At 33.3% G+C, this 142,432-nt stretch overlaps 14 protein-coding genes and 1 pseudogene across 24 annotated transcripts in view; 6 read left to right on the top strand and 9 right to left on the bottom strand.

The window, feature by feature from the left end:
• Positions 1–863, top strand: part of LOC133289185 (MOB kinase activator-like 1B) — a 5,421-nt gene extending 4,558 nt beyond the window's left edge. The window contains exons 5-7 of the mRNA XM_061487062.1: positions 1–101; positions 204–367; positions 533–863. The exon at positions 1–101 is cut by the window's left edge and continues 33 nt beyond it. Of these exons, the coding sequence (XP_061343046.1) occupies positions 1–101; positions 204–367; positions 533–607 (340 nt within the window). The 3' untranslated portion in view covers positions 608–863. The remainder of the gene's footprint in view (positions 102–203; positions 368–532) is intronic.
• A 5,188-nt stretch (positions 864–6,051) lies between these two features.
• LOC133289215 (uncharacterized) lies at positions 6,052–10,804 on the bottom strand. Of its 4 annotated transcripts, XM_061487112.1 has the most exons (4): positions 10,653–10,804; positions 9,202–9,688; positions 6,486–6,772; positions 6,052–6,368 (listed from the first exon to the last, which is right to left on the bottom strand). In XM_061487112.1, the coding sequence occupies exons 2-4, from the start codon at positions 9,546–9,548 to the stop codon at positions 6,283–6,285; spliced, it is 720 nt and encodes a 239-aa protein (XP_061343096.1). In that variant the 5' UTR covers positions 9,549–9,688; positions 10,653–10,804; the 3' UTR covers positions 6,052–6,282. The 4 variants fall into 4 exon arrangements, with proteins under 4 accessions (XP_061343096.1, XP_061343093.1, XP_061343094.1 ...); XM_061487109.1 differs by having other exon boundaries at positions 6,052–6,772; XM_061487110.1 differs by having other exon boundaries at positions 6,052–6,772; positions 10,657–10,804.
• A 9,622-nt stretch (positions 10,805–20,426) lies between these two features.
• Positions 20,427–38,997, top strand: LOC133289160 (protein ENHANCED DISEASE RESISTANCE 2-like). 2 transcript variants are annotated; one of them, XM_061487031.1, is made up of 22 exons: positions 20,427–20,967; positions 21,302–21,376; positions 25,134–25,187; positions 25,353–25,418; positions 25,654–25,757; positions 26,423–26,490; positions 26,571–26,687; positions 26,825–26,865; positions 26,953–27,053; positions 28,766–28,861; positions 29,445–29,509; positions 29,760–29,831; positions 30,671–30,826; positions 31,018–31,250; positions 31,326–31,365; positions 31,507–31,661; positions 31,750–31,851; positions 33,872–33,916; positions 34,013–34,153; positions 36,934–37,029; positions 37,157–37,258; positions 38,528–38,997. In XM_061487031.1, the coding sequence occupies exons 1-22, from the start codon at positions 20,827–20,829 to the stop codon at positions 38,633–38,635; spliced, it is 2,178 nt and encodes a 725-aa protein (XP_061343015.1). In that variant the 5' UTR covers positions 20,427–20,826; the 3' UTR covers positions 38,636–38,997. The 2 variants fall into 2 exon arrangements, with proteins under 2 accessions (XP_061343015.1, XP_061343014.1); XM_061487030.1 differs by having other exon boundaries at positions 26,565–26,687.
• Positions 38,998–39,368: 371 nt separating this feature from the next.
• LOC133289190 (UDP-glycosyltransferase 89B2-like) lies at positions 39,369–41,360 on the bottom strand. Its single transcript, XM_061487072.1, has one exon. The coding sequence runs from the start codon at positions 41,189–41,191 to the stop codon at positions 39,707–39,709; it is 1,485 nt and encodes a 494-aa protein (XP_061343056.1). The 5' UTR covers positions 41,192–41,360; the 3' UTR covers positions 39,369–39,706.
• Positions 41,361–43,898: 2,538 nt separating this feature from the next.
• Positions 43,899–47,696, bottom strand: LOC133289196 (protein LPA3). 2 transcript variants are annotated; one of them, XM_061487081.1, is made up of 9 exons: positions 47,572–47,696; positions 47,243–47,419; positions 46,950–46,997; positions 46,799–46,838; positions 46,601–46,701; positions 45,401–45,593; positions 45,226–45,324; positions 44,868–44,985; positions 43,900–44,549 (listed from the first exon to the last, which is right to left on the bottom strand). In XM_061487081.1, the coding sequence occupies exons 1-9, from the start codon at positions 47,638–47,640 to the stop codon at positions 44,426–44,428; spliced, it is 969 nt and encodes a 322-aa protein (XP_061343065.1). In that variant the 5' UTR covers positions 47,641–47,696; the 3' UTR covers positions 43,900–44,425. The 2 variants fall into 2 exon arrangements, with proteins under 2 accessions (XP_061343064.1, XP_061343065.1); XM_061487080.1 differs by lacking the exon at positions 46,950–46,997 and having other exon boundaries at positions 43,899–44,549; positions 46,799–46,919.
• Positions 47,697–49,804: 2,108 nt separating this feature from the next.
• On the bottom strand, positions 49,805–55,327 carry LOC133289206 (bifunctional pinoresinol-lariciresinol reductase 2-like). The gene is made up of 4 exons (XM_061487097.1): positions 54,998–55,327; positions 54,608–54,848; positions 54,285–54,488; positions 49,805–50,057 (listed from the first exon to the last, which is right to left on the bottom strand). Exons 1-4 carry the CDS (start codon positions 55,325–55,327, stop codon positions 49,894–49,896), a joined length of 939 nt encoding a protein of 312 aa, XP_061343081.1. The 3' UTR covers positions 49,805–49,893.
• Positions 55,328–73,389: 18,062 nt separating this feature from the next.
• LOC133289192 (isoflavone reductase homolog) lies at positions 73,390–78,477 on the top strand. Its single transcript, XM_061487075.1, has 4 exons — positions 73,390–73,722; positions 76,652–76,892; positions 77,760–77,963; positions 78,040–78,477. The coding sequence occupies exons 1-4, from the start codon at positions 73,393–73,395 to the stop codon at positions 78,201–78,203; spliced, it is 939 nt and encodes a 312-aa protein (XP_061343059.1). The 5' UTR covers positions 73,390–73,392; the 3' UTR covers positions 78,204–78,477.
• A 376-nt stretch (positions 78,478–78,853) lies between these two features.
• Positions 78,854–82,936, bottom strand: LOC133289212 (myb family transcription factor PHL11). 3 transcript variants are annotated; one of them, XM_061487106.1, is made up of 7 exons: positions 82,863–82,936; positions 82,155–82,504; positions 81,447–81,523; positions 80,426–80,486; positions 80,121–80,193; positions 79,604–79,673; positions 78,854–79,462 (listed from the first exon to the last, which is right to left on the bottom strand). In XM_061487106.1, the coding sequence occupies exons 2-7, from the start codon at positions 82,285–82,287 to the stop codon at positions 79,070–79,072; spliced, it is 807 nt and encodes a 268-aa protein (XP_061343090.1). In that variant the 5' UTR covers positions 82,288–82,504; positions 82,863–82,936; the 3' UTR covers positions 78,854–79,069. The 3 variants fall into 3 exon arrangements, with proteins under 3 accessions (XP_061343090.1, XP_061343089.1, XP_061343088.1); XM_061487105.1 differs by having other exon boundaries at positions 82,882–82,933; XM_061487104.1 differs by lacking the exon at positions 82,863–82,936 and having other exon boundaries at positions 82,155–82,828.
• Positions 82,937–94,328: 11,392 nt separating this feature from the next.
• LOC133289222 (uncharacterized) lies at positions 94,329–95,568 on the top strand. The gene has a single exon (XM_061487120.1). It carries the CDS (start codon positions 94,606–94,608, stop codon positions 95,566–95,568), a length of 963 nt encoding a protein of 320 aa, XP_061343104.1. The 5' UTR covers positions 94,329–94,605.
• A 1,645-nt stretch (positions 95,569–97,213) lies between these two features.
• On the top strand, positions 97,214–100,918 carry LOC133289214 (uncharacterized). Its single transcript, XM_061487108.1, has 4 exons — positions 97,214–97,510; positions 97,680–97,783; positions 97,911–97,995; positions 100,574–100,918. Exons 1-4 carry the CDS (start codon positions 97,307–97,309, stop codon positions 100,661–100,663), a joined length of 483 nt encoding a protein of 160 aa, XP_061343092.1. The 5' UTR covers positions 97,214–97,306; the 3' UTR covers positions 100,664–100,918.
• Positions 100,919–104,973: 4,055 nt separating this feature from the next.
• On the top strand, positions 104,974–106,348 carry LOC133289172 (hypersensitive-induced response protein-like protein 2; annotated as a pseudogene).
• A 505-nt stretch (positions 106,349–106,853) lies between these two features.
• On the bottom strand, positions 106,854–110,430 carry LOC133289195 (plastidal glycolate/glycerate translocator 1, chloroplastic). The gene is made up of 7 exons (XM_061487079.1): positions 109,951–110,430; positions 109,435–109,696; positions 109,113–109,228; positions 108,584–108,693; positions 107,749–107,926; positions 107,493–107,622; positions 106,854–107,234 (listed from the first exon to the last, which is right to left on the bottom strand). The coding sequence occupies exons 1-7, from the start codon at positions 110,372–110,374 to the stop codon at positions 107,084–107,086; spliced, it is 1,371 nt and encodes a 456-aa protein (XP_061343063.1). The 5' UTR covers positions 110,375–110,430; the 3' UTR covers positions 106,854–107,083.
• Positions 110,431–111,550: 1,120 nt separating this feature from the next.
• On the bottom strand, positions 111,551–115,444 carry LOC133289213 (4-coumarate--CoA ligase-like 6). The gene is made up of 6 exons (XM_061487107.1): positions 114,252–115,444; positions 113,948–114,137; positions 113,232–113,377; positions 112,261–112,328; positions 111,909–112,011; positions 111,551–111,714 (listed from the first exon to the last, which is right to left on the bottom strand). Exons 1-6 carry the CDS (start codon positions 115,305–115,307, stop codon positions 111,601–111,603), a joined length of 1,677 nt encoding a protein of 558 aa, XP_061343091.1. The 5' UTR covers positions 115,308–115,444; the 3' UTR covers positions 111,551–111,600.
• Positions 115,445–116,890: 1,446 nt separating this feature from the next.
• LOC133289176 (CSC1-like protein At1g32090) lies at positions 116,891–124,990 on the bottom strand. Of its 4 annotated transcripts, none has more exons than XM_061487047.1 (11): positions 124,677–124,990; positions 123,508–123,660; positions 122,581–122,720; positions 121,122–121,219; positions 120,824–120,943; positions 120,646–120,726; positions 120,135–120,475; positions 119,139–119,384; positions 117,992–118,316; positions 117,443–117,676; positions 116,891–117,249 (listed from the first exon to the last, which is right to left on the bottom strand). In XM_061487047.1, the coding sequence occupies exons 1-11, from the start codon at positions 124,988–124,990 to the stop codon at positions 116,929–116,931; spliced, it is 2,373 nt and encodes a 790-aa protein (XP_061343031.1). In that variant the 3' UTR covers positions 116,891–116,928. The 4 variants fall into 4 exon arrangements, with proteins under 4 accessions (XP_061343031.1, XP_061343033.1, XP_061343032.1 ...); XM_061487049.1 differs by having other exon boundaries at positions 117,443–117,652; positions 117,986–118,316; positions 120,830–120,943; XM_061487048.1 differs by having other exon boundaries at positions 120,830–120,943.
• Positions 124,991–132,649: 7,659 nt separating this feature from the next.
• LOC133289186 (phosphoribulokinase, chloroplastic) lies at positions 132,650–135,997 on the bottom strand. Its single transcript, XM_061487063.1, has 5 exons — positions 135,279–135,997; positions 134,250–134,334; positions 134,057–134,141; positions 133,710–133,954; positions 132,650–133,146 (listed from the first exon to the last, which is right to left on the bottom strand). The coding sequence occupies exons 1-5, from the start codon at positions 135,842–135,844 to the stop codon at positions 132,895–132,897; spliced, it is 1,233 nt and encodes a 410-aa protein (XP_061343047.1). The 5' UTR covers positions 135,845–135,997; the 3' UTR covers positions 132,650–132,894.
• Between the last annotated feature and the right edge of the window lie 6,435 nt (positions 135,998–142,432).

Here is a 142,432-nt window from a genome sequence, read left to right as displayed (position 1 = left end):
TAAGAAACCTATCGAGGTTTCTGCTCCAAAATATGTTGAATATCTAATGGACTGGATTGAAACACAGCTTGATGATGAATCCATATTCCCACAGAAGCTTGGTAAAGATTTTATATTTTTTTTTTCTTAAAAGAATTTTAGATTCTCTCATCATAAATCATAATTATTTTCACTTTTGTACCATAATCTATGGAATCGTGTAGGTTCACCATTTCCTCCCAACTTTAAGGAAGTCGTGAAGACAATATTCAAGCGGTTGTTCCGTGTATATGCTCACATATATCATTCTCACTTTCAGAAAATAGTGAGCCTCAAAGAAGAGGCCCACCTAAACACATGCTTCAAGCATTTTATCCTCTTTACCTGTGTAAGTCTCTCATTTTTTACTTTTGTTTATTATGTGTTGAAATAAGTTCTTTGGTTTGCTGAGTTTTTATGAGTACATCTTTAACTTTTTTCCCCCAAGGGTTTATTATTATTATTTATTTTTTTGTAGATTTTATTTGAGATTAATGTGTTATTGTTTGTGCAGGAGTTTGGGCTGATTGACAAAAAGGAACTGGCTCCCCTTCAAGAGCTTATAGAAACCATTATCGTCCCATATTAGATATATGAATTGGGACCCACCGTACTGTGAAATATCTTATCCTAGGAAGCATAACTAAATATAGACTGATTTTAATATTTGACTACAGAAATCCTCGTATTTGTTGTGTTAGATATGTTTGGGAACAGGATCTAAATTACCCTATCATATATATGCAATATGGCATCATAGATCCCAATGTTCATGGGAGTAGCCCATGTATGCCAAGTGATGTTTGACGTTTTAGTATGAAGTTGGAAGGTTGTTTCTGGAATAATGTTCATTGCTAAAGATTAATAGTTATGTAGATTTCTATGCTGTTTTCGCATACAGTTTTAATTGGGCAAAATTACTCTCTAGTTTTGAAAATTGCACATATACCTTGTATATGTATATTTTTTACTTGTGGGGAATTACGCACGAATAAAAATGAGAAAATATATGTCTTTTGAAAATTATTATATTGTAATTCTTAAAATTAGGTTGTAAGTTAATTTAATTTGATCGAATATCAAGCTTTAACGTGAACTATTAATTGCTTGATGCATACGGCATAATAACAGTGAATAAAAAAAAGTTAAAACTTTATTACTTTGTAATAAAGTAAATTCTTAATACTTTATTAATTTTTGGTTGTTGCATCCTTCATTGGATTTGAAGAAAAAAGGTTGAAGAGAAGAAAGTGAAAGGGGTGCTTTTACATTTATTTGATGAAATACGGTTGGTGAAATGGGGTTGAATAGTTACAGGGACAGAAGATCATCCACACAACTAAATAGTGGAGGGTCGTCGCTCAATTGCGGAGAGTTAAGCAGTTGGAGGTGAGAATATGTGTTTGATTCCATTTAATATCATATTTGGAAAGAATTTAAAACCTTAATTTTGAACTCGCACCGAATTTAATGATTTTGTTTATTTATTTTATTATATTAATTGATTCACCTTTGAATGATTATGATTCTCTTTTTCTTTTTTCATTATCATTGATTCATCTTGTATGGTTATGATTTAGTGGTCGGAAATAAAATTATCTCAAATAGCTTAAAATATAATAACCTGTAATATAAAGATAGAGTTAATTAGAAAGAAGTCAAATATATTAAGAAAATAAAAAAAATTCCAGTCTCGGCGTGTATAATAGTGAAATAAACTGGTCTTCATCTCCGGCTGCATAACAAACCCATCAATTTTATTCTAAACTTTGACATGATAAGAAACGTGGGTTTTTGACCCTTTTGCCCCTAATTAAATAATTAATAACCAATTTGCCCCTCCCCCAGAACTATCCACCATCCTACCCCCATTTAGTCGATTATGTTGCACTTTTAATCGACTAAATGGGCTAAACTCAGAAATTATGAAACGCGAATTTCAGTCGACTAAAAACTCACCTTAATCGACTAAATTGTTTGCACTTTTAGTCGACTAAGCACATTATTTAGTCGACTAAAGATCGCGAAAAACCCTATATCCAGACCTCTCTTGGGCTCATTTTCAAAATATTCGAAATCAAAACTTCTCTCTTGGTCTCTTTCTCTTGTTTGTCAGCTGGGAACCTTCCAATCACCCTTCCATTTCATCCCACCACCTCTAAGACATAGTAATTGTGAAATCATTGTCATTTTCCTTTATTTCTCAATTGTTTCCCCCAAATCCGAACCCTAACCCCTAAAATCTGATTCCTACCCCCAAAATTCGTGTGCAAGATGAGCTCAAGTCCAAACATGTATGTTACCATGATTTACTATGATGGAAAGCATTATGAAGGCCCCAACGGTGTTCAATTTGAAGGAAAAACGAAAATGTTGAAAATCAAAAGGGGCACTACGTACAATGAGCTGAAGGGGAGGATTAACCAAAAATTGGGGCTACACGGGAGCCAAGGCATTCAACGGATGATCGCCAGGGTAGAGTCTACAGTTGGTAAGGATGCTATATACTACATTGGTAATGATATATGTGACGATGAAGATGTGGATTGTGTCATAGATGCAATTGTGGACCGAAAATTTCAAAACTTTATTGAGATATATGTTGAAATAGACTGTGGTCAATCTTCATCTGCACCTGTGCATGGAAGAAGTCAAAGTCAAGAAGACAGAGTGGTCGGTTTATCTGCACCTGCACCTGTCTTAAGTCAGATACCACTGAGGGAAATAGACGAGGATGAGGATGGGCATGACGAGGATATGGACAGTGAAGACGATGGTGAACCCGAGAGTGTTATTCCGCTGGGTGACACCTCAGATACGGACGTAGAGGGGAATTTTGACGCTGATACTAGTTCAGAAAACTTGAGTTCCCAGGTTATGCCACCGCTCCGTGTTGACCCTGTTAGCAGTGGTAAGATTGTAATATAAAGTTTTAATTTTGCATATATATATATATTTGTGTTTTCTTTCGTACTGACGGATAAGTTTAAATTTGGACGTAGGGTCTGAGATTGAGCCATTTTGGAACGACAGCCCACACTATTCGTTCATTAATTGGGCTCACCCTAATGATGAGACGGAGATATTGTATGGCGACGATGACATCCACGGTGGCTGGCATTTAGGAGATCCATTATATTTGTACCAGGAGTTTCGAACTAAATCTGAAATGCAACATGCTGTCAAATTATATTGTATGAAGTCTCATCGTACTGCTGTGGTGGCAAAAAGTGATGACCATAGATTTGTGATGAAGTGTCGACACCATAATGATGGTTGTCCCTGGTACGTGCGGGCTATGTTGCCCAAGAATGGAAATAGTTGGGTTGTTAGTAAGTGGGGTAAAAAACACACCTGCCTAAACCAAGGCCTTACTCGGGACCATAGACAGCTGGATTCTGATGTAATCTGTGCAGCCATTATAAGTATGTATTACATTCATTTTTGTTTATGGTTTAATTTTTCGGTATATTTATTGATTGTGTTGACTTCGAATTTTGTGTAGGTATGTTAAAAGAAGATCCATCCACGAAACCAGTTCTTATTCAGGAGAGGGTACAAAGTTTGTATGGATACAACATATCTTATAGGAAGGCTAAAATGAAGGCCACTGTGAAGTTGTTTGGCGACTGGGAAAAATCATATGTCATCTTACCTGGTTGGCTGAACTACATGACACAGATAAATCCTGGTTTTGTGATCAAGATTGATACGGATCAGTGTTGTGACAAACGACGAGTCTACACCGATAAGGCTGTCTTTCGCAGGGTATTTGGACTTTTCACCAGTGCATTGAGGCTTTCAAATATTGTAAACCCATAATCCAAATTGATGGCACGCACCTGTACGGGAAATACAAAGGTACCCTCTTGATTGCTACGTCACAGGATGGTGATGGATTCATTCTGCCTATTGCATTTGCCATTGTTCCACCGGGTGAGAGATTGGATGATTGGTTGTGGTTTCTTAGCCAGATGCGTTTCCATGTCACACGTAGGCATGGTATCTGTCTAATATCCGATCGTCACCCCAGCGTCATCAGGGCTGTGAAGGATCATGCCGGTTGGCAGCCTCCATTTGCGTATCACGTGTTTTGTCTTCGTCACATTGGAAGCAACTTCAACACTAAGTTTAGGGACGTGGAACTGAAGAAAACGCTGATGAAACTAGGTAACCTATTTACATGAATTTTGTACATGTTGTATGTAATGTTGTTTATGTATAACTCATTGCAATTTGGGTTCATTTTTTTGCAGGTTACATGTGTTCGAAGATTCACTTTGATTTAAGATTTCAAGAATTTGTCGACAGTAACCCACAAGTAGCCTCATGGATAGATCAGATTCCCAAAGAGAAATGGTGTAGGTCTTATGATGAGGAGGGCCGAAGGTTTGGTCATATGACGACAAACCTATCTGAGTGTATCAATAAGGTCCTACGGGGTGCACGTAATTTGCCAGTAACGGCATTGGTCAAGATGACGCAAAGTAGACTTGTTGAGTATTTTGTGAAGAGGCGTGAAAAGATCCAAAAAGTAAAGGACAAAGGCTGGAGAATTGCAAAAAAGGTTGAGGACTTCTTACAACAAACTTATGGTAGAAGGCCCTAGACCTTCTTGTTCACCGTCATGATGATGTCCACCCCGCAGACCCTAGACCTCAGCTCACCGTGATGGTAGCTGAGATTATGGTAGAAGGCCCGTACATGCAGCTCAGAATATGAACACGACAGTTCAGCCAAGGTCCTAAGATGTGATTCCTCCAACCACCTCACAATGTTAAAACCTTCTTGTTCAAAAAAGGCTGTATCAAGTGATTTGGCCCCACAAATCGGTCGGTTAACAAAGTCACGGACAAAAGATTCATGAACCACCGGGTCATTCTCGAACAAGTATCCGAATGGGAGGTCCACAGCAGCGAGGTCTTCCTCTTGTGGCCTTGACGAAGACGGATGGTCTTGTCGTAGCTTTTGTCGTCTCTCATTTCCAGTGCTAGACGATCTTCTACGGCCAGCCATGGGAACAACTGTACCTACAATGCAAGTGGAAACAAAAATCAATGAACAATAACAATATCAAAAAATTTAAAATTCAATATAAAAAACAAAACCTAATCCTAAAATAAAACAGAAATCAGAAACCCAATCCCTAACCCTAAAACAGAAACAGAAACCCTAACCCTAACCCTAACCCTTACCCTACACCCTAAAACAGAACACAAAAACCAATTCCTAACCCTAAACACTACAACCCAAACAAAACAGCAACGTAAACCCTAACCCTAACCCTAACATAACCCTAACCCTAAGCCTAAGGCACCACATCAACCCTAACCCTCACCCTCACAACAAACTTAGCACCCTACCCCTAACCTAAATCCACAAAACCGCAAACATAAATCAAATGCATGAAGAAAACCAAAAAAAAAACTAAACTTAAAACCAAATGCAAGTCAGAATACGTTACCTAAATGTCGATTTCGCAAGTGTGAACCAAGGAAGCTTCAATCGCACCTTCAAGGGTTGAGATTCGGACTTGGTTGGAGAGAGGGGACGAAATGCAGCCTTTTAGTCGATTAGGGTTTGAAAATAACCCCCTTTGCGAAATGGGGGATTTTTAAAAAACCTGATCTGCGACATTTAGTCGACTAAATAATGTGCTTAGTCGACTAAAAGTGCAAACAATTTAGTCGATTAAGGTGGGTTTTTAGTCGACTAAAATTCGCGTTTCATAATTTCTGAGTTTAGCCCATTTAGTCGATTAAAAGTGCAACATAATCGACTAAATGGGGGCAGGATGGTGGATAGTTCTGGGAGAGGGGCAAATTGGTTATTAATTATTTAATTAGGGGCAAAATGGTCAAAAACCCTAAGAAACGTAGCCAGCAGCATATAGATTTTTGCTTATTATTTTGTCGGAATAATGATCCTCGACCCTTGTATTTGTAACATGATAGTTTAGAGCGGAAAAGTAAATGCACTAAATGCCATATAAAAAAAAATGGGGATAGCGATGAGAATATGATTCAAGGGAAGAACAAAAATCTATTTCATTTTGCAATCATATGCCAGAGAGAAGAACAATATCCTTATTTCTTTTACATCCTATTCCTTTCAGGGGGCGTGGGTTACTTTTTCAATTTTCAGTGATCATAAGCAAGAACATTGTCACTTTAATATACAGACATGTTCTATAAGAATTAAGAAACTATGCTGCCAACATATTCCCAGTTTCAAAAGAATGACACCAAAATAGCATATACTACTTCAGTCTTGATCTAATCCAACCTGCATTGTTTGCAAGCTCTTAACTTGAGAATTCCCATATCTTGAAGCTGCAAAGCCATAGGATGCTACAGTTCCCACGAGGACAGCAAGGACAGCAAGAAAGAGCTGAAAGTTAGCAAGCAATTCACCCCGAATCTCACTCTCAATTGAATGACACACGATACTATTATCCCTAAGCTTACAACCATCTGGTAGCATGGGACCATAAAGAACAAAGGCTGTCTGATAGAACCAGATTCCTTGCAGTGCCATGGCAATGCCATTACATAAATCCACTGGGAAGCTGGTTGGCAAAAGGGCTCCACCAATTGAAGATAAAATACACAGCCCTATCAGGAAGACAAGGAGGGTGTGGTAATAGCCCTCAAGGCCCTTATGTGATGTTGAATGAAAGTAGAACAGAAGATACTCCGCACAGAATGCTGTGGCAGCAATCAAACAAAGAGCACCTTCTGGCAAGGGAAGAAATCTAAGCAAGAACAAATCACAAAGGGTGAGAAGGAAAACTAGACATATTAAGATGCTTGCAAGGGAATTGGCAAATACATTACATATTTAAACTAGGTTTAATAACCAATATACTGCAGACCGTGAAATATAATATGTATTCAAACATAGTTTGCATGTTAGAGTAACATAATATAAAACTATTAATGTGGTCTTCACCTAACAACTTAAGTTATTGGGTTGAAATGGTTATTTACATAAGTTTAACCCCCTCTCACTGCACAGAGATCTTCATGAATTTTCATAGCATCTAACTTTTTCCTCCCCAATAATGATTTACTGAGTGAATCAGCAACAAGCCTAGAGGAAACCATTCAAACTAGAAGTTTTGCCTCATTCTGCTGTCTATGAAAACTGTATATCAAGTACACTGCAGGGGCGGACCCAGGGGGGTGCCAGGGTAGGCGGCCGCCCCCCAATTTTTTTTTTTTTTTTTGGTACATAGAAGAAATTTTTTAACATAAGTATAATGCGAGAAACCTCCATTTTTTCTCTCCATTAATGTGAAGTAGTTTTCTCCCACCGCAGAGAGTTTATAGAGCTTCTTTATATTCTCAGGTCCTATATCTATTGAAACTCCTCTAACTCTGATTGCATTTTTTCTCCCTCCAAGAAAGTTAACGAAATGAACAAAACAAAAAAAGAATGAGAAAGAGTGCAGTACCATGATTAGATCTTGTCGAATTGAAAAGTAAGCTCAGGGTTTAGTTTCGGGGTTTTAGAGAGAGTTAGGAGATAGAGAAAAGAAAGTCACGATTATCAAATCAAAGATTTAATGCTTTCTTGTCTTTTTTTGCTTTAACAAAAAATAGGTTTATTTAAGATTACATCACAGTGTTGGAAGTATCAATGACCACCAATAGAGCTACATGGTTTCTCTTAGTTCAAATTCTTTTAGCTACGTGGGGCTTGTTTATTGGCACAGACCTGGTGGTAACAATTAGCATTAAATTATGGGAAAAGATCTGTTTACAAATTTTTTTTACAAATTACATTAAGTATGACCAGTCATACACTCTTGATTAAAGTATGACGGTCAGACACGGTGTAGTTTGTAAGAGTTTCTAAACAAAAAGTTTATAAATATAATCTTTCCCTTAAATTATAGTTTAAACCTCGACTTGAAACTTACATTTTCAACTTTTATTATGCTTAGATGTTAGCACAAATCTTCCCATCCATGAATGAAAATAAGAAGTCCAAGAGTCTTATGAAAGAATGAACCTTATACTTTCGATCCCTCTCCTTTTCTGATGATTCATGACAGAGAGGAAAGTGAGGGGCAGAAGGATTTTGGTGATTGTGCTTCTTGGCAATCTGTCTCTTCTAATTTATCTTTGGCTTTTTTTTCTTGTTGGGCTAACAGTGAGTAAATAGAAAAAGAGGTTAAGAAATGATAGGGGTCTGCTTTGAATTATCTATTTAGATCATAGTAATTAGTACATGTTTCGGCCTCTCACATATTGTGGTTGAAGAGAGGAACAAATATTTAATTTTTCGTATTTTGGCCTTTCATATATTATGTTTGAAGAGAGAAACAAATGTTTAATTTTTAGCCCTCCACAGAAAAAATTCCTGGGTTCGCCACTGGTGCACTGTGCCACAAGGAGCAAAGGATGCATCATTTACAGTTTTACACAGAAGCACCAACTCTCATGTTAGAATTGATAGGAGACACTAGGCTGCTTAAGAATTAACATATCTCGTGGACACAAATAAGTAAACTTAGTCAATTGGTGAGAACACCAATTTTCTTTATTGGGACAACCATTAGAAGAAGAAAGACGGCTATGAGAAAGCATATATGGTCATCAGATACTATATAGAAGCAAAGCCATGGATTTATTGGAGCTTTACTGCATGACTTGAGGGTTTCTACTGTTATCAAAAGCATGGTATATCTATGTTGCGAAGTTATTAACTGTTTCAATCAGAATCCAATTTTTTTCATTTGTTTTCAACAATGCAGCACTTAAAGCCCAATTTCAATTGATAGTAACTTAGTGACACTACAAAAGTCTCAGTAAGACGCTAAAGCCTCATTTTGACACAATCATTTTGCACTACCTTACCTTTTGTTTAGTTTCCAATGTTAATCAGATGAAATGAATGAAAAGGAAAATTTAAAATCCTATTGAGGAAAATAACCTTTAGAATCGGGCATTATAATTTGTTTGACATTAGAAAAAGGAGAAAAAAGAAAAAATCCAGGTTTGGATTGATTAAACTCAATAAACTGGACTGATTGATTATGAGATGAACATCCTTAATTCTTTAATGACAAATAACATTGAAATTGTATTATCATAATTTATCCTATTGAAATAGGTACTGAGATCAGTGAATGGCCAAGGAAGAAAAACAGGAGAAATTAGTGAGAGAGGAACTAACCTGGTGTTTTCTGTAAGTAGGACAACAACACCGAAGATAAAAAACATAAGAAGCATTCCTGAGTGCTCAAAGTCATTCATGTGAGAGGGGTTAAGGACTCCATCAACAAAAAACTTGAGGTGAGTGGAATATAAGAGCTCGATGCACAAGTCAATGAGAGCACCGATTGCAATAACATAGAGCTCCAAGTGCTTGAGCCTCCCATCAAAACCAGGTACAGGATGCCAGACCCGAACTCGAAATGTCTTATGATTACAAACATATCTCACCACAGAACCCCATATATGCCATATCCCAACTACAAAAAACAATGTCCCTGGCAACGCATGACCCTTGAAAGATCCCATGATTATGATTATTTTTCACTACTCTTAGGATATATCTCTCTAGTACCTAACCAACTTGACCCCCTTTATGATTTCTTAGCTGTACAAAGCAGATAGATGATCACTGAAATATATCCTCTTTATGGACCTACCAATTAATCCTGTTTGGAACAAAGGCACTGTCAGTTTTCAAACATTCGAATAGCAGCCTTTTTTTGGATAATATCTTCTTTTATATTATATATTAGCCATAGACTTCAAAGTTCAAACAATCAAAGTATGCTTTACAGTTTCAGCGTCAGTTCTATCTGGTGTGAGGAAAAATTTAAATTCTTTATTACTTTTTGCTTCAACTTAAATTGTTAAGAAGCTTCCTTTTTACACCCGGAGTCAATGAGGCAACTTTCCAAAGATACCCTCCGTAGGCCATGAATTTTCCCGGGAAAAAAACAAAACTAAGAGTTCCTTATTAAGCAATCTGGACTAGTGGTTCTAGAGATTCACTTGAAAAAGACTGATTTTCATAGTCAAACTTCAAATATTCATTTTTCAAGGAGAGCAAAAAAAAAAAAAAAAAAAACTCAAATTTCTATTCACGGTGGAAATTAACTATGGAGACATGTCCACATTTGAGACAACAAAGAAAAATGTATCTCAATCACGCAACCCCATCAAAAAATAAAAATAAATCAAAGAAAATATTCCAGCAAACCCACCGGCAAAGTAAAAAAAAACTGGAAACTTGAGGGGAAAAGAAAAACCTCAGACAAGAGGGAAAATTTAGAGAAGGAAGAAGAAGAAAATCAGGGAGATCCATTAACAAGTGTGAAAATTTCACCTCCTATCACATACCCAATCAAGTCTAACCCATCTTGTACTCATAACTAAATCAGAAAGCATATTTTCCCTCTCCCCTCCTTTGCATATCTAAAAGAGACAGATTGTAACTACCAAAAAAAAAAAAAAAGAGAGACAGATTGTACATGTGTGCAAGAAAGCTGAGATTTTTATAAGCTATATCAGATGAATAATTAGGCACTTTATGCTGTGGATAATGGGGTTCTAAAAAAAAGGTCATAAACATAATCATAAAGTAATGATGAAAAAAAAAGGGTGTTAACTTACTGACATCAGTGATTGGTTTGGATGCAGAAAGGAGAGTCTCTCTCTCTCTCGCTATTCAAAAAACTACGTTCTCCCAAATCACACTGAATTCAATAAGCAGAGACAGAAAAAAAAAAAGATGAAAGCTTGCAGTGCAAACTGCAAAGAGTAATATGAAAATATGATGATGGGGTTTGTGGGATCTGAGACCGATGGCTATTTGGTTAAGTGGGGTATGAAAAAGGTGGTGGCTGACTCCAAATAACCCAAGTTGAATCATGGAATTTGCACCAATAGTTTTTGCATACCCAACTAGGTACGCGACAGATATCAGTATAATAATAAATTCAACACTAAATTACAGTAACTTGAAACAAATTATATATTATATGACGTTAGTTTGTGAAAATAAGAACTATATGACGCGAGGTTAATTTTTAATTGAATAAGTGAGTAATTATTATTGTTATTATGAAATTGAATAAGAATCTTTGTTTGGCTACTTTGAGGTGCCGCTGGATAAGAGGACTGGCATCGAATAATTTATTAGAAAAGAAATAAAAAAGTGGGCCCCGGAAGGAAAAGCAAGGCAATTTGGACTTTTGATTATTTTGTGTTGTGCTGTATTCCACGTTGTCTCGTATGTTATGACTTATGATATGTTCAAGTTTTCAAACTTTGACACGTTCCTGTTCCATTCTAGCTGGCGTGTTTGCGTTTCCATGTTTCATTTTATACAAACAAAAACGGTGGGCGGTCATGGCTCATGATTACAAACACTCTCGTCGTCTTTTCGGTACGTAATTTTGAAGCTTCATCTAGAATTTCACTAAAATTTTGAATTTTGGATCTTTAAAGTCTTTTCTTATTTTAAATTTGTCAATCATCCCAATCATTCGAGTGTAAAATGAGAATTTGGAATTTTATGTAGAGAAAAAAAAAACATAAGGATTTCATCGTAACAATCCAAAAATCAAAATAAAAAGTATTGAAAGACTAAATCACATATTAATCATAATATAAGCATTAAAACTTCAATTAAACATTTATAAGACTTAAATTGAACATGGGTGCCATTTCGATACATGTCTAGTTAGATTATAAGCCGATTCATAATTTGCATGGCCCAAACCCAACAAGTGAACTTACTTAAGATTCCTAAGCGGTTAGAGTTTACGGTTTCAATTTGTTATTTTTTTTTATTAAAGGTCCATCTTGGATGCCCTATTCTTTAGTGTATAGAGAGTGTTTATTATAAAGTTATGATATGATAAAAGTTAGCGATAACTTAAAATTATATTTATTGAAGGTAAATCAACTAGTAACTGTTTCTTGTATTATTTTACAGATATTTTAAAAATCAAATAAAATAAAAAATAATAATATTTATGATTTTTTGCATTATAAAATATATATGTAACTGATTAATTTGTGTTGAATATAAAAAATCAAAAAAACATATAAATAAAATATGTATAAATAAATTAAAAATCATTTCTTTCATTCTTTAAGATAGATAAGACAACAAAATTGATTTATTTTTTTTTAAAAATATCTATTCTGATTTGTATAAAAACTATATGCATAACTATTAATGAAAATATATCTTAAACATTTCTTTCGAGAAAATACTCTAGCTATAAATAGAGAAATAACTTTTTTTTGTAAACACCACGAGGCATTCCAACATGTCTACACTATTCGGTCATAGAAGATAAATAATATAGGTTTCGGTGTAGGCAGTAGTCGTTCTAAGGTAACTTTATTCAAACATTTACATCATAACTAAAAGGAAAAATTGTATCTCATTTTAAAAAATATAAAGTTACGTTATTTTAAATGAAAGAAAAATATAGATAGAAGGAGAGAGAAAGTGGTCAAAAAAAATAAAGATATGAGTCTCACTTTTTTATGAAAATAAAATAATATAAGTTGTGTTATTTATAAAGACAAAATATTTTTCCCTAAATAAAATGTGCTTACAAATGACTCAGTGACGTAAGATATCTGTCCACGTTTAATAGGTCAGTCTATATATGTAAATGACATATAATGTGTTATTGATTTTTTGATTGCACTATTTAGCTGATATTGATGGTACATTACATATAATTAATAATTGTATTTCATGTTTTACTGTTAAATTGTTCAGAAGATAAATTTTAATAATACACTATTAAAAACTATTTTTAGTATATTTTATATTATTCGAAGAATACTATGCCAGATCTACTAAGTAATTTAGGTTATTCTTATTAATAAGACTAACGCTATAATTTTTTTTTTTTTTTTGGAGTTACCCAACCCTATTTATCTCTTTGAGACGAGTTGGCTCCCTCCGGTATCCCCACGAGCTTCGACTCTTTGAGCCGGCTATGGGACTAATCCAGAGTGCGGAGGAACAGTGATGGCTAAAGGTTCAGCCCTCTCCCCAAGAATGCATTCGGCGGGAATCGAACACATATCCAACCCCACTAACTCAGCACCAAGTTACCAACTGAGCTGCACCCATTGAGTACTAACGCTATAATTTATTTTATTATAAAAAAATATATCTTAAAATAAAAATATTTAAAAACGTATTACTAAATTAAAAACGTAAAAGATTGTATGCTGCCAAGTCAACACCTAAGAAATGCAAGTAAGAGAAGTAGGGTTATTGTTGTTATATATATATATATATATAGACTTTGTATTTATCATTTAACATGAGGTTAGCAAAATTTCTACACATACATAATTCAAATGGGTTCTACCATAAATAAAAAATTAAAAAATATTGCACGCAAAACGATCTCCCACTAACATGGGAAAATAATTATCCTATTAAAGGAGAAAGTGTTTTCCCTATATATATATATAGAGACAGGATCTTTTGACACCAGTGTCAAATTTAAAATTTGACACCTCATCTCTCAGCCATTAGATCAAAAAATATCAATGGTGTCACATGCTTACAAATCATAGCCATTGATTTTTTTGATCTAATGGTTCTCAGATGAGGTGTCAAATTTCAAAGTTGACATCGGTGTCAAAAGATCCTACCTCATATATATATATATATGTGTGTGTGTGTGTGTGTGTTGTCGAAGATAGTGAGTGAATAATCACCAAGAGATTCCAACCCGTGCAACGAAGATGCTATAATTAAATTTGCAATTAAAGTGCAATAAAAATAAGGAACGAACTCACATGATATATAAAAGAGATGTCAATATGTAGATGAATCCGAGCCCAACAGTTGTTGTCTCCTTAAGATATTTTGTTCACTCTATTGATGCCAAAGGTTGTTGAACAATTGCCTTCCAGGATAGAACGGATTGCGACTTCAGAACGATGACATTATCGATCATAAGCCCGTACGAACACAACTGAATGTCTGAGGAATCACACTATCTAATACTATGGTATGGATGCACAATGGATAGAAAAAACTTATCTAAAATTCTGACTCTCTACATATTTATAGAAAACGTAAGGTCACGATTCAAAATGCACCTTTTCATTGACGAAACAACACATCCGTTCGACCTGAGAAGACACATCAGTTCGATATGAAAAGACACATCCGTTCGACACGAAAAGACACATCGGTTCGATATAAAAAGACACATCCGTTCGACACGAAAAGACACATCAGTTCGACATAAAAAGACACATCAGTTCGATGCGAAAAGACACATCAGTTCGACATGAAAAAACACATTCGTTCGACGACAAAAAGACACTCGTTTTCAAATCAAACTTCTTATTCATAACCCATTGGATTTAGACCCAAAAATCCAACAATATATATATATATATAGGGGCGGGTTCTTTTTACATCGGGGTAAGACTAACAAGTCTTACACCACATCTTAGCCGTTAATGGACGAAAATAATCGATTGGTATTTTTAGTGTAATTAATGATTAATTAATTCATATGACTTCCTAAACTATAACCGTTGGATGCATGGAAATCAACGATTAAGATGTGGTGTGAGACTTATTAGTCTGACACCGGTGTAAAATGATCATGATCCATATATATATGAGAAAAATATTTCTCAAACAGCTTGAGATATATTTATCTCCGGCCATTCCAAAACTACGTTATTTTGTTTATTTATTTCCTTATATTAACTGATTCACCTTTGAATGGTTATGATTCTCATTTTCTCTCTCTTCCTTTATCGCCATTGATCCATCTTTGTACGGTTATGATTTAGTAGCCGGAGATAAAATTATCTCAAGCAGCTGGAGAAATTATAAGCCCATATGAGAAAAATATATAACATTATCGTTGTTGTTTTTTATTTAAATGGGAAAGAAAATAATAAAAATCATTAAAAAGGTATCACCCAAAAATTTAAGCTTTTGGATTGAATTGATTCTTTATGTGGTATCAGAGTTACGGATGTCAAAACCACACTACACGAATACATGCAACATGAACACAACACGAATTTTTATTTATGTCAGAATCTTCGATAAGAACACGACCCGCAAATTTTGCGGGTTAACACAACACAACATGAATAACACGCAAACTATGTGTCAAAATGATAATTGATAAAAAAAAATGGGTTGAGTTAATGTTGACACAACACGACATTAATTTTTGCGAGTCATGTTTTCCCAACATGAGCACGACACATATTTTAATATAGGTCAACCCGAATACGAAATTTTGTATCATGTTCGTGTTGTGTCAGTGTGTTGTGTCAAGAATTGACATCCCTAATTAGAGTTTCAGTGACTATGAGGTTACGAGTTTGATCCTCACCGCTTCCTGTTTTCTAGTGAAATTAAGTAAAATACAAAGTAAACCAAAAATTGGACCTGTGTGTTATTCACGATTAAAATCCAAAAGGCTCTTGCCTAAAGAGATGTATTAGAGAAAAATATAAACAATTAATAAAACTCTCACTCAATAACTTAAACTTTTGCGTTATATTAATTCTTTATTGGAGGACTATGGAGCAATGTGAAGAAAAATTGGGTATATTTATATTTGTATGTTTTCTCCTTAGACTCGAAGGAAAAAAAAGTGTTCTGTCGCACATCAACAAATTAGAGGAGGTGTGAGTTTATAGTTGCAAGTGCTATCTTAATTATATGAATATAGATATAGATTGACATTGACCTATTTAATTAATGAAATGTTCTTTAGAACAATAAATTGAGATACATTTAAACAAACCCATTATAATTTACAATTCTAATAAAAAATAACAAAAAAATATAATACTTACTTTTTTTTGGTAACAGGAATATAATATTTACTTATCATATGATATATTTGTAGTTTTACTATTACATACATAAATAAATAACGTATCCCTGCCAAAAAAAAAAAATACATGCCGTATTATTGTTTATTTAGCGTATTATGTTTTCCAATTAGTAGATTTGAAGTCAATATTTTATGATTTCATAAAAATAAAAGCATGACGATGATACGAAAGATAAAGTTTTATATCTATTATAGCATAAAATAAATTTAAGAAATTCTTATTTCTCTACACTTTCTTTATTATTTCCTTTTCTTTTGACCTTTGGCTACCGGCCTAAAGCATATTGAAAAAATGGTTAAATAAAAAATTTAGATTGAACAAAAGAAACTTTTCCGTTCTCAATTATAATTATCAAAATAATAAAATATTCAACTCTTTTATAGACAAATAAAAAATCAATTTAAAATACTAAAAATAAATATAACAATGACTACTTCCTAAAAATAAATAACTACGATTAAATCATTTAAATCATATCCTAAATTTTAGATGTCAAATCACGTCGATGTTGTCGTAATCTATTTTATTTCAAATTGATTATTCTTTAGGCATGTAAGGAAAATATTGCTTGGGCTATTTATAATAGGTCAACTTTAAATGTATCATTTTCCCATATTAGGAAAATATTTGTCCTTGAATATACTTTGACTTCATTGATACCAACCATCTCAAAATGCCTATGGGGCACCATTGTTTATACTACTTCAAGCAAAGATAGAAACTCGAGAAGGAATTTCGGAATTGTCATAATTCTACTTCAAGCATAACAGTTGTAAAAATATGAATTGCTTTTATTGCCTCTTTTAACATGGGTTATTTTGCAATGTCCTTAGGCTCTAACTTGACTAATGTGATTCTCCTTTTGGTATTTAGTAATTACTGATTGATTTTGAATATAATTAATCTTTTACTGATAGATTGGATCACTGTCACAATCTTGCTCCGCGTTAGAATCATCATGAATTGGATTAATGTCACAATCTTGTTCTCCATTAGAATAATCATCAATTAGATCAACGTCACAATCTTGTTCTCCATCGGAGTCACCATATACAAGACAACCATTATACACTGAAATGTGAGGAATCTCAACCATCACCTCTCTATCTTGAGAGTAGACTGATTTCCAAGCTGTACTCCCCAATTTCATCCGTGGTTTGACGTCATTCTCTTCATTATCAGTTGTGTCCTATGATTCAATTCCTTCTTCAGATTGAACGCTCAACTTTTTTTGTGCAAGTCATCACTGCAAAATTTAGATATTCATGCTCTGCACCTCCGCTAGCTGACACTGTAGAACTTGAATTTTCTCGCTATGCGCCCGAATAAATTGTCGCTTAAAATTGTGGATCTGTCTTCCGAGCTCTTCGTTTTCTATGTCTTTTGAGTCCATCTGACACGGTTGTCCGTTTTTTCAGGAACAAATCCATGTCCCTTGCCTCTATGACTCTGCCATCCAGGACCTCAATGATTATGTTCAGCTATTGATTGAAGGCAACCTAGTGCTCTGATATTAAATGATGACAAAAATGAATAGAAAATGGCTAAACATAAAGTTGAGATTGATAAAAAAAGTTTCATTTCTCAATTATAATTATCAAAATAATAAATATTCAACTTCTACAATAAAGGTCTAAGCACCATTTAATAGACCAATAATAAATCAATTAAAAATTTAAAATCCCAAAAATAAATATAACAATAACTACATTTTAAAATTAAATAAATATAATTAAATATTTCAAAACACATCCCAAATCTTATATGTCAAATCACATCAAATTTGTGGTTTTCTTCTTTTTCTTCTTTTGCCAAATAAATCACAATCATATTTGCTATTTCTTTTAAACTTGAATTTTGTTGTACTTTGTTATATTTGAAATTAACCATTCTTTGAGCACATGGGAAAAAGATTGATTGGATATTTTGTAATTAGTGCTCTAAGTGCATCACAATTTAATCGATCGACTCCTCTGTCTCTCGCAGAGAGATAGAGCTTTTCTAGTGTATCAGTTCCCCAATCGAAATGCCTTGAGTTTTAAAGTATTTAAATTAAAAAATAATATAATCAAATTCCGAAGGTGACATAATTAGTAAGCAAATTATGTCTAAGGAACGAATTGATGGGACTAAAATGTCTATGTTTCGATTATTAGGTGAACTAATTTAGGGCAAATGGCAAAAACCTTGGTTCTCTATGCCACAAAGTGAGTGAGGACACCCTGGAAAATAAATAAATAAATATAATCATCAAATGATTTTAATTTTATTTTCAATATATTATTTTAAATTTTATTTTTTACACTTAGTGAGGGGTTTTATGAATACATGGGTCTCTCAGTCATCAAAACTGTATGCATAAGAAGCAATCCAGTCAGTTAACATGTTTCCTTCTTTGCATGTGTGAGTTACTACTGTATTCCAGTTTCTCTGAAGCAGCTCCTGAATCCTATTTAGGATGGAGGACAAGGGGTGATGTGATGCACATGGCAACCTTGATTTATCAAATTAACCGTTACCAGCGAATCACTAGACCAATTCTATTGGCTTCTCTAGGTTTGATGTTTTATTCAATAAACTTTGCATTTCTTGGATGAAAAATTGAGTGGACAAAATCTAGATAACTGGTTGCATTAAATTTCTGAATGTTTATTACATGTTGCTATAAAAAAAATAAAAAAATTCGCCTCCCTAATTAACAATCTTGGCTCGGCCTCTGCTTGCAACCCATCCACACCCGAAGCTTTATAAGGATGCATGCTGAACACTATTTATCTGATTTCCATATTAGAAGGAATCCTATCCATAATGGCAAAGGATCTACAAGTAGTTATGGGGAAGCAATCTGACAAGGGGTTCACAATTTCTTTGGAATAAAGATTCTCAAATAAGCTTACTGCCATTTCCTTGATAGCTTGTGGATCGGATATCCAAGTGCCATCATCATTTTGGAGCATCTCAATTTTGTTGTGTCTGCGTCTTATGATAATGGCTGTATGGTAGAACCTATTATTACGGTCACCAAAAGGTGACTTTGTTGCTATTTGCTTCTACACTCTTATTGATGCTATTTAGATATCATCATAAGTGCTACCCAAATATTTTGGTGAGCACTACAATAATTTTATCGGTTTCATGTCCGAATCTCTAAACTCAGTTTAACTTCTGAGTTTCGAGACTTATTCAACTTATTAATCTTAATTTCAAACTACCACTTTAAATGTTACTATAATAAAGATTTAACTCTTTTTTTTTTAGTAATTATAAAGTTTTAGCTTTTACTTTCTCAATATATTTTCTTTTAATATTTTCACACCGATTCATTATTTGTCCGACTAGCTTGATTATCATTGATCCAGTCCACTTTTATTAACACCGTTCCGTACACGAACTCAAAAGTATTAATTAAGTTGAAGTAATCTCCACCGATTGATTCAGATATTTTTCTAAAATACTAGTCACAAATATTATATGCGCAAAGCAGGAGTAGAAAAAAAAATTAAAACTGAATTCAGATATTTAATTTTTACGTTTATTATCTCTCTTGTTAAAAAAGATAAAATAATCTTATAAATATATATAAAAATATATTGAATCCATTTTTTTTTTATATGGCCCAACATAGATCCATACATTTATAAGAGGAAGGTTATATTCACAATCTATTTTTGTTTATAATTTTTTATAACTATATCTTAATCGTTGATTTATGTCAATTAATAGTTATTATTTTCTCAAATTAAATTTATTAATTAATTATTAATTCACAATAATAATAACTATTGATTGAAGAAAATCAACAATTAAATTATGATTATAAGATATTGTAAATGAAAATATATTGTATGGATAACCTTTCTCTTTTTATGTACGTGTAAAAAATAACAATATAAAAATATTAAACTTTTAATTTTTATAAAAAAACTTCATTCATATCTACGTAGGTAAAATATCTCACTACTATTTTATAAAGAAAATATCTCACTATTAAATGCACCTTAACTATTATTTTATAAAAAAAATAATCTCAGGATATGATTACTCTCTCTGATCTTATTGTTTGTTCTTCATTGCCATCTGTGCCCAAACAAGTCACGCTTAGCTGTCTACAGTGACGCGCATAAATTAATTCCATATCGTAAGTAAGTGGCAAAAGTGGAACAATACAATGACCATAATCCCAATACAAACAAATACACAAGCCTTCATATTCAAGGTCATATCCGTCATCTCAAAATAGCAAAATCACGTGGGACCCAAGCCTTTTTGTTCACGTACTCCTCAAAAAATTGACCCCAACAAGAAAAGAAAAAACGAAAATTCAAATTAATAATAATTATTAATTAGATCTGATTAACACTCGGACTATAGTTAAAAATGGGGAAAGCGTCACTGCCAAAACACACACCTAACCCACACGGCCCAATCGATTCCATCCACGTGTCAAAGCTGCTCTCGGTCACAGCCTTTTCTAACTTACGTGGGATCTCACACTTTCTCTAGTTAGAATCTCTTTCTTAAATTCCTAGTCTCTAATCTATCTCTCTCCACCGTCTTCTATACGTCGTCGTTTAGTTTCACCGATCCCATCGTCACCGATCCCGGAGAATCGAAGTCGAAGGAGGAAGAGTTCGAGAAATCGGGGAAGAACAACTGCAACTAGCGTCAATGCGGAATTCGAATTTCGAATCCTGAGCTCGCTTGCGATTCCGCTGAAAACAACGGACCGTGGAATCGCCGGTTCCATGACCCTCCATATCCGGCACCGGCGATGACTTGTATGGTCACTTAGCTTGCAATTCATCTAGCCGAAGCAGAGATTCTTCCTCTCCAGCTTCCGGCCGGCACCACTTCGAATTTGTTCTTTTTCTTTTCTTGAAATTCAAATTCAAATTCGTGTTCGTGTTCCTCTGGAGCTATGTCGTCAAAGATTGTGTACGAAGGGTGGATGGTGCGGTATGGCCGGCGAAAGATCGGCCGATCGTTCATCCACATGAGGTACTTCGTGTTGGAGTCGAGGCTGCTCGCCTATTATAAGAGGAAACCGCAGGACAATCAGGTGATTCTATCGTATTTTATGATATTCAGTCTTCATTTTTTTATTAATTTTTTTTTTGGAGAGGAGGGGGAGGAAGAAAAATCAGTTAGTTATTATTTTTTTTTTTGGCTTCAATTTCCATTGTTGGTTAAAGTTTCCACTTCCCAGAATTGTTTTTTTTCCTTTTCGGGGGTATTCTGTGAAAAGGGTTTGGGAATTTGTGAGATGGCTTTTCAATTTTTGTTTTAAATTATTATGCTTTCTGAATTCCTTTTTCTTTGTATCTTTTTCTTTCTGGGAGGAGGTGCTGATAAAAAACTTGGCGATGTGAACTATTTTTTTTATGCTTTGTTAGGTTCCTATTAAAACCCTGCTAATTGATGGCAACTGTAGAGTGGAGGATAGAGGCTTGAAGACCCATCATGGATATGTGAGTTCTGCAATTATGAAGTTCTCAAAATTAATTTTAATTATATATAGGTTTGAAGACCTCTAATCTTAGCAGTTCGTTCCACTTTCATCTAATGGCTCACTTGACTAATAAATTAGAGCTTTAGATAAAAGCGGAATTAACAACTAAAATTGAGTGTAACATTTATGCCGGTAGTTTTGTTGAGGGCAAACCTAGGTTGCTCCTTTGTGCGCAGTGGTAAGGTTCTAGTTTTGGAACCAGCCTCCTTGCAAAAATGTAAGAGTAAATCTGTGTATAATTGACTTTTACCTTTATTCTTGCAAAATAGAGGAGCCTTTCTATCCTTGCAAAGTCGGGGAGCCTTTTGCACTGGGGTTTGCCCTTATTATATATTTGTTTTGTTGGTGATTTACTGTGGGAGCCTTCTGGTCTTGAAATGATCAATTGACATGAACTGTACTTATTGTATGTTGTTGCGCAACAAAAGGCTTTGCTTGTATCAAGTTTGATCCTGTTAGGAAATCAAGTGTTTGTATCTAGTTTGATCCCGTTAGGAAATCAAATGTGCGGAATAGAAACTAGTGAATTGTTGGTGTGAGGCTATGTTGTGGACTATGCAAAGATGTTTCATCAACACCTATGATATTTATTAAAACAGAGAAAAAAGATACGGGCATCAACATTTTTTGAAGAGTAAGGCTAGACACAAAAATTCACACCTGTTTGTGCATTATTAGATTTACTTACGGAGCTGTGTAGGGTCCCATGAACACCTATGAAAAATTTCTGACATGTTTGACTAATTGCACCTGTTGTCCAAGATATTATTTTTTCCTTTCTGGACTAAGGAAAAAATTCATTACAAGGAAAGAATTTTAAAGTAGGAGGACAAGGCATCATCCTTCAACATGGGAGCAAAAAAAACTTTGTTACAAAATAGCTTTGCAATCAATCTGCATGTCTACCAGAGAAATTCTCATAGAATTTGTGTGCTGAACACCAAAATGAGGCCAAAAAGTTGTCCTATCTTGAAGCAAACCTAAGGACATTGTTTTCCCATTAAAATTGAAGCATTCACCTCCAGGTTCCAATCGAATGGCTAAAGTAGTGCATAAATTTCGTACTGCCACAAAGCTTTTCTGTTCTCATGCCAGCTAAAACCTCTAGACCTAATTAGACGAAGTTTTCCAAGCTTTAAGTTTACAAAAATGATTAGCCAAAAACACCAAAAATCCTACTCCAAACAGCTGCTAGCTGGAAAATGCAAAATTGCATATGCAGTTATTCCTGAAAATTCTGCAGTATATTATTTGTATTGATCCTGTTTGGTATCAAAGGGGCCCGTATAAAGAGGAGCCTTGGCACAAGGGTTGGCGTTGTCGCCATGCGACGAAAGTCACAGGTTTGAATCATGTAATCAGCCTCTTGCAAATGCAGGTAAGGTTGTATGCTATAGGCCTATGTCAGGTTGTCAGGTTGTCCTTTTAGTCCGCTTGTTTGTACTTTTTTAAAGAAAGAAGCAGTTATCTAATTAAAAAATACATTTAAATTTTTTGTAATAATTAGATAGGTTTTTTTAAAAGAAAAAAAATCTAAAAAAAGCTGTTTTATTTTGTGTTTTTCTCGTAAGCTAAAAGTAGTAGCTGTTGAAAAAAAGCTCTAAAAAGGTTTTATCATAAAATCGCTTTTTTTAAAGCTGAAACAAATGCACCCTAAAATCAAACCCTGCAAGCTGAGTAATTGTTTTGGATTCTGTTTTTGCATCCTGTGACTAATTTTGTTCCAGCTGCTTCAATTTCATAGGCATTAATTTTGTATATGCTGTCTACCAACTTTTATAGTTTTAAGAATACCCATGTACTGGAATGAGAGTTATCAGGTATGTATGTTGACCCAAAAGATGCATAAAGGGACCAGTAACCATATAAATCCTTGTCAGTGTAAAATAGTTAGAATTGTTCTTTTTGATGAATGATTTCAGTGGAGGGAAAGATATGTCAAGAATTTTGTGTTGAATACTTTGACCCTGTAGATGGGATTTTGAAAGTGGCATATACTGAGTTTTGGTAGTCGTCTTTGTAGTTAAAATATAATTTTCTTGAAACTATTTATAGATTTTCCATACTATGAAGTTGTAAGAGAGAGTTATTGAACGCTTGAGGAGAGAGACCAAGGTCTATGTAAATTAATTGGGGTTTATGCTAGGAATATGTATCAGGGAGGTCACTTTCTTGATACGACAATTAATGAAAAGATATCGAGAAAAGAAGGACTTACATATGATGTTTATAGATCTTGAGAAGGCATATCATAGGGTTCCAAGAAAGGTTTTATGGTGGGTTCTTGAGAAGAAAAAAGTACCATCAAAGTATATAGAGACAATCAAGGATATGTATGATGGTGCTACTACATGTGTGAAAGCTTGTAATGGAACATCAAGTTATTTTCTTATCACAGTAGGTGTACACCAAGGTTCTGCTGTAAGTCCTTATTTCTTTGCCCTAGTTATGAATGATTTAAGAAAAGATATTCAAGAGGAAGTGCCATGGTGTAAAGGATTTACGCTAAGCTGGAGCAAGCATGTTGGAGTCTAAAGGATTTACGCTAAGCCGGAGCACGACTGAGTACATGAAGTGTGAGTTTTCTCTGGTAAGAGATGGAGATCAAGATTCTGTACATTTGCTTAGACAAGAGGGACTCAAGAAAGATGCTTACAGATATCTGGGATCAATTTTGCTAAAAGGTGGAGAGATTGATAAGGATGTAAATCATAGAATCAGAGTAGGGTGGATGAAATGACGTAGTGCATCGCGATTTTTGTGTGACCGCAAAATTCTCCTTAGGCTAAAAGGAAAATTCTATAGAACAACAGTAAGGCCTGCAATGTTATATGGAGCTGAATGTTGGCCAGCACATAGGCAACATAAGCATATAATGAGAGTAGCATAAATGAGAATGTTAAAGTGTACGAGGATGGATAAGATAAAAAATGAATATATTCGATGAAAGGTAGGAGTAGTATTGGTGGTTGAAAAGATGAGAGAACATAGATTGAGGTGGTTTGGGTATGTAATGAGAAGATATTTATATGCTCCCATAAGAACAAAAGTCCGTTACCAAGAGTTTGACACAAAGAGGGGAAAAGGTAGACCAAAACTTACTTGGGGGAAGGTAATAAAACAAGACTTAATGGAGTGAGATATAGATTGACGGATGGTGTGTTTTAGGATGGATTAGAGTAAAGCTATTAGCATTGTGGTGGGTTAGACCTTTTTTATTCCTATGTTCTAGATAGTCCCTTTTTAATCCTTTTCTCCTTTATCTCTCTCTTCTTTCTTTACCTCTTTTTTTTTTTTTTTTTCTTTCTATTTCTTTCCTCTTTTTTTTCCTTTCAATCTTTCTTCTCTTATTTATGTATTTTTTTCCTTTATTTTTTTTATCTCTCTATTTCTTTATCTTTACTTCCGTATTCTTTTTTTGTCCTCTTATGTATTTTATTTTCAATTTATTTTAATTTTTTTTTCCTTTTAATTTTTTATTGCTATCTTTTTAATGGATAATGTTATATATTTTTAATATTTTTTAGCCTTTTTTTTTCAATCTTTTCGTATTTTTCATTTGGGTTCATTTGTCACCGACTTCAACTAGTTTGGAATAAAGATGTTGTTGATTTTAATGTTGATTTTGATGTATTTATAGATTTTCGATACTGACAGTGATTTTGTTCTCTATATTTTTGTCTGCATTTATTTATTTATTTATTATTTTTGTGCAGATGGTTTATGTTTTGTCTGTTTACAACAAGAAAGAAAAGTACAATCGAATTATGGTGAGAGGATTTTCCTCACATTCATATATCCAGTATTTATTTTTACCCTTCTATCCATAGTTACTATCATGCAATTTTGTTTTAGTAATTTATTTATTTTCTTTAAAATAATTTTGCTGTCACTGTTGATGTGTGAATATTTTATTACTGGGGTTGTTGCTGCAGATGGCAGCATTTAACATCCAGGAGGCCCTAATCTGGAAGGAAAAGATCGAGTATGTCATTGATCAGGTCTGTTTCGCCAGATTTCATAATCCTATTATGTTTTTTTGATTTGGAACAGTATCTATATTCCTAAATTTCTGGTTAGACTTTATGTCTCCTCGATGTATATTGGCTTGAAACATGAAAAACATTATCTTGATACATGGATAAAACGATGCCTTGCAATGTTTATAAATTCATCTTAGTGGGACATGCTTTCCTGTTGTGTAAGTTGATGCTATTGAGCTTTCATTCCATGCAGCATCAGGGAGCACAACCATCAAATGGTAACAAATATATTTCTTTTGAGTACAAATCTGGGATGGACAATGGGAAGACGGCATCTTCCTCAGACCGTGAAAGCCAGTAAGTATTTTTGTGCTTTGATTTTTTTCACTTACTCTTTGTAGAAGTCAAGAGTTTACCTGCTTTTTTGTGCCATTGTTTCCTATGTTGTGAATTGTGATTACTTGAATTATGTCTGTCTTCCTTGAGATTGTTTTCTTTCATCCCAAGGTCCATTCTTTGAAGATGCAACTGAAATAATTCATTGAGACATACTGGAACATGATTTAATTTTAGTTGTCTTTAGGCTTTTTTTATTGTACTCCTGAGCAAAAACTTAAGTTGTGGGGTGAGACTACATTAAAGGCTTTATGCTTTTCGCTAACACGCCCCTTCACATGAGTCCATTGGACTTAAAGGGTGGATGATGTATCAAGCCCAGCCTACCTGTGCTAAGAAACTCCACAAGACTTAATTAATTATTAATTAAATTGGGGGAGGTGAGGATCGAACCCGTGATACCGAGGCTCTGATACTATGTAAAGAACCTATTCTCCCAAAAGCTTAAGCTGTTAGGTGAGGGCCTTTTTAATGGTTTTATATTTCTCTAACACGTCCCCTCACATGAAAGCCCATTGTATATATTAATAAAAAGAAATAATTACAACACAATTATTTACAACACAATGTCATTGAGCATACCCCCTATATATTCTTAACATCCAATATATTTTTTGGATCACCAGGTTCAGTGCTCAGGAGGATGAAGATGAGCCTCATCCAAATTTGTTAAGGAGGACAACAATTGGAAATGGTCTACTTTATATCCCCTCCAGATATGGGCTTTCAATAATCTACAATCTATATTTAAACCTCTCATTTTTTTAGCTGCAGGTCCTCCGGAGTCAGTTTTCGACTGGACAAGGGAAATAGATTCAGAATTGTCAAATCAGAATATCAATAACCAAGCATTCTCAAGAAAGCATTGGCGTCTTTTACAATGCCAGGATGGTTAGCAACGGCTATCTACATGATAAAGCAATTTACTGTCTTGGTGAAATAAAAGAAAAGATATTCCAGGAATATATTAATGGTTGTATATGTTGTAATTGTATAAACTGAGATGATTTTCCTTCTGAAATGGGCAGGACTTCGCGTTTTTGAAGAACTTGTTGAAGTTGATTACCTTGTGCGTTATTCGTGTCTTTCATGGTGTGCTAAATTTCATAGGATGTTTTGGGAAACATAATCATCTCCAATTTGCTTCTTTATGTAGCCAAGGAGCTGCAGTCGAGCTATGAAGGCAGTAGGTGTTGTGGAGGCTACTTGTGAAGAAATTTTTGAGCTTGTGATGAGCATGGATGGGACACGGTTTGAGTAGGTGTTCTGCATAATTACCACTATTTTAATGTGTTTTTCTTTTTGTTTCTAGAGAAATATTGCCATGATGTAAGGGAGCGCAATTAGACTTGACATTTTAAGAAATTGTGATGTCATGTAATACTACTTTTAGAGATTCTACTAACTTAGTCCCCGGGCAGTGTAGACAAAGGCACCAAAAGGCATACCTAAGGTGCTTAGGCAAAGCTCCAGATGGGGTAAGCTATTCTTGGCACCTCAGGAGTTCCTTTCTTGTTAAGGTGAGGAATGCCTCTAGAGCCTTATCAATAACAGTAAAAAATCCATAAAAGTAAACTCATTTCAATGCTTTATGGGGTAAAATAGTCAGAATGTTAAAAGAGTAACTAGGGGGGACTTGTCAAGGAGAGAAATGAGGCATTGTTATGTTATAACTGGTGAATGAATGGGGCATTGTAGGAGCTCGCATCAATTTCAGCTACATAAATATTTTTGTGCTATTTTTATGAATTGCAGTAATTTTTGTTCAGATGGATGCTAGAGTAATGGGGGATGAGAATGTTGTGGTGGATAAGTTGAGTGGACAAGCAAGAAAAGATAAGAATATAAGATTTGGAATGAAATTACGGGAGATTGTTGTATTAATACCTATTGAGAAGATGATAGAAACTCATCTAAGATGGTTTGTTCATGTGAGGAAAAGAGTTAGAAGACCAATGGAGGCCATCATATGAAAAATGGATCAAATGGATGACACTCCCATTAAAAAGGGTAGAGGAAGACTGAAGAAAAAAATAGGTGAAACCATTAAAAAATAACTTAATCTAAATGGATTAATTGAAAGTTTGGCTTTTCGTGAAGATCAATAACATCATATGATTTGTATAGACAACCTGAGCTGTCCTATTGGTTAAGGCTTTGTTGTTGTTATGTATGTGAGGACTGTGAGGTGAAAATTATTTGGATCTTTTATTGAAGGGTCAGGGGAGATATTAGTTTGGAACCTCTATTATCTTCTTCCATAGTTGGGAAATATATATGAGCTGAATACGGTGTATGCACTAGGGTATGTGACAAAATTGAGTCAAAGAATAAGAGAACATAAACTGCGCTGTTGAAAAAATTAGGAAAAGTTAGCAGGATTCTAGACATCGTACTGTTCTTTTCAGAAATTGTTCACAGATATCAGTTCAGTTAAATTAAAACCAAATAAATGCTGAATTTAAACTCCAGGAATCAGTTTCATTCAATCTTACTGTAGACCTTTTTTTTTTTAAATTAGAATTAGAATTATAACCAGGACACCTAATATGCCCAACAATTTAATTCATCAATGGGTTGGAATTTTTTATTGTTTGTAACTATGTATTTGATTTCCATGTAGCTAGTTTTCAATGTGAATTTTGTACCAATGGTTATCTTAAAACCCACATGCTCATTTTCGTTTTTAAACTGAACACATAGTATGTGTTTCCCTTGATCCTTTGGTTAATACCACTGAAACTACTGTTCTTTTAATATGGCTTTGTAATGCTCAAGCCATGAAAACTTACTTGATGGCTGTAGAACTGCTTTTGGGTCCTACAACAGATCAAGCATGGCATGATAAAGAAATGTAGAAAAGAAAGTTTTTTTTTTTTTTTCTCAGTTCCAGATATTTGATGTTCCAAAATTCTGCAAATATTCTGCGGATAAAATTTGTTAGCCTCTTATTATTTGCATGCCTGCAGATGGGATTGCAGTTTCCAACATGGTAGTTTAGTTGAGGAGGTGGATGGGCATACAGCAGTTCTTTATCACAGACTTCAGCTAGACTGGTTTCCAATGTAAAATAACTTCTTTGTCATTATACTATAGAGTAAACTTTATCAATTATTTTTTCATATATGATAAAAATGTCTTCTCCAGAAGAACCAAATTTACTTGTATCTTCTGTGGTAAGTTTTCTCAATAAATTGTTTTATTTCTTGACATTCAAACCTATATTTAGGTGTCCCAATAAAGTCTGAATTGTGTTGTTAGATATAAACCATTTATGTACTATCACCCAATATCTTAAACTTTTGGGATTATTGGTTCATTATATGATATCAGAGACTCTGTTATATGGTCTAGAATTTGATCCTTGTTGCCTCCATTCTTGTAAATTGAAGTCATAATTCAGCACAAGGTAGGGTAGGCCTCTGCATTGTTCAAATGGTTATTTGCATGAGAGGCCTTTTAAATATAAAGCCATTCATGTGCTTTAATCCAATCACTTAAGTTTTTAGGACAATTGGTTTATGACATGTTCTTTTTATCTATAAAAACATGATTTAGGACTGGATAAATAATTAAAAATGAATGTACTTCCACAAAGTAAAGTTATTAACTGCATGAACCCCATGTGCTATTTGTTTATCATGACAGGTTTGTGTGGCCCCGTGATCTTTGTTATGTACGTTACTGGCGTCGAAATGATGATGGAAGTTATGGTAGGCAATTTACTTTTTTGGTTCAAAATTCATTTATTGTTAATGGAATTTGCTATTGACTACATTGGTTAAGGAAACAAGAATAGAAAGAATCAAATGATAGTAAAAACATTTAATACTCTCTTTAGGTAATTAGAAACATTTAATAGAGGGTATCAAATGCTCCTTAACCAGTGCCCTTAAGCACCAGTTAGAAAGACCATATGTTTATTATTTTGGAAGTTTGCGTTGATATTTCTTCTTCTTGCAGTTGTTTTATTTCGCTCCAGGGAACATGAGAACTGTAGTCCACAACCAGGGTGTGTTCGGGCTCATATTGAGAGTAAGATCCAATTCCTTTTAGATCTGACTCCATCCTCCAAAGTACAGGAGGGTGGGATTGGTCCACATTTTCAAGGGGTCTCAATGTCCTTTACTTGTTATGGAATAGGATTGTGCATATGACCTCTCTGGTGTTTTGCTAATAGTTGTTTTAAGGGCGTTGACTCTTCTGACTTTTATGGAGTGGGTAACTTTGCTGCTTTTTTTTGTCCTTATTGTACTCTTTTCTATTTTCTGCTTAGGAGGATCCTTTTAGTCTTTCCCTCTAAGTATTAGTATTTATTTTCTATAATAAGGAAGAAAAGGGGAATTGATGTAGATGTTGGAAGCATATGAACTCGACCTAATCTTAAATCCTAAAACCAATGGAGTTATGTTCGGGAATCTATTAATTTTATTAACATATAATGCTACCTTGCCTCCACTTGAATGGACAGAATAATCTTAGGCCAGGGACCATTAATCAGTTGGAAAATAATATGAAAATGCTAGGATGTGTGTTGTTAGCGTATTGAGTTGTTGTTTGCTAATGATTGAAGTTTCGCTCTTTTTAATTCATTGAAACATGTAAAATGTTTCCACGATTAAGAGATAAATATGGAATCAGGGTGGAATATTAAAGTTTCATAGTATGTATCTCCTTTTCTTTCAGCATAAAATGAAGACGGATCTTTACGATAAACAGATTTTTAATTTTTCATTTCTCATTAATGTCAGTAAGCACTAGTTTTTATTAAAAAAATTAATTTTTGTTTCAATTGAATGATGCATCTCATGTAAAATCATAGATAAAAAGTATGCCACATTCTATTGTTTTAGGTCTGACTACTGGTTTTACAGGTGGAGGATTTAATATTTCCCCCTTAAAACCTCGAAATGGTAGGCCCAGGACACAGGTCCAGCATCTTATGCAGATTGATCTGAAGGGATGGGGTGTGGGTTACATGTCATCTTTTCAGCAGCATTGTCTCCGTCAAATGTTAAATAGTGTAGCTGGTGAGTTGATTTTCTTAGAGAATGGTAATACTATCCCTTGTGTTATCATTGTTGCTCTTAGACATGTCTGTCTGTGTTTGGTAGTGGAAAGTTTAGGTGTGAAGGTTGCCTAATTTGGGCTTACCTCTCTTTTGTGGGCTGGCCTGATGTGCAATGAGTTTTAAAATGCCTTTTCACCCGTCTCTCTACAGGTTTACGTGAATGGTTTGCCCAAACAGACGAAAGGAATGCTCCTCCACGAATCCCTGTCATGGTTAATATGTCCTCAACATCTGTTTCTTCAAAGAAGAATCAGAAGCCTAATGATTCTTCTGTTCATCCCAATTCTCTCGATCAAATAAATTCTGCAAGCAGGAATTCTGCATTGATGGATGAATATTCTGACGAAGATGAAGATTTCCAAATAGCAGAACCTGAGCAAGAGGTTATATTTGCATTCCCATCTCTATTTTTGGGGTTTGCTTCATAAACTCTAAGCGGTAATTTTTTAATACTTCAGGCATACCCAATTGGTAATGAGAATGATGTCAGAAGAACAGGTAGCTTCATACCATACCTCTTTTTTATTTATTTCATAATATAATAATTATAAACATGTGCATAGTGCATGTGTGCACCGAGATGCATGCTCATAGAAGAGCCTCGATTAAAATTAATCATAATGTTTTCCTGAATTGAAGCCTTGGAAGAAGAACCGGCAAATGAAATTGACTTGTCTTCCTTTTCGGGTAATTTACGTCGTGATGATCGTGATAATGCTCGTGACTGCTGGAAAATTTCTGATGGAAATAACTTTAGAGTCAGAAGCAAGAATTTTTGCTATGACAAGTCAAAGGTCTTCTTTTATTATTCTTCTACTCTTTCTAAATCAAAATTTATCTTTGTTTGGGAGTGCTCTTATTCCTTTGTGGTTAACTGTGAAGGTTCCTGCTGGCAAACATCTGCTGGATCTTGTTGCTGTGGATTGGTTGAAGGACTCAAAAAGAATGGACCACGTGGCAAAGCGTCATGGTTGTGCAGCACAAGTGAGTACTAGAACCTTGTCCGTTTTATGTTACTTGCTGAAGATTATTGGGAGGTTTGTCACGTTACCCTGTTGTCTGAAAATAATTAGAGACCTATGCTTGGCTTCTTCTCACTTGCATGTATGAAAGGATATACTTTCATCGATTTTCAACATTTTACTTTATTATGGGAAAGATACATGCATCTCCGTTGAGGTTCGCACTTATCACATCAGATATCCCTCTTGTTAGGGGTATAACACCGACCTCTCGTAGTTGGAAGAGAGCTTGACGGCGTTTTAAAATTAAATAAAATTACATTTTAACGCTTAACTGAAAACGTTAAACAAAGATGGAGCACAATCCTGTCTTTTGTATTTTGTTTTGAAATTATCCTTGATACCATTCTGTCTTTTTTATTTTTTATTTTTTTAAATACTGAATTGAAACTTTTCATTAAAATTGAATCTCAAAACCAGAAAACCCTCATTTAACTTGAAATCTTCATCTCTCCAAACTGAAAACCCCTCTATGACACACCGATCTCTCGTAGTTGGAAGAGAGCTTGACGGCATTTTAAAAAAATGAAATTCCATTTTAACGCTTAACTGAAAACGTTAAACAAAGATGGAGCACAATCCTGTCTTTTGTTTTGAAATTATCCTTGATACCATTCTGTCTTTTTTTTTTATTTTTTTAAATACTGAATTGAAACTATTCATTAAAATTGAATCTCTAAAACAGAAAACCCTCCTTTAACTTGAAAACTTTATCTCTCCAATCTGAAAACCCCTCTATGAAACAAAATTTCTCTTGATTCCCCTTTCAAGTTGGGATTGAATTGAAGTACACTATCCTCCATGGCTTCTCGTTGTAATCCTTGTGAGGTTGCTGTGGATGGTTAACACAAAATGGAATGTATACAACTTGATGCTAATGTTGTGTTTTGTTGAATGCTCTCCTGGTTCAAAACACCGCAAACCTGCACTTTGTTCAAAACACCTCATTGCCGACCCAAACAACCCTAAACTTCACTCACAAACACCTATGCCTACAACCAAACCCTCTGCCACCAGTCTGCCAATAGCCACCAAATTACAGAATCAGTACACAGCAACACAAGTCACATACGCATGCCTGGGCCACACCAAAGCAGAGCTGAAATTCTGCACAACACACTTTCAAAATCACACCACTTACCTACTCCCCCACAAGCACACCAGACCCGACATAGAACCCTTAACTCATGGCTGAACTTTAAGTTACCCTCCAACAGAAATCAATACACACTTGAACCACACCCCCAAATACCATCAAACCCCTAACAAACCTAAGCACACACCTAAGAGCCCACCATTCTTCGGCCATACACTCAGCTCCTTTCCTGCCAAATATCCAAAAAAAGGAAAGCAATCAAAGGATCTCAAATTCTGCACCCGCATCGAACACAAGATAAAAACAGCAATCTAAGTTCGTTCACTGACAAGGCCACCTACAGCCAACTTACAACCACCAAGTCAAAGAACTTGAAACCACCACCTAATAGCTTTATCATGGTCGACTCACTACCTTTTGCTCGCCATTGTAGCATCTGAAATAAAAAACCTCTACCACTTAGTATCCCTTCTAAGTTGCTCACCGACAGCCCAACACCATTCAAAACAGCCATCAAACCAGCCTTGAAGCAAACACCTTCGCACCTCAGATCCAGACAGCCCGGGTGCGTGATTTGAGCAAACGTTTCCATTGTATATTATTTTATTAATAGGGATGAAATTGTCATATTGTAAAAGGGGAGAAGTGCATTTGTTTGTTTTTAATACAATCATTGCAACAAAAATGCAAACATTAGGGGAGTACGGTATCACTTCTTAAATAGGGGGATATCGGTTGAAATAAATGCAAACCTCTGGCGAGGTGAACGTAGTTTTCCCTTTTAATTATTTATAATATTAAGTTGTTTGGTTGTTGTTGTGGTTGTGTGTGTTTCTAGTTTTAGGCTTTCACTGAAAATAATCCTTTGCTTTTGTTGTCTGTGTAGGTTGCATCAGAAAAGGGATTTTTCTCCATTATCATTAATCTTCAAGTTAGTTCCTTTTTTCGTATGACTATGAGTCAATTTAAACCTCAAGGGTTTAGATTTTCAGAGTAAATGGAAAGTGTGCTGTTTTTTTGGTGATAGGTGCCTGGATCAACTCACTATAGTATGGTATTCTATTTTGTGACAAAGGAGTTAGTTCCTGGATCCCTATTGCAACGCTTTGTTGACGGTGATGATGAATTCCGAAACAGCAGGTTGAAGCTCATCCCATCAGTCCCAAAGGTATTTACTGAATTTTGTCCTCATTATATAATGGGCAACTTTCACTAACTTTGCAAGTTAATTTTATGATTTGTAGCTGTATCATTGTTGTTCATAGCAACCACATCTGCACGTACTGACATGCTTATGTAGTCATGTCTTTATATGGGCATTTTATAACACTGTCTTTTGTGTATAGCATGTGTTTCAGCTGTATGTGTACTGTGCCTTTTGTTTCTTTCATTCATCATTTTTTTTAAATATATTCTCCATGTGGTCAATTTTGAGGAGGATCTTTTATGTCTTGTGTGTTTTTCCGTTAGCATTTTTCTTTCTGTATTTTTCAGATTTAATGTTAGTCTCATAATTTGATTACAGGGAACCATTTTTCCCCACCCTCTATACCTTATTTTACAAGCAAGATTGTCGATCAAGTGAACTTAATGTATGGTTTTTTTTTTTTTTTTTGTGTTTTTTTTGGGGAGGGGGGGGGGGAGTGGGTTAAAGTTAAACTCAACTGGGGAACTCATTGAGCTTATCGGTTTCATAAACAATAAATATCTAATAAAAAAAATATAGCTTTGTTCTACTCCTGTTATGGGTCTGAGGACATTGGCCACCATGCTCCCGGAGGTGGAGGAAAATACTGAAACTGAGATCCCGTGCACAAGACAAGATAAAATATATGATGGGAAATGGAAATTCTACTTCTCTTTGGTATGTCAATTGGCATCCTCTTGAAGGTTAAACTCTCAAATCTCTGGCAAGTATGAAAAAATGTTATATAAAACCATTAACGTGGTTTTCACCTAACCGTTTAAGCGTTTGGGTTGAATTGGTTCTTTACATTGTATTAAAACCTTTCTGACCAAGTGAGTCATGAGATTGATGCTCATTGTCTCCCATCCTATTAATTAATAAGTAAAATTGTAGAGTTTTTTAGCACAAGTAGGTTGACTTGTGCATTTCAAGCCCAATGTGCTTTTGTGTAAGGAGACATGTTCGAGAAATATAAAATCATTAATATGGCCTTCGTCTAACAACTTAAGCTTTTGGGTTAAATTGATTCGTTACAATAAAAAAATAAAAACTTGTTAGAGTTAAGGGTATATGAAGCAGGACTGTAATCTTTATGCTGCAGTAGTTTTGGTTGAATTGGTCATTTCTGTCGCTATCCCAAGAAGCACGGAAAATGCCTACATTTTTCAATGATAACACTGAAAAAACCAAATTCAGCACGTACGATAGCAAAATTATGTTTGAGCAATTGACATGATATATATTTGCTCCAAAACAAAAAGGAGGAATTGGAAATTCAAAGGGGGAGCCGGAAGCTTTGATTCAAAAAGCGGAGCATATTATTGATATCATATTAAAATTTTGCTTTAAATGCATAAAATGGAAAAATGTGTGAAGAAAACTAAGACCATATTAATATAAGTCTAGTAACAAGATTCATAAATTTTATAGTTGCATACTCATACTGCATTACATAATTAAGCAGGATTTTATGACCTTAATTTTTAAATTTTTTCCCTTCAACTTTGGCAAATGGTTAGATGGGCTTTGCAGCCCAGTGCATAGCATAGTAAAAGAATATTAAAAAGCTGGCTCAAATATAGGCTGACCGAGTTGAGTTTGACTACTTTGATCAAATGCTAGTTTTGATGGAGAGTTGACAATTTTCCTGGTCAACTAAAGAGAGTAGCAAAACGTTTAAGAGTTATACTGTGGGTTTGAAAACTATAGTTTCAATAACTGGTGCACATCTCCTTGTGGATTTTCCTTATGAAGTTTAGCCGTATGATATTTTTAATATTTGAACAGATGGGTATTCCTGATCATAGTGTGTGATTGTGCTTGGTGGTGGTGCCAGGATGCTCCTCCGTGTGCTCTGGTGGGACAACGGGGGTTGTGCACCTATATGACACTTTGATGTTCAACTCAGTATCAGCCGTAGTATGTAAGGTAGAATAATTACCTGCTGCTTAATAAGTGGGATGAAGACCCCTCTTATATATGATGGTTGTCAAGAGTCCCCAAAGGGGTTTAGGGTTTTCCCCTTAGTTATTGGGCCCAATGCTTAATGGGCCTAAGCTGGATAATATATTTAGAACAATACTACATGTTAGAATGATAGGGCCAAACTCAACTCGAAAAGCTATCAAGGGAAAGGATTGCTCGGTCATTATAAAAGGTACTTTGCTCATATATTTAGCAGATGCAGGATCTCTGAACAACTTTCCTCATGCCGAGGACAGGTTATTTGGAGCATGATCTCTTATTATTTGCAGTCAAACTCCTTGTCTGATTTTGGTCTAGATTGTAGAACAAATTTAGACCAATGAAGGTGCATCGTAGGCTGTTTACCATTTTTAGGATTGGATTACATCTTATCATAAAGAAAATTCACAAAGTTTGTCATACAACTAGGTTTTAATTCCCATTGTTCTGTTGCTTTCAATCTTGTGCAAGACTCAATGGGCTGAAGTGTATAGCCAGTCAATTGCATGACTTTAAGTTGATATATGTTGCTGCCTACTACCCAATTTGATGCATATGTGTTTTGGTCTGTTTCAAGTGATATATGTCTGAATCTCTGGTTACCATATTTTTTGGTTTCATAGACTAGGACTTTTCTTTCATTTACTTTATATTTTATATTTATGGTTTTTGTTTTTCTTTCTTTTCGTCTTCCTTTTGAAATTTGTAACTATCATCTTTCCTTAAATGCTGGAAAAAAAACATACGGTTTTACTCTATTCGTTCCTTAATTGATTTCCCAACTTAAAAAAATGCAGGGCTCATGGATTGTACGCCAGAGTGTTGGGAGTACACCTTGTTTACTGGGAAAGGCAGTTGATTGCAACTATATTCGTGGTCCCAAGTATTTAGAAGTAAAATTTCATTCAACTTCTTTATAAATTGTTGTCTGTTCTTGTTGTAGTAAGTTTACTAATGAATGATGTATGTACTCTTAACTTGTCTACTATGATTGTTTAATCAATTAGTTTTTAACTGTAGATTGATGTCGATATTGGTTCGTCTACTGTTGCTAATGGAGTTTTGGGGCTGGTTGTTGGGGTGATTACAACATTGGTCGTTGATATGGCTTTTCTTGTACAGGTATGTTTTTTATGGTGTATATTTTATGTACTAGCAAAGAACATCTAAGCAATTCATAGGATTTAAGTGGAAGCAATTGGACAAGATTTATTCTTGTTGCATCTAGTGTGGTTGTAACTTGTAAAAGCATAATGACTTTGATTTAACATTTGCTAATAATACTTGATTTTAGTTAAATTCACTTTGGTGGGTTGTGGGTCTTTAATATAGCAGACTGTAGACCTGCTAATTGACAACAAATCCGCCTAATGATTTTCACAAATATTGTTGAATATCATTGTCTGACACCCTGCAAGTGCTAGCAGTTATAAATACTTTTTCAAGTTGAGCTAGTTTTGCATAACAAAACCTTTGCTAATGTAATAATGACTTGCTCTTCTCAATATATATAGTGAAGATTTGCTTTGGGTTAAATTTTGTTGTGTTTTCCATGAAGTTTATGATATTCGTTAAATGTTTATAATGATTAAAGCCTGTCTGCTCCTCGTGACATTTTTTATTTATCAACAACGTGCTGCTGTTTTGCATGCACTCTTGTATCTAGAATGGTATGCAACCACGTATTTTCTGAAATTGCGTTACATGCTCATTACTATGATATAAATGAAGTCCTCTTTTTAAATATTTAAATTATGATAGTGTGGAAAACTTTAAGCATCAGGTGATAAGATGAGATTGCATTGTTGTTAAAAGTGTGAATTTGATTGCTACTTGAGTTGAGTCCAGTAATGGATGGTAACTGTCCATAGATCTACATAATATGTATTGCTAGGGATGGAAAATAGGATGGGAAATCATTAACTTTGAAGCAGAGTTATGATCAGATAAGATAGTTATAGTAGCTTTACTCTCTTCCCAATCATTATTAATAGCTACCTAATTACGAGTCTGACTAAATTTGATGCTTGTAGTTCTTGTACCAAAACAGATACTGTTTTTGCTAGAAATCCTCATTCAGTTTGGCGTGAGCATCTTGAATGGATTTAAATTTTAAATGTCGTGGATTTTAGCAGGGAGTATTGGATCAGGATAGTGGAGTTTTTGTTTTGTTTTGTTTTTTATTACATTAATTGAGACATTGTTTTATATGTCCTACATTACTGTTATGCTTGAACATGTGTCCTTGAGAGGTAAAAATTGTACTTGGTTCAGAATAATAGCTTGACAAGTTCAAACATTGCTGTAATTTTCAAAATGGATTGGTTGACAATTCATTGATACCTTTTAGGATGTACTGTGAAATCATGACAAAATTGTTATTATTGACAGGCAAATACTCCTGATGAGTTGCCCGAGAGGCTTATTGGAGCTGTTCGTATTTCTCATTTAGAGCTCAAATCTGCCATGGTCCCAAAACTGGATCCGGATCCGTCATGACTGACCAAGTGGTTTCTATTGTTCATCTATACGAAATTCATTTGTTTGCAATATGCGTATGTACCATTTTTTTTTTACTGGGATGTAGGTTCATTGTTTTATAATTGGTTTTTCTGTGAAATATTAGGAAATGTTTTTCTACCCCGTTTTTAATTTTTTTTTTTTTTTTTTAGTTCATTTAATTGTTTAAGCTGATAGGATCTGTATTTTGTTCATTTAATTGTTTAAGCTGATAGGATCTGTATTTTGTCAACTTATTCATGCTTGGATATATTTCATATGATTATGTAAGTATCAAACCACACAGTTTTGTACCTTTTTTTGTATCTACCAGTAATTAAGGGAAGTTGTCAAGTCATTTCATCCAGTCATTTCTCCTTCACGGCATCTCCCATTACTTTTACTTTTTGTAGTGATGCAGAGTTTCTTTCTCCTCCTTAATATCTACTACCCGAAAGGCTGTAACTGAACTATCTTTAACAATGCACCGAGTTTCAAGTCATATTGGTAGCATTTCTCTTCCGCATTTTAAGTCATTTGTAGCACTTCTGCAGTTATGGTCCATATGGATGAAAATTATGACTATAAACTTGACTAGAGTACACAAGACGAGTTGATGAGAACGGTGACTGTTGTATTTCATTAAGTAGCAATAGTAATGCAATCACTATATTCTGTTGGCAAGATTTCAAGTAGCAATAGACATCGGACACGGTGACTTTTTTTTAATGATATAGATTCAATTTCTTCAATTCTTTCCCAAAAAAAATGGGGCAGTAAGCAGAAGTTGGACTAAAATGAGAATATATACCGTAGGCAAAGACTAGGGACGGTGAGAAGTGAAAACATCGAATTAAAATTTCCTTTGGTTGCATGGCAGTAATGTATTAACATTCATTGAAATGGTTAAAAAATTTACACTGGCACTGGGATGCTAGGGCTGGGAACTAAATCCATTTTAGTTGAAAGAATGACACGTAGCCCAGTAACCCATGTATGTAGTGGCTGGAAAGGAAAGCTTTATTCTGACTCTATTGTGTGAAGCAACATATACTATTAGGGCCAATGATCCTAGGCAAATCTCTGATTAATATAATCCTTAAAAGCATCCACTGAACTTCTTGGAAATCCCTGCTGAAACTTAGCACTAAGAATCTCAGCCGTCTTCTTCATTTCTTTATCACCCATCAACCTCTGTATTCCCTTAACTATATCATCCTTTGTTACCCTTTCCGATAGATCATCACATATCATGTACCCCACTTTAAGATGGGTCACCACCAACTTGGCATCATGGTATTGGTCACCCCTTATGGGCCACACCAAGAATGGGACCCCACGTCCAATAGCCTCCACCGTTGAGTTCCAACCACAATGAGATAAGAATCCACCCGTTGAAGGGTGACTCAGTATCAACAATTGTGGTGCCCACCCACGTATTATCAAACCCCTTTTCCCAACTCTGCTATCCAACCCATGAGGAAAATATCCTTCTTCTCCTTCTGGACCACCTGAACCGGCTTCCCCTCCTAAGATCATACGCGGTGGACCCGGTCTACCTGAACCGGGTTGGAGCACCCATATAAATGGTTGCTCACATGACTCCAGCGCATGAGCTAGTTGTTGGTACTCCTCCATTGTAGGGCCCACCTCAGTACCAAACGACACGTATAGCACCGATCCACGTGGCTTTGAGTCTAACCACTGGATCACTTCTTCCTCGGTGACGCTGGACCGCCGGTTTGATCGAACATCCCGGTCGTGGAGAAGTGAACCGCCCGATTTCCAATACTGCTCCGGCAAAAGCGGTCCAACACCCCAGACCGGTTTTCCAATATGATCCGCGATGTAGTCAATAAATGGACGCTCCAGATCATCACACGTGTTGATCACCAACGCAACTGTTTCTCGGACCTCCTCCACCCACGGTGGTTGTTCCCCGAATTTAGGTGGTCCCATCCCCGGTCCACCAGGAGCTGGAGGAAAACCAGCTCCGCCGCCATGATGCGGTGGTTCACCGCCCAACGGTGGCGGAGGGGGATCGTGACGTCGTCGTTTGAGGTCCGAGTATGTAAGCGCCACATCTTCGGGCAACCCGGGAAGTAACCGGATCTCACCGGGTTTTAAATCTAACGGGTGGGCTTTCCAAGTGGCTAGCTCCAAGGCGGCGGAGCATGCGCCGGAGGTGAAGAACGCCACCGTGGGAACCTCAAATTTCTTGAAAACGTGGGCAGTCCACCAGCTCGTCATGACGTCAATGATAGCACAAACGGGTCGGGCAGGATTCGGGTTATCGGGTCCCCGGGAGAAGATGTTTTCGAGCCCTTGGACTAGTTCGTTGTGGGGCGCGTGAGGTGGCGGCGCCGGCGATGATGAGATTTCGATGATTCGGATAAGAGGGTTTTGGCGGAGAGAAAAGGGAACAGAGGAAGCGATGGTGGATGAGATGAGAAGGGTTACGGTGAAGTTTCTAGAAGCCAAGTGATTGCATAGCTCCATGCATGGAAAGAGATGGCCTTGTCCGAAGAAGGGTACTACGCAAATTTCAGGTGACATTATTGTTTTCAAGCTTGTATGTATGTATGTTGTTGTGGTCTGTGACTGAAAGATTGGTTTTTGTAGGAAGCTAAAATTGAAGGTCAAGTAAAGAAAGCTTTAACTTGATAATGGGTTTTACTTACTGATAGGAATTTATAACCAAAACATTTTGACTGTTAGGTTGAGAATGAATGGTTTGAGCAGTGTGAATGAATTGATTTGATTTGATTTGAGGATGAATAATGTTATTGGTGACCCCACACCATATGTCGTTGTCTGATCAAACAGGCACTCAATCCGAAAATTATCTGAAAATGTTGATCTTGGTAAAATTATGAGGAAAAATATCCTAGTGTCTACGCATAAAGTTTAAGGTAGAGAAACCTTCAAAGATAATACAGCAGCTACCTATATAACCTTTGCCCAACATTAAGTTACGTTAGCCTGTGATAAAGTCCATAAACCATTGGAATCATTCTCTTACTTAAGCATATTGCATCAGACATTGGTTACTGTATCTTTATATACGCTTTCTTAATAAAAACGGGGCATCCACAAACTGTAATATGACGTGATGAGTCTCGTTCACATTCCATATGCATAAAACTTCTACAGCACTAAAAGTAAATTGGTAGGGAGTTTAAACATCAAACTAAACGGGGATGCATGGCCATCGAAAGAAACGTTCGACACTGGTATGTAACTCGCCAGGGCCAGGGCAGACCTGTTCAACCTCTAAGAGGATTTACGCCAGGGACAGTGACAAACTAAACCCGCTTTACAGTTTACCCATCAACAAGGGCCTTTAAAGCGGCCAGAGGGAGTCGAACCCACGCCCTTTTGGGGTATGGACCGACTCCTTAGCCACTTGTGCCACACCTTGTTGACAGCTAGTCTCTGTTTACTAAGTAAAAAACATACACTACATAGTTACACTTTTAGGAATTGCGAAAACTCGAAGTCTTCGCACGTGCTTTTGTTCCACTCCCACACTGCAAGTAAGACTTCAACTTGTCCCTTTTGTCACGGTCTTCATTCCACTCATCGTCTAGAATAAGTAAATATATTTTGCTACGCAATGCTTCTCGAACTATTTGCATTGCTTCTAAAGTCTCGAGGTCAGGGTCTGGTGGTAGATTCTGAGACGGATTGTAGTATTCTCTTCACACTGAAATAATCAGAAACTTGTTTCCAAAAAAAAAAAAAAAAATCAGAAACACAAACCCAGACTTTCTACTCAAAATGTTTGCTTACTCTCTCATCATTGAAGGCCTGTTGAACATTGTCAGCTACTTTGTGAATTATGTCGGTTGGATTGTACAGAACATTGGTCCAATATATCTTCAAGAACAATGCCGCATCTGAGAGCTTCTGTAGCCAATCCTACAAGGCATGGTCATGACTTGTCATTTGCATTTCCTCAGCATCTTGGAGAAAGCATGGATTGCAGTGAGATGTGCGGTTAACTTTTGGGTATGTTGATGAACACGCAAAAAGGTTGCAAGCTGATCTTGGGCAAAAGATTTCAAGTTATCAATCAAAATATTAAGCAAAGATCATCCATTTGCAAATCTGAGAAATGGAACAAATAAAATGCTGAATAGGATGATTGATGGCTCTACTAAGCCACGAATGTTAGTAACATTTTTATATTAGTAAGATTGCTTTGAAAGTTGAGAAGGCGCGGGACAACGATGATGCCACTTTCAAGTAGGGTCCTTTTTTTCTTTTGTTGATGCAAACATTATTTTTGCAGCGTAGTTATAATTTTAATTTTTTCTTTCTTTTTTCTAGAAATTATCTGCTGACGTGAAAAGAGAAATATTTTTTTTTCCCGATTATATCTATGTATTTCCTAGAATACATAGTTATAATTGGTTGCTGAAAAAAAAATAAAATTGCAACAACATAAAAAATACATTTCCCTCCAAGTAATTAGGTAATCGGGAATTCGATTTTCACGTGAAATGAGAAACTTGGTGTTTGGTTATTTTATGCTGAACGTGTGTAACCACAAAAAATGTTTATGCATAGGGTCATGCAATGTTCTCATTGCTCAACACTATCAAAGAAACTGAAAGTGGAGAATAAAGGTATAGATAATGAATTCTTCTTGTACGTTCATTCCAAGAGACCAGCGGTGGGAACATTTCTTCTTTTATTTTGTTGGTTTGAAATTTATTAATTCGGTACTTGGTACTATATATAATTATATATGTATATTGGTCCACTCTTTTCTGTTTTACCAAAAAAAGAAGAAGTAAATAATACTCCCCTCTCATGGGATATGTTTAAGTTACATCATCTTCTATTTTATTTTGAAAAATAACATTTTCCTCCCTTAAAATGTTTTACACTTTAACCTATTTTAATGTAGGGAAAATATATTCTTATGTTGTAGGAGAGTATTTTTCTCTCCTACACATACATCGACTTCGGTGTTACTTTTTTTTTTCTTTTTATAAGTGAATGGGTCCACACATGACTATCTTTATGACATAAGAAAGTTTCTCTGATGTTATATGAGATTAATAAAATCCTTTAATGTAAATGAATCTTACTCTGGAAGTTATGAATGGTGTTTAGAATACTCTTACTATTGGCTCTATAGTAGTCATATTGTACATGAGATACAAAGATTTGAATGTATCATCATCTCCTGCACTATTATGGTAAAAGTTCAAGGACACATCCAAAATATAGATAAGCTTTCTTTGCAGTGGGAAACAGTGCCTCAAAATATAGAAAACTATCTTCATTAGTATTCTAACAAAAACACATCAATTCAATGATTGTCCGATAAAGTTCTGCACAATAGTACATAGACGCACAAATGCCAAGTGTAGACTTCTTTCTATTGACACCATTTTTTGCTAGAAAATTCCATTCCTTTGGGCCACAACTTCAATACTTCGTTAATCAAATGCCAACTGTAGACTTCTTTCTAAATCTCTACTACATAAGGAGCTGGAGACCAACCCCTGTTGCTCATCAGTACATAAATTATATTAACATAAAAGATTCTTCTTTGTTTTAATAAACTTGCTTTTCATCAATCTTCCTTCCTCGTAAACAAAAAAGTAGGGTGAGTTGTTCTTTATTGACATGAAGTTATTGCCAATATTGTTTCTTGTCTAAAAGGCATATAAATCAAAACAATATTGTAGCTCTGAAAATGACACCGATATGGATTTAACTAAGCTACGGCACGAAAGAAACTAGAATTGATTACCAATTCGGTTTCCTGAATTATCAAGTTGTAGGAAGAATCTCAAGGGCAACTTCCTTGAGGGATGGCATAGTATCCTGCTGATGTAGACAAACATATTTATTACTTCCCACTCTTCTGAGCACCTTCCAAGGTCCTGGATAGCACCTATGCAAAAAGTAACAAACGCACAACACATAAGAGGTATATGCACTCAACAATAAATAAATAAAACATGTTTCATAAGCAGTTATATTAAACTAAACTAAGTCTACCTAAAGGACAAATGAAAAAAATCACATGCACAACAACACAAGACACCCAGACTCGAACATGTGACCTTCTGGTCACTAAGGAGCAACTTTACCAGTGCCCCAGACTCGCCCTCGAAATAAGTCTACCTATTGAATATTTCCCATATTAACACAACATCAAGCATGACCTCCCAAACATATTAGACTGATTGGAGTTAATTAGCTAGCAAACCTGAAAAGTGTTCCTCCATTGCGACCCTTGAAATTATGAATGTAATACACAGTTTCCGCCATAGGTAGGAAGGTCTTCGTAAGTGCAGCAAGCTTTGGGTAGAAGAACGGTGGATAATCTTGATCCATTCAAGGATAACGAATATCAGGGTAAGCCCAGACGGAGTTTGAGAGTTTTGGATGTTGTAAAACTCATTTTCTCACACATCTTCGACATTATTTTCTCTGGTGCCTATTTTCTAAATACTTACTACAAATTTTTTATTTTTTTTGAAGAAAAGAAGTCTAAATAAATGCTGGATAGGAACAGGTAGATCCAGCTTAAACATTAAAAAGCCACACAATTTGGCAAAGGATACAACCAGATCTTATACGATCGAGTTCTCCATTGAAAATAATCAGTTTCCGTTCAGTGTTCAGAACAGCCTCTCTGTAAAGCTCTTCCACAACAAGCATTTCTGAAATACAATGAAATAGTAGTCATTGAACTTCCATTGTTTTATATCAACAAGAACAAAGGAAGTTAGGATCTACCGTTGACATTAAAATATGGGTAGGCTACCAAGAAAAGTTCATCTCCTGCCTTCACTCTGTCTGACATTTTTACTTTCTCAACAAAACCAAAATCTTCAAAAAATGAAGGCTTTGTGAGATAGTCCAATTTAAAAGAAGCTCCACTAAAGGCTGATTGTCTGGCAAAGTCAACTTCGCTAGCCTCTGGAAAAAACTGATTTTTACAAGGTTATGCATCAATTTCAACATGAGGTGATGAATCTGAATTATGAATATAAAAACTTTTGCATGGCCATCTCTACAGAACAAGCGAAACTTTTGAATAACTGCAATAACTTTGTGGATAACACACATATGAAGAAAGAGGATACCACATGCATAAAGGAGAAAGTCAGAGCTTTTTGAACCAATCAAACAATTGATTATCCCCAATGATAAAATCTCGGCTCTTGGTTGTACTGATCATAATGGAAGCTTACATACTCTCAATTGGAGTTATAGAATAATAGACTTGAAACTAACTGTAAACTTAATTAGATTGTATGTTAAGATTCCTTTTTTCTTAAAAAAAGTTATACCAAATTCAACTTCCATGTTAAGTGAAAGAAAAGCAAGAAACACAAACAAATTTTTAAATGTTGTTCTGGCCAACCCAATTGATTGGCCCTATGGTCTAGGCCCAATATGATGAGCTCATACTTGAGGGCCTACAGAGGGCATCTCCCAAGGAGACAAACAATGCCTCCCAAGGGATATCCTCCTCATTTCCCATGCACAAGCAGCCATTGTATACTGACAATGGCTGCAATGCGTCTTGTTCCAGCAAGGCCAGGCTACGGTGGTATTGTTTGTCCCCTCCTTCCTTATTCTCTTTCTATGCTGAGAAAGTCAAACCCTACCTATAAATACCCCTCTCACTCAAATGAGAGATCATCACTATTCTATTACTTCTATGAGCTGCTACTTTGTCCACTTGAAGAGCCACGGTAGCCATTAAACACCACCCCCTATTGTTATATAGCACCTGGGAAACTTTGTAAAGGCCTTGGTCAATACCATTGCTACAAAGAATATCCCTATATAAACATACTATACCCCTTGCGGGATACATACGTGGTTCTCTTAACCATAGAACATTTCACATGTAGAGAAAGGCATTGTCATCCAGAAAAGCATGCTGGGAGCATAAAGAAGAATGATGCTCTAAATGAAGAGGATTACTATTCTTGTTCGTGTGGCTTTTTCTGAAATAATGAAGCGGTCGCAAAATTCACGAATCAATTGCATGCTCTCAGTCATCTCTATTCCACCTTCACCATCACCTGATATAACAGTGAGATGAATCCATTTACAAAAATAGATTGAAACAACGGTAAAATGGGACTCAAACCAAAAGGAGAAAAGAGAATTAAAGAGAACCTGGTACGGATGCAAGTCCAGCTGTGGGAAACTCAATCTCCTGTATAAGATTGTTGTTCATTACAGGCTCTATAATAGATTGCCTCCTCAGTTTGGTGTGTGTAACTTTGATTCTTGTTTCCTAATAAAATTACTATCAGATATTACTCACCATTAGCTGTCTATTATCCTTCATAGCCAATTCCACTGCTAGTCTAGCCTGTTGGTTGATTCATTAACAAAAACACGAATTTTAGTGCTCCATTAGCATCTGGTACATTACAGAGAACTACAAATGCTACCTTTTATTTTTAAAATTTATGGTTCAGTAAATTTTACTTACACTGTTACACTACACAAGATTGACATAACCAAACCACCACTACATTGAGCCATCAATATCAAAGCTAAATGTTACAATTAACAAAAAATTGAAGCAAAGGGAGGATCATGAAACATACTTACTTGTTCCAGAAGCTCAGAGTAATCAATAGGGAAAGGTACATCAGTCTCAACAGAGGCACCTTTGCCATCTCCCGAAACATAACAAGTTGCTAATTTTCGATTTCCGGATGCCATTGAAGAAGCAGTAACTCCTCTAATTCCGATAACCCCACCATTAAAAGTTTCCAACTTGACAACCTAGAGATTCAGAAAAGCAATCAGGTGCAAGATGATGACAGTTGGCAGGCATATTTTAAGCCAAATTTTAAGAAAATTAAACCCTTTTTTCTTCCCCGTTATATGTTGTGAATTTTATGGCAATTTGGTTAGAATGTTCAATAACATCTTACCGTTGAAGTTGGTACGGAAGGGGATGGAAATGGAGAAGTAGAAAGAATAATGGTACTGGATAAAACCATTTTCAAGCAGCACCTCTTATTCAGTCAGAAGTGCCAACAAGTTTAATAATAATCAAACTGAAAAGAAGTGGTTGTAAGTGACATGGTGGGGGTTACGTGGATGAAGACAAACTCATCACTTGGTCTAGCATATTAAGCATTAGAATTTGTGCATGTTTGTATCTCTATTTTTTTAAAGATAGAAACTATTTACAAGAAAAGTTAGGTCAAATAGTTTTAAGAAAAGTTAAAGGGTTTTTATAAGAGTTATACGGTAAGAAAAGTGATTATGTAATGTTATAGAGATTCGTTTTGCGTGTCTTAGTTTTTTTTTGTTTCAAAAAGTGCGGGCTCCACAAAATGTTGTGTGTGTAGGAAATTTTTTTGTGTCATGTGACATGATAGATGCAAACCCCAAAGTTAAAAGCTAAAAATTTTTAGGAGGAGTTTTTTCTTTTAAGTTCTTATATATTTTTATTGAATTACGTGTTTTTTTTAAATGAAGAGTTATAAAGATAGAGAGAGATAATTTTCTTGAAATATGTATTTTTTTAAGCTAAAAATTATATGTAATTACAAACAGTTTTTAGCTTCTTCTTTTTTTTAGCTTTAGTTCATAAGTAGTTTGTAGCTTAAAAAAAGAGAGTATCCAAACAGATATAAAATAGATAATTCTCGAAAGACAAGCAGACTAAAACTTAAAATAAAAATAAAAACTCAATAAACTTATCAAGATAATTTATTTGTTTATTATTTGAAACTTTTTAGTTATTTTAATAATTTCTAAAAAAGAAATTTCATTTTTTAAACATGAAAATGAGAATAATTAAAATCTTCTTTTATTTTTCATTTCTTTTTCTGTTTTCAACTAAAATAAAAACAAAAACTGAGAAACATTCTGAATTTTTTTATATTTATTTGAATATTTTTATTTAATATAAGTCTTACAGTTTTTCAGTTTGGGTCATAAGGAGTTTATGGAGTTCGGCTCACTGCCCTTGTCTACAGACAAAAACCACAACCAAATATTTCACAAGGGAAATATAATAAAACATACAAAAGCGATCATACTTCCTCAAAAGCTTAATTCAAAACCAAAAGAGAGATTCAAAAGCTAAAATGAAAGAGAAGAAAAAGAAAAAGGGAATAAAAGTATTAAAAATAAGGGAAACGTTCATTAATGCTCCTCCAGAATCATATATACCCGTGTAATTTTTTTTTTTATCACATATGCCCATGTGATTTGCAAAAGAGTATGATTCTTTATCATATATTCTCATGTGATTTTTTATTTTTTACAAATTACAGAGACATATGTGATAAATAAAAAATCACATGGGTTTCTGAAGCAAATCATAAAGACATTGATGAACTTTTCCTTAAAAATAAACAACAGTAAAAAGATAAAGAAGAGAAAAACTTAAAAAAAAAAAGAAGTGAAAATAATGAGCTCCTCTAAGTTTATCAAGCTCCATAATTTCGGGAACAGTTTAGCTTGCTCAAAATTGACATTTCAGTATCCCTTATATGCATTGGACACATGTGCCACAAGCTAGTATCCTAGTAGTATCTAAATTAGATACAGATAATACCTGATGTAGCACCATAAAGAATTAAGGACCATTAACCAAAATCTACCTATCATGATAATAGCATATTTGGAGACCATCAGAACGTTGCCTTTAATAGAACACATACGTACCCTTGTTTAATCAAGAATGCCTTAAGAAATGAAACTTTTTTTTAGTTTGGTATGTGCCGAACATTTGACAAAGTTCTCACCATTCCATCATGCACATCTTGAATGGAACTGTTCCAATACCAATGACCTTAATTATAGGACGTATTATATTTTCCGTAAGAACAACAACGTCATTAATTGACCGGTAAGTTGTAAACCAATCCCGCACAAGAATATAGATGAAACGACCAAGCAGTTGAAACAAGCTTCAATATGTCCATATTCGCGCGAGAATAAATGAATGAATTAACCAACTACGTTTATGGAGAAAAGTCAAGAAATCATTACAACAATCAATAAGACATAGCACATAAAATTAATTTCATGCACAAGACATATTATTAATAATAAGACATCGTTTCATGATCACAATATACATCCTTGTATTGTATTTGCAATAGTAGAGAACATGATCAAATATTGTGTATGCCATTTTTTTGGTCTCGTTTACAATTACACATCACGCAGTTTTTATTAAGTTCAACCCAATCTGTGATCTAAAGAGATACATAAGGTAAACAAATAAAAAACTTTTAAACATAGCGTTTCATGTACTCGCCAACGGTAGTGTACTTGATTTGAGGATACAGTTGACAAGCTTCAAGCTGTTCTTCTCCAATCTCAAAATTTGCGAGGCAGCCTTCAAAGCAAACATGGTAGTAATGTATCATTCCCACTTGCTCCGCATACGGTTGTCCTGTGTTTCACAAGAAAATATTATTGAAATTTAAAAACAAAAAATAAAAATAGGACTAGTTATTTTACCCTTGTAATCCTACCTGCCTATTGCACAAGTTGTTTAAATCAAATATCTATATTACAGTTTTTTTTAATAAATAAGTATTTAATGCAATTACTTTATTTTTCTTTAGAAAAACTTTATAGTCAAAATATTTAAAAAGATAATGTTCGGTAAAAACTATTAAACATAGCACAAAATATTATAGAAAGATGGGTCTAATGTTTCTTTTACTAGTAGGAGATAACTCTTATACACACCTCGGAGTGGATGGAGTTCTTCGAGGAGAGAAGAAGAGACAGAAAGAAAAAAGGGGTTTATTAATCTCTTTTTATAGGAAATTTTTTCTCTCCAACTACACTCACAAACTAGCAATGGGACCCACCAAAACAAGAAAGAGAAAAAAAATTAAATGGACCCATGTCAATTTTCAGTCCACAGGAAAAGCATGCTATCTTCTTTCACAGAAGAAAAGTAAAACCCAAGAAAAAAAATTAAGTTCTATCTACTTTTATGAGAGTAGAAGACATAAATTATCTTAGGCTCGCATGAGAAATATCAATTCCTAAAGAGATTTATATTTAAAATTTGATAATTATACGATTGGATTTTGTTTTGTTTTATTTTATTTATAATAATATTTAAATTCATCTCTTAACTTTATATATAATTTAAATGAAAAAAGTCAATACATGTCAATTAAATTCTTTTAGGACATAAAAATATTTAAAATGGTTACTTTTATTTTTTATAAAATAATTTTCTAATTCTATCTTAATTATCTTTTGATAACTTTTCCTTGAAGACATCATATATTAATCAAAATCTTTATTTATTATGTTATTTCGTATTTATAAAAAAATCTTATGTTAATATTCATCACTTCAAATATTTTTCCGTTTTAAACTGATTATCACTTTAAAAGTTTTAATTTATTTTAAATTATTAATCACTTTAGAAAATCAAGAAAATATTAATTATTGTTATTTTTATTTTATCTTTATCTTTTAATATCTCCATTAAGTGAAATAACAGAGCATTAAAGATAATATAGTCAAATTAACTTCTTCTTTTTTCTTAAAATCAAAAGTATTTGTTGATCTTCTTAATCATTGTATAAAACCTTCAAGGTAAATTATTTTTAAAAGGATGGAATAGTTAAAATGATTTCATGAAAAATATTAAATATTTACTAACTCGTGCCCTTAAGACTAAAAATTATTACACATACTCCTAAAACGTCAAGTAAGTTTGTGCGCACTCCTTTTAGCTCTTAACATTTTAGCTTTAATTAATGATAAGACTAATTGCTCACTTATATATTTATTTCTTTTAGTGTTTAAAATAAAAAACAAGACTGAATTATTAAATATGCAAGTGAATGATGAATCTTAATATTAAAAAAGGATAAAATATCAAAATGTAAATAATGATCTCATATGAAGCTCCACAAAACATGCAATAATTTATCCTTAGAAACACTTGTCAACAAAGAATTGGCAAATACTTGCATAACTAACAATATACTCAAATTTATTTGATTTGATGCTATAATCGCAATTATTAAAGCATGGTTTATATTATGTGGACTTTTTAGGATGTTAATATGGATCAGATAATAAACTACTACTTAAAATTTATTAGAGGCACACTGGGGGGTCGTATCATAACTTATGGGCACATCACGGTTTTCTTCATTCACACTGTACTTCTTCTTTCTTTCTTTTTTCGGTAAACACACTGTACTTCTTTTTACTAAGAAGAGCAGTCCTAATTATAATATTATTTAAGAGATAAATGTTTTATATTCTTTTATTATCACAAATAGGTGTGATCTACATCTTTACAAAAAATATATTCTCTCTCATGTTTTTTTTTTTTTTTCTCACTTAAAATGACACGACTTTATATCTTTTGATACATATTTTTCCCATTATTTAAACATTCTTCTTTTAGTTCAAGAAAATTATATCATTAACAAAAGGGAAATTATACTCTTATGTTACATAAGATATATCCCTCATGTCATACTCACATAAAAAGATGTGCCTCTCTCTTTTTTTCTTTTTCTTTTTTAAAAAATTGGTGGACTCCATTTAATTTATCTCACAACATAAGATAACATATCTCCTATAGCATGAGAGAAGTAAAGCCCTTACCAAAATATATATAATATTTTATATATATATATATATATATGTGTGTAAAAATAATATTTAAAGACATTTTACAAATGTATATTTTGTATTAAAGTATGTATGTTTTTTCTAATTCATTAAAAAGGACACACTTTTGGTTTCTATGGTAAAAAAATTAAAAAGTTTACAGAAAAGTCAAAAAAGATATCAATAAAAAATGAAAAGTCGAGAGCCGAAAAGAAATTAGAGTTATATAATAAAAAAGAAAAAAAATTAAATTTAAAAAATTGTAACATAATAATCATATTGAAATATTTTTTATATTATATGTAAAAAGAACATAGATGGATACAGTCATACAGATAATGAGATAAGATTATAGATGAGAGAGAGAGAGGCAGAGAATCTGAATTATACAAGAGAATGATGACAGCTAGAATTGTCAGTGTAATAAGAGTAGGTATTTCCTTATCAAATAGGAAAAGAAAATATAAAAGAAAATAATCATAAAAATAAGAGTGTAATTGAGTTGCTTTTTGCCATATTTGATAGAGTGTACCAATGGAGTGCTCGGTACACCTTTACCACTGAAAAGATATTTTCATAACGATGATTTTGGCGTGTAAAATAATAAAAAAAATTGAATTAAATTATGAACTCAATTAAATTACACTTAAAATAATTAATTTTTTAAAGAATCAGTTTACAAACTGAACCGAACTGATTTTCAGAATCAGTTCAAGAATCTAATTATTTTTTTTCTATTTTTCTTATTTATTTATTTAGTGGCTTCTTTTATTTTTTATTATTCTTTTCTTTTTAAAATAAGTTCGCTCTAAACTGGTTCCGAATCAAACCAGACTTTTTTCGAACTAACCCAAACCGTTTTGAACCAACCTGAACTATTTTGAACCGAACCAAACTGATTTGAAAAAAATAAAAAAAAGTTTGGTTTATTGAACCAAATTGTTAATTCTTCAAAAATTCAATTTAATTTGACCCATGCGTAGCTCCAAAATTGATGAGTGAGGGCTAATGCCTAAGAGTCTATTGGAATATTCTCTTTTTTAAGTTAAAAGCAACTTTTAAGCTGAGACTAAAAGAAAAGAGATTAAAAAAACTTAAAAGTTATTTGATAATTACATAAAAATTTCAGCTTAAAAGTTATTTAAAAACTCAAATCTCATGTTAAGAAAAATTGATAAGAACTTAAAAAAAGTTCCTCCCGTGATCTTTTAGCTTTTGAATTTTTATTATTATAAAAAATAGCTGATTTTATTATAAAAACTTTTGTAAAAATTTATTTAGCTTATTTTTTACTTTATAAAAAGAAAAGAAACTAAAATAAATAAATAAATCATCCAAACAGTTAGTAAGTGTGAGAGAAAGTGGGTGTTCCACAAGGAAAAAAGGAATATAGTGTGGATAGCAAATTAAGACCAAATCTTTCAGGAATTTATGGGTATGTTTTAAATTTGTTTTGAAAAATAAAATTTTGACATTTAGAACAAAAAAGTAAAAAAAATGTTTAATAAGTTTTGTTTTGTAATCTTTTTTTTTTTTAATTATAACTATTTATTCATTTTTAAAATAAAATTTAGAGATCATATCTGAATTGTTTTTGTTTTGTGTTTGACTTTTAAAAAAAAAAATCATTTATTTTATTAACTATTATATAAAACAGGTTTCAGAACAAAATAATCAGAACACAATCAAACACAACCCATATTATAATAAAGGTTTTAGTGTATGTCATTTTAAAAGATATAAACTTATGTCATTTCATCTCTTATAATTATATATTTCAAAGAGTACATAATTATAATATGAAAATTGCTTTTTCTCTCTCTCCTTATCAGCCGACAAATTTCTCAAGAGAGAAAAAAAAGTAATTCTAATATTGTGATTATGAATTCTCTTAAAGTACATAATTAAAAAAAATAAAACAACTTAAGTTTATATGCTTTAAAAGAATAAATAATTTTTTCTATGATAAAAAATATGATGTGCAAATAATATTGTCGGCACAATGTGATATTGATCTCACCTTCCAAGGAGCTTAGAAACTGTTCAGCCGAAATTGAAGATTTTTGCAACTCTTTACCAATCAGTTTCTCCCAAATATGAACAACCTCTCTCTGTGATAATATGTTTTCAGGTGGCCTTATGTAAACTGTCTTGTTTAGAGTTCTGGGGTCATCTATGGTTTTGATAGTATACATGGCTATATCATCTTCCTCCACATAGATCCCTGCCAAATTTAACACACTTTTATATTCTTTAAACAAGTACATACACACACATCATGCAAAACAATTTTAAGAATCACAGAACATTATGAATTTGGAAAGTACATAGCTAGCTAGTTACCCTTTACGTTTCCATCTCCAAACAAGACCACAGAATCCCTAGAGGGGATTATAAAGCCAGGTTGACACAGCCCACCAAGAAAGTAACCAGCAAAGCAATTAGCAGAAATATAGGTGAATGGTATATTAGCCTCTTGAATGGCTTTCCTCACTACCATTTTGTCATCAAATGTTACTCTTCCAGGCTCCAATGCATGTGCCATTCTTGCTGGATCTGTACCAAACTCTGAGGGGAAAAATCTCTGTGCACAGAGTTCATATTATTTGACTTAACACTATCAATTCATGAAATTTCTTATAATGATGAGAGCAATGATAAGACTTAATTTCATGTAAATAAGGACTTGGTGGATTATATTGGACTGTGATACTTGTAAAAGGTTAATATTACCTTGATATTTCCAGCTTCTTTGATTGCATCAACAAGTTTAAGTTGTAGGAGGATTTGGTGGCTGCGTATGTGAACACCAGATATGGCACAAATCACAACATCAACTAGTTTTACAGCGTTCACAAGACTCTGATGGTCATCCAAGGAACCTTTCACGAGATGAGCTCCTTGTTGCTTGAATGACAAGAGAAGCTGAACTTTCTCAATGTCAACCCCAATCTCTGCCCTCTGAAGAATGAATGTTTCGTGTCCTTCAGCTAAACTCGCCTTTACCAACCTTTTTCCCAAGTACCCTGTTCCCCCAACTATAAGCACCTTGCTCTTTTCCATCTCTCTCTCTCTCTCTGCCCTTCTCTGTTGTGGAGTAGAGATGTGTGCCCTGTGTCCTTATATAGCGTATCAATTGAAGTATTGAACCTCTTATTGGTGTCTTGGAGCGTACATACAACTTGATAAAATTGAAATAATATTTGTTAATTCAAATAATTTTGGCTGAGGTATTCTTTAGATAAATATAAAATTATTAATATAATCTTATTTAAGTTTTTGAATTGAAATGATTCTTTATATGATATCAACATAACTAAATGGTAATGCGTTCAATCCTTATCGTTCTTATTTTATTAATAAAAATAATTAAATATTATGACATTTTTTAATACTGATAAACTGAGTTTAATGCTGTCATTTATTTTTCAAGTCCAATGGTCTCTCATATATATTAAAGAAATATAACACCTAACCGCTTAAACTTTTGGAAATGGTCATTTATGGGTAGCTTTTCGTGGAGTGAATCATGTGTTATGGGCCTTATGTAATATATTGAGCTTGCTATTCGTTCCTTGGAGTGTACATACAACTTCAAAACCTGAAATACTATTTTTCAAGAGGAAGGATCCGTTTATAAATTTTTTTTATAAATTTTTACAAATTACACTATATACTTTTGAAAGAACATAGTATAATTTGTAAGAATTTGTAAACAAAAAAGTTTATAAATATAACCCTCCCCATTTTTTCAATTCAAATGTTTGGGTAGCTTGGGAGGAAAAATAATGAACTGTGTCGCTTTGTCTTCGAGGTAAAGTCATTTGCTTCAATGTATTTGAGCCTCTAGAAGAACAATAGATGTGGTTCCCTCAACAACGATAGTACCCTAAATTTATTAACCGACTACCAGTAAGTTAACTTAAGATGTAAACTACGCATTTCGCAAACCTTGGCTGGCCAATTTTAGCCTAACCACATGGGGTTGGTTATATGTGGTCCAGTTTGATCAAGTTGAAGCAGCAAAACATGCACTACTCTTGTCTAATTTTAGCGTATTATTCTGATTTCGATTTCGATTTCGACCATTGCATGGTCTTCTTGCTTTTCATACCGTAGATCAATTTCAACTTTTTAATATACCTAAAGACTAAAGGATCTGACAAGAAATATGGTTAAGTTTCTGTTATTCCATAAGCAATTGCTGTACTTATACACAAATTTTATTTACAATCGACTACGATCAACTACAAAAAGACAAAAACAACTACTGCAATTAAATGTAGCTAACAGCCACTTAAGGTGGCCTAACAGTCAATTAAATAATAGCAGCCAAACAACCTATTATGAACATACTTAGTTGAATTTACGAATTTGAACTACTAGAAAAATTTTGTATAGTGAGAGAATTGCTATGAAAATTCCGTCGTTAATTTCATCCTCGCTACTACAACCTATAATACTTATCTTTGAATAGCATTCTGTTGTTCCAATAGGATCATTCTTCAAGATTCTGAGTTAGCTGCATGTGAAGGAGTTTTTAAGATTATTTTGATGTGGTTGCGACTCTCTCTTTTTTTCCCGTGTGAACTTTATAATTTCAGCTTGCTTTTCGTACATGCTATCCCAGAAAGCATCCATTAACATCTCTAAGAATATTATATTCAACTATCAAATTATATCATAAAATTAAACTTCAAATAAAATTTAATTATATAACCAAGTGCAGTTAACAGAAGACTAAAACCCACATATGTAGTTTCCAAAAAAAAAAAAAAAAAACCCCACATATGTACTCCATACAGTCTTTCCCACATCAGTTAAACTTGGTGTTTTTTTTTTTTTTTTTTAGCTTTCGGAATACTTTTTATTGAGTTTTTTTTTTTGTTTTTTTCTCTTATTTTTTATTTTCGTATGGATATTTTTTTTATTCTGTCATTTTCTTTTTCGCTGAGTACTTAGTCGTTGTGACTTGTGACCTCTAGTTTAGCCAATTTGAAAGCTGTGATTATTTTGAATCTTTATTCGTTTTGTTTAGCGAATTTCGTATATTTGGATCGGCTTTAAAAAAAAGTAATTTTTATGTCTTATTTATTTTAGAAGTATTTTTTATAAAAATTAAAATTTCTGAGATTTTTATAAAAATTAAAATTATTGAGATTTTTAAAAAAATATTTCATTTTTTGACTTATATTTTTTTTAGAAGTTAAAATTTCTAGCTTCCAAAAAGAGCATATTTTTAATTTTTTTATAACTTTTTTCTTTTTAAAAAAAAAATAAACATCCAAACATATTTTTTTACCGAAAGTGTTTTTTTTTGTTAAAAAAAATAGTTTTTGAAGAAAAAAAAAAACTCATCGAATTGGGCTCTATATTCTCCTATTAGCCAATACAAGTGATCCACACCTTATCCAGTAATCCTCAATTGTGCCTATAATCTAATTCACATATTTATAAATTTTCATTAACTCTTATTAAATAATGCTAACTTCTATATTCCTATTCATGGAGAGTTTCGGTGGTACCACAGTTGAATCAAACATTTTTTATAAAAAAGAAAAATTTTGAATTTAAAGGAAAATATGAAAAAATGTTTGGATTCAAATGGAATCAAAAAAATTCAATTTGGGAAAATAATGTTCCGAGTTTAGTATAACAAAAATAGAGGTGTTAAACGAGCCAAGGGCTTTTAGCTCGGCTCGTGAATGCCTGAGCTTACATGTCTAAAATTGATTGTTGGCATCAGACGACTTGAACTTGTATAAAAGCTCGTTTAATAAAAAGGCATCAAGCTCCAATTCAAAAGCTCGGTCTTAGAGCCTCTCAAGCCGACCTAGTATATTATTTTTTATTTTAATTTTATATTTTTTATACTACTTGTAATAGCCCTCTCTTTCTCCTCAATCCATTTCATCCCATTTTATTGGTTCAACAGAGTCTTTGAATGATTTTGTTCTATATTATGTTGTTTGGATATACATTGAATTTATGAATATTTATGGAATTACTAGTGTTATTGATTATATATTCTGTTTGGATAAATTTTATTGTCTTATATTTTTAAAATAGGCTAACAGGCTAAGTCAGGCTTTTATTTCTTGAAAATAAGACAGGTCACGGGCCAATAATTATATTTATAATGGGTAACAGGCTTCGTCAAGATGATCCATTTAAATACAGACTTAACCTTCTAAGAGTAAAGCTCGGCTCGGCTCGGCTCGTTAACACCCTTAAACAGAAATACCAAAGAAATTTTCCTATTCGTGATAACATAAAAACCAATCGTAATGATGTTAAATTTACTGCACACATTACACATTACACATTATTTCTTTAACTTTGCCGATAATCTAATCCACATTATTTTATACAAACAAATCAAATGAAATTGAATCACATATTATTTTGTAATTGACATAATTAATTATACTTTGACAAATCAAATTACTTATATTGTGATTTTATACTACATTCACACATCTAAAAGACAATATAATTAGGCTGTGTCATTTATTTAAATAAAAGAGGGGGACACACATGCAAAAAAATAATATATAATTACAATTTAAACATGAACATTAAATATTTAGTTCATTACAAATAAAAAAAATAAATAAAAATTTGAACTATCTCACAATCCGGCTTTGTTTGGGAGTTGGTTTTAGCAGGAGAAGGGAATGGAGAGTTTTAGTAAGCTCTTCCCTTGTTTGTGAGTTTAAAAAAAAGAGGGGAAGAGTTTGAAAATTTTTACTAAACCCTCCAAAACCCTCCTTCTTCTTAAAATTAAAGTTCTCCCAATTTGGAGGGTTTGAAGGAAAAAATATTAAAAATTATTTATCTACCTTTAGCATTAAAATGTTAAAACTACATAATTGTGAATCATTTTTAAACGCGATATTATTAGAAAAGTCTCAAATACCGACAGAATTTATTGACGAAAAATATTTCGTCAAAAATAGTGATGAATTTTTTTATGAAAATCATATATGTTAAAAATTTCACGTCAAAACTAAAGACAAAATTAGAGACAGAACCAAATTTTGCCATAATCACTAACATAAATTTGTACGAAAAAAAAATTCAGTCAGAATTATTGATGGAATCTAAATTGTGTCAAAACTTTTAACGAAAATATTTCCGTCCAAAATTTTGATGAAACACATTTTAATCGAAAAGTTTCGACGTAAAACAATTACATCAAAATATTTAACTGAAAATATTTCCATCAAAATTTTGACGAAATTTTTTTTTTTTTGTCAAAATTCTTTACGAAATCTAAATTTTGCCAAAATATTTAACAAAAAAATATATTCATCGAAATTTTTGACGAAAAATTTCAACGAAACACATTTCTATCGAAAATTGTTGACGAAAAAAATTTCATCAAAATTTTTAACAGAATTTAAATTCCGTCGACAGTTTTCGACGGAAATATTTTCGTTAAACTTTTTGGCAAAAAAAAGTCGAAATTTTTAACGAAACACATTTCCATCGAAAATTTTCGACGAAAAATATTTCCGTCAAAATTTTTGATACAAAACATTTCCATCAAAATTTTCAACGGAACGCATTTCTGTCAAAAATATTTCCGTAAAAAATTTTGACGAAAAATATTTCGACAACAAATTTTGACGGGAAAATTATTCTGCCGAAATTCTTTACAGAATCTAAATTTCGTCGAAAGTTTCGAATGAAACTTTGCCCTTAAAATTTCTAACAAAACAATTTCTGTCGAAATTTTCGTCAGAACACATTTCCATCGAAATTTTGAATGGAAAACGTTCCGTCAAAATTTTTGACAGAATTCTTTTTTCCTTTAAAACATTTGATGGAAAATAAATTTCGTCGAAAGTTTCGACATAAAATTTATTTTTGTAAAAATTTTCATCAGTTGAAAAATTCCATCGCTTTTTGACGAAAAGTATTCTGACGAAAAAATAATTTTATGATGAAATTTTCATTGTTTGCAACGTAAAAATTTCATCGAAAATATGATCTTTTTTGGTGTTGTGAAAAGTACATACATAATTTTGTTAGAAATTTTAAATTTTATTTAATTTGTAAAATATAATAATTATATTAATTTAAAAAAAAGTAAAATGGTAAAAATATCTCATTAACCCTCAATTTTCCTCTTTTACCATTTTTTTAACTCCCAAACAAGGGAAGGGAATACTCTTCATTTCCCTTCCCTTCCTTCCCCTCCCCTCCATCCAAAGGAAAAGGAGGGGAAGGAAGGGAAGGGAAATGAAGGGTATTCCCTTCCCATGTTTGAGACTTAAAAAAAATGACAAGGGGGAAATGGAGGGATAATAAAATATTTTTACTATTTTACTCTTTTTAAAAAAATAATATAATTAGTACATTTTAAAATTAAATTAAATTTAAAAATTTTATCAAAATTATTTATGTATTTTTCACAATACTAAAAAAGATCATATTTTCGACGAAATTTCTACGTTGCAAATGACGAAACATTCATCACAAAATTATTTTTTCTTCGAAAAGCGACGAAATTTTTTCTTCGATGAAATTTTTTAGAAAAATAAATTTTCTTTTAAAATTTTTGCCGAAATTTCGTTTTCATCAAAAGTTTAGACGAAAATAATTTTTTTCATAAAATGTTTTAAACGTAAAAAAAATTCTATCAAAAATTTTGACAGAATGTTTTTCGTTCAAAATTTTGATGGAAATGTGTTCTGACGAAAATTGTTTTGTCAAAAATTTGGAGGGAAATGTTTCATTCGAAATATTCGACGAAATTTAGATTCTGTAAGAATTTTAACAGAATATTTTTTTCGTCAAAATTTTTTATCGAAATATTTTTCGTCAAAAATTTTACGAAAATATTTTATGTCGAAATTTTTTTAGAGAAATGTGTTCCGTTGAAAATTTTGATCGAAATTTATTTTATCAAAAAACTTGAAGAAAATATTTTCTTCGAAAATTTTCGATGGAAATTTGTTTCGTTAAAATTTCGACGAAATTTTTTTTGGTCCAAACGTTTAACGAAAATGTTTCCGTAAAAAACTTTCGATAAAATTTAAATTCTGTAACCAATTTTGAGGAAATTTTTTCAGTAAAACTTTTTTGATGGAAATTCTTTTCGTTGAAACTTTTGTTGGAATTTTGTTCCTCAAAAATTTCGAAAAATATGTTTTTTTGTGTAATATTTTGACGAAATTTAGATTCCATAAAGAATTTTGACAAAAAAAAATTTCGTGAAATTTTTTTATAGAAATGTTTTAGTCACAAATTTTGATGGAAATGTTTTTCGTAAAAAAAATTGACGAAATTGTTTTACATCGAAACTTTTCGATGGAAATGTGTTTCGTCAATCTTTTTGACGAAAAAAATTTGACGTATACGATTTTCATCAAAAATTTCATCACTATTTTTGACGAAATATTTTTCGTCGATAAATTCTATCGGTATTTGAGACTTTTCTAATAATGTCACATTTAAAAATGATTCCCGTTTATGTAGTTTTCACATTTTAATGCTAAAGGTAAATAAGTAATTTTTAATATTTTCCCCCTCAAACCCCCCCAAATTGGGAAAACTTTAATTTTAAGAAGAAAGAGGGTTTTGGAGAGTTTAGTAAATATCTCCAATTTCTTACCCTTCTTTTTTTAAACTCACAAACAAGGGAAGAGCTTTCTAAAACCTTCCATTTTCTTTCCTTCCCTTCCTAAAACCAACTCCCAAACAAAGCCTGAATCGCCTCAGAATGTGTTAATCTGGGAAAAAAATTTAGTGTTCCTGCTTGCCATGTGCTCCTTCCATTGAGAGATTGACACTTGTATAAAAAAAAATATTTTACTCCCTTCTCTCTCTGGATTAGTTGTCACATTTTTATTGGTTTGGATCACTTAAAATTTGATGCTCCCAGAGCACCAAAACTTTTGTCGTTATGCCATCATTGTTGAAGAAATACTATTAATTAGTGTATGCTTATAGTTAGCATCATGAAAATGGCCGAAGATTGACATCATTTAACGACGTCTTTTATAAGGGTTTAACGTCTCTTATATTATAGGAGATAAAATTATCTTTTACACACATATTATATAACTTATATTTTTTTTTCTCTCTTCTCTTCATATGGCTCTATATGGTCCTTACATATTTTTATTTTTGTGTTGGAGATAATTTTATCACTTTCAACATAAGAAATATATTCCTTTTTTTTTAAATGCTGAATAAACCGTCAGGAAATATATATTGGAGTCGGTTTGATCGAAACCGCTTCAAAAATGCATTAACATTTACCCATTTTTTTGTAGTGATATCTTAACATATATGTGTTAGAGATAATTTTATCTCTGATAACATGAGAAATATAGTTCCTTTTTTAAAATGCCGAATATACTGTCTATAAATATTATTGAGTCGGTTTAACTGAAACCGCTTCAAAAAATTATTAGCATTTATCTCGTAACACCACGTTCTAGAACCAGTTTGTTCACATTACGCATAGCATTAAGCGCAGTTACAATCACAACAATTGAATTAAAATATGGATAAACTTTTTCCTTTTCGTTAATAAATTTTTCTGTTTAAAATCAATTCCGTAATTAAAACAAGTGTAATCATAACTCAAACAATATGCGGAACACTTAAGGGTTTATTTAACTATGCCACACATTGCTCCCTCAAAGTGTCAAGTAGTCCCTTTAAACTATCAAAGCTTAAAACTCATTTTTAGTCATATTCAACACTAAACATCTTTACTTTTTATTACTCCAAGAATTATATACCTCCCATGTGATCCTTATCTCCCCCTATGTTATAGATCTCTTCGATAGCTACACGTGAGTTCAAACCGTGCTCAATTTAGAGCAGCGTAACTCAAGTTATGAATTTTTTAAGAAAATGGTGATGAATTTCACGGGGTCCGGCACTGATAGCGCCCGACCGCTGCTAATAGCTCAAGAACACTGACTTCCCACTGTCTTACGGCGCTGTCAGCGCCACGGGTCCGGAGATTACACGCCACTTTCGTATTTCACCCATAACTTGAGTTATACTTATCCGATTAACACAATCTTGGTCTCGTTGGAAAGCTAAGAAAAAGATCTATAACTTCAAAGAAAACCAAAGATCCAAATCTATCATATAAGATATGAAAAATAGACATCAAGACATGATATCCTTATATTTATATTGATTCTCAACTCCAAAGGTTTTCTTTCACCTAATTGACATTGTACAACAACTTCAATACATGGTTCCTTGTCATTTCAAGGCTCAAATGATATTCAAATAAGCTTGAAAGCCTTTTCATCATACAATAGCATATAATTACATAATAATCAAGGTTCCAGGACTTAGACTTAACAAAGCACATGATTAAAGCTATTTTGCTCCTTTCAACCATCAAGGATACAAAATGACTATGATCATGGTCTAAGTCCCCAAAAATACATATTGTTAGTCCAATACAATATTATTACCAAGTGTGCATCCTATACATATCTTTCTACCAAAATATAAGATGCAACCAAATGTAAATACATGTGAGGCACTTCAAAATAATCATATCACATGCTATCATATGGCAATCTACTTAGGCCTCTTACCTCGTGCCTGACCTGCATCATCTATGTTAATACCTGAAATAACAGTCTCTAAATGGGGAGAGATAAAACTCAATAAACCCAGGGTTCTTGGAGAATTCCTCCAATCTCAGAGTTCACTTCCTGCATGAAAGGTTAGTATACACATGACATGACCTACATCATATATCCAAAGGCAATAACAGTAATGATTTAACTGCAGCATACTCATGCGTTCAAATGGCCAAAGAATTAAACAATCAAATCATCACACAAGCTTCAATTGCATCTTAGTCCTTTCCACTAATCATACAACCTTGCCCCTAGTGCTTATCCATTGGCCTTTTCTCCAATGACACAACAATACTATATGAAAGCAAACATACCGTAATACTAACATTATCACTCAATCATTAACCATTACTTCCATCAAAGCAACGGTGGAACAACAAAAGGGATGAACCTCCAAGATCAAAAAGTTTACCTTAATTGCTTCCAATATACCCTCGTCCTTTACCAAGTTCCACAATCAAGCTTTGAATTCAAGCTACAATCTTACAAAATACACACCAATCCAAAGGAGCTATTCAAGCTCCATAGCTTCGTCCAATGATTGATCACTCAAGGATGGTCCACTTGCCTCAATCATAGCAATCACATGGACACAATCAATATCCAACTAGACCATGGCTTACAAATGCAAGAAAATCCACAAACCAAGCATAGATTCTTGCAATTTTAATATTATAATCAAATGACTATCTAAGTTTATTTCTACTATTTATTCATCATTCCTAATAACTTTTACAAATGAATTAAGCCTCAATCAAACTCAAACTCATGCAACCCACAAAACACTATTCATCATCTTCAACCTTTTGAAATCTCCATGAAAGCTAGTGTTAAGTAAGGGAAACTTACCACACAAGGCCACACAACCAAGGGATGAACGCTTTCTAAGCTCCCATAGTGTGAAATGCCCTCAAACTCCACCAATCTCTAAGAAACTCAAAATCTTTAGGGGGAGGATCTCTCTCCATAAGGATTCCCACTCAAAACTAAGCTAGGATTTGGAATGAGAGAAGATTCTAAGTGTTTTTGGCTTTGGAATGGATGGATTTGGTGGAGAAATGAGGAAGTTAGGTTTGAGCATCCAACAACAATAGCTTCTCTCTCACTCTCCCTATTGCTCGACGAAGAAGAAAGAAGAAAATGAGGATAAGGTTATGAGGTTTTTCAACTTACACATGTTAAGTTACTTCAACTGGGTAAAAGTTTATCTATCTACTCACCTCCATTCACTACCAAACTTTACCCAATGAACTAGAATCTTTTTTCAGTCATATTTCTAACTTTACTTTTACATTCTGAGTAATTTTGCTTACACGCATTTTTACCCCAAAAATCTTACTGACTGCACTTTTAACTCAAAAGTGACCCTAATTTATTTATTTAAGCCTTTTACTTAATTCAATCCAATAATGCATGTTTAATTATTTAATCACATGCAATTATCTAATTAAATAAGTTAGGGATATTACATACCCATTTTTTATAGTGGTAACTTAGCTACCATAGAAGAATACAATTTTTTTCGGCCATTCAATGGTTACCTAATCCAAAATAAGAAAGGGAAAATGTCATCAATCAACCAGTGTTATGAAAATCGCCTGACTCGGGCTGTCCAACTGGTTCATCGGTAAATTGGATCCCTAATTGATCTAATTCAGGTATTGAATTGGTTATGCATTTGACCAGATATAAGATCAGTGAATAAATTATGAATCAGATCAACCGGCACCGATTTTAAAAAAATTTGATTTTGTGAAATTTTGGATAAAATACTTGAAATATATTACTAATTAAATTTGAATCTAGACCACGGCGATTATAACTTATAACTCTTATCACTACACCAACTCTATTTATTAGCTATAATTTTTCTAATTTAATTTATTATATATATTTAATTCAAACAATTAAATCATTAATTTATTGGTTGAATCGATTATTGATTAATTTAATATTGGTCTTTATTAGTCTCCTTTAACATAAGATAATTATCTTATGTTGCAGAGAGAAAATGGATGGGTCCCACGATTACGAGAAAAAAGAAAAAAAGAAAAAAATTAGGTGCGAAAATCAAAGTGAAAAAACATGAGAGAAGTTATTTTATATAAAAGAAAAGTAATATTTCCCTTTACTATTCCAATCAAGTTAACAACCGATTCGAGTTTACTAGCACCGCAACCAACTGTTACAAAAATATAAGAAAACACGTAAATAAATTTAGGAAAAAATATTTATACTTTTAAATGACATAATTTATATCATTTTACTCTCACAAAGAGGTGGGACGCACACTTTTATTTTTTTTTGTCAACTCTTTCTCCTTTTTATCTATCTTTTTCTCTCTCTTAAAATGACATAACTTTACATTCTTTAAAATGATACAAAATTTTCCGTAATTTTACATCAAACATTTGGTCCAAACAAAAAGTGATGAACCAACTATTCCTAAAAGTTTAAGTTATGTTCCTTGAATAATTTCTATATCTAACAGAAAACAACGAAATTTGTACGTTGCTTGTGTTTTCAAATGAGAAAAACTGATGCTTGACATTTCTTATTACTGAATTTTGAAGCCTTTGAATAGGCAAAGGTTTAACATGATTGTCACCGGGCCAGCTCATCCGTTAACCAGAAATGTTGTTTTCAAGAAAAGGTGACGTATATATGAGGCAAATGCAACGAGAGCAGTACGATGTACGAAGATGCCCCACAAAACTAAACAAAATGTTGAAATATAAGGTCTGCTTCCTGATATTTTTGGTTGGGAATTGAGAATCGAGACTTTTAGCACCAAATGGGGTCTACCGCAGTGATAGTGATCGACTGTGAGAGCTTGATTTGGCAGGTGTACATAATAAATAAATAAATTTAAAATCATTTTCGCTCAAGAATAAAAATGAAGAATATAAAATATTTTTATTGTACCAAAAGAAATAAAACCATATGTATATTAAAATTTTCATCATTGTCTTAAGAAAAAAATCTTGTATGGTAAATAGATTTTAATTTTTTTTTGGTCAGCTTCTTTAAAAAGTAACGGAAAATTGGATTGGAATAATCTGTATAACGTGTTAGACTATTTTTTCTGTAAGGGGAGACACATGAAAACTCATGCAAATAAGTTCAATGGCTGTTAATTCTCCCTTGAGAACTTCATCAATTCTTGAAGTTCAACGGGGGAGTGATTGCCCATTCTAATCTCTCCCTTTCCGTTATTAATTTCTTGAATTTTTTTTTTCATTTTAGCACAGGAAAATCTCTACGACTTTTTCAATATAACAAAATAATTTTATCATATTAGCATCATTTAATATATAAAATAACCTGTTTTAATATATTGCCACACATTTTTATTTCGATACTTCAGTTTATCGTTATAATAAAATTCATGAATTAAAATTTATATAATACTATTTAAAGATATAAAAAAACTAATTGAATAATGCAAAGACTAAATGCCTAATTACAAGTTGGGAAAATATTTATCCTTTTAAAGGATAGTTATTTTAGTTAAAATTAATATTTTTTATTTAAAATTTAAATTAAAAAAATTCACTCACTTTCTTTTCCATAATTTTCATTATATATTTCTTTCTTTTACTTAAAATAACTCAATCTTATATCTTTTAAAACAACAAATATCAATCTGTTACAAGTTATGGCAAACAAATTAATTAATTGCATTTTAAATAAAAAAATACAAATTTATTGTTGTTTTGAAATTATTTACGCGCGTATTGCAGTGTGTCACGCTTGGATTGGGCGTCACCAGTCACGCCTAAGTTATGCGTCACCCATGAGGCAGTCTCGCCTAAGTTAGGCGTAAAACTTCTAAAGGCCATAACTTTTGACTCGAGTATCCAAATCAGGTAATTCTTTTTTTGATTCCACATAACTTTTTGAGAGCTACGCAATGACACCTCATTTGGTATACTTGATCTCTCACAAACACAATTTGAATTTGCAACGATGAGACTTTATCTTATAAGTCGTGGTTTGAAATTAATGATGACGCCAAAGTGGATTAGTCCATCTATAAATAAGAATACTTAATGTCATAGTAAAATATATACTTTCTACCAAATGTTTGAAAAAAAAATAGTGTATGATATTGCGAGAAAAGAAAGTGCCATAATATAAAAGTGTGAGAGAGATTGATGAAAATATAATGTTCTTTAAGTTGTATTAAAAAATGCAAAACTTTTGATATATTGCATTAAAAACATGTTCTTCTGCATTATTACAAACATATATAGCACCTCAAACCCTCTTATCAAAGCACGTTTCATGAAAAGCCTGCAATTGGATGCCCCTTTGGCATATTTCATCTTTGTGAATGATGTTATTTAAAATTTTACTTCCCAGCATTAAGAAATAATTCTCCGAAAATTTTTCAATGCGTAGATATCGAAAAATTATATGGAATAAAAAAAATCACTGCTTTAGACTTCCAAGCCAAAAAAATTACATAGGTCTTCTTTGAATTTTTGAAGGAACACGATTTCAATTAATTGGGTTTATTTTGAATTTTTTTTTTTTTTGGAGTCGACATTTTTTTAATGGATTAAAATGGGGGGTAAGATATTGTAACAACCAATTAGTGTTACTACTAATCAATTTCACCGTTAGATCGATTATGTTGATCCAACGGTTATACTTATTTCCATCTTTGTATGATTATGATTTCACGTATTTAATGTGAAAGTATTATATATGGAAAATCATAACCATACAAAGGTAAAAATAAATATAAAGTATTAAATATGGATAATCATAATCATACAAAGATGAAAATAAATATAACTGTTTGATCAATATAATTGACCTAACGGTAAAATTGATTGGTAAGTAACACTAATTGGTTGTTACAACATCATTTCCCTTAAAATGGACCCTGTGTTTTTTCTTGAGGACAAAAAAATTATTTACTCTTTTTGAAAGAAGATTGTGTTTGGTGTTGGTTCCAAAATAATTCGGAGGCTTTTGGGTTGAAATGCTCTTATAGTATCATTGTTGCAAATTTGAATTGTGTTTGTGAGAGATAAAATATATCAAATGAGGTGTCATTGCATAGATCTCAAAAAGTTATGTGGAATCAAAAAACAATTACCTGATTCGGATATCCGAGTTAAAAGTTATGACCTTCAGAAACTATGAAGCACTGACACTTCAAAAATTTTGACGTGTCGTGTCCGACGCTTCCCGATACTCATCACAACTCTGACACTTCCCGACACTCCAATACTCTTTGCAAAGATTCAAAAAAGGTTAAAAGGTTACGTTGCGTTGCATTTTGAGTTATAACTATTAGATTCGTTATATTACGATTACGATTTTATTGAGTTTAATATAAATATTTGAGATATCTTATATTTCTTTGCAAAATTGATGGGAATTATAAGTTTAATTTTATTTTTTTGTTAAATTATTGAATACTAAATATAATATATACTACCTAAATTAAAAATATAATATAATATCAAAATGTGTCTTAACGTGTCAAAATTTAACATTTTTTATAATTAACATGTCAGAGTGTCGTGTCGTGTCGTATCCCTTGTCGGTGTAACATAGTTCAGAAGTTTAACGGTTAAATTGTTAATTTTTGGTGACACGTGTCAACACCAGACGATTGACGCCTAAATTAGGCGTAACTGCCTCTTGGTGACGCCTAACTGCATGACTGATTACTCCAAATTGGGTGTGATATTGTGCAATAAATGTGTAATTATTTAGAAAACAACCATAAATTCATAATTATTTATTATAAAAACAATAAATGAATTTTTTTGCCTACAAGTAGCGTTGTGCATGGGTCAGGTTGGGTCGGATTTTTGTGCCGACCTGACCCAACTTGGTTTTATAGGTTAGGTATTTTGACTTGACCCAGTTTAATTTGATCCAAGTCAGGTTTGACCTGATTTGAATTTTTTTGAACTGGTTCAGAACTGGATCATATCAGACTTGATTTGGTTTCTAAATTGGGTTTGACTTGGTTTCAAAATCGGGTCAAATCCGACCTGACCCGCTTTTGACTTAGTTTCAAAACTCGTTTGTGATTTGATTGTTTTTATAGTTATTGATTTAATTTTTAAACTCATGTAATTTAATTATTTATTTGTTTTAAAATATATAAATTATTTATTAAATCCACCCTACTTTGAGTTTCATCCTCCCGAACTTGTTAATATGTATAATATGCTCTCGACTTTTTGATCTTTTTGACCCACAATAATTAATTAATAACCATTTTGCCCCTTATTGTAAACTATCTACCAATCTGCCCCTCTTTAATCGATTAACTTGAATATTTAATCGATTAAATGGTCAAAATAAGCAAAAGTGGTTGACTGGAGATTTAATCGATTAAATCTTCCTACTTAATCGATTAAATCTCCTAAGTGTCGTTTAATAGTGTCAAAGTGCAATTGCCGCAAATGGAAAGACTGTGGTTGAGCATCGTGGCCTTAACAGTATTGATAAGAAAGACAGTGGTTCTGGTTCTGGTGCTGGTGCTTGTGTTTCTCCAACAGAAGTTAGAGCACTAGAAAAGAAGCTTACCCTCTTTGCTTTGAGGCTTGCAGTGCTTGAAAAAACAGCAACTGGCCTTGGAACTCTTGGTTTTATATGGGCAACCGTTGTTCTTCTTGGTGGTTTTGCCATTACCTTAGACAAAAGCGATTTTTGGTTCATCACCATCATTCTCTTGAGTGAGGGTACAAGGATTTTCAGCAGAAGCCGTGAACTTGAATGGCAACACCAAGCCACATGGTCTATTACTGATGCTGGAATCAATAGCTTCAGGATGTTGAGGTCCAGTTCTAACTTCCTCTTTCAAAGCATCAAAAGCCTTTGGAGGCCAATTGTCGTATTATATTGGACTTTGACACTATTAAACGACATTTGGGAGATTTAATCAATTAAGAAGGAAGATTTAATTGATTAAATATCCGGTCAACCATTTTTGCTTATTTTGACTATTTAATCGATTAAATATTCAAGTTAATCGATTAAAGAGAGGCAGATTGGTAGATAGTTTACAATAAGGGGCAAAATGGTTATTAATTAATTAATAAGGGGCAAAAGGGTCAAAAAGCCATATGCTCTCCTCAATACTTAATAATGCTGAATGTTGAACACATGAACTAGCAAGGATAATTATTATCCATATAAGAAAAGTGATATAACGAAGTTGCGCCTGTCTAGACGGATAAGTTTGAATGTTATAATACTGAACATAAAAAAAAGGTCTCAAATTAATTTGGCTTTTTCCACTTCATTATTCCCGGACCCAGGACTACTATTATTTTCTTATTTAATGGCACAAAATAAATAGTTTAGTCTTTAATAATCATTTGTGGCAATTATCATAATGTCTGTGATTTATCGTTTTCTTATTTATTTGTTGTGAACCCCCAAATTATCTTATCGCCCGTAAAGGCAATCCTAAAAATAAAAACTGAAATTGTGATTTTTCCTTTTTTTTTTCATATGAGTTAAGTTTTGAATCAATAGATCAATTATTAAAATAAGTCAGGTCTAAAACTGATCCAAGTAAAAGTAATCAATATTTAAACTCATTTTAAAAAATAATATTTATAAATTAAGTCAAAGTCAAATAAAGAGCAAAGTAAATCAATCAATTTTTTTTCACATCCTTACCTACAAGTTATACATAAACCTAGTAATGAATAATCACGCAACTGCTCTAATGTTCACATGCAAATATGCAATGATGGTCAACAACCTCAGCTTCCGTTCTACTCATTTTTCAAAACTATACCTGCTCATGTTTGACAAATCTACAATTCTAAGCTTTTCTTATCCAAGAAAGTAATAAAGTAACAAGACCAACCTATAAACTACCAAACAAAACAACACGACCTTCAACATATAATAAAAAATATTAAACCTAATATTAAAAGAGACCAGGATCAATAGTGGCGGCAGGATGACTTAAAAATCCATTATTTTATTTGAGACGTTGAAATGACATTATAAAATTTGAATACTACCTTAGAATTTTTTTACAGTAAATATCCTTTTCAATCCATCATAAATTTTATGATATTCGTTTTAATATTTAATAAATAAAAAAATTATTTGTGGTTCTTAAAAAATTTAAAGTGGATCTATTTTAGTTCTTTTGATGGACTAATGTTGGTCTTTTTTGAATTTGTGAAGGACCACAATTTTAACTAAATAGATCCATTTTGAATTTCTTAGGTACCACGAATAGCTTTTTTATTTGCTAAAAACTAAAACGGGTATCTTAAAATTTGCTGAGGACCAAAAAAGATATTTACTCAATTTTTTATTATATTGGCTTTATTAGTTAATGCTATTTTAATATTTCAAAATATTTTGGTCAATGAAATATTCAAATTCTGTTAATTTGTTCATATTGTATTTTTGAGCCGATGACATCTAATTAGATTCAGTGGATGGATCCAATGGACATTGACTTTTTTATTGAGTTTTTTTGGCCAGATCTCTTTTCTAACTTATTGAACATATATAAGGTTTGAATTTGTATGTCATTTGCACTTTCATCGCTTGTATGTCGTCTATATTTTCATCACAAAAGCTGTCAAGAATGATAAGCGATGGAGAGGAAGTTCCTACCATCAAGTTTTTGTGATGACTTTACAAGATACACACATTTATATTTTTAAATCTATCATTATTTGGATATTTTATAGTCATATACACGATTTCAATTTTTTAGATTTATCATACTAGAAATTAAAATAAAAACATTTAAATACAAACCAAAATTTTTATATCAATCGAGTTAGATTGAAATAAATAAAGAGAAATTATGAAAAACCTAGAGTTTAAGGGATCACGCCTAAAAAATAATTTTTAAAAAGATAAGACAATATAACAAACATATTTTAGGGACTCAATATGTTTAAGTTGCTTTCTTATTCAATCTCATACACCATTCAAAAATAAAAAGTGAGAGCATAGAAATAGCCTAGAAGCCAAATTTCATCGCACTATTGAAACTCAAAATAGACAATGATGGTTATAGGCATTTATGATCCTATTTTATTCCGATATAAATATATATAATTATTTAATTATTTGGGTATAAGCATGATCAAATCATAAAATTTTAAACTTTCAACTAACTATATAAGTACAAATTTTGTCCATGTTTAGGAGATTAACCTAATAACCTACATTTAATTCTCCATTTCATTTAAGCAACAATTTATTATTATTATTATTTTAATTTGGCTTGCCATCAACTTTTATAGAGTAACTTGCACAACAAATTAAATGAGAAGACACCAATCTATACTTTTTCGGGTGAACAGCTCAAAAGCGATTTTATAATAAAATACTAATTAATCTCCTAAAAAAAAAAACCAAATAAATGAAATTCCCAATCCCAACTACCACAAATATTTGAAGTTAAAGGTTGAGATTATTAAAAGTGTTTATATATATATAGTCAACCTTTGCACATCCAATTTGAGGATCAAGCTAATGGGAAAAAGCAAGGTTCTTGTTGTGGGGGGCACTGGGTATGTTGGGAGGAGGATAGTGAAAGCAAGTCTAGAACAAGGCCATGAAACCTTTGTTCTTAAACGCCCAGAGATAGGGCTTGACATTGAGAAGGTTCAGATTCTGCTATCATTCAAGAAGCAAGGTGCTCATCTTGTTGAGGCTTCTATCTCAGATCACCAGAGCCTTGTGGATGCTGTGAAACTAGTCGATGTTGTGATTTGCACCATGTCTGGGGTTCATTTTCGGTCTCACAACATATTGACTCAGCTCAAACTTGTTGAGGCCATCAAGGATGCAGGCAACGTCAAGGTATGTATACATAGATATATATATGTCCTGCAATCAAACATATATTTAGAACTTTAAGGCACACACAACTCTAGTACTCTGTATTGTAAAATTTTTTGGGATACATCACTTTAAAAGTTAGTTCAAAGGATGAGAGTGTTTAAGGCCTTATACGCTCCCTCACGCAAAAGCCCTTTAGGCTAGAAGCGTGGAATTACACAGGCTCAATTTTTAGTTTGCCTTTTTGTGCTTTTTATTTTAATTTCACTTTAAAGTGAGAGACGGTGAGGCTCTGAGACCATGTAAAGAATCTTGAGATACACCACAGCAAAAGCTAGCTCAAAGGATATGAGTGTCTAAGGCCTTATAAACTTCACATTAATTACAGATACAACTAATATAAGACTATATATCTCGACATATCTCTCCTCTTTGCAACTTGTTGATGCATATTTATGTGGACTTTTGAATTAGCCATATCCCTAGATGAGTTGCTTCCAATAAAGGGTTTGATTTGTTTACTGTATTAGGCTTGGAATTTAGTGTATAGGGAAAGTTCAGTGGCATAAAAATTGCAACATAGAATCTATGCAATTTCACAAGTGAAAACTTTAAAATAAAGAAGAAAAATCTCTTAGTGGCGTGCTTTTTGGTTTAGATGACAAACATTTGTTCTATGTGAGAAATATTCTCTGTTTAATTAATTTCTCGCTCGTGCATATAACATTACGTATTTTGTTGGAAAACTAGTTTTATTAACCGTAGGACATAAATTTTCATATTTGAAGGCTTATTAATTACATTATTTTTCTTATACTAAGAATTGATTTCTTTTATTGTGGGTCGCGTATATAAAAGAAATAAGTTAATGCTTATCGAAGATCAGAACAGTTTAGAAATTATATCATTCTTTGATATTTAGAAGTAGCATTATTTTTTTAAATATTAAAAAAAATCTATCATTGAGAATATTTAAATCCGTTTCAAGAATTTTCAAATAAATATGAGTATGTATAAATACTATGTACCTGTCTTTATCAGAACCCACACGGATATTAATCAGACATATGATTTCTTCATATCTCACAATCTAACTAATCTTTCTTTATACACAAAACTAAAAAATAGCCTCATTTCGTATATGGCTTTCCCGGGATAATCCAAGAGATTGAAGTGGACAAGGCTGTGTAGACAGGCTTTTTAGTGTACTAGACAGGTGTTGGCTGGCCTAGGCTATGTGCCTAGTTGGTGAGAGAAAATGTAGAGGGCCCGCAACATTGGTCCTTCCAAAAAGAAAAAAATAGAGTGAGAAAGAGGAGAGAGGAGAGAGAGAGCGAGAAGAAAAAGAAAAAAAAGAACTATGGAATAAAATTTCCTGGTTGAGGGTTGGGTTTTTTATTTTGTCTCTTTGCTATTCCTTGTTAAGGGGACGTTTGGTATCGGAAAATTTTTTATTTATCCGGGAATTTCGATTTTCAAAAATATGATTTTTGCAATCAGTTTACGATAATATTTAAAAATTTAAAATTTAGAAAAATTCAATTTCCGAGAATTCTTCAAAATCCCGCATAGCAAACGCCGCGTCAACAAAATAAATCATGTGTCAGACATTGATTATTGCCGACTAATGCTTCTTAGCGGAAGATCGATCAAAATATCATTTTTTAATTAAATAAATAACTGAGGTAAGCAAACACTCACTAGTCAATGAATTTTCAGAATTAAGATTTTGAGTTCATAAAAAAAAAGGAATGGATATATTGGCAGATAAAAAGTTTATAAATTATATTATGTATTATTGGTAGTACATTTCCAAAAGATAATATACTATTTATAATACATAATATAATTTATAAGTTTATAAATAAAAAAATTTATAAATATAATTTTTCCTTAAAAAAAATATATTTATGAGAATAGTCTTATACATTAATGTGCGTAGAGAACGAGAAAAAAAATAAAATCGAAGATTAGTATTTTTTATTTTATATGAGATAATTTTAATTTTTTATAAATAAAAGTATATGAGATTTATGTTTTTTTCTCACGTGGGTTCATAATGCATATACTTTTATTTATGTATCGGAGATGATATTATTTTCTATAATATGAGAAATATTAATCCAATAATATTATGATAACCAAACGATCGAATTGGATTAAAACGAGTAGATATAAAAAAAGAAATTTTTTTTACTTCTTTATGTGTGCCATAAAAAATAGGCAAGATTCATATATTTGCTTTCTTCCAAAGAAGGCCTAATTAGGCAAATGGTAAAGGAGACACCGAATTCATAACATTAAGCGCACAATATTAATATCATAAATCTTATGGAACTAAAAGCTCGTTGATTACAATTCGTCTCTTTAATGGTTAGAACTTGTTTCTTTTTTAATAATATTAATTAAGCGCACTTGTTCATTTGATTTTTTGATAGGATTAAAAATTTTATTTTTGGATATAACAGGAAAAAAAGAGTTTGCAGTTGGATTAAACTTATTTTTGAGCAATGCTTTGTATTCCCTTTTCGATATTACAAGTATCAAGCAAAAAAAGAAGAAGAACTCTTTTAACATCTGAAGCAAGAAATTAATAACTGATTATTAGTAATTTAGTAATTACAAATGTAATAATAATTTAATTAGAGATTAATGGTTCTCCTACAAGAAGAAGATAATTTTATCTCCTACATAAATGTAGAGTACATGACTGTATGAGTAGGAGAGAAAGAAAGAAAAAAAATAGATCCATCCACTATTATATATACATGAGAAAATCAAACCCCTTTGTTTATAGGGGAAAATGTTATAATATAGTTTTTTTTTGTTTATTTACATTATGCAAATTTTGAATGATTAAAAATTAGTCTTATATGTATAGTTGTAAGATTAATGATGAAAACTAATTCTTCGTGTGTATTGAATTTAATGTGTTTGTTTCTATCCGTAGCGTTTCCTGCCTTCAGAATTTGGCATGGACCCAGCACTAATGGGACATGCACTTGAACCGGGAAGAGTGACATTCGATGAGAAAATGATTGTAAGGAAAGCAATTGAGGATGCCAGTATTCCTTTCACTTACATATCTGCTAACTGTTTTGCCGGCTACTTCGCTGGTAACCTCTCTCAGATGGGCACCCTCTTACCTCCATCACACAAGGTGCTTCTCTATGGTGATGCAAATGTCAAAGGTAATAATAAGCTTTAGTAATTCTTTAAACGCCTGAATGTTTGTACCGTGGATGTAGATAAGATAAGTTATCTATATTCATTCTAAAAATGATATCATTTATTAACTTGAAATAAATTATAATTACAAAAATACCTTGATTTCTGTCATAAAACGATATCGTTTTGAGGTTAATGTAAGCAACAACAAAAAAACCCTTCTCTAAAACAATTAATAGTGATTAATCTTTAATATTCTTTTTAAAAAAAAATTAAAGGTGAGCTATATCTGTAACCATAGATGTGGGTGGGTGGGTGGTTGTGAGTTGTAAATTTGTTATCATAGTTTAAAAATGAGTAAATACTTTTTTTTGGTTCTCAGGAAATTTTACGATGCCCGCTTTAGTCTCTAGCAAATAAAAAGATCCATCGTGGTCCCTAAGAAATTCAAAATGGATCCATTTTAGTCCATTTGAGGGACTAATATAGGTCTTTTTTCAATTTGTGAGGGACCACGATTTCAACTAAATGAGTCCATTTTGAATTTCTTAGGGACCATGATAGGACTTTTTATTTGCTAGGGACTAAAGCGGGCATCGTAAAATGTACTGAGTACCAAAAATGATATTTACTTTTTAAAAATTAACACACACATTGGGTCTATTATTTTATGGGGTTTACATTTGTCATTTAACATGACACAACAAAGTTTCTTACCCACAACATTTTGTGGGACCCACACTTTTGGAAGAAAAAAGAAAAAACTACGGCACCCAAAACGAATCTTATAACATTACAGAATCACTTTTCCAACAACATAATTCTTATAAAACTCTTATTTTATAATGATGAATTCACAATAAGATATGTGGGGTGCATGTTTGCTCCAGTTGTTTATATGGATGAAGATGATGTTGCGACATATACAATCAAGACAATTGATGATCCTCGAACATTGAACAAGACGGTATACCTAAGACCACCAGAAAACATTCTCACTCAGAGAGAGCTGATTGAGAAGTGGGAGAAACTCATAGGAAAGCAACTAGACAAGTCCACCATATCTGCACAAGACTTTCTTTCTTCCATGAAAGGTAAAGTACACCCTTTACCCCAAAAAAGAAAAAAAATAAGAAATAAAAAATGACTCTTGATTGTTGTGAATTGCAGGTTTGGACTATGCAAGCCAAGTGGGAGTGGGGCATTTCTATCATATTTTCTATGAAGGGTGCTTGACAAACTTTGAAATAGGAGAAGATGGAGAAGAAGCCTCACAGCTTTATCCAGAGGTGAAATACACACGCATGGATGAATATCTACAACTTTATGCGTGATGAGGTTATGAACACGAAAAATTATACTTTTGACCCACCAAAATAAATAAAGAAATTCTGGGAGTTGTTATCATAAAACAATTGAGTAGAAAGAACGCTGACCATATACTTGTTAGTGATTTTACTTCTCTCAGTTGAAGGGTTTGTAATCATGTTTGCTTTAATTGTGAACTTGTTTCAGTTTTCATCTGAGCTCCACAACAAATCAACCTAAATAATGGTGACCTTGATTATGGTTGATGTTGCTAGCCTTTCAACCTGGAAGTGAAAAGAGAAAAAACAAATGTGATGATTTGGAATTTTGGACTAAATAGCGTATCTTGGGCTCACAAATCTCGTACTAACTTTTGCCTATAAAATTGAACATGCCATATTTAAATTGAATTACCCGTTCTCAATTATGTTAATATGCCCAGTCAATTGAAACACAACACTTAATTCTAGTGGTAAGGAGTTTGTTTCTCTCAACCAATTATACCAATAGAGAAAAAGGGTTGGATTTGTAATAAACCGGTTGGGAAAACAAAAACTGGGAAAGGAAAGGTTAATCAACAATATTGCATTGATACGTTTTTCTGTCTCCCAAGTCCCAAGTGCTACTAAAAACATGAATAGTAGGCTGGTTCCAAGGACCACCCTCAAATCTCCCTGCTCGGTTTTTGCAACTTGAAGTTTGGTGTAAGCGAAGATAGAAAGTGGGGAATAAGCATAGATATTAGCTTTCCTTTAGAAAAAGGTAGAGATAACATGTTATCCTAAATGTAACTTTAGTCAATAAGAGAGAAGGAGAAAATTATGGACAATATCTAGGGAAAGGGGTATATAACATTCAATTCAATGGTTAAACATATGATAATTCAAAACCTTTATATCCTATATGAAAGCATCTTGGCTTCCATTTCAGCTCCACCTGCGGATACAAGGTCATTACTACCTTTGATGTTTAAGTCAAACTGTACTGAACCCCCTTCAACCTTAGGCTTTTGATCCTTATTTTCTTCACTTCCTACTTCTTGATAATGGAAAGCTGAGACATGGCTCTTATTATAGAAATCATTCACGTCTATTATGTTTTCTTTGCTATCTTTATTCATATTTTCCATGAAATTTGACAAAGCAGAGTTGAATTCAGTCAATTGAGCTCTTGATGCTTCAAGACTGCCCGGTCCATCCAGGGAAAGGGTCCTCCGAGCTTTCTCTAACACGGTTTGCAAATACTTCCCTTGGGCCTCTATTCTCATCTGCAATTTCTTATGCACCTATTGGAATGGAAGAAGTCTTGCACAAATGAATTACAATATTCTATAATTGAACGGTAAGACTTTGTTTGAAAAGTTAGAAAATCACAACCTACCAAGAAGGACGCAGTAAAACTATGCAAGTCAAAAAATGATAAATACCTCGAGCTGCTCTTCTAACCTCTTTTGAACTTCAATCTGATGCCTCAGTGCTTCTGCTACTGGGATTTCTCTGTTTTGGTTATGTAAACTTGTTATGAGAGGAGAAACTAAACAGATGCAGTGAGTTGCACTTACAGAATTAAAAGGGAAAAGTTCACCAATGTCCCTGTGATTTGCTTCAGAAACACTTATGCTTCTGTGGTTTTTTTTCTATCACACATGCCCTTGTGGTTTGCAAAATGGTATGTTTTTTATCACATATGCCCCTGTGGTTTGCAAAAGAGTATGTTTTTTATTTTTTACAAAGCACAGGGACATATGTGATAGAAAAAAAACCACAAGGGCATAGGTGATTCTGAAGCAAACCACAAGGGCATTGGTGAACTTTTCCCAAATTAAAAATGCTAGTTATGCAGATAAGAAGTTTTAGATGAGAATTTGGCTCGAGGAAATTATAGTCATGCATATAATCTATCTAAACAAAAGAAGTAAAATTGTTGCTTAAATTTTAACATACCCGCATTCAGTATCACCTCTGTAACTGGTGTTAGGTTCTGAAGAAAGATCACTGAAATTTACATACGAACATCCTAAGAAGAACAAACATTATCAAACACGGGAGGAATATTATCAAACATTTCCAGGATTTATGTTCTCTATTTTAAGCAAATAGTCAAAAGTAATAGAAAGATTAAACCTCATCCTCTCTAAGGTAAATAAAATGATAAAAAAATCTAGGGGAGAAGTCGGTCGAACTAGAGGATAATTAGTTAAAACTTTGCACGGGGTACTCTTGTTTGTCAAAACTTGTAATGCACTCACTCTTATTCTCTTTGTGCTGTTCTTCATTTTGTTTTCGAGCCTGCTGCCCAAGTCTATACTTCTGCAAATCAACAAGCAATACCATATATTATATGCCTCGAAATGGCAATTTTTTTCGATAACGGTTAGGAGAAAACAAGAAAATGAAGGACAGAGAGGAAGACAAATTTGAGCAATGGTCAGTCAGTACATAGAATAAAAAATTAAAAAAGAGATAAGCCGGCACATCAGTTAGGTGTACTACTTCTGAACTGTTAGTGAAGAATGAGAGCCACTTATGTAACCCCAAGGGGTGTTGTTTATCACTATAGAGGTGTCTTTGACAGCAATGTTATATACCAAGGCTATGCAAGAATTTCCTAGGTACTATGTGTAACAAAGGGGGAAGGTGATGAACGGCTACAAGGGCTCTTCAAGTTGACATAGTAACGGCTCATAAAGATAGTGAATCATGTCTTTGTAGTGAAGAAGGAGGGGGGTATTTATAGTTAGGATTAAGCTGCACTTACATGGGGGAAGGAGTAAGTCAATTGTTATGGAGAGTGCCATTGTAGCTTGGACTTGCTTAGTAAGGCACTTTGCAGCCGTTGTCAATGATACCGCACAACAGGAGAGGTAAGGAAGGGAGATATTCCAACCTAGCATTGACATTGCTAGGTTGGTATAGCAGAGGCTATGGGCCTATGATATGAGGCCAGTGTTATTGGGCTAGCCAATTGGGTCGGCCAGAACAATTTCAAAATGTCAAATTCTTGATTCTTTATCCATCTCCATGGTACTATGGATAAAATTGTTTAACTTATAATTTCAGTATTTTCACTCCTCTGTTTTATTTTATACTTCTTAGTTCACATCCTTGTACAATATTATTGTGCGGTACTAAATAATGATAATATCAATAGCTTTGTCTTTTCACTTCTCCGTCTATTTTTCACTTACTAGTTCACGTCCTTTTATAATATTTTATGGTATATCCATAAATGAAGAAAAAGGGCAGAAGAAAAAGTGCGGAAACTGTTACCTGTAAATGGCTCTTCAAATGATATAATGTCAAACCTTTCAAGCCCATTAACCTCAGAACAGACTTGGGAGTCGCCTCTGAACACAAAGCAAACCATTTCAAATTAATGTCGTTTTGTGACATGCGAAAACTTCCACAAACATTAAGCAATTAGGTTAGAAAATATTTGGTAAGAAAAGCTTTTAATAAACAAAATTTGATTAGCATAAATATTAGCTGCGCAAAACCCCGAGAGCAAAAACTCCATGGAGAGTGATCGGATATTATCCATTACATTACATCTTCTCCCTTTCATTTTCCTAGCTTCAGATATTACAATAAACCGAAGACCTTTCTTCTAGATCTTTATTCTCTACAATAATTTGTACCTTAAGAAAGTATCATACAAACGAGGAAAAAAAATTAAATGCGACTTTACTTGCATCAACATGCATATGCTAGAGTATTTTTTTTGTGGCAGACCAATTTCTTGGTTTTGTGCAGAGCAAGTAATTGGAAGTTCTAAAAACAACCCCATCGTTTCACTCTTAACTTTTTCCCTCTAGAGTTTCCTTTCAATGTCAATTCCAACCAAAACTTCTGTTTCAAGTTAACTTTTCTACATCAACAACAACTGATACGACGAAAGAAGATTGAAGGAAGGTAAACTAGTGAAAGAAGAAAAGCAGTAATAGTTAAGTTTAAAAGAAAAGAGTGTACTGTACATACTGTCAGGACCACCAAGCTTTGTGACGGCGTCCACAAACCGGTCGTGAAGATCAGTTGTCCACCTCAGCCTCGGCTTTGGGTCTCTCGTCATCGTCATCACCACCCCATTATAACCTCCGCCACCATTCTCCATCACTCACTTCCTTCTGCTTCAGCTTCAACTTCAACTTCAACGCTTCTTTTCTTTTTCTTTGTTTTTCAACTTCCAAAAAAAGCAAATTCCAATGAATCCCACTTGCAGCTTTTGCTTTATACGTCTCAGCCAAACAGTGCCTTCATTCTATCAAGAGGTCCCAAAAAGAGGAAAAAAAAAGAAGGGGATGCGTGTAGGCCACAGGAAGATATACCCTCTGCAAGTGACGATGTTTTAATGGCGGAATCTGTAATTCCAGAAAACAATAACCACTCCCAACCAAAACACACTCTGATCAGTAATCATAACCTATTGGAATTAAACCACAACCAATCAACTCAAGAGAACAGAACATCATTGATTACAGGAAAACAGAGGAATAGTGTTGTTTTGAAAAGAAAAAAGAAAGAAAGAATGGCTGAATAGCTTAAGAAGCAACAAAAACAAAAAGCGTCATACGCGGCGTTTGATTGGGTTTATATAATTGTGTAACAGTGATTCAAATTATTGTCACACTAGTCCTAAAATATAATATTATGCATAAAAGCATCATGGTTTAGGTGGCAATACAATACCCATTATAATTCATGTCACCTTGTAGAAATTAACGATTAACAACAACAATTGTTTGAGCGACATGTTAGAGGAAATCTCGGCGACGAATGCGAAGTGGCGTCGTGGATTGGATTCCGTATTAAAGACAAAGACAAGGGCATCCATCCCTCAAAATGTGTCTATCTACCGTTGGATCCGAATAACAGAAGAGAGGTGAATTTTTTAGGTATATCCAACGGCGCATGATGTGGGTTGCAGGAAGTGGAACGGGTGCATTGGAGCCACGTCGACATGCCAGCATGGAAAGATTCTAACCAAAATTGCATGATGAGAGTCCAAAGGAGAAGGTAGGTCATGATCACATGGATAAGATGGGAGGGAGGGAGAACTCGATCCCACGAAACCAACACGTTTCGGTTTGTCCATTAACGACGGTGACGGCAGAATATTCCTCCTCCCTCTCCGGCGGAGAAATGAAGGTGCAGCTGTACTTGGACCAGAGAATACTTCAACGCAATTAATTTTACTAATAGGGATATCAAACTAGCATAAAGTTTCAGCCAATAATAAAAAGAGTATTATTAAAACTAAAGTGTTTCCTTATAAAAGTCAGGCTTTAATCTAAATCAGTTATCCGGTATAAATTGAGAAAAAATTTCTCCTATTTGTATTTACTCTCAAAACGATATTATTTTGGAATTAGAACATTAAAAAATTATAATTATAAAGACTATAATAATTCTGAAATAAATTAAAATTATAAAAACACCATGATTTCTGCCCCAAAACACATCGTATTGGACTTACTGCAGATAACTTATATGCAGTAACTGCAAGAAAAAGCGAACTCATATAAATTATTTTAAACATGACTTGGTTTATTAAATTATTACAAGTCGGCTGCTTGTGGTAATCCTGGTATTGCAGCTTGTGGTGGTGTGATGAGAGACGTCAATGGAAAATGGTCGAGTGATTTTGCTTATAGGCTGGGGTGTTGTATTTCTTTCAAAGCTGAATTGTGGGGAGTGCTTAGGGGTTTGGAGATGGCTTGGGGTGCAGGATACCGTAATATAATCATTGAAAGTGATTCTTCTAGTGTAATCACTCTACTAACCAATAATGGTGTAGCAATCCACGAGTATCATCTGATATCTTGCATACAGATATGGATTCAAAGGAACTGGTCGGTGTCTTTTCGGCATACCTATAGGGAAGAGAATTCTTGTGCTGATTGGTTGGCCAATTTTATTTTAGATGATCAAGAGCAGACATCTAAAAGAATTTGGTGGGAACCTCCTTTTGGTATTAGGCTTTTGTTCCTTGCTGATTCTGTTAGTAGACCACGTGATGTGGTGTGTAATTTGTACGTTCTTTTCCTTGTTTGTTTCTCTTCTGTTTGGTTGGGATTATGCCTTTTGTTTATAAAAAAAAATAAAAATTATTACAAGTCAAATTACAAGTCAAAAATTTCTAACAAAAAATAATTAAATAAATAAAGAAAAAAATCCAACATGCAAGACAAGGTATCTAGATGCATACAATACCTATAAATTAAATAATATATTTTTTCATGAAAATTTTGAAAAGAGATAATCTTGTCAATGAGACAAAGAAAGAGCAAAAAATACCAAGAATAAAAAAAGTCTTGAGAATCGATCTATGATTTGGAAGATATGATAAGTTGATAAGGGGCAGCATAATAGTAAAATTTGATGGAGGAGAGAAAAACGATGGCGGGAAAAAAATTTAGGGTTAAGAAAAAATATGTTTGCTGAGAAAGAAAAAGATTGTGAAAAATACAAAAATTTAAACAATCATAAGATTTTATTTTATTAAAAAATAAATAAAAACATTATTTTTTAAAAAATAAATAAAATATTATTTTATTAAAAATAAAATATTATTATTAAAAAATACAAGTAGGACCTAAAATCTTAGAGGTCAGTCCTGTTAAAATAAGTTTGTAACCTGATTTGTAAATAAGTCTTTTAATAAGCTCAAATTTGTATTATTTTTAAAACAGATCCAATCAAGCAAGGACAAAGACAGATTAAACTACACACCAAGCCGCCTAACCCATTTAGGGCCCTATAATTTGTATGATAAGATCGTTGGTCCGTGAAGAATTGATAATCCTTCACGATGTAACACCTGCGTTTTCTTCTGTTCTTTTTACTTCCTTTCCGTTTGTCTTTTGCTAATTTTTTTATGGGGAGATTTTATTCCTTTTATTCGTTGGGTCCATCTCACGTAGACACACAGAGAAGAAATATCTCTTATGATGCTTTAATACCATGATTAATTCTTGAAAATGTTCTTAGAAAGTGAAGTTACATTTAACAGTAGGTGATTGATATTAACTATTTTCTCCACATATCATACCTGGTCATGACTGGTTTGTTCTTCTAGAATTGACATCTTTGCGTGACTTTTCCAAATTGATTTACAAAACGACAAACAATATGGTCATTTACAACAGAAAATGACAAATTTATATAGTTTGATACTACATAACAAGTTGGCCTGGCAATCCAATCGAGTACGGATCACATGCTCGGTCGGGCCACAAAGTGACGGTGGGAAAATGTTTGATGTCGCATGCCAACAGCTTATGTTATGTTTCTTAGAGAAAACTTTTTAAATCATAGTACGCAACCTTTGAAGCCTTTTCTAAGGTCAGTTTCGTGTGGTGAATACTGAATACAAGCTTGTTCATCTCATTCTTTTCGAGTCCCCTTCATACTTTAAGGGAACACAAGTTGAAACACATAAGTCGATCCGAGCAATCCACTGGCAAGAAAGTAGAAAGTCTCTCTAATTAAGGATTTGAACCGCTGTATTTTTCAAAGTTGGAACACTGAACAAAAAATCTCCACCATTCCTCTATATTTGTAAGCAATAAACCATAACATTTATCATTAAATATTTCTAAAATTTAAAATACCTATCGGTTTAACAAGAAAATCAGCCGTTAAAGAAGCCACTAGCATTGGTTTAGTGATAAAGGATTTAGATAATTTGCATAAGGTTATAGGTTCAAACATCTTCAAGCAAATTAAGAAGCCCATACATGACCTTAGGCTTCGCAAATAAATTCTCACCATAAAAGTAAGCAGGATTAAAAAAATAAGCATCTACATGGAGATCAGGGAGCAGGTGCTAATCCAATTGAGAATCCATGAGATCTTTATTGGAGTTATAGATTTTTTTTAATCATTCCTGATTGTCTTCTTAACTGTGTTAATAGCCTTCTCCATACCTTCATAAACATAGCCCAATGAAGGTTTTTCGTCTGCATCAACAATCTGATGATAGGGGCTATGATCTTCAAAATCAGTAAGCAATTATTCGAAATCCATGACAATACTACCAAAATCTTTAGCAGAAACAGATTTTGCTAACTTATGGCCAGCAAAATGCTTATTTAAAACTTGAGCCTGCAAGTCATGACAAGAATACCACATGAATGCAAACAAAAAACAGTTACTTTTGAAGCACGTGATACAAGACTAGACACTGGGACATGCTGCCAATATCATTCAAAAAAAGATTCAAGCAAAGAGCAGCACAAGGTGACCAATAAATACTGTCATATTTCTTGTTAAGAACCTTGAGGTCAGCACCCTAAAAGTTAGCTCAAAGGGTGGGAGTGTCCAAGGCCTTATAAACCTTCACACGCCCTCTCACACGAGAACCCACTGGGCTTGAAGGGTGGACAACATACAAGCCCACCTACATGTGGAAATTCCACTATGAAGAAAGTGGGAGACGGTGAAATTTCGAATGCTCTATACCATGTTAAGAACCTTGAGGTCACCACCCCAAAAGCTAGCTCAAAGGGTGAGAGTGCCCAAGGCCTTATAAACTTCACATTAGTTGCTCATACAACCAATGTGGGACTATATTTCTCAACATTTGTCGTGAAACAACGTTCTTGAATCAACGTTCAAGCTGATAAATAGTTAGCTGCACTATCAGACACTACACGCAGAACAACAGGCCCAACCCACTCAATAACCTCTAAGAACATGTTAAACAACGCTTTTGGATCCTTCACCACATCAGAGTTATCCATAGATTTAAAATGAAATCCCAGCAGGGCTATACACTAAGAAATTGATCATATATAGTTGTTTGTGTTTGACCAGTCCAACCATCAGCTATAATTGTACATCCATTTACGATAACTATCAACAAACAGCTAATGCTCTTTCTTACAATCTCTCAACAAATTACCTCTCAGCTCATGATAAGATGGAGATCTATATCTTGATCCAACAGCAATAGTTGCATCTAATGCTAGCTGAAAATAAGGAGACTGTACAGCACTAAATGGAATACCACAATCATATAATCATCTTGCTAATTGCAATTACCTTATATGCTCTTGTTACCACATCTTGACCACCTTAATTACTCCTGATAATTGGTTGGGAACTAGGAATTGTCCTTTTAACAAAAAAGTTATCCGACTGTTTGGCATGCCTTTGTTGTCGGCTTGCTACTGTTTCTTTGTAAGATGAGGAAATTCTTGTGCTTCTTCAACCTCTTCCATTGGTTGATCATCTTCATATGCTTCATCATCAAATCTACAACTTAAAAGTTGTCTTCCTCTTCCCTTTTTCTTTTTCTAATTCATCCAAAATAGCTCTCATTTTAGCACAAACATCGTGTGGAACATTCTTACATGAAGCAATCTGACCTTTCTTACAAGCGAGGTGATGCTTCATTCTAAATATTCCCCCACCTTTATTTTTTTTTGCACAATATAGGCATGTGTACACGTGTTTCCCTTGTTCTACAGAATGAGCAAAATGATTCCATGCAGGATCAGTCTTTCGACCAACATTTGAGGTGGCTATGGACTGCATCTCTGATGACTGAACATTTAAAGCAGCATCCATGTTATCCAAAAGTATAATAGGAAACACCCCACATTTTAATTAAACAGCATCCATATGGATTCTATGTTCGCTTGAGAAATACAATGTCTAGACAATCCATATGAATGAAATAGATACCTTAATTTTCTTAGTTAATAATATCTACAACTCAGATTCAGTAACCGAATCTATCTCCAAAAGAAATTAAAAAAAGATACATCTAAATAACAGAGACTGACCCATATCTGAGAAAGTTGAAGAGCACAAAGAAATATTACCGGAAAATCTTAAAGCCAAAAGGTTACCTTGTTCCCAATATGGTTAGCATATGCAACTTGTTCACAAATCTATCCAGTTTAACACACTGAGAAATCAGTTCATGACTACAAAATGTTTCAACAACAGGATCAGGCTTTTGCAAGACCTACAAAAGGGATTAAAAACTAATATGGTCCAGTCAACTGTTTCATGAACCTAACTACTGCAGTTAGAAAGAGGACACAAAAATTTTGATCATGCCCTCAACAAGTTGACTATATATGGGAAAGACTAAAGCTTCCAGAAAAAAGTTTAAGGATGAAGGAGAAACCCATGGAGATTTTTAAATACCAGGTATAAAATTGATGCAGAGAGATGAGGACTCATTGTCCACATCCAACTCATCTTTTTTATATTATTTCCTTTTCCTTACACTGCCAATTCATATCATGCCTTAAACCTATGACCCAGAGGTCCTAGACAAAGTGAATTTCAGACTTCCAATAGAATACTTCCAACAGATCACTAGTTTTTTGAACTATAAGCAATTTACATAACTATGGAGATCAGTGACTGGAAACCATGGATCCATCAATATCCACCTCAACAAACTGCATTTACAACATTGTAAACTAAAGTAGACACAAGGTGATTAGCTACTTTACATGGAACTAGGTGTTATGAACAAAAAAAGATTACCTTCAAAATTATAGTGGTATTACATTGGCAGGTAGAGTCATCCTTCATACCCCATTTTCAATTAGGAGTATCAGATTTTAATGAAACGAAGGAATGAAGGCTTCTGTGGTACATTGCATTGCATGAGATAATGAAGAAATTCGAAAAGGGGTTACTTGGTGGCCAAATTGCTGAACAGAATCACGCATCGGAAATAGTTAAACCTGTTAATAGTATTTATTATTATACTTATTAGAATTAATTAATTTTTCGTGTCTAAATTAATTTGTCCATTTTATTTTATATTTTTCAATCTTATATATTTTACTTACTATATATTTATCAGTTTTATATTTGGGAAAAATGTTATCTGCATTTATTCTCAAAACGACGTCGTTTTGGTATAAAAATCTTAAAAAATTATAAATATAAAGACTATTATAACTCTAAAATAAATTAAAATTACAAAAATACCATGATTTTCGCCTCAGAACGACGTCGTATTGGACTTACTGCAGAAAAAATGAACCCTTTATATTTTAATAAATATATATCTAATGTCGCTAAATGACATTTTGAAATTTCTTTATAATCAAAATTTATTTAATCATTAAATATTTGATAAGTTATTATATTTCGTAAGATTCTTTGATGAATTATCACTTAATAATTAATAAATATCTGAAATAAAATGAATAGAAAAAATAAGTTCCGAAATAAGCCCAGAATTAAATCAGAACATAACCACAAACCACGTATGAATAAAATGAATCGCTATTAAGTCGTAATTTTAAAAAAATAATTCGTTTGTTTGATTTATTTAAAAATAATTAATTAAAAAAGGTAGTAATTATAACCTTTCACAACAAATTTTCAACGATTAAATTTGGTAGTAAGAAAAAAAAGAATAAATATAAATTTTCCCTTAAAATATATTATAATAATTAAAAAAATTAAATTAAAAACCTAAATAAAAAACAGTTTTAGATCAGTTTATTTAAGTTTCTTTGAAAAAAGTGTTTTTCGATTAAAAGATATGTTTAGAAGTTTATAAAATAAGTAAAAAAATATTTGTCATTTTAAACGATACAATTTTGTATTATTTTTAATGAGATTATGTCGTTTTGGTGTATTTTTGCATTCTCTTTAACCCACTTTCTTTTTTTTCTAATTCAATAAAAAAATTGTAAAAAAATACAAAAACACAACAAAATGATGTAGTTTTTTTTTTTTTTTTGTAACCAAACAATGTAGTTTCATTAAAAATGACACAAAGTTGTGTCATTTAGAATGACAAACACTTTAAGCCATATAATAATTTGATAAATTTTTCATAAAAATGAAAACAAAAAAAAGTAGCTTTAATATTTTCTCAAAAGTTTAAAAAAAATCTAAAAATAACATAAAATATTTTTGCAATTTTAAACAAATACGCTCTTAATGTCTTGTTACTTGTCAGAAGCTAAAATATTATTTTTTAAAACAGTTTTTTAGTTTTCAGAACTAAAAAACTCATTTGGTAGCACATGTTTTATAAAAAATATTTTGAAAACTATAACTGATTTTTTGTTTTTAGAATCAAATTTAGAGAACACGCCTGAGTTGTTTTTGTTTTCTGTTTTGATTTTTAACTTTCAAAAAGAAAAAAATATAGAAAACAACTGTTTCCGTAACTATTTTTCAAAATAGTTTTTAAAAAAATATGGTAGAAGCGTTTTTTCTTTAAATTTAAACAAATGTACCAATACTAATAAATTTACAATAAGATATGTGGTGTTTGCTCCAGCTATCTACTATGATGTTGCGACATTCACAATGCAGACAGTTTACTAAGCATTGTTGTTTATGAGTAATATTTAATTTTAAGAAATAAAAATATTTTAGATTATCAAAAAAGGCCACAAATCTTTAAAAAAATAGTTATTTATTATTATTAATTACCCAATTCAAATGAATCACCGTTCAGTGATAAGGGATGACCATTAATAAATTGAACTTATATTTACTTATATGCACTATAGTATTTCTTTTGCAATTATAAGTCATTTAGATCACTTAAGAACGAATAACAATTATAGAAAAAGCAATAGATCTACATTCATAATTTTTACATTTTTTATAAATAAAACATATTATTTATGACTATTATTCATTTAGTGATAATAATATAATTGTTAATCACTCGATAAGAACAAATGATTGTGCAACAAAAAAGAATAGTCATTAATTTACAATTTTCTTTTTCATTTCACGTATGAAACATATAATTTCATTTATAACTATTAACCAATCAATGAAAACATGTATTTACTTATCAAAAAGTAAAAACAATTCAAAAATTGATTTCTCTATTAAATAAAATAAATAATTTTTTTGTTATCCTTCTTAAAAATTTAAATTTTTTATATCCCTTAATATTAAATATTTCTTTTCAGAGTCTTCCCATTAATTTTCCTTATAACAAAATCGAGTTTCATAAGGTTACAATAGTCAAAACAATACAATCCTGTGTTGGGTAATTAATTTCATCATTTCCTAAGAAACAGGTAATGTGCCCCCAAATGTGCATGCGTGTGTCTATTTCTAAAGCTTGCAAGTCAGTTTAATTTATCCAATAATATATACGGAACAAGCAACATGTATCTAGGTACGGTGGTTTTTAACTTTTATTGATTATTATTATTATTATTATTAGTTTATTACTGACCTTGTTAGAAATTAGAATTGGCTGAAAGCAATCAATATGTAACTGACCAGTATCTCAATTCTCAATACTTGTACTGCAACTTTGCACAAGATGACAAAATCTGGCAGACAAATTACAACAATTATTTTTTATTTTTAACGAACAAACCTGTGGTTGCCGCTTGAGCATCCAGTCTTCCAAATAATCCATCTATTTAAGGGCGACATTAATTAGTATAAAAATATAACAATTGACAGTAAATATAACAGATTTTAAATCAACATAATACAATAAAAACATAATGTCCTTAATTTTAAGTGTATGATATTTTTCACTACCCACATATAATATATAAAATTAAGAGTAAATACAATTTTTTGTTCCCATAAAGGAGCCCGATTTAATCTCTAAAAAAAAAAAATTTGTGATGACCTTAAAATTTTAATTTTTTTTAATTATGATTCTTCTGAAATTCAAATAAGATCATTTTTAATCTTTTAAAAATAGCTAATATGAATACTTTTTTTTTAAGAAATTAAAATGGGTTTCATATTTTTTTCCTGAAGACTAAAAAAAATATTTATTCTAAAATTGATATTTTTATATTTATCTTTTCACTTCAAATCATCTTATATAAACTCTATGCATTTTTATATATGAGAAAAATATTTCTGCAGTTACTGCAAATAAGTTATCTGTATTTATTTTCAAAATAACGTCGTTTTAGAATTAAAATATTAAAAAAATTAATCATAAAGACTATAATAATCTTAAAATAAATTAAAATTATAAAAACATCATGATTTCCGTCCAAAACGACGTCGTATTGAACTTACAACAGATAACTTATTTTTAATAACTGCAGAAAAACAAACCCTTTATATATATAATAAATAATTTTATCTCATCAACATTGAATAGTTAGACTATTACTACACTAAAAGCAAGGGTCCTACTTAAATGAAATTTATACGGCAAATCTATATAGATACAAAAAATAATACTAGCTGAAATTTACTTTGTTTTGCAAAGTCATAACTGTGGGTATATTATATGATTCCCAAGAGACAAAAGAAAAAATAAAGTAAAGTGAAGAGTATACCAATATATACTTTCCCTTAACAAGGCCCTTTGGCACCCTAGAAAGTGTCATTAACCCAGCTGTGCACAGTTGCACGCCAAACATACACACTCACTCACTCACTCACTACTGTCAACTTTGTTAAACTTATCTACCTCCTTTTCCTCCTTCTCTCGCCATTACTCTTTCTGACACATCTGCCTTCAGTTTTCTGTCTCACCAAAGCACAAGACCTAATGAAAGAGGTTACCATTGAAGCCGAAGGTGGCCAAGGGGGAGGAGGAGCACAAGGTGGTGCAACCGAGAGTGGAAAAGGCAGCATGGCTAGGCCAGACTTACATAACAGGGCCATGAAAATTTTGAGAGCCAGAGAGCCTTACAATGGTTATGAAGAAGTAGGAGAAAAACCCTCAAGATTTGAAGTTATGGGGTGGTACCTGTACGAGTTCTGCTCCTACTTTGTTCAAACAGTTCTTATCCCTGTTGTGTTCCCTCTCATAATCAGCCAGCTACAGGAACTTCCTACAGACTCAGTTCAGAACTGGGCCAAGAACCACCCAGCCACACACTGCTCACAAAAGGAAATTCATATGTGAGTATACATTTTGTGTTTTTTTTTTTTTACTACTAATTTGGAAAATTAAGGTCTTTTGTTTTAAATTTTCACTAGTAATAATAGCACTAACTGTCATTAAAAAATAAAAATAAAATCTTTACTGTTTTTTTCTTCTGCAGTCTTGATCTAAACTAGTTTATGTATTTTGGGTGTTTCAAATTTTTTTTTTTTAAAATAAGGTTGTAGTTGTACGAGTTTCAAACTAGTTTATGTAGAGATGGGTATGAGTTTAGTAGAAAAGGTTTTTTTGTTTTTAAAAATCTAGGGAGCTTGACAAACACACATAGGGTTCCATTATAGTTTTTTAATTTTTAATTTTTGGGCCGTTTGGTTCCACTATCGTTCGCAATCATGAAAAGCCGTGTCCTTTGTGGCTTTCTTACAATCCTGCTTTACTCTTTACTCAAGGGTTAAGATTCCTTTTTCAAAGCGCTTCATTATCCACCGGACATCAACCCCATTTATTAACTATGCTTCCGTGTCGACCTTTGATGTACAAGAAAAAAACAAGCTATGATCTCGTATTCTTGGCCAAAACTAGAGGAGAGAGAATATCTATGCTTTCCTCCTTGGGAGTATAAAAATGTTTGTCGGACTCACCCAAAAGTCATCACTCACCTTTTGAACTTTTATCTTATATATTATATCCACAACGGTAAAATTACGCCTAACTCCACTTAAGTATATACTATATTTTATTTTGCATTTTTTATAAAATTAGTATTTAGTTACACTAGTCATTTCCTCATATTGATTTTTTAGCCAAAGCTTGAGTTTTTATATAAGAAGTATCTACTTTAACCATGCGTTAATGTGAATAACTTGCCTTTTCTTAGCATTTATCCACCTTTTTTGTAAGATATTTAAATTAAGTCATTGTCGGTAGTTAGCTCATTTTGGTAATGATATTGCCGAGACAACATGAAACTTTTTCTATAATATATAACATAATATAATACAATCAAGTGCTTCCACTAAGATTTAACTGATTTTTCCCTTCGCGTACAATACAAATCTTAGCAAATACTACCTTAGAAATATACATTGCTCACTCTGAAACTACAGGAACTGAACAGTCCTTTCCATGTGCAATATGCTTGTTCCCAAAGTTCTAATTAAAATCGTAGCAGCATTCCCATTAATGGTACCTCATGTGCATGATATTTTGTGCCAAAATTAAGGCAGTAACTGGACAAATTACCACTAGTTAAACATAATATCCGAAGAAGTTAACACATTGTCCGATGTGGTCAATTGCAGGTACATGAAACTCACCAATCACACCATAAGAACCAGTGGTTCAAGGTTCTCCTCTCTGGAATGGACATCAATTGCTTGGGCTACAGGTCTAGCCTTGGCTGCTCCAATTCTTGGTTTCATTTCCTTCCACCTTGATGGCAACTTTCCAAAACTCATCACAGCAGCAGCTACAGGAGTTGGAGTATTGTTCTGCCTCCCTGCAGGGTTCTTCAAAGTCACAGGCATCTTCATTCCCTACATTGCTGGCATTGTTGCAGCTATCACAGTTGCAAGTGCTGCACACACCCAACATCTTGGTCTTATGATACGTGGCTTCACTGGACCAACCCTCAAGAGAAGCGAATTTTCCTTAAGGCAAGGGTTCTCCAGCAGGCTCTCCCTTCATGCCACAGCTGGTGGTTGCTTAGGTGCAGCATTAATTTCAGCCTTCACTTACCATATGCTTCGTGAACTCAATGATAATGAACGTGATATTATGAGCCTATGGGTTGTCTCAATCTTCAGTGGCTTAATATGGCTTGTGGGGGTATTGCATCTTGTTACAGCTTCAAACAGAACCACTGATTCCATCTCATTTTCTTCAAGGCTCCACCCTTTTTCTATCTTCAAATACCCTCATGCAATTGGAGGCCTTGCTGGGGTTTTCCTTTCTTCATTCACCACAATGTCTATTTTCACAGGGGGAGTGATTTTCATAGTTGGCCAGCTTTGCATTAAGCCAGTGGACTTGCTTTATTTCTGGTTAACATATTTCCTTTTCCCTCTTGTTTCTCTGTCACTACTACAACCCATGCTAAACCTGATTAAGATGAACTCTGTGAAAATGCAAATTGTTGGGTTTCTGTTATCACTTTTAACATCTGGTTTTGGGTTCTACTATGGACACAGTCACTGGAAATGGGGTCACTTAGTGGTGCTTGGTTGTATTCAGAGCACAGCAACGGGGATTTTGCATGCTTTTGGAAGGGTGTTGGTGTTGGATTGTGCTCCATCTGGGAAAGAAGGTGCATTCTCTATATGGTATGCATGGATGAGATCTGCAGGGTTGTGCGTGGGATTCACGGTGGGTTCAGTTGCACCAGGACGCATTCGATCTTCATTTGGAGCTGCGTTTTGCACTGCCATTGCTGGGATTGTTGTGCTGCTCTTCGGAAATATCAGTGATTTTGGTGGTGCTGTTGCTGCTGGGCACGTCAGAGAGGATAATAATGAGAGAAGCTCAACTGTCCCTGTCTTAGATTCAAAAGAATCTAGCCGCGTTTGAATAAACTTCATTAATAATAAACCAATGAATCATCATCGTACTACATTATTGTCTATGGGTTTATATAATTCTTTGCGAAATGATGTTAATGCATGCCAAGTGTAAAAGGGTTTCATTTTGTGATTGATTTTAATTAGATGTATTATGGTTACTACTGACTGTTGTTAACGCATGCATATGTTTTGTCTTTGTTTGAGGATTTGGGTTCTAGTCTTTGTAAGTGTGTTATAGTATTTAGTCAATATTTGTTTCTCTTTTACATCATTTCTACATAAAAACTATCCCTACTCATTATATGCGCAATTCAATGACATTTATATTTGTTTTTTTTTTTTTTCTTAAACGAGTGACAGTGTAAGAGATTTCAAATTATAACTCCTAGAAAATAATTGAAATCCTCTGCCACCAATTGATTCTTAGTGTCTTGCTTTATCAATTTTATATGTGAGTATGAATTTTGGGTGTATGTACCAATAGAAACCCAACAATATTACTTATGTTTTATATATATATATATATATGTGGAAAAAAATTTTACAGGCACTTTAGATAAGGTTATTTGCAGCTATCTCAAAAATTACGTCGTTTTGATTAATGAAGGGTGTTTCTGTAATTTAAGTGAATTAATAAAGGGTGTTTCAGTAAAATATATATGATTAAAAAATAAACAAAATTACGAAAATACTATTCATTAATTCACTTAAAATTATAGAAACACCATTTATTAATTAAAATGACGTAGTTTTTGATAGCTGTAGATAATCTTATCTAAAGTGGCTGTAGAAATACTTACCTCATATATGTATATATATATATGGGAAAAATGTGTGTCATTTTAAAGGATGTAAAGTTGTGTCATTTTAAGTGAGAGAAAGAGATAGATAAAGGGAGAGAGAGAGTGGACAAAAAAATATAAAGATGTGTCATTTAAAAGGACAAACACTTTTCTCTCTCTCAACGTTAAGAGAGAGATAGACACAGAATAAATTATTTTATTTAAATTTTAAATAAAAAAAATCCACCCACTTTCTCTCTCCCATGATTTCCATTTTGTATGTATATCTCTTTCCTAAAATGATATAACTTATATCATTTAAAATAACAAACAACCATGCCGATATATATATCACCATTTAATCATGATACGAACCAATGGAGAAAATGGTGTTGTAAAATGCACCCAAATAGAGGTATGGCCGTCCGGTAATTGAATAAAAAAATCATGATGCACCAATAATATGTAATGCCCATAAGAAAACTTTTTAACCTACTTGAGTTGGCGTACGAGAGTTGAACTTGTAAGAGTGAGAATATGTATTCGATTCTTCCCAACACCACTTTGAAAGAGGTTTTAAAATTTTAATTTTAATCTCGCTCCAAATCTAACTAATCGCAAAGTGATAAATCGATAAAATAACTCCAAAAAAAAAAAAAAAAACCTTCTATGGGTGATTCGGTACCATTTGTTGTGGGCCAGGTTCTCCATTGTGTTGGGCTTCTCTTAATCTAAAATCTGTGCACAAGAAACAACAGACAATAAAGCCCAAACAGCCCACATCTTCACCTCAAACCAAAAGCAAACAGGAAATACTAAAAATAAATAAAAAAGAAAACCTCAATTCCCCCAATTGAAGGCAAAAAAAAAAAAAAAAAAAAGCAATAGGCAATCGCACGTTTTGTTTCGATTCTGGGAAGTGCAAAGCGCCATAGCCAAAATCTGGTTTCAGTGAGGGCAACAATGATGCAGAGATGGTTGATAAAGCTTCGTTCTTTCGCCGTTCAGTCACGCCAAGCTCTACCACCTCCATCTTCTCGCCGATTCCTCCACCACTTGCCACCGCAACCCCTTCACTCTGCTTCCACTAACCGCTCTTCTCGTCCTCCCTTCTATTTCTCTTCGTGGTCTCTGCACGCAGTTCGTCCTTCCCCATTTTCTCCCTCTGTAAGTCATTCATTTCCATTTCATTTTCCCTTTTTTTGGGGCGTTTGATTTCTGAGAAAATGTAGTAACTTTGGGATAGAAATATTAAAGCAGAACAGATATACAATTAAGAGTGAACTCTTTTTTTTTTTTTTATTATTATTAATTTGATGTTAATTTTTGTTTATAGTTGATTCAAGTGCGGAATGTAACTTCAAGGGAACGGAAGCTGAGAAGAAAGCCAATGACTCCAGTTACTTCCAAGATTAAGAAAATCAAAATGAAATCTTATTCGTGAGTTTCATCTTCATTGCTGATATACACTACACTTTCAGTGTGTGTGTGTGTTGATTTTCTAATTTTTTAATTTTTGTGTGTGTGTGTGTTTGTGGAGTGAGTGATTTTGCAATATTTGGAGCAGGTCTTACAAGTCCAGGTTCAGAACAATGAATGATGGAAAAATCAGGCGCTGGAAGGAGGGAAAACGTCACAATGCTCATTTGAAGGTTCGCAGTTTTTTTCTTTTTCTTATAGAGAATAAGATCTTATGATATGTGATAATGTGATGGTTTGTTGTAAAGTGAGTTTCTGGTTTGTTTTTCCTTAGAATCCTCAATAATTCTATTGTTCTGTCAGTGCCAAATAAATCACATCATACTCATTCCCAAAATTTCCATCTCAACATTTCATGAGGTGCAAGTAAATAACCTAAGTACTTCTTGACTAAGTTATTAACTTGAGCATATTCACTGTGAATTGCTGCTGTCCTTCGTAAGCAAGTTTCCTAAAGCATTTTTGTACGCTTCATTCTGAATTCCTTAAGTAAATTGGTCGTAGACTTAACAGGAAAAATAGTATGTTTATTTCAGAAAGGAGAAATCGTGTTTGAAAGTCGAGACAATAATATTCTGATATGGATCACTTAATACTCTGTTTCTAACTTATTAGGACTAATAGCTAGATTATGATTTGGATTCTTCATTTGCTGAAAATAGAGCAACTGGTGTTTCCTTGGTATGCACAGTTGTGAAATTTGACTGGTTGATGAGCCAATTATTATTGAATGCTTGTATATAATGTATTAAAAGGGGGCGAACCAGAGCAGTGGTAAAACTGTTCCTTCGTGACTGAAAGGTCATGGGTTCGAATCCAGGAAACAGTCTCTTTGCAATTATGCAAGGGTAAGGTTGCGTACAAGGATTTCCTCCACCCCACACTCGCTAGTCGGGTTTAACGGGGAGTGGTTTTAATTGCGTTGCATTTGTAGCCCTTTTTTGGGTGTGTACTGTGATGGATGTTGTAGTTTACAATGTATAGCACGATTCCTATTATTTCATCGGAGCTGTTGGCGGTTGGCACTCAGCTTGAGGTGACCATTACAAGGGAGTTCTTGCAGCTTCCTTATGCAGCCTTTTTCCCATGATACAGATACTTGGCATCAAATACCAGCATGTTTGTGGGTTATTGGTATACTTTGCAATTTACTTCCCTTGTAACTTTCTGTTGTGAAAACAACATTGTATGATGATATGAGATGTGATACAAAACACTAACCTAATACATGTATTTATACAAATATTTTAGGTCAAGTACTAGTCTAGTTGTGGTACAACTAGTACTGTGTGTGTTTGGATTAATTTATGTTGTGTTCAGAAAATTTTATAATCACATTGCTGCAAAGAGAGCATTTTGTGGAAAAGCTGTTTTTTTGTAAAATTAAGCAAACCAAGCATATGTGAAGCCTAGCCCAATAACATTCCTAACATTATACAGAAATTGGCTGGCCTAAATTTTTTTGTTAATTGGGCAAGACATACATTTAAAATATTTATATTTAATTCTTCACTAAATATAATATTATTTGTGTAAATAATTAAGAGATAAATAAAAACATTTTTATATATGAATTTGTGGTTTGAAACTAATTTGTGCCTTTTCAAAGCAAAAAGATAGAAGCCAACTTTATTATTCAAAAATTTCATACAAAACTTTAAAAGTTTAAGGTTGTAAGGTACATAAGAACTGGTGAGGTTAGTTCTTAAGAGTGAAATGGAGTATTTGTAATTTGTACACTAGTAAATATAAATTGCCTTTAACATCTCCATAGAGTACTGTATATATTTTTTAATATTTATTTAAACTTTTTATCGATATCTTTAACCACTTTAAATTCTTTGTGTGGTTCATATAATTTAGAACTATATACTATGTACAAAAGTAGTATTTCCTAAGAACAATGCTATAAACACTTTTGATTTGAATTTTATACAATTTGTTGATCTGACACTGGATGGTTTAGACTTATTTATATTAATAGATGTATTTTTCTTTTCTATTTTCTTAAAAGAAGTTGAAAAATGAGTAGATTTACTTTTTCTACTCTTAACTAGCATATGAGAGAAGCCTATGGTGAATTTCTAATTTTTTCCATACAATTTGTTGACTAATAAATGTGAACGGGGACAATTCAGAGTACTCTGCGGAGACAATTCAGAATACACTCTGGGAACAATTCAGCGTGACCAATTCAAGATGCATAGTGGGGGCAACAAATAGTACTCATATCTTAATACTAAATTTATAAACTTAGTGGTGGCATATGGTCCACAATTCACTCCATATATGGGTCTACCCATGCTTCTAACACAATAAGGATCCTAATATTCTAACTGTAATTAATTGCTTAATAGTGCAATTAAGTATGTCTAGTTTGGCTCAAGCTTGAGCCCGTATCTGCTGAATGTGAGTGAGATATGAAATTCTCATTTAAGGTAGAGTCTCTACCTCATTAGCCAGGCTTTCAAGGGTGGGTTCTTATCTATAAGCTATGATACCAAAAGCCAGTTTTTATCAACAGTATAAACTGAACACTAGGGATTAAATTTGAATCTTTAAATCAATGTTATAAGACCAACACAAGTATCTAGCAATCAAGAGGAAGGCAGGAATGGGAGGGAGTTAATTTTGCTTCAATTCTTTCATTACTACTTCGTAATTTAGCCATTTTTTATTTTGATTATGTAAATTATATCTCAGGATAGTCCACTGTCCTTGAAATTGATGAACTGATGGTATTCATTGCAGTCAAAGAAATCAAAACGTAGATTGAGACAACCTGCTATTGTCCCAGCGGCTTATGCCAAAGTAATGAAGAAACTCAATTTTTGTGGTTAGAACATTGTAGGTTGCTGCCAGTTAACAGCATGAAAGAGGAACAGGTCAGGTTTTGCTTTTTAACTCTGATCACTGGTCCACTTTCACATTTTATAATCTGTAGAATGAGCAAATTACAGAGCAATTTCTATTTTATCTCTTTATTTGGAACAGTAGAGTTTATAATCTTTCGAAGTTATGCCTATTCAAAGTGGCATGTTTTAGTGGACAAAGTGTACGATATTGTTAACATGCAGTGGCTGATTGATCCTTTGTTGTGGTACATCGGATTTGTTTTCTGTTTGATAAAATATCAGAGTCTTGGATTGCTGCACTTCAAATAATCTGACTTAATTAAGCTTGTGTTCCGTATAGTTTTACTTCATGTTCATGTTAGTGTTTAAATTACCTTCTTTTGTTTTTATGAAAGCTTATAACCAATACGTTACCGCGAGAGCTTTTGACTTAAAAGCTTTATATAAACATTAAGCAGAAACAATATGCAACTAGTCCTTCCTTTTTATTTTAGCCCCTTAATTTACCAATTCCTTTTTTTGAAAAAAGCTTATCTAAAGTAAGTTTTTTGTTTAAAGTAAACAACTAAGAGATGTGTTCACCGTTAAATTTTAGTTGGTTAATATGTGCCTCCTGAGAAGTTTGTTGTAGCAGTTGCCTTGGGATAGTCTAGATATTTATCACGAAGAGGTATTTAAGCCAAAGTGATATTATTAAAAAATTTAGAAAATGAAGCAATCTTATGATGATGTGTTGGAGGATTTTATTTTAGGGTTTAGGGCTGGATTTTATTTTATTTTTTTTCTATTTTCTTTGGGTTATCCTTTGCAGCAAGTGATAGCGTTTTCTCCTTTGGAAATCTCCAAATCATGGGCAAAATTTTATTTCTTGTAACTCTTGTCCAAATTATAGTTTTGAGGTTCCAACTGTGAAACCAAACACACTATAAGACCAAGTCTTTACTTGAACAATCTTAATGATATACCCTCTATATAAGCTTAGTGCATATCTAAGAGATATAATACCTTTATGTGCTTGCCTAATAATAAAAAATAAATAGTGAAAGGATGTACCTCTCTAATTACTAAATACGGTATAATTAGGGTAAAAAAAGCTGTCTGCCCTACCTGAAATAACTAGGTTCCAATCTCGAGTCAATATCTAGGAGAATTAATTATCCTAAATGCACCAGCCTAAAGCAAGGGAGTAAGCCCTCAAGGTCTCCTAAAAAAGGTTTAATTCAATTGAGTTAAAAATTAACTAAAATTAACGTTATCATATAATAGAAAGAAAAAAAAGCAGAAGAAGAAGAAGAGAATCGGTGTTCTTTAACTTTGTTTGAATTATGTTTTTAAAAACAGTTTTTTATTTTCAAAATAAAAAAAATATATTTGATAAGGTCTGTTTTATAAAAATAATTCTAAAAATTATAAAAAAATTTAGTTTTTAGAATCAAATTTAGAGAATATGTCTAAGTTATTTTTTATTTGTATTTTTATTTTTAACTTTTAAAACACAAAAATAAAAAACACATATTTCATTAATTATTGTACAAAATAATTTTAAGAACAAAAAATTAAAACAAAATCAAACTACCAAATCAAATGTATTTGATAATAATCCATGGCTAGTAAAATTTTGCACAGGCACAATTGGGAAGTAAAAGTATTTGGCCATACAAACACCATTTACTTTTTCGGTCGAATATAATATTGTAATTAGTAAATGGAAAAAAGGAGTGTCAGACATAAAGTTGTATTTTTTTAGTAATAATAATTATATATTTCTGAAAATACAATTATAATCATTAAAAGGACACATACTAAACCATCAGTAAATATATGTTCACTACACATACAAATGTTAAATTAGTAATTTAAGAATTTAAAATTTTGAGTTAATTACCTTTTATATGAGAACTTCTTGGTGTTACAACTGTTAAATTATTCGTGTAACTTCACACCTAAGCTAACAAAATTTTGTGTAACCTTATAGATTTTTATAAATTTTGTGTTATAGGCGGACCAAAGCGAGCTCAAAATTTTAGTTTTGTTTAGCACGGCATCAAATAGGAAAAATTCTCGTATATTTATATTAATGTCAACTTATCTACGAGGTGTAACTCACTTGACAACACAAATTAAATAGAGTGAGGAGAGAGTTTGAATTTAATTCTCACCAAATACATCTTTGGAGAGGGGCGCAAAACTTTAACTGTGATTAAACCCCGGCTCGAGATTAGTTTCATAGTCGGCTCAAAGAGTTGAAACTTGTGAGGATACCCGAGAAGCTAACTCGTCTTAAAGAAATAATTAGAGTGGGTATAATATATATATATATATATATATATATTAAAATATCAACTATCAAGAACGTAATAATTACATAAAATATGATCATGCATCAAATTATATTTATAATTATGGAATAAAATTTAGACAGTTGGGAATAGTGCCGCTGAGTATTTCTTACTAATAAATTTGAAAGTTGACTAGAACAAAATGCTTATAGTAATGTAGCTTCTCAGATTCTATATATACAATAACAAATCTTGAATTGAACAATTCTACTGCATACCAAGTTAATCTGACATAGAAATGCAATGTTTTATGAGTTATCTATCTTTAGTGACTTGATGAGGATGATGATTTGAACGGGGGAGCAAAAAAAACAATGCTTGTACATAATGCTATATTGGGCAGTTTGGTGCCCATTGGATCAATGTACAATCATTCTACATAAAATAAAGGGAAATATAAGAATCATGTTGCAGGAATGGCACTGTTCATTCCTGCAACAAGGATACGGCGTCGTATCCTGACTTTGGTCTGACTTTTTTTTTTTAAGCGTGGGACCCACACTTGATTTGTGTGTGTAGGAAAGTGCTCTTGTCATGTCAAATGACAAAAAGGGAACCCTAAAATAAATTGTATATTTATAAAAGGAAAAAGGCCTCGGGAAACTGAGCAATGGAGATGAGAGCATGTATTTGATCCTCTTTAATATCATTTTTAGGAAGAATTTAAAGTCTTAATCTCGGGACTCACTCCGAATCGGACAAATCGCAAAACGATGAAGCGATTAGAATGTCTGAAAAGAAAAAAAAAACTAAAAAGCAAATCATAAACTCTATTGGAGTGTTCTACTAAGTGGAAGATAATCTTTTGACCAAAATATAGAATTTATTCTGATAATCTTTTATGTGACCTTTTGTACAGCATTTTATGTTAATTATACGCAGCACAGGATACACACAAATTAATTTATTTGACTGCTTGGTATTCAAAAATAAAAATAAATATATACTAGGCTTCAAATTGTGTTGTATGTATCATTAAGTATTTTATGTATGTCCACTTGTTTAAAATTCAAGCACCCAAATGTTTTAATTAACACGGTGGCCAATTTTCAAGTATGTGTTAATGAATTTATAGAACATGCTTACAGTAAGATAAAATTTAAAGCATAGATTAAAAGAAGATATATTAAAACAAGTTCAGAAAAAATGTATAATTAAAGTAAAAGAGAATTGGAATTTAAAATTTAAAAAAATAAGAAATTAAAACGGACATATGTCATTTAAAAAACATAATTAATTAAATCATTCTCAAATAAATACGGTCTAAATTAATATATCAACCTTATCACAAAAATTCTCATTTCGGATACTGTCAGTCTTAAAATTTACATTTGAATCTTACCAAAAAGAAAAACTACATTTGAGTGAATTTATTAACAATCCAATCAACAAATCATTAAACTCAAATCCTTTTATAATCTAAAGAATTGTGTAGCATTAAATAACAAAGACACGATATACTCAACTTGCTTTCATAGTCCTGAACATTAACGCTCATCAACTTTTCGGTTTTGTTTTGTAAATTTCTTATTTTATTTTGGGTACTGTTTTGTGAATATTTTAACTGGTATATGAATGACATAATTTCTAATATGTCTGTTTTAACCAATTATTCATTGCAACTTATTCAGTTTTACTGTTTTATACTATTTCTGTTTGTCATCTCATTCATGTGTGACATTCAATGTATGTTCTGATAATTGTATTTGAAAATCTCACCATAAAGAAGTATTCTTTGCTGTGTGTGTATTTTGTTTCCCTTTAATTTTTATGAGAAATCATGTTTTAGTTTTCAATACGTAACAGACGCCAATTGATGCATTATGTTGGCCTTTCGTAGCTGTTAATGTTCGGGGTTCGGTGAAGATGGGACAAATGTTTTGGCTGTGTTAAAGTTGACCAGTCAAAAGTAGCTATCAAGGAAGTTTTTAAGAAGCATAGTGATGTTTTTGTCACTATGGATGCTTTCTACAAACTTAGCAATACCAGAGAACATATAAAAGCCTTTGTTTTTTATGGTAGGTATATATATATATCCAAGCATGTTCAGAATGAAACTGATTTATTCTCTGCTTTTAAAGAGAAGAATAAAATTGCAAAAGCAGTTGAGGGAGAACTTGAAAAGGTATTTCTTTCATCTTCTTTTTTTCATGTTTTGGGTGTTTTGAAAATTAAGATGGCAGTTGGACATCCATAATGTGTTTGTTTTACTATCTAGGCTATGGCAGTTTATGGTACGAGATAGTTCAGACTCTTATTGTGGATATCGAGCAACACTTATTGAAATATATAGTCCCACGTTTATTGGCAACTAATGTGGAGTTTATAAGGCTTTGGGCACTCCCACCCTTTGAGCTAGCTTTTGGGGTGGTGTATCCCAAGGTTCTTTATATGGTATCAGAGCCTCGCCGTCCCCCACTTTCTCTTGTGAAGTTTCTTAGCACAGGTAGGCTGAGCTTGTTGCATTATCCACTCTTCAAGCCCAATGGGCTCTTGTGTGAGGGAGCGTGTTGAGATATATAGTTCCACATTGATTGTATGAGCAACTAATGTGGAGTTTATAAGGTCTTGGGCACTCCCACCTTTTGAGCTAGCTTTTGGGGTTCTTTACACTTGTGCATGTGAAGAGATCCATGAATGAGATAAATGCTGTTATGTTTTCTAGATGCGGCTGTAGTAGTTTCAGCTCGAGTTGCTCTTATTTCTTTTCCAAGCATGCAAACGAAATAATGGTTAATTTAATGTTCTTTTATGCAGATTTTTTCAGCTGAGAGATTTTAATTGGAGATTCTTTGTCATTAAATAACTGAACATTGAGTTACTTTTTATTATAGAATACTTCCCAAATTCCCAGTGTCATTACCGTGATTATCTTGAACAATATTTACAAATTGACTGGAAAATTGTATGTTTATTGATGCCACTTCAAATCCACAAGATTTCTTGTATTTGTCAAACATATTTAGATGAGGATTTTTCTTGCTTGAGCATAAATTTATTCAAGGCATTGTTGTTTCTTCCGTTATAGTCATTACTTGGTGCTTCAACCATCACCACAAATAACTGCAAGATTGAGGGTGGCTGAAGGGGAAGCAGAATCAAAGTATCTTGCAGAGCTTGAAATAGCTTCAGCGCCAAGCCATAGTAGATGGGATTGAGGGACAGTGTGCTAGCTTTCTCTGAAAATGTGATTGGGACAACATCAAAGGATATCATTCATGGAGATGGTTTTAGTGACCCAATATTTTGACACGTCGAAGGAGATTGGTGCATCCTCAAAATCCACTTCTGTTTTCATTCCTCACGTACCGGGTGTTTCACAAAGATATTGACCCAGTCGTAGGATTAATTGTTTTTTTTTTTTTTTTTTTTTTTTGAAGTTTGTCAGGTAACCATGATAAATTTATTGGGCCATTTTAAGTATTAAATATTGAAGTGGAACTTTTATTAAAATTTAGAAATAATAAAGTATTAATAAATTAATTGTGCCAATTTAAGATAGTACTAATAAATATCTCAAATTTAATGATACTAGATAACTCACTGGTTTGAAACTAGACTGGTTGAATGGGTTTTTATTTATCTTACTACTACTTTATTCCAATTTTAATAAGTGATGTTACCAGCTTACTAGTAAAGTTTTAAATTAACATAAAAGAACCATATTACATATAATGATAAAAGGCTTAGCAATTCTTTTCTTTTTTTTGGAGATATTCCGGCTGAGCAATTCTTATGTGTTCTATATTTGTCTCAAAAATTGGTTTGTCTAACTTCAACTTTTCACAATCAGTTTTTATCAGTTTTGGATTAGTTCTCTACTGATTTTGTAGTTGTTAAATGTTCACCAGTGACTTGATCGGTTCATCGATTTTTCCGATAGAAGTGACCAATTCGGAAGAACAAGTTCCTATACAACGTACGAAATGGTGCTACTAACTCATAGGTTCTTAATATTGCTCTATATACACTAGTGCAGCCATTAGATATGCAATGGAAGTTATGGCACTAAAAGGAATATTCTGATACTGCATAGGAGTTAAAGGAAGATCCTGGTGACCAGAGTTTCAGCCAACTATTGCAAGCAAACTTTGTCTGACTGCTGGAATTGAGCAAAGTAGAGAACCAAATATACCATTCAGAGCATAAGCAATGGCACAAAAAGGGAGAGCCTCAGGTTCCTTGGCAGATAAAGCTGCTGTTCCAAGCCCGTGAGCACTGTCAACATTCATTCAAGAGCAATCAAAATAAGCATATATGCTTGAAGAAGAAAATAGTTTATCAACTTGTATGGTGTGTTTCCTGAATAATACTATTTCTCCTTTTCCAAATTACTTCTTGGATAAAGTTGACATAGTGCACATTCAGAAACAGTGTGTCAATGACCATTAAGTATGCTGGTAATTGAAGTTTGGATTGCAGGGATAATTAATGGTTTCTTGGTCAAGTGAATGATCTATGAATTGCAAAACATACCTAGACGCAGTTGCTATTCCCCGAGCAATTGGATCACGAAAACGGAGTTTATCAAGTGTAAATTGCACAAAATTTGCTCCAACCAGACCAGTTACTACAACTGCAGCTGCGGTGAGAGATGGATCGGCAGCTGCAAAATTTTGAGAGATGAAAATTAAGACTTAAGTAACCTCCAAATTTATTCCATTGGCTCCAATTTAGATTCACTGTACGTGATGATTGCAATAAACAGTAGCTGTGCAGACATAATATTTACCTTCAAAAAAAGACACAATGCTGAGAGCCAATGCCACTGTTATACATCTGGGTAGAATGGACACAGTTAAAGATGGTTCTAATGCAACTAGACGTCCAACAAGGGCAGTTGAGTACAACGAGAATACTGTAGAGACGATGACAGAGGTGAAAATCTCAGCTGCATGCCTTTTTACAAGCTGAATACAGTATATAAATCATTAGTGCATGATATTAGTTAATGGTCCAGTTTGAATTCATATTTGTTCAAATAAAACAAACTCTATTGTCATCCGGGAATGACTATCCTATTCACCTCGTAAAAGGTCTTTCCTAATCGGGCAAGAATAAAGCAAAAAAGAACAGATAAAAGAGATGCCTCCTGTGTAAAAAAGTTGGATTACCAAGTCAAACTGAAAAGAACAGGTTTTAAGTTAGCATGGTGGCATTAAGATAATACAAGATTTTCGTTAATTATTCTGTACTTGTTCTCATATTTTGTAAATACTAGTCAATCTATTACAATGAACTCATTATCATTAATCCACCCTCAGTGTTTTCATTCGTTTTTTTTCAATGGGTCGGGGACTAATTGGGAAAAGAGCTATTGGTACGAAGAATATGTATAATTCACTTGCTGAACTGCTACTGCACATCATTAATTACTCAGAACTTAGTAATAATATATCAAACATAGCCCAGGTATAAGGTTTGCTGCAACTTGCCTAACTTTGTCAAAAATCAAAAGAAACAGCTTGCTAGGTAATAAGAATATATCGAATTTATATGATTTATTTTTTATTTTTTATTTTTTGCTACAGTATAGCATTTATTTAGAGACAAATCTAGATGGTTACCTTTCTTTGTTTGAACATTGAGAAGGCAAACGAGAGAATTACAGATCCCAAAAATCCCATTAGAATGTCACCAGCTCCAGGATTAGAAGATGATTTTGTAATGTAATATTCTGGGAATGTCAAAAGAAGAATTGACAAAATTATAACAAACTTAGGTCATTACATAGTATCTATTGATAAATTTGCACCTCACTCAGCTAAATAAAATGGAAAGCCATTTAGTGCCACAACTTTACATTATTGTTATAAGCAGGACGTTAATCAAACCAAATAAGGTGAGCTTATCTCAAGTTGACATATGTTACTTTTTCAGGTTGTGCTAAAAAGTTTAATAAATCAGATTTAAACTTAACATGGAATGGAAGGAGACTTCTGAATGCTTGTAGTAACTCATAAGGTATCTACAGTCAGAACAGAAATTCTAACTAGTGATTCTGAAAATAATTTTCTTTTCCTAGTTAAATTTGCCAATCAAAGAAAGAACAAGTTATACGATGTAGTAAATTAAATGGTTAACTTTTAATTATACCTAGAACAGGATCAAGCCCTGAGTGGGAAAGATAGCCAAAAGCAACTGCTGTTAGTTCTGCAGATGCAGTACAGAAAATTATTGGATGGACGACCATCTTCACATTTGATGGCAATCTGAAAACGAATATAGTAAGAAAAAGAAAAACTATATTTGTCTATAATAAAATGCTAATAGAATTTTCCATGAAATATTTCACTTTTTTGTTCCATATAAATCTTAAACAAACAAAGGAAAAGTAATTGTCCCCCTCCCCCCAACCAACCATGTAAATAGTAATTTCCAATGTGTATAATATGAAGTAGTGAAAAGGAACCTTTACCCAGAACCAACCATGTAGCCTAACACTGTGGAGGCAAGCAAGAATGGAAGGCATGTTCTGGCACTTGTCCCCAGTGCAGTTGGGTGGAATAATGAAGCAACAAATGATATAAGGAGAACCCCAGTCCATGCCCAAACTTCAATGGAAGAAAATGGAGAGGGCTTTTCCATAGGCTCAGCCTCTATCAATTCTGTCTTCACAGCTTTCCTTATACCTATAGCTGTGAAACCAGCAACACATAGTGTAGCCAGCCATCCTCCAACTGCACAACATTAATTAAGTCTCACCACAGAACTGTAACAAACATTTAATTACACAAAACACAGCCACATCATAATAAATAGCTTAACCAGTAGTCTATATGCTAGCAATCAACAAATTCAAATTTTAATCCAGGTGACTGCATTAAACTGAAAAAGCATACTTTGCAGCTTCCAGCAACAAGAAAAATGTATAGATTGAAAGATAAGCTGAACCCAAAACTTAATAAAAGGAAAAGACAAGACATGCATGTACCTATAATAAGGAAAATTTTGATGGCAGAAGGAGGGGGAATATCTTTAAGAGAAAGGGGTAGCACAACCAAATAAGGAACATAGAACAAGGGTAGCCATCTCTGAATGAACATAAGCCCAGGTTCAAAAAAATTCATCAAGGCCACAGCTACAGAGGGCACAGCAAAATCAAGAATAATCAAAACGGTGAATATACAGAACATGCCAAACAAGGCACTTGGGAACTCAATCGAAGCGGCTGTGAAGCCTTTCTTCAAAAGAATATCCATTGCCAGAATAAGCCCCAGAGAAACAATCCAATGTAATACCCCAAACAACTGAAGATGCAAACTTGGGCTCACAGACACAGTGGAAGTGCTCCCATTTTCGGATTCAGCTGACTCTTTCCAAAGTTCTCCACTTTCGCAGTTTTCTGGGATACCCATTTGCTACAACCTGGAATTAGCCCTTGACGGATACTACTGAGCTGTGTAAAAAGGAATTGTTTTTTTTTAAGGTTGTGTGTTTTTTTTTTTTTTTTGGTTACATGTTAAGGTTGTGTTGTTGGTTGAGAGGAGAAAAAGGACAAAACTGTCGTTAAATGGCTACAGTTGTAGCATGCAAACTAGTGGCAGGTGGCTGACACTTGTGCTAACTTACGGGAGTGGATGTCTTTATCTAACATGACATGTTGATAACTTTGTGCCTGCATAAGAAATTAATCTTATATTTACGCTTAAGGAAATACCTTGGTTATAAACTAAAAAAATTTCCATCCTTGTAACAATTAATGAAGAAAAATTAATATTTTGTCATTTCACTTTACTTCCATGATAATTCTTACATCTATTCAAATAAGTAAAAGAACCGTATTCCGAAGATAAAATAATCAAAAGAGATTGAATGGAGATACCTTTATATTATACAAAAAAAGAAAAAAAGAAAAAAGACTTATTTTTTAATTTCTTACTTGCAAAGCAAATTATTAAGCATTGTCAAATTTCACCACCTAACTTACAAGGCCATCATAAAAACAATGACATCACCCATATCATTAATATTAAAATCTACTTGTTTGTTTTTTGTGATAGTTTTAAAATCTACTTGTTTTAACCACCCTTAAAAAAAAATTAAAAAATCACAAGTTGGTTTCAGGTAAAAGATCTATGAAGTTGATAATGGCAAACATCCAAGTACGATTGTATTTAGATGCCTTTTATATGATAAACAGTAATGGTCTATAGCAAGTCTTTCGTTTTTTAAATAGGATAAATTGGTGTTTGTAAATGTCATTAAGAAAACTACACTCTTAAGGGAGAGGAAAAAAAAAAACTAAAGTTCAAACTTTAAATAAGATATAATCGAGGAATTTATTTCACATAAAGTTTGAATTTATTTCTGGTAACGTGATCCATTAAGACACAATGTTCTTCCTTCCTTTAATAGCACTCATGATCCATTATCAATACAATCGTAGACAATAAAATTTGTGTTAACATAAAACATATTTCAAAACTGTCTTTGGTAATTTTTCAATATTTCTTTAATAGCCCTCTTGATGCAAGTATCAATAGTCAACAAAATTTGGGTTAAGATAACCCATTATTCAAAATTATCTTCGGTAATTTTTCAATATTGTGCTTGGGGCGTGTCCTCTGTCCTGAAAGATGCCTTAGAGTTTAGAAGTCAAGCAATTCCTAAGCTGCTTTCGAAGGATCTTACCAGTCGCAGACCTTGGTATCTTGTCAGTGAAGACCACTTTCCTAACCTTCTTATGTGGAGCAACCTGCCATAAAAGATTTACAAAATGGAAGAAAATCTTAGTATCTAACAAAATTCAGATTGTAGCCAATTAATGGCCTTGTACATGATGCATAAATGCAATGTGAAAAGCATTCCTATAGACACTACAGCATTGATTCAAGTAGTAATTGTGAATTGAAATATGATAGCATTCATGTCTGTCTTGTCAATAAGAACCTGCTCAGCAACATAATCCATAATATGCTTGGTAGAAAGCACACTTCCAACCTTCCTCACCACAAATGCCACTGGCATCTCCCCAGTTTCTTCATCCATGACACTGAAATGGAAAGTGATGCAACATTTCAGGTTATATTTTAATGGCCAAAGAGGAACTTAAAAAGTACTGTTGACTAAGATGTACAAGCAGACACTCATGTAGATGTTTGGATTGTTTGAAAAACAAATAACTCAGCAACCAATGAACAGGGTATGCTTGCAATTTATAAAAGCAGTACACACATGCAGGGAGGATTTGGTAAGCGGCCATCTTTTCCAAGGAAGACATAAATGAAGTGTTCATACTTACGCTGTAACAGCAACATCAACTACTTCAGGATGCAAAATTAACACAGCTTCCAAATCAGCAGGAGCAATCTGTAACATAATCATATGCCATATATAAAAATATATATATACAACAGATATAAATTGAGTAAAAATTAAGTGTAACATAAAAACAACATATCCTCCTCAGTGATTGAAGATCGTGAAATATACAGACAAATGTTTTAGGAAAATACAACACTACTTCCTAAATAGTAAACCTTTTTATAATTAGGCATCAAAGAGCTTTACAAAGGGTTTGCACTTTGCAGTTTCTCCTGAAAAATCTATCAAAATCCACCATTTATCGGTCAGTATTTCTACTTTTTGCCTCACATTTTATGTCTTTCTAAGTCAATCTAGACAAATTGATCAATCCAACAAGTATTTCAAGTGTTCCACCGAACAAGAGGTGTACTATACCCATGCATTTGAACATGAGAAGCTTTTGCAGTTATTTACTACGTAGATGAAGTGCATAAACAAATGCTAGATGCCTAACAAAAACATTCTGCCTGAAATTTATAAGCAGTGAAATCTATCTCAAAATACCGGCGATCTACTGCCAGCTGCTTCACTGCCCCGCAAATGAAGAAAGCCGGTTGAAATTTCTTAATTGTTACACATTTATAAGTACACACAGCTATAGTTCCATACAATGATACAAAGTGTGCATTTCTGTAAGCTTCTGAATTGTTTGTTATTCATTTATTTTGTTCAAGGGAGGACCCAGCACTGAGGTGGATTCTAGGGGAAGCCCACAGGGAGCCCCAAGGAGAGGGGGAGGGGGGAAGGGAATGGGAAAAGGGAAGATTGCAGGTTTAAACCCGCGCACTCTCATTGCATATCTCACAGCTTTACCAATTGAACAATCTCAAGGGGACTGTTTTTTATTTATATTACTTATTATTATTATAATTTTGATAAAAATTTATTAAACCAAAATTTAAATACCTGAAAGCCCTTGTATTTGATAATATCTTTCAAGCGGTCAGATATATGTAAATACCCATCCTGATCAAAATAAACAACATCTCCAGTATGTAGCCAACCATCTTTATCAATTATTGACATTGTGGCTTCCTCATTATTCAAGTATCCTGAGAAATTAAGAAAATAAATTGGATTAATGCATTTCAATTCACACACACACACACACCCTCTAATATAGGAAAATGACAAAAAAAACAAGAAGTCATAGTGACAAACTTAAACAATTGCCTTGAAGAGAAATTTTACTTCAGCTTTCTCTAAGCTGAAGAGAAAGAAAACTTTCAGTAGCATTTTACTGATAAGGAAATGACAATGGTATCTTACAAATGAATTAGATTTCAGTAGCAGCAATATCTGATAGGAATAATTAAAACAAGTAAAACTAAATTACTCAGTCTATTCAAATATTTAAAGCCAGAAACACTGTAGCAGGTAAGTTTATAATATATCACTCACTAGAAGAATACTAAAAGTAAACGGAGCTTCTTAGCCAAATTGTGGTGCTCATGGAATATCACCAACCTAGATATTCATATTATTTGTAAATAAGATGTCTATGAAACCACATGAGATCTTCTAAATGAAGCAGGCTAATATTTTTAGATATGGCAATACAATAAATGGATAAGGCTAAAACTTTCTATTCTATATCAATTCAGGAAAACATGGATTTTTACCTCTCATAATTGAAGGGCCCCTCAACCAAAGCTCACCGCTGTTGCCCGGGGGCAAACAAGCACCAGTATTCCAGTCTACTACTTTTGCCTCCATGTTTGGAGCTAACAACCCTACTGAAGAATAATTGTGAAACTTTTCAGTATTGAAGCCACGTGTTCCTACTGCAGTTGATTCGGTCATTCCATAACCCTACAAAGAAAAAACTTTAGAGCTGCACATTCTTATAAGTCCAGAAAAGCAACATTACCACAAACAAATAAAGGCTCAACTTTAATAAGACTATTTTGTTCTGAGGTTATGTACCTGTATAAAATCAACATTAGGGAAAGTTTGGACAAAGTCATTAATAACTCCTACGCTCAAAGGCGCTGCACCACTGGAGACCTGTATCAAACTCTTCAACTTACTTCCATTAATACCCTTTGCCCTCGTTGTCAATGCTGTCAACATTGGTGGAACAACAGGAAAGTGTGTAACTTTATATTTATCAATCACCGTGATAGCCTCATCGATGTCAAATTTCCTCATCACAATGACTGTAGAACCCAAAGACAGTAATCCCATAGCAAAGAGCGATAAACCATATATATGGAACATTGGCAAAACAGCTAGAAACACATTCTTCAAGCAAGAGTATTCATATTGAGAAGCTTCAAACCTCACAAAAAGCTCAACCATAGCAACAAGATTTTTATGGGTCAGAACAACTCCCTTACTCACCCCAGTAGTCCCTGAAGAATACAATATAGCTGCAATGTCTTCTTGTTGAATAACTGGCCTTTGAGGCAAATCAAAGTTACAAGAAATCAGGTTACAAAAACCTGAGAAACAACCATGCCTCAAACCCTTCTCATTTTCTGGCACAGCAATAACAGGAATACCCAATGGTTCTAGTTTCTTGAGATTTTCAGGTACAGTAAAAGCCATCCTCACACCACACTCAATAATTTGCCTATGTATTTCATAGATACTACTGAGAGGATTCAATGGTGTAACAACAGCACCTAGATACAGAACACCCAAGAACACAATGGGATAGTAAATGGAATTTGGAAGTAGAAGCAAAACCACGTCACCTTGAGAAACACCCATTTTGTGGAGACCAGAAGCCATGGATTTGACCAAAGGTAACAACTTTGCGTACGAAATAGAACACCCAGATGAGGAATCAACGAGGGCTGAAACCCCATTATGGGGGTGAGAAAAAATGAAGGAAACAATGTCGAGAAAAGGGTCGGTGGGAAGCTTCAAGGGAGCGTGTTTGCTATGGTAAATTCCGGTTTTTGGTGAGTACCAATGAGGGTGAGTAAGTGTTGTGCTTGTGTTTTGGAGCATGTCGCAGTTTCCGTTTGCTGCCATTCAATCAGAAGCAGAGTAGTCGAAAAGAAGTTGGTGCAATACAATTACAATTACAAAGAATGAGGCATTGCCCCCAAAAGGATGGATAGTCTTATTCTTTTTACATTTGGACTCGCTTGAGAGTGAAGCTATTACTGACATAGGAACATGCCGCTTGGAAACACCCTCCCCGGAGCCATCATGTTCAGAATAGTGGAATGTTTGGTGAAGGAAATATAGAGAGAGACACACACACAGAGCGAGGGCAAAGTTATTAAGATGTTTCACGCCCAACAGCTTTTATGTTGGGAAATGAATAATGTGAGGCTTTTTGGCATAAGAGAAAAAAAAAATTATTAAAAAATTATAATTATTAGAAAAATGACGAAAAAAATGAGTTTTGAAAATTAAAAAAAAAAAAAATTATTTAGTAGACTGAAATATTACGAAAAAAATTGATTTAAGTTTCCGAAATCGGTTGAAATTAAAATATTGTTGAAAAAAAATAGGTGAAATTATAAAAGCAACCATTGATTGAATAATATTACACATGAGGATTAGAAGACGATCATTTTCATTATTTACTTCACGCTCCTCTTTTTGGTAATCTCAAAATACCACCTTTAAAATGGTATTCTTAAACGGTATTTTTCATTACAATTTTAAAAAAAAAAAATGAGAAATGATAGGCATCAGTTTACTTGAATTTTGTATAAACTTATATCAAGCATAGACAACTTAAAATACCATTCTAAAATGCCTGATATCTTGAGAAAAACTCCAAGCAAACACCTTATGGTTGCCACAAACTGAGTGTAGTCTCTAGTTATTTCATGAACAATTCATCAAATAAAAAATTGTGATATTTATGTATAAAATAAAATATATTAATTTACTAAACATAAAATGAATTTTATTATAATACTTTTTATGTCATGTATTATTTTACACATAATAAAATTATAAATAATGAAAGAATATAGATTATCAATATGTTTAACAACATTTTATACCTTGACTTATTAGATGAAAAAAATATAAAGATCTGTTTATTTTTTATTCGTACTTATACTATTTAAATAATCAAATAAAGTATACTTTTTTTTTGCTATCCCATATTTTTTAAACAAATCAAATTAATTTCTAAGTTCAGACATCACTACACGCTAGGCTCCATATTACTAATCTCAACTCTAAATCTTACTCAGGTAAAATAATGGAGAAAAATGAAAATAAAAAATAATGTTGGTTTCAGTCTGCCAATGTTCCTAAAATGTTGACGAAGATTTTTTTTTTCATGAATTAATATAAAAATAATTTAATTAGCGAAATTATTTCCTTTTTTTTCACATTGCATTATTCTATATCTAAAATGTATGAATCCCATCTGAGAATTGAATTACTCGCATTAATAGCAACACTCAAGGCAAATCACCCAATTAATTTGGCAAATAAATAATAATTTGAGCAGCTTTATTGAAACCCTGCCTACTTTAGCCATCACATATTTAAATTAAACCACAGCTATTACATTTAAGAAAAAGATAATTTACATTTGCAATGGATAAAAAGCCAGGTCAATAAAAACACTAAACTTTCTGTAAGGGGGTCTCAAGCAACTTGTTAATTGATATGCACTAGTTCAAGGTTCACCTTGATACTGATGGACATAATGGGAAGGGGTGGAAGAATGGTAGTAATAACCAGGTGGTGACGTTGGATACTCACTATATTGAGGTGGTGAAGGTTGATGCACATGATGGGGTGGGGAGGGGGAACTAGGTTCACTTATTGAAGGACTAGCTATATGATGAGTTTGGTGTTTATCTACTCTAACTTCAACCAACTCCTCTTCTACCTCAAATGACTGGAATATTGGATGCAAGTAAGCATCTGCCAAATATGCCTTTATGTTCAGGTCTGGTTCTGTGTCTTTCTCCAATAAATCCTTTGCCATTGCTTCCTGAATAGATTTATATATATGGAAGACAAATCAGTTTCCAATACAAGTATCAAATATGAACAATCATATAATATGTAGTCACCTCCAAAGAAAAATATTTAGAGAATTATACACTACACCAAAGGTTTAGTACCCCTTTTCAGTTGGAAATTTGTAATATTGGTGTATATTCATTCTATAGTGGATATCATACCTCAAGTGGGTACTTCCTAAATGCTGGCTCAAAACGACTCTGGCAGTACTTGTGGAATGCAAATGTGAAGATTGGTAAGATAACAAGCAAAGGTGTAGAATTAGCTGCCTTTTTGGTGCTAAGCAGACCCAACAGAAGAAGCTGAGATAGTAGTAAGCTTGCTATAATGCGGCTGTGAACATGTGGCCAAAATGCTGCAGCACTTTCATACTGTTGATTGTAGACATTAATTATCTGCATAATTAAACATCATAGAAGATTATATTCAGACTACACCATAAGACCACACTTGTGTCATTGCATTTTTAAACAAAATGTTATAACTTATAAGGTTGTGAACCTTCATACAAATTATTATCTCGCATGCAGCATACCCTAAGCCTAATTTCTCCATAACCCAATCCATGTTCACCCTTATAGAAAACCACAAGGTGCTTTGTGTTTGAAAATTCCAAAATCTTAGAAATCTTCAAGTTCAAGCTAGCTTGTGCATAAGCCCTACTTAGCAAAAAAGGCATGTTTTGAGATCATACTAGTGGAGACACTGACCTGATGACGGTAAACCAAATATGCAAAGGCAAAGAAGACTACTATGAAGGGAAGAAGGATTGGAGTCACCACAGCATACACAATTCCAAGAAGGAAATATAGTTGAAGACTTGGAATAGTCTCTGGAAAGTCCACACTCCCAGGGTCCATGGCCTTTCCTCTATCTCTCTCAGTTTTAACTAAGAACATGTTCTTGAGATGATATATAACCAATGGCTTTAATCTGAGAATCTCACCAGCAATTCCAGCCCAGCCATCAACCATTATGTATGTCATAAAGAAGGTAGCCTTCATTGGAATGGAAACTCCAATTGTTCTAGGAATCCTATAATCAATAATAAAATTCATAAGGATCATTCACGCAGAGAGCATATGTATAACTTACTTATTAAAGAGAGAGAAAAAAAATCCCTGAGTCAATGAAAAAGAGCAAAACAAAAAATTAAATACGGTGTAAAATTCAATAACGTTGCAAAAGGTTATAGTATTTATTGACATTGAATATAAGAAATTGCAAGGTCGATACAAGAATAGAGCAAATCTAACGGCATAATTATTGTGCATATGATTGCTTGTCTAGATACAATTAAATAGCTAGCCGGTCATTGCTTTACTTAAGAACTGCTTTATTCAAGACTGGCTGCCAGATCAAGTATCAAAACGACTTAACATTTTTCGGTCATTATACGGAGGTGGATCTCTCAAGTGGTTGATTCTTGATTGGTTGAATCAATTTTTTACAGCACCAAATGAATGTTAAATTATTTTTATTTATACACTAACACAAAGTTCATAGTATATCTGAGGGTGAAAATGCAACCTCTAGAGAGGTTCACCACTCCATAGAATTACCTTAACATTTTGCTTGTCCTACTCTCCATCATACTTAGACGTGCAAATTTCCATCTTTGTTTCCCATTTTCTTTATTCTTTTTTATTTTTCAAATGGACTTTCTGTGTGTTTCTTATTTTGGATGGACTGTAATTAAGCAATATACATGGTCTTCTGGATTTCAAAACACTACAGGAAAAGCAATCGAAAAAGCAAGCATGCCAAATACCCATTGAAAAGTTGTAAAATCTAGTATCAACATTTCCAAAGTGGGTGATCAGATATACTCAAGTAACAAATGTAAAGAAGACATACTGTGTAGGTGACTGATGAAGGAAAGCATGCAGTTGCTCAAACGCAGTCCCCGTCACTATGCTTCCCAAGAAAACATTCACCAACATAAAGTAATAATATTTTGCTGCTGTCTTACGCTCAAGGGTTGACAAGGCAATATATCCCTCAATTTTTGACATGATCATCAGAACCGCGGGTAGAATATACAAAAATATTTTAAGGGCCAAACCAGGAAGAAAACCTTGTAGAAAGGACTTGATGAATTTCCTGCCAAAAGCCATAAAACCTTTCTGAGGTTAACAATAAGACTTGTAGGACATGAATCACGATCTAGAATCTAAAAGTACGAAGCAGGTTATCAAGTAGTCAACTCCAAGCATGAATACAATTTCATTAAGTCAATAACTACATCCAATCCTAAACTGAACCTCGCTTAAACATTTATACAATTGAATGTTAAGTCCATCTGAAACCTACCTGTGTATTAGGTGCCTTGTGGAAAATAAAGGAGGCAAAATAGGATTTTGAGTTATATGGATAAAAGTTAGAAACAAATAAATATTCCAATCATTTCATTTTTAAGTAGCAAATCTGGGCCAGTAATGTATATAATATATTTTACAACTGAAAATTCATCAAAGCAGAAAAGAAAACAAATATATAACGATTTAATGAGAAAAAATGAAGGAAATAGTGTACCACAAAGATCGATCAATTAATAAAACAAACTAAGCTAGAGTAACTTGTTTACTAATGGATAAAATATAAGCAAAGAAAAAGAATATCTGTTTAGCCCTAAGGTAAAATAGTCAATTTCAATGGCCTTCAAGGCATGTGTACTGCATTACACCAAGAGTTCTGACTAATTTCAAAAGCAAAGACTAACAAATCGAGATTGAGCATTATCCTACCAAAGAAGTTAAGACAGTGAAAGATGAAATTCGAGAATCATATACCTCAACTTCTAGAGTAATTAACTTCTCTATCGTATTTTCAAAAACATTTAAGTTCACTTACAATTCTATTACTGGTCTGAGGAAAGGAGCAACTCTTTCAAGACCCTCCAAATTTGCAAGGGATTGCACAAAAGCAATGGGAATCATGTAGCAGAATACCAAGGTAAACACTGACAATGATATTATAAGTTTTCGGATGCTTAAAGAAACAAATGGAATTGCCAGGTTCCGCCAATACACATCCCGTGGCTCTGGAGCCCAATCAGTCAGCCAGAGAGTAGGATTTTTGCTTTGTTGGGTTTGTGCACAAACAGATGCTCCCCAACGAGAATTGAATGAAAGAAAAGCAACTGGCAAAATAGATTTCGGATCTGTTATAATTCTCTGGCGCTCCAATGTCATCTGCATGAGATATGCAGCATAGCTATATCAAAGTACTTCGATAGAAATAAGGGAAGTCCACATATTAGCATACGGACATGGAAAATTACCTTACAAAAATTTAAAAACGATAAAGGAAATAACAAGAAAGAGTTAACATATTGCAGAAAGGAGAAACAATAATGACTAACCATTTTATCAAGTTCCTTAATTAGTTGTTTGTAGTACTCAATAGCATCAACTTTCCCACCGCAAAGCCCCAAAAGTCCAGTCTAAAAATGAGAAGAGATAACAATGTCAGATCCAGGGTGCCAACAGATTATCATTAAGTCACATACTTTACTGCTTGCATTCAGAGCAAGTACATACCTTGACAGTTGGCCTCTTGTCAGGATTCCTCTCAAACTTAAGCTGGTAATAGTCCAACCAATTTTGGAGTCTATCTCTTCTTCTCACGAATTTAGCAAATCTGTTTGCATTGTATACCGCCTGAGAAATGAATGGACAACAATATCAATATAATATAATGCAAATAAATAGTATGCTAAATTAAAATACATTAACATTGACACCATGCATAAATATTATACTTCCATTCAAATTATTTCTTGAATAGTTTATCTTTAATAAAACTTCCCCAATCAAGAATATAATTAAAATTTATTACCTGGTGTCCAATATAATGATCTGGGTGGTTTGTTTGAAAGAAGCTATCCACAGTTTGTGATACTGAGTGACCAGAAATATGAGGAATATTCCTGACAACTACCTGCAACAAGCATGTAAACCCTGAAGATTTGAAAAGATGGTTCAAAGAGGGGGTAAATCAGCATTAATAGGAGGGACAATCCAAGATGAAAAGTAGTCTAAAATCATTACGTCTTTGCTATAAGAGTTTAATATACGTCTAAGACAAACATTTAAGCATCACTCCCACTGCCACATCTTACATCTCCCTTGGAGTTCCAAGGCCACTTTATTCAAGTACCAAGAACAGGATTCAAAGCTAGAGAGAAAGAAACTGAATATTGACTCCTTGTAAAGAAGTAAATACTAAAGCACCATAGCCAAATAAAACAGCAGTATTCGGGTAAAGAATTAGGGAAGTACAGATTCAAATTTTGCTTTTCCAAATATTTTTCTCACCGAAAAGCCATGATACATTATTTCATTATACAATAATCATGAAAAAGCATCATGGGTGGAAAACTACCTAAATAGATAGAGGGCATCAACATTGAACCAGTAAATATCAAATCAAACAACATACAAATAGTGAGGGAAAAAAAAAAAACGAGTTACATTCATATGCAGCAGATAGTCAAAAACTCCTGTTGGAATTCATTGCATTTGCATAGACCAAATCATGTAAAGTAATTAGGACATTTGCGATCTATATAATTACTACTTTCTTGTCTATATAATATAGCCTCCACTGTAATATGTCTCTCTTTTCATCTTTCCTTAACATGATATTTAGAGCTTGAAGAGAAGCAACCCTAAGTTTTCCATCAGTCTCTGCATTCCTTGGCAACCTGTGTCTTTGGGCCTACTTGTTTTCTTAACAATCTCAATTTTGGACTTATAAGCTTTCGGCTCGGTCACTCAAGTGCAGCTTCCTTGGTTACACTTGGTATCCACAATGTTATCGTTGTAACTCTCTTACTCTCTGCTGATATCTGATCTTAAGTAATGTTATCTTTATCTCATCCTAGATGAAAAACAAGCTGGTTGATGAAATGTGAGCCCTTCAAAGCAGTGGTACTTGGGATCTCATTCTTCTTCCTCCCGGAATGTCTGTTGAGGATTCCCGGTGGATCTTTACTGGTAAGGTTGGCCATGATGATCAACTTGATCATCTTAAGGCTCGTCCAAAGGGTATTATTATACACACGTCTTAGCTTGGACTATGGTGATACCTTTTACACCCCATTATTTGTTTACAAACTCATGAAAAATAAACTAATCAAAAGAAAAATTCAAGCCTTACCATAATACACACTTACTCTAAAACATACACCTCACTGATTGAGAAAATGGTGAGGAGCTCCAAGAGATACATTCTTGCAAATATTAACATTCTAAATTTTATCCTGCTTTATTAAAAATGAATTAAAATTTTCAACTGACCGTGAATTGGTCCACACGCCTGCGTTGTGAGGCCAAGAAAAGCAATCTCATTGATGCTATATTATCATATTCCTTGTAAAGCAGAAAACAAGTCCATATTGTGAACAGGTATTCCAATGCTATGTGAACAAAAAATCTGAAATTTTCAATTACAGCAGTTAGACAAGTAAGAGAGCTGGTAACACAAACAGACTATCGTGAAGATGTAACCTGCATTGTAATAGACATAAAAGATAAATATGACAGGATTTAACCAGAACAAGAGAGATATAGAGAAAGATATATACATACATATGAATAGAAAACATGGTAAACAGTAGATAACTAGATACTATAGATACCAAGGATTGGATGAGTTTTTTATTAAAACCTCAGGTGCCATGACATTAGCATGCCATATGATTAAAGGTGAACTCCTTGAAGGAACAAAATTAATGTAATTAGTTACATATGTCGAAAGTCTTTTTTGAAACTGAGATCATAGAATCTCAGTATGAGAAATTGCTTGGTACAATAAGTTGTAGGATACTATGTTTGATTGACATCCCATGTTTTCTGGGAGATATACATAAAAACTTCCCTAGATGTATAATCAGACAACATAAAATTGGTAATTATCTTCAGAACTTGTTTTAGTATAATTTTTGAAATTTCACTTTCACAAATCATTGTTGTACTTAGCCCTCCTCTACTTTACTGTCACCCCAATTATCCTGAGACAATGGAAGATATGCTTCAATAACATTTTTCCTAATTAGGTTCTAAGCCATGAGTGACATGAGTAGTTCATGTTCATGCCAAGAAAAGGAAGCACCAACTTGAACCTCAAAGGAGGCATTAGTTCAAAAAAAGAATGCGCTTAATTATTTATTTGTATTTTATATCTTATTTTGTTTTAGAGTTAGAAGAAAACATAACCGTACCTTAGAGATTTAGGTGGAACATTTGATATTGAGAGTTTATCAATATTACTCACTACCAATTCTCTTCTTAGGAAAGATAATGTCGCACTTGATACATTGACTGGAATAAGAATGAGGAGTGCCACAATTGTCACTGGAACAAAAATCTTTAAGCTGAAGGATAAGAGAGAAAAACTAGTCAGAATGCTCACAACACAGTAAAATAGTTTCAATATTAACGTTAAATTGGAAAATAAGAAGCTTCTCTTTATTTTCATGATCTCAAATGCATATATAAGCACAAATAGTAGCATCTGCAGGTAAAATCATGTCACGTGCAAGTTCAAATGATGGTATTAATATTTAAGGACTGTATAAGTATGATTGACAGAAAAGATGCCGCCTTCACACGTAACACAAAATAATTCACATTAGAGAACAGAAATAGAGGGAGCTTGAAGGAAAAGCGTAAAACGTAGCAACATGAACACATCCCAAAGTTGAAGCTTCCACGGAAGGGTTTGAAAAAAAGCTGGCATTAGCAAAAAGAAAGTTGAAAACCACACGGCATGACTCTCTGGAATTCTCTGATAATCAAAAGCATACAACCACTAAATGCTTAATATTTTGAGAAGGATAAACAGATAGTGTTCCTGAACAATTTTCCAAACATGATCACCGCATAACAATGCATCACATCAATTACACAACAAACAAAATCACGATTCCCGGAAACACAATTCTCTTTCGAGGTCGTTTGGTAGACTAGAATATTTTTTTTGTCCGAAAATCTCGATTTTTAAAAATATAATCAAGATTTTCAAAAATATAATTTTTAAGTTCAGTTTAAGATAATATTTAAAAATTAAAAGTTTAGAAAAATTCGGGTTTGCCGGAATCCTGAAGATTACCGCGCCCCCTTCTAGTCAGGAGAATAGAGGGAGAGGGAGAGAGAGAGACTAGACAATGTACTAAAAATGAAATTTTTTTATTATAAAAATAAAAACAACAAAAAAGAATTGGTAATTTTTCACAACCCATTATGAATTGTGTTGAAAGCAGAAGGTGCTAGTAGGGGGGGCAAAAAAAAAACAACAACAACAACAACAATAGAGCCATACAGAGAGAGAATTTAGAAGAAAAATTGAAACTTTATGCAAAGAAGAATGCAAGGGCTAAAAGGAAAATACCCCAGAGTATAGATTCTCAGGAAAACAGCAGAGTCAAGACCAGCATGGCTAATAATCTCAGCTTCACTCATTCTCAGAGCCTGGGGCATCCAGTTCAGGAAGGTAAGGTAAGTCTTGAAATTGAGGTTCACAAATTTTCCCACAAAATTCCGAGAGTTCCTCGGGCTGCTTCTTCCACCACTGATATACCACTTGGGAAAGTAGACCCTATCATTGATGGGTTGGATTCTGAGCAGAGCAAACGCCAGCAAGAAAGCAAAGGCAGTGAGTATGTTGATGACAGCAGAGACACCAATGTCTGCAAGGGTCGCCATTGCAGAAAACCAGAACAGAAGGAAGCAGAGAGAGAGAGAGAAGATGTGCTGAGGAAGAAAATAAGGACGGTAATAGAGGATGCAGGAGTCAAGAGTAACTGATTCTCGGTAACTCCAATTCTTTATTGCAGGAAAAAAAACAAAGTGGATTCTTTGCTGTTGTTTGGACTTTACTGAACATAAAGTAATGAACTTTATTAAAAAATTGGACTTGGGTGTTGTTTGATTATGATGAGTTAGAGAGCACTAGCAACTAGTAAGTAGGGGAAAGAAGGGGTGTTTGCATGTGCTAATGGGAAAGGATTTTGGAGACGGGAGAGAAAAGGTGGCATTGTTGGTGGCCATGTTGATGACAATATGATATATCCTGTTTTGGGATTCATGTGTAGTCTACTGTTGTTTGTTTTTTGCTGATGCTGTTACTTCACGTTGTAGTCTATTTTTTTGTTTTGGGATTTGGATTCTTTTATGTGAATAAATGATGATGTTATTTGATCACAATCATAAATCATTCATTTAAAAATTATATATTTTTTTCTCTTTTACTTTTAGGTCATCATCAATGAATGTCATATTATTTGATTACAATCTTTCAAATCCATTTTTTGTTTTTGTGATTTTCTTTGTCCATGTTAATCAATCATTATGTCACGCATCAAATAAATTGAAAAGCATACGGTAGAATCTTAATTAAAGGGATTTATCTTTTTGGTTACATTTATTCCAAACGGCAAGAAAGTTTGCTGTAATGATGTAAATCGCTATGTTTCCGGCAATATATCCGCTGACGTCAATCCGAATGCATAAATAATTTATATCCCCACAACCCACTAAGCTGGCCTAATATTATATAAATAAATAAGGGAAAAGTGTCTATACTTTTAAATTACACAACTTACATCTTTTTACTCTGACAAAGAGGTGGGACCCACAACTTTATTTTTTTTTGTCAACTCTCTCTCCTCCTTTATCTATCTCTTTCTCTCTCTTAAAATAACACAACTTTACATCCTTCAAAATTATACACACTTTTCCCAATAAATAATGTTTCCAAATATAATAATTTTTTACCTTTTATATGCTTATTTTAATGAGAATAAAATTAATGTTTTGTAAATAATATTGTGAGCAATAAATGAGATATTTTATTTTGTATAATTATATGTTTAGGGATACTGGAGAGTCGTGACTCGTGACAGTGACACCGTGATTGGCGATGACCATTCGCAACTCATTTAATTAGCTATAAATGGCAACCCTTAAAGCGACAACTATAATTGTAGCATATAATATTAAAAAAATAGGGATGAGTTATTATTATTTATTAGGTTTGGACGGCTCCAAGAATATAACATAAGTTTGGAATATTGGACTGTGGAGTTGTTTTGACCTTTGATTTGGGGAATCTTAAAACCGTGTGAAAATGAATGTGATACTTGCATCTTAATTTATAAATTATAGAGAGGCTTTTGGAAGTCTCTATTATATAAGTTGGTAATATTTGATTAGTTTTGGTATACCCTGAATATTTGTACAAATTGTGTTCGACATATTATATATTTGTATGCATGAAAAGAAACAAAAGAGAAGAGAAGAAACAAAAGAGAGTTTAAAGGAAATGGGGAAGAGGGTATGGTGATACAGCGGGTAATGTGGTGGAACGAAAGAGATGGTATTCCACCCGTGACACCATTGCCAGATGGGTCTTATTCTTCCTTTTTGTCGTATGTACACTCAGTAATAGAGTCAGAAAATTTTATTTATGTGTGCACACTTAAGGCGGGGGTTCGGGGAAAGCGCCTTTGAAGATTTTTTTAAAGGAAATTTTAAATGTATAGGGTTTAAGATTTAAGCTTTTAATTATAGGAGTTGGTTGGGTTGAGCCCATGTTAGTTAAAATCCCGATTTAAATTTGTGTTTTTACGATTTTTTTAATCAAAACGATTTTATCAAAATTCTAAACACTTTTACGATTTTTTATCATATTAGAATTTTACGTTTTATGATTTTTTATCCTCTTTATGATTTTAGGTAAGATCTCAATTTTAACTACTGTAATTGGACTTATATTTACTTTTTTCTTTTCAATCTTCTTAAAAAAAAAAAAAATTACATTACCTAAATCATCCACCTTTTAAAAAGCAGAGTGCAGACACATGCAACACCGTAAGTTCGCCTCTATGTACACTGTACTATGCAGTATATACAAGTTTGCTAGACTAAGGGAAAACGACAACTTCAAATACAAAGAAAGAAATTTTTTGGCCACTTTCTCTAGCCTTTTGCTTAACGGGGGTGTTTTACTGTTTACTGTTAAGGGTGTGCTTGCACGATACCTAAAAGTTGAAGTGATTCTTGAAGTGGATTTTTTTTTTTATTATTATGGAATAAATGTCAACAAAAAATAACGCTATGTGATTTTATCCATAGGACGGATTATCACCTAAAAGTTTATTATTCTTACAATTAATTTAAGGGTTTGTTTTTTCTGATGTTATTTTAGATAACTTTATCTAATGTTCATCAAAACGACATCGTTTTGGAATGGAAAGGTATTTTTGTAATTTTAATTTATTTCAGGATTATAATAGTCTTTATCACTCTAATTTTTTAATTTTTCAACCCAAAAGAACGTCGTTTCGATGAACATTAGATAAAGTTATCTAAAGTAACATCGAAAACTTTTTTCCCTTAATTTAATCACCATTAATTTTTTCTGAATTAATAATTAATTAATAAATATGACCCAATAATAAATATTGTTAATTTCCAATAAATTATACCGTTAGATATCACATATTTTTTGTGCAAAGACAAATCGCGATTAATAATTTTAAACTAATTTTAAACTTCCAAAAACTCTTAAAAATCGTTAAAAAATCTACTATTTTTAAGACAGATTAAATTAAAATCTTGCTGGGTTGTTGTTTCTGGGTTATTTTATGATGAAAATCGCTCAAAAATCTACTCTCTCTTTTTTTAATTTTGATTTCAAGCGTGTCGACCAAGCCAAAGAAAGAAGAAGACACTACAATAGAAAAATATCAAGAAATCTTAAGGACTAGGGTGAGATTGTAAGAAAGACATCATATTTATATTTCTCACTAAAAAATCTCCCAAAACTCACACCAATAGAAAATCCATTAAAATCATCATATTTTTGAATACTATAAGATTATTTGTCCTTTATTTAAAATCCTGATTTAATACCAACGGATTTGGACAAGCTCTAAAATAATCTTTTAAAATCTTAATCGAATATCACGCGATTTTTTCTCAATCCTTTAAAATACTAGTTGAATACCAATGGATTTTTTTCTAAAAATAATCTATTAAATTTATTTGAAATCCCAATTCAATACCCTTCACCCTATTTCACCATATATATAGGGTTTTATAAGAGTTATGTTGTAGGAAAAATAATTGTGTAATGTTATAGAGATTCGTTTTGTGTGCCTTAGTTTTTTTTTTTTGCTTTAAAAAGTGTGGGCCCCACAAAATGTTGTGTGTGTATGAAAGTTTTATAAGAGTTATGTTGTAGGAAAAGTGATTGCGTAATGTTATAGAGATTCGTTTTGCGTGCCGTAGTTTTTTCTTTTTATTTTTTCTTCAAAAAGTGTTGGCCCACAAAATGTTGTGTGTAGGAAAGTTTGTTGTGTCATGTTAAATTACAAATGCAAACCCATATATATATATATATATATATATATATATATATATATATATATATACTTTGCAAAAGCTGGAGGTGAGATAAGGATGTTGATGGGTTGAGTCGATTCCCCACGCGCCCCTGACTAACTCATAGGAATTCAAGCTAATAATTGAAATAATCTCATCTGTGACGCTATATAATCATCAAAATGCCCAACCCAAAAGGATATTTTTAAACACCAATTAATTTATCGAGGCTTATCCATAGTTGGAAAAAATCTTCCATGCTACAGATGTATGATACATCTGTCCAAAATGAGAATTTTTTTTGGGAACTTACATTGGAATAGAAATAGAAAAAAGGAGTATAATGAAATTTTTAATTCCAAAAATGGAAAAAGGAGTACCCAACAGGTTGCTTCGGCACTCAAGTTTTGCTCCCATAGTTGAGCTCCGTAAATACAAGTCTTAATTTTATTGAGAAAGGTGTTGCAGTTCTCAGTTCTAAATACTAATGCAGCTCTAGCATTTGAAATCTTCAATTAAAATGTAAAATATCCACTTTGGGCCAAAACTTCTGCAATAGAAGAAAAAAAAATCACTGAGTTTACACCAAACACTGAAGCATGTAACACAGAGAAAACAGATCACGCATTAATCTATTTCTCTAATTATCAATGACTAGACTGTACACAAAATTATTTATATTGATTGAATGTTAGTTTTCAATTCTTCTTTGCTAAATATGCATTTAATACGTTTCCCCAAACTTCTATTTTTTTTGGATGATATCTTATTTTTTAGGCTAATTTGTAAATTGCGCCAAATTTGACAAGTGGCTCTATATGATTTTTGATATAGCAATTAACCCAGTGTGAAAAATAACTATATGATTTCAATTTTAACTTTCAACATATATCATATTGTCCTTTATTGCATACTGTTCTTGATGGCCCAACCGGCTAGCCCAACAAGACAAGCCCAACTCAAAGGAATTAACCCACGTCAATCTTATTAGCTCTTGCATGTCACCTTTGTATCACTGTTCCCGTGCAATAGATTTCGTAACATAAGATACCAGAATATCTTACATTGGGTCGCTATCTTCCTTTGGTAGGCTTCCAGACACCCCAAATAAATATCCTCATTTCACAGCTACTGCTTCAACCATTATTACTAGTGTAACAAGGGTTGCGAAGCACATGACATGTCACTTTTGGCTTTTCCTCGGGAGAGTTGACCTGGCTCACTCTCCTATACAAGCAAGACATCATCACCTTCCATAAATGCTCTCATTATCACCTAATAGAGACATCTTCAACATATATGTTGTTAGTTGTTACCCGCTACACCATAGAGCCATTATAGCCTTTCTCACACACATCCCCCCTCCCAACTCTTATCGTTTTGCACCACACTTGGGACTTCATTGTTTAGGTTGGTCTCTCTTTTTGGGTTGCATATTGGGCATGCATCCCCATAAATGGTACACATACCATATAATTCATGTATTTAATTATCAATACTTTTTGTGGTCAATTAAATAAAAGGGAACAGATCCATTTATCGCCAACAAAGTTTACCACTCTTACTATCAACTTAATCACTGTTAATTTCCTTCAATCTAACAGTTATAATTTATTGGGAATTAACAATATTTATTGGGTCATATTTATTAATTTTCAATAAATTATAACCGTTAGATTAGCAGAAATCAACAATGATTAAATTAGTTGTAAGAATGGTAAACTTTTTGTGGTAAGTATATTCGTCCTCTTCAAAATAACATAAAACAATAGGAAAATTACATGGGAACAAAAACCCCAAACTAATTTTGTTTTACATCAATGAAACAATATCAATTTAAAGAAATATTGAAACTTTCATAATATAAACATTATGTTACATAACAATACATTCACGAAAGAATTGGAAATAATTTTTTGTGTCAATAAATCACTAAAACTTATTTTTCAAAAGCTACAAGGCAATTTAAGGTTTCAATGTATCTATTGAAAATAATTTAAGAAAATTTCTAAACTTTCATATAATAAAACCCAGAAATTTAGATTCGAAATTTTTTTAGAATACTCAATGAAAACATGCATATGATATATAGTTAGAAAACTCTCACCGCATAGAACAAAACCCCCAAAATCTACAAGATCAATTGTAAAAAATTCCAAAAGAAATTTTATCATGCATTTTATTTTTTTGGTAAACCTCATGAATTTTACTTATTAAGAAAATTATATTATGTTTTACTTTTTTGTTAATATCATTGTATTTGTTTGTTATTTTTTTAATGAATCTTATAATTTTGAATGTTTGCTAGAAATTTATATAGTTTTTCAAACTCTTACAAATTCATATTGTCCTTTGAAATCTTATAAATTCTATCAAAATCCTTTAAAATCCAATCTTATGAATTCTTAATCGTAAAAAAAAGTCTTTCAAGTCCCTCTAATTCTAAATAGTATTTTAAAACTTGTAAGATTTTTTATCTAAAAAAAATATTTTAAAATCCTAATTCAATACATCCCTTTAATTTTTCTTTCTTTTTGTTTTTTCGACATGCTTAAGGGATCTAAACTCCTTTTATTCGAAACAACAAAAACATAAACTACTTCGAAAATAATACCTTTTTTGGTAAAAGAAAATAATACTTTTGTAAAAAAGAAACAAATTATTTAATTTGTTCTTAAGAAAAGTGTTCATTTTGTCGCAAAACACTTATGATTAGGGGGTGTTAAAAGGGCAAAGGCCTTTAGCTCGGCTCGTGTAGGCCTAGTTTGTGTGTTTTTGTTATTGGATTCAGACTTAGACTTGTATAAAAGCTTATTTAATAAAAAGGCTTCAGACTCCGTTTTCAAAAGCTCGGCCTTAAAGTCTGTCAGGCTGACCTACTAACTCTCTCTTTTATTTTATATTTTTTATACTAACCAAATTTTCACTTCCATCTCATGCCCAGCCCACTCAAGCCATCAAGCAACCGTTCTTTGTCATTCTCTTCGTCGAAGCCATCTTCAAGCATTTCAGCATCGTTTTCCCTTTCGATTTATGCCATCTCCAAGCATCTCTTGAATGATTTTGTTCTATATTATACTATTTTGATATACATTGAATTTATGAATTTGTACAATTATTAGTGTTGTTGATCGTATATTATTGGATAAATTTTTGTTGTCTTTTTTTTAACAAGCTAAGCCATGCTTTTATTTTTTGTAAGTAAGTCAGACCACAAGCCGATAATTATACTCATAACAAGTTACAAGCTAGGTCAGTCTGACATATTTATATGCAGACTTAACCTTTCAATATCAAAGTCTGGCCTAACTCAGCCCGTGAACATCCCTAGTTATGATGCACGTTTACCACTTACAAAATTTGAGACTAAGATTATCTACATGTCCAGAGTGAGAAGTAAGCTTAGAAAAAGAGCGTGACCTCCTGATCTCACCCCAAAAAATAAAAAATTATAATAGATTTTATATTAATGCTTGATCCCAAAATAAATCTTAAAGTGTTAGGGTTGAGGGTCTTTTTCTTTATCTGTGATCATTGGCCTACCATTCCATTGTTTTTCTTTACTCAATGGAAGGTGGAAACTCATGAGACCTGCAAATGAACAATGAAACTTTTTTGTGTTGGGCCAGCGGAGGGAAATCATTATTTATGGACTAGATGAGCAAGGTATGGCCTAAGATAGTAGACGTATGTATCATTTTACTCTTATATCATATTCACCTAATTCATTCTTAATCGATGTGGCATATGAATTCCACATTTTGAACTTGGGTCTAAATAATATACTACTCTAGAACAGAAACATTTTTCCATGTATTAATAGTTATTTCTGGTGAGTGACAAAGGAATTTAACCTACTAAAGATCATTCCCTTTGATTTTACCCCACATAGAAAAAATTAATTAGAAAAAATATACATATTCATCATGGTTAGTATATTTAATGCTAGCACGGACTATGCATATCACTAGAGAAGGCGATGCCAAATTGTTCCAATCTTGTTTAAAGAGAACTGAATCTCAGCCCTGCTCTTTCTTCTCTGAATTATGAGTTACAAAAGATCGAATAAGTACATACAGAGTGTTTACATCATCATGAACAACAGCCTAACAATTTGACAAAATAACATGAAAGACAGGAATAGTGGAAAACACAAAAGAAGAAAATGATTTTGGAGATTCAATATGGCTGCCATGTCCAATATTTATATATATGGCAGATTCCTAAGCTTTTGCTGCTCCTACTGGACTCCCAGCCCTGCTTGCTACTATCTGTTCATATAAATCTCTTATCTTCAAACCAACTATGGTTTGGAATAGACCTGTTCCATTGTTGCTACCTGGGAAATCAGCATGCTTCAACATTTGTTGAGTAACCTCTCCATAGAACTTTGTAGAGAGGTTGCTTAGGTGGCTCTCAACGTATATTAGTTCATCTAATCTGTCAAATTGCCCATCCATTTCTACAACTGACACCTATTGCACACAAATAAAAAACAAAGCCAAAAAAATGGACACAAGAGTTAAATGATTGGATAAAATGAGAGAAAAACTAATATATGAATACCTCAATATACAACATCTCAAGTAGTGTGTTGCAAAGCTTGTAACTTGAACCCGCTATATGTTTTTCTTTATTTTGAACTTGCCATAATCTATGATGTATTTCAGTTCTGTTAGTTAATAGTATCTAAACGAATTAGTTTCAAACTAGAAAGTTAATTAAGCATTTAATTATATGACAATTTTGACCAACTTATCGTATATTTAATAATTAACTAGACTTAGAAATCATTCTCTTACCATTTTGTCAACTGATAGGGTAGGTTAATAATTAAACACCTAACTTCCTTTGCAATACCAATACTTTAATGTTTTGTGATTCTGTGAACAAGATACGGCTAATTAACTTATAAACATAGATAAATTAACCTGAATTGTGTAGTGTATCAAAAGGGTGTTTTTAATAAAAGGAAAAAAAAAAAATATATTGAAAACAAAGAAGAGATAGAAGCTTGGGAGGGTAGACTATTTGGTACCTCATTTCCAAAGTAACTCTCTGGTCCATAGAAGAATTTGATGCCAGGATAAGAGCATGTAAGCTTCCTTCCACATGGTATCCATGAAATGGTAGAGCCATCATCAAACAAGTAAACTGGGCTAAAGTATTTAACCCCCTCTTTCTGTATCAACCTGACTCTTAAAATCTTCCCCTCATTATCATCTGGAATGAGTTGTGTTGGCAACACTTCTATCACTGCATCTGCATATTGCTTTTGAGGATCTGTGAACATGCATAACAAGTTAACCACTGACACAATTGAGTTTAAAAACAGTATTATTTGAGATGAGTTTTTTTCCATGAATTGGAATCTTAATTGATTACCGATAAAAGCTTCAAAATCAGGCTTCCTTGCTTCAATGCTAGCCTTGATGCTTTCAAGACTATGTCCACGTTCTGCCATGTCTCTCTGAAATATTTGTGGAATAATCATAAGGTCATAGCAAGGGAGAATAATAGGAAACATTTTGAAGTGTACAAAGTTTCTGAACTCTTATTGATCGGGCTTTGTCTTTACCTGAATTTTCCAAGCGAATTTCACCTCATTGCTAATGTCTAAGTAGATGCTAAAGTCCAAGAGTTCTCTGACCCGAGGGTCAAACCTGCATGCAAGGAAGAGTCTCAAACTCACAATCGAATAAGCTTAATAAGAAGCAAAACAATTAAGCCCACAAGGCATAAGATTTTTTTATTTTTTTTGTCCGGTAATAGTGTACCAGAACTTATATATTGTTTGGATCAATTTGATATTATTTCATTTTACTTAATTATGTTAAAAATATTAATTAAAAAGGTTAATAGAAATAGACCTGAATTTGGGTACAGAATCTTGAAGATTAGATCCATATTGGAAAGTAACCCAAAATGATCAGCGCGCACCAAAAATAAAATAAAAATTGTATATAATACTATGAATTATGCCCAACACATTACATAAGTTAAAAGAGAGCAATATTAAAAAAAGAAGAGATTAATCTAAGAATGAGTAGGTTATCATTACTTATTAATCATCTATTTATCTATAAAAGGTTTAGTTACCCAAACTATTTTTCCCCTTCAATGTAAAATCCAAATATTTTATTATCCTAAAGTTCCATAACTATGAAAACGTGTAAGCTAGGAAGATTTTATGCCCCATGAGTTAAAATATCTGTGTTACTATAGAGTGATGATGAAAAGTATGCATGTTTTCACCAAAAAAAATAAAAAAAAAAGTATGCATGTTGGCCCACCAAACATGGGAAGGTAGGAAAGTAGCTACCATATTTTTCAGCCATACAATCAATCAAAGATGGATAAGGTATCAGCTTAACGACCCGTGTCACATTTAATCCTATTCTTCACAACCCCTTGAATGAAAAAATAAAGAGAATTTCAAACAAACATCCCCATCACCTGCCTCCTAAGATCCACTACACAAAACATTAACTAATTAAGTTTCGATTTAATACTAGTAAAACACGAATTGTTAATGATGAATGTTACGTTAGTTTTGTGAACTAGTTCAAGGAGAGAGAGAGATATAGAGAGAAAGAAAGATACTTACATTGGGTGCAAACCTTCAATGACTAAGATTTTGGGAGGTTTAATAAGCTCTGGAGGATCCAAAAGACCAGTGACATGGTTGTAAATGGGTTTTTGAACAGCAATTCCATCTTTAATAGCTTTAACTTGTTCATACATGAGATCAAAATTGTTGGCTCTCGGATCAAGTGCAGTGACTCCCTTCTCTTTTCTACCAGTTCTATCCAATGAATGGTAATCATCCAAACATATCACAGTGGTTGTGTCACTGATGAGAGTGTTTGAATCTGGGTTTCCACCCTTTGGTGGTTCTGCTGCTCCTCCAAACACACTTGTGAGCCTCCTCATGAAAGTACTCTTACCACACCCAGAGTCAGCAGCTAGACCAATCACCACTGTCTGTGAATCACCCGCTGCACATGTTATCACATAAGGGCTGCTAGTGTTACTCCCTCTCTTGCTGCTTCTCTTGCTTGTTGTGTAGAAAAATACTTGTCTTTGGTGAAAACCTACATGTGTTTTTGATGGGGTTGAGATGGAGCAATTTGTGCTTAGAGATTGTGTTGAGTAGACAGTACAAGCTGCCATTCTTTCTCCCTCTCTCTTTCTCTCTCTCTAGCCACAGAAAGAAGTTAAAGATAAATTTTGGAGAAGAAACGAGTTTATGTTGGTTTTTGTTTGAAGATTATGATACGGGACATTCCAAGAAGAAGTTTGGAACACATATAAAATATGAGGTGGAATTAAAACCAAAACAAAGGCAGGTTAGTTAGCAGGAAAAAGAAATGGTGAAAACTAAACTTGAGGTATGTTCTTGTTTTGTATTTCTGTGACTACCCCTGGTTTTGGACAATTTTGGAGGTAATTTTAATGCTAGAAAAGCAGGAATTTGATTAGAATCAATCAGCAATACAGGGGTATAGTTGTCTTTTTATGTACTCTTTTTTTCTTAAAAAAAAAAATAGTAAGGGACAAAGACATCACCAATATATTTTACCTTTATTAATTAAGTGATTAAAAAAGTGGTGGAATTGATGAGGCGATGGCATACGCGATATGAAAACCAACATGGAAGAATGCTGAGTGGTTAACACTTAACACAGCTTGGATATTTATCATGCCAGGTGGCATCACGATGGTGGTTCTTTGAAGATGAGGGATTTAAGGGTGTGGAGTGAAGTAGATTTCATGTGCAGCGTATGCCATCCAATTCAATCTTGGACTCTACCAGTCTTTCTTATATGTTGTGGATTTGCCGCATTTTTTTTTTCCTATCTTTATTTAGATTAATACATATGTGTGAACTTTGAACTCTTGCTAGTGGAACTTAGAAGCCGTATTTGATGAAGGACCACGTTTCTTTAGTCCAACAGTCTCACAAAAAAGATGTGTAGGTTGGTTCGTAAGGTACATCGGCATATGCCTCATAACCACAAACCAGAAGTTTTTCTTCTGTGCACGAACCAAATGGTCAAATACTGTTAATAGTCAACATAACAATATCAACAATAATTTGTCGGATATTTTATCAAAGATAATAATATAGAATAATATTAATAAGTAGCTAAATAATTTCATGTTATTAACAAATTATTAACATATTGGGCTTAAAAATGGTGAGTTAGAAGTTATATTTTTCAATAAAACATTTATACAAAATGAAAAAAAATTCAAAAGAGAAAAAATATATTTTAAATTAAATTTTACAAAGAACAATTTACTTTCAAAAGTGAGTAAGTAAATGAAATTTCTAATTTACCATTATAACATTTAAGGCTATGCAAAATTGTTCATATTTAGTTTTATATAACAATTTATTTTTTGTTATGAATTAGACCAATCCAACACACTTCTTGATAAGATCTAATGTTGATAACTTCGAGAATATTGGAAAAAGCTCTGTTAATTGATATCAAAATCCTCTCCAAATATTTATGTCGTCATTCAATTTTAAGATTAATGTTTAAAACATAAAATGGTCAGGTCAATAAAACAAATAGTTGAAATAAATGAAGAAAAATATATGAACTGAAATGGTATGGAGCACCATTAATATGTAAGTTCTTTCTCTTAAATCTCCATTGTTAATGGCCTTTTAGACTTAAATATTTAATTTATATCATATTTACCCAAATATTTATGCATAACTGTTAGGTAATTTATTCTGCAGTATTATAATAATTTGATGTTCCATTATAGTTGGAGTATACTATATGTATGCTCTTTAGTTCAATTCTTCTACAGCAAAAGGCTTTCGAACTTGTTTTAGTTCAACTAGTTAGTTTATTCTGGTCATTTGTATGCCCATGACTTTCAAAACTTTTTAAAAAAAAAAAAAAAAAAAACAAGAAGAAGAAGAAAGAAAGAAAGAAAGACATTATAGTCTCTTGAAGATAACACTGCGCCGAGAATTGAATGCTGCGGTCCTTTTACAACATTACGAAGCCAATTAGATTTACGCAAAATCAATATAATTATATATTTATAACACTTGGGCGATTTGTTTGGCCACTGGATTCGCACCAAATTAAAATTAGAACTTAGCAATCAATTTTAACTTTTGGATCATTTAAAATACAAAGTTTAGAGTGAATCAAAGTTCTAAAAGCAGCTTTCAATATAACAGAAGTTGCTGTCATTCGCAGCTAGATGATATATTAAATTGGGTCTATTATATAGACCAAGATTTACAATTGGTTACATCAGGAAATCAGCTAAACTTAAGGAACAGAAAGCATAAATCAAGCTAATCTATTTACATCAGGAAATCAGCTAAACTTAAGGAACAGAAAGCATAAATCAAGCTAATCTATTTACATCAGGAAATCAGCTAAAACTAAGGAACAGAAAGCATAAATCAAGCTAATCTATTTTAATATACAAGGTAACAAACCGTGATAGTTACAATCAGGATCCTAACAAATTAATGCTACTCTAATACTCCCCCTCAAGGTGGAGCATGGAGGGAGGAGATGCCCAACTTGGAAGTCAAAAAATCGAATTGTTTGGATCCAAGTGCTTTGGTCATAATATCTGCGGGTTGAGAACTAGTGGGGATATGTTGAGTAGAAATAGTCTTGCTGAGAAGATAGTCCCGAACAAAATGGCAATCTAACTCGATATGCTTGGTACGCTCATGGAACACTGGATTAGAAGCAATATGAATAGCAGACTGACTGTCACAAAACAGTTGCATAGGGGCTGCATGAGGAATATCAAGAGAGCTGAGAAAAGACTTTAACCAAATAAGCTCAGAAGTCGCAGCTGCCATGGCACGGTATTCAGCTTCAGCAGAGGAGCGGGATATTGTGTTTTGCTTCTTGGTTTTCCAAGAAATAGGAGAATGTCCAAGAGTAACAAAATAACCAGTGACTGATTTTCGAGTCAAGGGACAACTAGCCCAATCCGAATCACAATAGGCACGAAGAAGAAGATCACTGTCAGATCGAAGAAGGAGTCCTTGGCCAGGATTGGACTTAATGTACCGAAGAACACGAATAGCCGCATCGTAATGTATCTGCATAGGATGCTGCAAAAACTGAGAAAGTGTGTGAACTGCATAACTAAGTTCTGGTCGTGTAATCGTGAGATATACAAGACGGCCAACAATACGTCTATAACGTTTAGGATCATCAAACGGAGGTCCTTCAGCAAGAGCAAGCTTGTGATTGGGATCCATAGGATAAGCAACCGGTTTACAACTTTGAAGTCCACATTCCTTAAGAATATCCAAAGCAAATTTGCGTTGAGTAAGAAACAGACCGGTCTTGCTTCGAGCAAATTCAATGCCAAGAAAATACTTGAGGGGACCAAGATCTTTGATTTTAAACCAGGTTTGTAAATGAGCTTTGACACGGTCACAGAGAGAAGGATCACTACCTGCCAACAAAATATCATCTACATAGACAAGTATAGCAACATAATGGGAACCAGTCGAGTAAGTGAACAACGTATAATCAGCACGAGACTGAACAAAGCCGAAACTGAGGAGAGAACTACGAAGCTTAGCAAACCAATTTCGTGGGGATTGCTTGAGACCATAAAGTGAACGTTGAAGCTTACAGGCGTGACCAGACTTGGTTTGGGAGAAACCGGGAGGAAAACGCATAAAGACTTCTTCATCCAAATCGCCATGGAGAAAGGCATTTTGAACATCCAGCTGAAAAATGCTCCATTTTCGAGCTACAGCTACAGATAAAAATGTACGCACACTTGTCATTTTAGCCACCGGTGCAAAAGTCTCAGTGTAATCTTCTCCTTCGATCTGATTGTTCCCAGCAATAACCAGACGCGCTTTATAGCGTTCAATGGTTCCATCAGAATTGTACTTGATGCGGTACACCCACTTACATGGAATAGCTTTCTTACCAGAAGGGAGAGGTTGAATTTGCCAAGTATGATTGGCTTCCAATGCATCAATTTCGGCTTGCATGGCTTTCTGCCAATGAGGATATTGCATAGCCTCTTTAAATGATTTGGGTTCCAGGTTACTATCCACGGCGGCAAGAAAAATCTGATGGTGCGAAGAAAATAATGCATTAGAAACATAATGATCAATGGAATATTGAATACCTGAGTCGATTGGAGAAGTGGAGAGACGAGGAAAGGGTGTAGTCATTGTGTTGCATACATAATCCTTTAAATGAGATGGGGGACGTCTGGCACGCTGTTCACGAATATCTGCCACAGATGCAGTGTTGGGTTCTGTCAACGGAACCGGTGAACCAGGGACATCCGTGGATGAAGTAATAGAACCCGGAACTGGGGAGGACGAACTCCCCCTGTCATCAAGCTCCGCTGTGGGAGTATCAATAGCAGTAACAGGTGCCACATCATAATCGGTGAAGACAGCTTGTGGTGACGGTACATGGACAGAAGGTGCAGATGAAGTTGCAGCCAATGGAAAAATAGTTTCATGAAATAAAACATCACGAGAAACAAATATTTCATGAGTGGAGATATCCATGACCTTCCATCCTTTTTTGTTGAAAGGGTAGCCAACAAACACACACTTACGGGAGCGAGGAGCGAACTTGTCATGTGGTTTGGGTAAAACAGTAGTGTAACATAAACTCCCAAAGACCCGTAAGTGATCATACTTTGGTGGAGTGCCATGCAAAACTTCATAGGGACACTGACCACCAAGGAGTGGAGTCGGTGTCCTGTTGATGAGGTGAGCAGCGGTCAAGATGCATTCTCCCCAAAGAGATATAGGTAAGTGACCATCAAAACGCAAAGCACGAGCCACGTTGAGGATGTGACGATGACGACGTTCAACGCGTCCATTTTGCTGTGGGGTGTAAGTGCATGATAATTGATGATGAATACCGTAGGATGAGAGAGCCTCTTGGACTACAGATGACAAAAATTCAGTCCCATTATCACTCTGAATTCGCTTAACAGATGCATCATATTGGGTGCGAACCAAGTGGAGAAACCGAAGTAAACATGTGGAAGTTTCAGTTTTATTGCGCATCAAAAAAATCCAAACATGTCTACTAAAATCATCGACTACAGTTAAAAAATAGCGGGCACCAGTTGTAGATGCCATATGATATGGCCCCCATATATCACAGTGAAGTAAATCAAAAGGATGTAAACAACGTTTATTATTAATAGGAAAAGGACTTCGTGGTTGTTTGGCTTTACAACAAACGTCACAAGGAGCCAAATTATTTGCATTGGAAATAAAAGGTAACAAAGATAAATAACGGGAAGATGGATGTCCTAGACGACGATGCCATAGTGCTGCAGAATCTGACGTACTGGCAACATGAGCAGAAGCTGATGATGCACACAATATATACACCCCTTCTCGTTCAACACCCGTTCCAATCGTCCTCTTCTGCTTTAGGTCCTGTATCAAACAAACAGAATTAACAAACAATGCCAAGCAAGACTGGCGCAGAAGCTGAGATACAGAAATCAAATTACAAGCCAACGAAGGGACATAAAGAACATTGGAGAGATGAAGAGAAGAGCCCAAAGTAATGCTGCCACATTGCGTAGCAATATCATGAACTCCATTCGGCAGTCCCACAGAACAAGGAGAAATAGAATGCACATTGGATAGATAGGAGAGTGTGCCCGTCATGTGTTGGGATGCACCACTGTCGATGATCCAAGATGGGTGTAGGTAAAAGGGTGACTTAGAATCAGAAACCTTGAAGGTTTTAGGTGCGGAAGTCATGATGAAAAAAAATGAAGGCTTGTTGATCGTCAAGCTCTTGATACCATAACAGAAGTTGCTGTCATTCGCAGCTAGATGATATATTAAATTGGGTCTATTATATAGACCAAGATTTACAATTGGTTACATCAGGAAATCAGCTAAACTTAAGGAACAGAAAGCATAAATCAAGCTAATCTATTTACATCAGGAAATCAGCTAAACTTAAGGAACAGAAAGCATAAATCAAGCTAATCTATTTACATCAGGAAATCAGCTAAAACTAAGGAACAGAAAGCATAAATCAAGCTAATCTATTTTAATATACAAGGTAACAAACCGTGATAGTTACAATCAGGATCCTAACAAATTAATGTTACTCTAATACAATATAAAAGTATTTGGATTTATAACTACGTACTCTAAACTGTTGGCGTTCACTAGCTAACAAAAATGGTTTTAGCATACTGCCACATTGCTTATACATGAATGTGGAAATTATTATTATAAAAAATCAAAACATGTTACGAAAGTTTGGTACGAGACATTCCAATAGCATAAGCCAAAGGTTACTATAATATATTTACTTTTCCGGCCGTGGATATTATAAAATAGAACATGAAGAAGGTTCTTTCTTTTTTTTAATTTTTTTGGTACATGCTTTTTTGATCAAGTGCAAATGGGTTAGTATGTAGGCAACATGCTTGGTTTTCAGACGTTGAATCACAAATCACTAAACTGCGACTCAAGGTGCCAACAACAACGTGGTTTTAAAACATATTAGGATGACGGAATAGTTGTCCCAATTCAACTTTGCGACAGCTTCCGAAGTCAATGACTACTTACATAACATATGAATAATCTGCTAATAGGAAATCTTTAAAAATCAAATTATATGTTTTGTCGTGAAGAAAGGGTGTCAAAGTGAGTCAACACTTTGGGTAACAACGCGATGCTTTCTCCTAAGCCACAAAAGTCAGGAACCCATTACCTTAATCATTTTTCAT

This window comes from Gastrolobium bilobum, unplaced genomic scaffold, assembly GCF_033153095.1.
Source record: "Gastrolobium bilobum isolate Gb01-03AN ecotype WA unplaced genomic scaffold, APGP_CSIRO_Gbil_v1 utg10696, whole genome shotgun sequence".
NCBI classification, from domain to species: Eukaryota; Viridiplantae; Streptophyta; class Magnoliopsida; order Fabales; family Fabaceae; genus Gastrolobium; species Gastrolobium bilobum.
This window is presented reverse-complemented; position numbering and strand designations above follow the sequence as displayed.

Excerpts from the sequence above, each read along its gene's own strand:
- LOC133289215 (XM_061487109.1), bottom strand. The coding sequence starts at position 9,548 with ATGGGATCTTTCAAGGGTCATGCGTTGCCAGGGACATTGTTTTTTGTA. Across the intron at positions 6,773-9,201 it reads CTACTTACAGAAAACACCAG|ATTTCTTCCCTTGCCAGAAG; the intron begins GTTAGTTCCTCT and ends GTTCTTGCTTAG.
- LOC133289160 (XM_061487030.1), top strand. The coding sequence starts at position 20,827 with ATGTCGTCAAAGATTGTGTACGAAGGGTGGATGGTGCGGTATGGCCGG. Across the intron at positions 25,419-25,653 it reads TCGAGTATGTCATTGATCAG|CATCAGGGAGCACAACCATC; the intron begins GTCTGTTTCGCC and ends CATTCCATGCAG. Across the intron at positions 25,758-26,422 it reads TCCTCAGACCGTGAAAGCCA|GTTCAGTGCTCAGGAGGATG; the intron begins GTAAGTATTTTT and ends TTGGATCACCAG.
- LOC133289190 (XM_061487072.1), bottom strand. The coding sequence starts at position 41,191 with ATGTCACCTGAAATTTGCGTAGTACCCTTCTTCGGACAAGGCCATCTC.
- LOC133289196 (XM_061487080.1), bottom strand. The coding sequence starts at position 47,640 with ATGGTTTTATCCAGTACCATTATTCTTTCTACTTCTCCATTTCCATCC. Across the intron at positions 46,920-47,242 it reads ACTCTGAGCTTCTGGAACAA|GAAACAAGAATCAAAGTTAC; the intron begins GTAAGTATGTTT and ends TAATTTTATTAG. Across the intron at positions 44,550-44,867 it reads AATGGAGGAACACTTTTCAG|GTGCTATCCAGGACCTTGGA; the intron begins GTTTGCTAGCTA and ends CTTTTTGCATAG.
- LOC133289206 (XM_061487097.1), bottom strand. The coding sequence starts at position 55,327 with ATGGAAAAGAGCAAGGTGCTTATAGTTGGGGGAACAGGGTACTTGGGA. Across the intron at positions 54,849-54,997 it reads AAGAAGCTGGAAATATCAAG|AGATTTTTCCCCTCAGAGTT; the intron begins GTAATATTAACC and ends CTCTGTGCACAG. Across the intron at positions 50,058-54,284 it reads GTTTCTAAGCTCCTTGGAAG|GACAACCGTATGCGGAGCAA; the intron begins GTGAGATCAATA and ends TGTGAAACACAG.
- LOC133289192 (XM_061487075.1), top strand. The coding sequence starts at position 73,393 with ATGGGAAAAAGCAAGGTTCTTGTTGTGGGGGGCACTGGGTATGTTGGG. Across the intron at positions 73,723-76,651 it reads AGGATGCAGGCAACGTCAAG|CGTTTCCTGCCTTCAGAATT; the intron begins GTATGTATACAT and ends TTCTATCCGTAG. Across the intron at positions 77,964-78,039 it reads CTTTCTTTCTTCCATGAAAG|GTTTGGACTATGCAAGCCAA; the intron begins GTAAAGTACACC and ends TGTGAATTGCAG.
- LOC133289212 (XM_061487106.1), bottom strand. The coding sequence starts at position 82,287 with ATGGAGAATGGTGGCGGAGGTTATAATGGGGTGGTGATGACGATGACG. Across the intron at positions 80,487-81,446 it reads ATTTGAAGAGCCATTTACAG|AAGTATAGACTTGGGCAGCA; the intron begins GTAACAGTTTCC and ends GTTGATTTGCAG. Across the intron at positions 79,463-79,603 it reads GGTTAGAAGAGCAGCTCGAG|GTGCATAAGAAATTGCAGAT; the intron begins GTATTTATCATT and ends CCATTCCAATAG.
- LOC133289222 (XM_061487120.1), top strand. The coding sequence starts at position 94,606 with ATGATACGTGGCTTCACTGGACCAACCCTCAAGAGAAGCGAATTTTCC.
- LOC133289214 (XM_061487108.1), top strand. The coding sequence starts at position 97,307 with ATGATGCAGAGATGGTTGATAAAGCTTCGTTCTTTCGCCGTTCAGTCA. Across the intron at positions 97,784-97,910 it reads ATCAAAATGAAATCTTATTC|GTCTTACAAGTCCAGGTTCA; the intron begins GTGAGTTTCATC and ends TATTTGGAGCAG. Across the intron at positions 97,996-100,573 it reads GTCACAATGCTCATTTGAAG|TCAAAGAAATCAAAACGTAG; the intron begins GTTCGCAGTTTT and ends TATTCATTGCAG.
- LOC133289195 (XM_061487079.1), bottom strand. The coding sequence starts at position 110,374 with ATGGGTATCCCAGAAAACTGCGAAAGTGGAGAACTTTGGAAAGAGTCA. Across the intron at positions 109,229-109,434 it reads GGCTACATGGTTGGTTCTGG|ATTGCCATCAAATGTGAAGA; the intron begins GTAAAGGTTCCT and ends ATTCGTTTTCAG. Across the intron at positions 107,235-107,492 it reads GGAATAGCAACTGCGTCTAG|TGCTCACGGGCTTGGAACAG; the intron begins GTATGTTTTGCA and ends GAATGTTGACAG.
- LOC133289213 (XM_061487107.1), bottom strand. The coding sequence starts at position 115,307 with ATGGCAGCAAACGGAAACTGCGACATGCTCCAAAACACAAGCACAACA. Across the intron at positions 112,329-113,231 it reads TCAAATACAAGGGCTTTCAG|ATTGCTCCTGCTGATTTGGA; the intron begins GTATTTAAATTT and ends ATTATGTTACAG. Across the intron at positions 112,012-112,260 it reads GTTGATGTTGCTGTTACAGC|TGTCATGGATGAAGAAACTG; the intron begins GTAAGTATGAAC and ends TTTCCATTTCAG.
- LOC133289176 (XM_061487047.1), bottom strand. The coding sequence starts at position 124,990 with ATGGCGACCCTTGCAGACATTGGTGTCTCTGCTGTCATCAACATACTC. Across the intron at positions 122,721-123,507 it reads GTTCCACCTAAATCTCTAAG|ATTTTTTGTTCACATAGCAT; the intron begins GTACGGTTATGT and ends TGAAAATTTCAG. Across the intron at positions 121,220-122,580 it reads TGTGGACCAATTCACGGTCA|TTGTCAGGAATATTCCTCAT; the intron begins GTTGAAAATTTT and ends TGTTGCAGGTAG.
- LOC133289186 (XM_061487063.1), bottom strand. The coding sequence starts at position 135,844 with ATGGCAGCTTGTACTGTCTACTCAACACAATCTCTAAGCACAAATTGC. Across the intron at positions 134,335-135,278 it reads ATTGAAGGTTTGCACCCAAT|GTTTGACCCTCGGGTCAGAG; the intron begins GTAAGTATCTTT and ends CCTTGCATGCAG. Across the intron at positions 133,147-133,709 it reads AGAGTTACTTTGGAAATGAG|GTGTCAGTTGTAGAAATGGA; the intron begins GTACCAAATAGT and ends TGTGTGCAATAG.